Source organism: Urtica dioica, chromosome 8, assembly GCF_054948205.1.
Source record: "Urtica dioica subsp. dioica isolate 48M chromosome 8, U.dioica_male_clone48M_v1_H2, whole genome shotgun sequence".
In the NCBI taxonomy this organism is placed as follows: Eukaryota; Viridiplantae; Streptophyta; class Magnoliopsida; order Rosales; family Urticaceae; genus Urtica; species Urtica dioica.
In genome coordinates this window covers 4257850-4402028 of record NC_142763.1, presented here as the reverse complement: position 1 = coordinate 4402028, position 144179 = coordinate 4257850, and the positions used below count along the sequence as shown (strand labels likewise).

The 144179-nt window shown below is 34.0% G+C and overlaps 10 protein-coding genes, 2 long non-coding RNA genes and 2 pseudogenes across 13 annotated transcripts; 10 read left to right on the top strand and 4 right to left on the bottom strand.

The window, feature by feature from the left end:
* The first annotated feature begins 5659 nt into the window (after positions 1-5659).
* Positions 5660-15473, top strand: LOC149387428 (pentatricopeptide repeat-containing protein At5g50390, chloroplastic-like). Its single transcript, XM_089624540.1, has 5 exons — positions 5660-7854; positions 7924-7991; positions 8109-8201; positions 8703-10039; positions 15305-15473. The coding sequence occupies exons 1-5, from the start codon at positions 5808-5810 to the stop codon at positions 15471-15473; spliced, it is 3714 nt and encodes a 1237-aa protein (XP_089480666.1). The 5' UTR covers positions 5660-5807.
* Positions 15474-15945: 472 nt separating this feature from the next.
* Positions 15946-18189, top strand: LOC149387427 (pentatricopeptide repeat-containing protein At5g50390, chloroplastic pseudogene; annotated as a pseudogene).
* An 18253-nt stretch (positions 18190-36442) lies between these two features.
* Positions 36443-36676, bottom strand: LOC149387426 (transcription factor RADIALIS pseudogene; annotated as a pseudogene).
* A 10249-nt stretch (positions 36677-46925) lies between these two features.
* LOC149387425 (uncharacterized) lies at positions 46926-47953 on the top strand. Its single transcript, XR_016300481.1, has 2 exons — positions 46926-47438; positions 47539-47953. It is a non-coding gene; the product is annotated as an uncharacterized LOC149387425 (long non-coding RNA).
* A 186-nt stretch (positions 47954-48139) lies between these two features.
* On the top strand, positions 48140-48817 carry LOC149387424 (histone H3.2-like). The gene has a single exon (XM_089621681.1). The coding sequence runs from the start codon at positions 48239-48241 to the stop codon at positions 48647-48649; it is 411 nt and encodes a 136-aa protein (XP_089477807.1). The 5' UTR covers positions 48140-48238; the 3' UTR covers positions 48650-48817.
* Positions 48818-50888: 2071 nt separating this feature from the next.
* LOC149387422 (uncharacterized) lies at positions 50889-56010 on the top strand. Its single transcript, XR_016301073.1, has 3 exons — positions 50889-50968; positions 54084-54222; positions 55626-56010. It is a non-coding gene; the product is annotated as an uncharacterized LOC149387422 (long non-coding RNA).
* Positions 51215-52308, bottom strand: LOC149387423 (transcription factor RADIALIS-like). Its single transcript, XM_089623248.1, has 2 exons — positions 51950-52308; positions 51215-51371 (listed from the first exon to the last, which is right to left on the bottom strand). Exons 1-2 carry the CDS (start codon positions 52201-52203, stop codon positions 51347-51349), a joined length of 279 nt encoding a protein of 92 aa, XP_089479374.1. The 5' UTR covers positions 52204-52308; the 3' UTR covers positions 51215-51346.
* Positions 56011-59986: 3976 nt separating the features above from the next.
* Positions 59987-60576, bottom strand: LOC149387421 (uncharacterized). The gene has a single exon (XM_089624317.1). The coding sequence runs from the start codon at positions 60484-60486 to the stop codon at positions 60112-60114; it is 375 nt and encodes a 124-aa protein (XP_089480443.1). The 5' UTR covers positions 60487-60576; the 3' UTR covers positions 59987-60111.
* Positions 60577-68088: 7512 nt separating this feature from the next.
* LOC149387420 (uncharacterized) lies at positions 68089-70838 on the top strand. The gene is made up of 4 exons (XM_089622143.1): positions 68089-68703; positions 70152-70241; positions 70329-70396; positions 70581-70838. Exons 1-4 carry the CDS (start codon positions 68089-68091, stop codon positions 70708-70710), a joined length of 903 nt encoding a protein of 300 aa, XP_089478269.1. The 3' UTR covers positions 70711-70838.
* Positions 70839-76344: 5506 nt separating this feature from the next.
* Positions 76345-79134, top strand: LOC149387419 (uncharacterized). Its single transcript, XM_089624025.1, has 4 exons — positions 76345-77096; positions 77321-77410; positions 78171-78238; positions 78825-79134. Exons 1-4 carry the CDS (start codon positions 76458-76460, stop codon positions 78952-78954), a joined length of 927 nt encoding a protein of 308 aa, XP_089480151.1. The 5' UTR covers positions 76345-76457; the 3' UTR covers positions 78955-79134.
* A 2404-nt stretch (positions 79135-81538) lies between these two features.
* Positions 81539-85109, top strand: LOC149387418 (uncharacterized). 2 transcript variants are annotated; one of them, XM_089624158.1, is made up of 4 exons: positions 81539-82241; positions 82720-82809; positions 84468-84541; positions 84695-85109. In XM_089624158.1, exons 1-4 carry the CDS (start codon positions 81621-81623, stop codon positions 84822-84824), a joined length of 915 nt encoding a protein of 304 aa, XP_089480284.1. In that variant the 5' UTR covers positions 81539-81620; the 3' UTR covers positions 84825-85109. The 2 variants fall into 2 exon arrangements, with proteins under 2 accessions (XP_089480284.1, XP_089480285.1); XM_089624159.1 differs by lacking the exon at positions 82720-82809.
* Positions 85110-86721: 1612 nt separating this feature from the next.
* Positions 86722-88487, bottom strand: LOC149387417 (protein RADIALIS-like 3). Its single transcript, XM_089623380.1, has 2 exons — positions 88145-88487; positions 86722-87045 (listed from the first exon to the last, which is right to left on the bottom strand). Exons 1-2 carry the CDS (start codon positions 88405-88407, stop codon positions 87018-87020), a joined length of 291 nt encoding a protein of 96 aa, XP_089479506.1. The 5' UTR covers positions 88408-88487; the 3' UTR covers positions 86722-87017.
* Positions 88488-89329: 842 nt separating this feature from the next.
* LOC149387416 (uncharacterized) lies at positions 89330-112955 on the top strand. Its single transcript, XM_089622142.1, has 6 exons — positions 89330-89443; positions 98713-98784; positions 98857-98961; positions 99025-99352; positions 112558-112718; positions 112860-112955. The coding sequence occupies exons 1-6, from the start codon at positions 89330-89332 to the stop codon at positions 112953-112955; spliced, it is 876 nt and encodes a 291-aa protein (XP_089478268.1).
* A 21431-nt stretch (positions 112956-134386) lies between these two features.
* Positions 134387-137255, top strand: LOC149387415 (transcription factor bHLH63-like). Its single transcript, XM_089623859.1, has 7 exons — positions 134387-135127; positions 135223-135423; positions 135526-135660; positions 135759-135830; positions 135963-136178; positions 136277-136355; positions 137001-137255. The coding sequence occupies exons 1-7, from the start codon at positions 134657-134659 to the stop codon at positions 137036-137038; spliced, it is 1212 nt and encodes a 403-aa protein (XP_089479985.1). The 5' UTR covers positions 134387-134656; the 3' UTR covers positions 137039-137255.
* The last annotated feature ends 6924 nt before the right edge of the window (positions 137256-144179 follow it).

The following is a 144179-nucleotide window of genomic DNA, read 5'->3' as shown; positions in this document are numbered from 1 at the left end:
TTATTTAATGGAATAATAATGATATTATCTATTATTATTAATTAAGGTTCCGGCGATTATCAGACCGTGTCTCTTCTATTTGACCTAATTTATCGCAAGGTTTCTTTCTCATCTGATCTTCTTTGGACTAGATTTCGCTGGTATAGATTATCAGTTACATTCTCAAGATTTTTTTTCCTTCGTATTTGAGCCAGAATAATAGGGAGATTATTGATTAAAAACCTCTTTCGAGTTCTCTATTTTTCTCCATAAAAAGAAACCCCAATTTCTTTTTGACAGAAACCCTTACTTTGAAAAATTCTCACTCATGAGATGATTGATGATCGTGGAAGATCGAATTAGAGGGTCAAAATGGAATCATCAACTCAGACGCCACACCGTTGGGATCAACCCCTCAGAGCACACCGGCCTTTCGAAATCGGCCAAGGCTTGAGATCGAACGCAAATATTGGATGTCGTTTAAGAATAATCAGGTAAATTTATTTTTTCTTTCACTCCGATCGGATTTAGTTTCCACTTGCCAAGCCAATGATTCCATGACCTTCACTTATTCTGTTCATTCAGGAAAGTTTCCTCAAAGAGGTGTGACTATGCCTTCAAGATTTCCTCGAAGAAACACAGCGGAGATTTCAAGAAACCGGCCCAGCCACGGACCGGTCGAAAGATCCACAGAGAAAACGAGGCCTCGAAGCTTCCTCTCGAAGTGATCGGCGAGCACATTCTTGTTAGGCTTCCGATAAAGTCCATGCGGAGGTGTAAGTCTGTGTCGAAGAAGTGGCGATCGCTGATCGAAGACTGCCGGTTCGTCGAGAAGCAGATGAGCCGAGCCGAACCTGGTTCGATCTCGACCCGATCTCCGGCGACGCAAAGCTCGTCTGCGAGTATCAGGTCATGGCCGGCGATTTCGTCCTCGAGCAAGGGTTCCAAGTCCTCACAATCGAGAAAGACAAGCAATGGAGGAGAATTACGAATCGGAGCCAATTTGATATCACTTTGGGTAACTTGATAATAATAATAATAATAATAATAATAATAATAATAATAATAATAATAATAATAATAATAACTGAGGGTAACTTGATAATTAAACATGTTTTAAATCACATTTGATATCCACGTCACCAAAATTTTAACAGCGTTAGAATAAATTTGACGGAAGGGGTAACGCCGCAGCAAAACAAAAGTTCAAGACAGTTTTTGTGGAAATTTCGAGTTCAGGGGCACTTCGTTACCGACCCTTGAATTCAGGGGGTATTCTTGTAATTTATCCATATATTTATTTTTAATTAAAAAATCGGTTAAATAACCGATATCCAGATTTTTCCAAAATCAAATCCGATATCCGGTCCAATTTTGTAAACCGGATCATTTATCCGAATCCGAATTTCGGTTAGCTGACGCGGCTCCAAATTTCGGTTTCGGTTCGGTTTGGATATCGGTTTTATCCGATTTTCGGTTCGGTTTTGTACAGCCCTACAAAAAATCATTCATTTTGAATTTTTTTATTGGTATATTATTAGCTAGTTAGGTTTATCTAAAAATTAGAGATAGTCCAAATAAAAAAAAAAGGCAAATATTAGATGTGAATAGATTTACATATTGAGGTATGCAATTTATATGTAGTATAGCTGTATAAAAAAATTGGTAAATAGATAAGAATTTTGATTATTTTGATGTAAACTTAAAACAATTGTTATTTTGTTAAATAATTAGTTTTATATGATTATTTTTTTTTAAATAAATTGTTTTATTTTGAAAAATAAAATTCATTTTTAATCATGTGACTCAAAGTTAATCATAGACTTCATCGAGATATATTCAAAACAAATGAGTTTATTTTTATATAAAAAATAAAGTAAATTATAAAATTATGAGCCGCTATATTGACTTTATTCTAGGTTTCAACACTTAAAAATATACACAACGAACTCGATACATCCAACAAAATAAAACTAAACTCATTTTTTTATGGTGTAAAGGAATAGATATTTCTTTCCTTAAATCGTATTTCTTTAAAAAAAAATATTAGACAAAATAATCGTTATAAATTGATTGCATATTTATATTTAAATTATTCATAAAAAATTTAATTTGTATCGACACTTTTGAATTTTTATTAAATTTATGTACCTAGAACCAAGGATTTAAAAGCCGACGAATTTCCAAGAATTTCGCCCGAAAATTCGTTTCCGGCGAGTCAACGGCCGTCGAAAGGGTAATATGTCGTTTCGTCGTCGTTTTTCAGTTTTTGTCGTTTTCGCCGATTTTCGTCGTTTGTCGTTTTTACTGCCTTTTTTTTTATATACAATGTATCAAGTATTACAACAAAATATTATTACATATTTTATTCTTCAAATATTTTGTGAAGATTCTATTTCATTTGAAAATATTACATACAAAATATTATATAAAAAATATTACATACAAAATAGCTCAAATTTATAAAATATTATACATTAATAACACAAATTTATAAAATATTATATATATATATATATACAATTTTCTATTAAAAAAGATTATATACATAATGTATTTTATTTATATATGTTTAAAAATTTAAAAATATATGTATGTATTACATGTGTATATTTTAAATATATTTTGCCACATTTTTTCCGTTCGGTTTTTCATCGGGTTGTCGATTTTCCATGAAAAGTGGCATTTGAAAACTGCAAATTCAATACCCTTTTCCACATTTTTCCGTTCGGTTTTCCATCGACTTGTCGATTTTCCGTAAATCAAGAAGCTCAGAACGGTAACGAAAATGACATTTTTTTTCCTTGGCTAGAACTACTAATTTTTCAATGAACTATTATTAATTTTAACAAAGGTAGGATCTCGCTATCTAAAAATGTGGTTTCTGTCATTGAGAGTTTGCTGAAGTTTGGATTGTTGAAGAAGAAAGATGAGGAAAGGCGTTGGTACAAGCCACTAGAAGATAAATTGTCATAGGGATGAAATTTCACAGAAGTTGAAATCAAATTGAAGACATTTTACTAAGAACTCTGGACCGAAGAAGAATGGCTTGGCGATCAGGTACGACAGTCAATTCTACTGTTGTTTTTTTAATGGTTTTGACGTCAATTGATGACATCAGTTTACGTCAATTGTTGACATTGATGTCAACAGTTGACATCAATTGACATCAATGTCAACAATTGTTGACGCCAATTGTTGACATTAACGTCAATTATTGACATTGATGTCAACAGTTGATGTCAATTGTTGACATTGATGTCAACAGATGACGTTAATTGTTGACATCAACTGTTGACATCAATGTCAAAATTGACGTCAATGTCAAAATTGACGTCAATGTCAAAATTGACGTCAATGTCAACAATTGACGTCAATGTCAACTGTTGACGTCAATGTCAACTGTTGACGTCAATGTCAACTGTTGACGTCAATTGTTGACATCTGTGACATATGTGATTTTTGAGTTCTCTGCAAGATGTCAAACAAGAGGAGATGTACATGCACCGGCAAAAGTTCACGATCGACTTATACCGGCACGAGGCAGTGAAGTTAGAGACCCATGTTGGATCGGACATGGAGATTTATGACAATTAGGAAACAATGTAAACAATAGATAGCAATGTGTTTCACGTACTACTTTGATCTTAATCTTTTGGTATGCTTTTGATAGCAATGTTGTTCACGTACTACTCGTATCTTATTCTTTTGGTATGCTTTTGATAGCATGTTTAATGAATATCAACAATATATCAATTATCAATTTGTAGTTGTTTTTAATGGTTTTGACGTCAATTGTTGACATCAATGTCAACAGTTGACATCTGTGATTTATGAGCTCTCTGTTGTATTGACATTGATGTCAACAATTGACGTCAATTGTTGACATTGATATCAACAGTTGACGTCAATTGTTGACATTGGTATCAACATTTGACGTCAGTTGTTGACATTGATGCTGTTGGCATTGATATCAACAATTGATGTCAATTGTTGATATTGATATCAACAGTTGGCGTCAATTGTTGATATTGATGATGTTGACATTGATGTCAACAGTTGACGTCAATTGTTGACATCAACGTCAACAGTTGAGGTCAACAAGTAGTCTGGATTCTCTTTAACAAAAGTAGTTTGAACAAAAAACATAATGAATTAAACAAATAGACTCTTAAACAACAGTAGTATGAACAAAGCATAATAAATTAAAAAAAAAGTAGTCTGAACAAAGAATTAAAAAAGTAGTCATCCAATCCTAATGTAGAACGAATTGCCGATTCATGAGTTGGGACCGAATCACACCCTTCCTCGAGTATTGATGGCATAAGGGGATTCGATGGCATAAGGATATTGAACAAAGCTAGCGAAGTTCGCTTCAGACGGCACCATAATTCCGAAATATCCTTTCTCATGATACCGACCAGGTTTAATCCAAGTACCACTGTGCTTGAATAATAAATAAATTTCCGCCATCACTGTACAAATCAAGAATAAATCCAAAGTTAGTAATTGTTGACATCAGATGTCAACAGTTGATGTCAACTGTTGACATTATACATCAACAATATATGTCAACATATGACATCAACTGTTGACATAAGATATCTACAATTGATGTCAACTGTTGACATCTGACGAAACTTACGAACTTCGCTGAACAACTTCAAAAATTACCCAGAATCACGAAAACCTTATTTTTGCCCCAAATTTAAACATACCCGGAATAAATATACACAAAAACGAAATAAATGGTAAGAAAAAACATTAAAACTAACCAAGTAGAGTCTTTGGCAAAGAGATTCGCTGAAACTAACCAAGTAGAATCCGGGCAAGGAGAAGAGATTCGTGGAGAAGAAAAAGAGTTTCGTTCGCTGAAATGTTTGGGCAAGGATTTCGATCGTGATTCAAAGAAGAAGAATGGTTTTTATTTTGGGTGGGTTTGAGTGATGAGATTTTGGAAATGTATCAGACGTTAGAGAGAGAGAGAGAGAGAGAGAGAGAGAGAGAGAGAGAGAGAGAGAGAGAAAGAATTAAATGATAAAATGTAAAGAATAATTTTTTTAAGGGTATTTAGGGTTTTACACATAGAGACAAGTGGTATATTTGGCCAAAATTATTGTTTGGTGGATTATTGGAAATTGTTATTGAGTTGGTGGTAGTTATGACAATTCCTCATGAAAGAAACCGTTTCTTTCAAGATTTAGACCAACTCCACCCGAACGTCATTCCCACTGAATGGTGTCAGGGTGGAGTCCAACCATACCCTAGATCCCACGCCAAAATGGCGTGGGTGTTTAATTGATTTTAGTGTTGCGCCAAATATGGCGCAACACTATTCACTACACTAAAAAAAATTTAGCCTTTGTAAAATTTATAATTTATACATTTGCACTTATTTATAAAACTATATCATATTTATTCTTAAATTATTCATATTTTATATTTTATATTTTAAATTTATTTTCAAATACAACATTGACATTTAGAGTTTGATGACATTAATAAATATTAAGTTTAGTTTATGTTAATTTGTATTTTGAATTATTTTATGGAGTAATATTTTATTATTAAATAATGAATAAGTGGTATAATTGGAAGATATGAAATAAACATAAGGGTATGGAAATAAAAAAGATAAAGTAAAAAAAAAAAAAAGAATATAAAAATAATATTTCAATTTGTTATAGATAAGAGTTGAAAATGGTGTAATCGGGTGGACGGAGTTGGTCTCAGACTTCGTACTCTCCGAAGCAAATCTCCGAACGAAACTCGCTCTGATCTTTCTTCTCTGCGTGTGTTTCCAAAGCTACGATCTCATCTCTATAGCCATGGAAATCTCGCTCGGATCTCGAACCGCCACAATTTCTTGCGTCTTGGGTTTTTCTTCCTCCGATACTCGGTCCTTCGAGCGCCGGAGATCTCTGATATCGCCGCCGAAGGCTGTGGCTCCCCGCGCAAAGTGCTCTCTCCAGCCACGCCCGGAGGCGAAACGTTTCGCGGTGGACGTTGGCGAGAGGAAAAAAACGGCATCGATCGAGGAGCCGAACGTGGCTACGAGGTCGATGAGTGGGATTTGCGATGAAATAGAGAAGCTTGTTTCGGGGAAGAGATACGGAGAAGCACTCGAGCTTTTCAGGGTTTTGGAGATCGCTGGCTGTAATGGAATCCGGACCAGTACTCTCGATTCACTGGTATATGCTTGCATCGGATTGAACTCCGTTGGAGAAGTGAAAAATCTCTCTGAATTCGTTTCCAGGACTGGCCTTGAATTGGATTTGCACATGAGGAAGAGGTTTCTTTATATGCACGTGAGGTGCGGGATGATGATCCACGCACGCAAACTGTTCGACGAATTGCCCGAGAGGGACTTGGTCTCATCCAACATGATGATCCTGGGCCTCGTGGATTCGAGGCACTTCGCCGAGGCGATCAGTCTGTTCCTCGTGATCCACGAGAAATTCTCCGAGATCGGAGCCCACACATTCTCCCCCGTGATCCGAGCCTGCTCGGGCCTGGGAATCGTGACGATCGGACGGCAGATTCACTCCTGCGCGGTCAAGTCCAACGTGGTGGCCGACGACTTCGTGGCCTGCGCTCTGATCAACATGTACAGCAAGTGCAACTCCATTAAAGAAGCTCGGCTCGTGTTCTCCAGGCTGGCGAAGAAGACAACGGTGGCTTGGAACTCGATCATCGCAGCGAACGCTCGCCACGAACACACCGAGGAAGCCCTGAGTTCGTATTACGAGATGAGAGACTCGGGCGTTAAAGCCGACCATTTCACGTTCTCCATAGTCATCAAGATCTGCGCGAGACTCGCCTCGCTGGCGCACGCCAAGCAAGTCCACGCCGACCTCGTGAGCCACGGCTACGGATTCAACGTCGTCGTCAACACCGCGCTCATCGACTTCTATGGAAAGTGGGGCAGCGCCGAGGACGCCCGCAACGTGTTCGACAAAATGCCGCTCAAGAACGTGATCACGTGGAACGCGATGATCGCCGCGTACGGCAACCACGGGCTCGGGAGCGAGGCCATCAAGCTCTTCGAGAGGATGACGAGGGAGAACAACCGGAAGACTATCCCTGACGTCGTCACGTTCCTCGCGGTCCTCTCGGCTTGTTCCTACTCGGGCCTCTCCAATCAAGGCTGGGCGATCTTCGAGTCGATGAGCAGATACCACAATGTCAAGCCTCTGGCGATGCACTACGGGTGCATGATCGAGCTGCTCGGGAGAGAAGGCTGGTTGGAAGAAGCCCACAAGATGATACTGAAAGCCCCGTTCGAGCCCACGGTCAACATGTGGACCGCGCTTCTCACCGCTTGCCGGGTCCACGGGGATTTGGAGCTCGGGAGAATCGCAGCCGAGAAGATCTACGGAATGGAGCCGGAATTGCTCAACGGCTATCTAGTCCTCTTGAACATATACAAGGCCACAGGAAAGGCAAAGGAAGCTTCTTCCGTGCTTCGGACCCTGAAAAGGAAGGGTCTGAGGATTTTCCCGGCATGCACTTGGATAGAGGTGAAGAAACAGGCTCACGTGTTTCGGTCTGGAGACAAGACCCATGCGGAAACCGAAAAAATCTACCGGAAACTCGAGGAACTGACGGCCGAGATCACAGAGCTCGGGTACGTCCCCGAGCGAGGTTCTGTGCTCGACGAACGCGAAGAACGGTCGTCGCATCAGAGCGAGAAACTCGCGATCTCGTTCGGGATCATCAGTACTTCCGACGGGATGCCGCTGCAGATCGTGCAGGGCCATCGGGTCAGCGGCGATTGCCACTCCGCGATCAAGTTGATCGCTTTGGTCGCCGGGAGAGAAATAGTTCTCAGGGACGCTAGTAGGTTTCACCATTTCAAAGATGGATATTGTTCTTGTGGAGATTATTGGTAATTTCTTTCAACAATTATACTACACCTTGTTTCATTTTACTTCTATTGTTCAGTTAGAATCATAAAGATGGGAATTGCTCTTGTGGAGATTATTGGTGACTTTCTTGTCTTTCTATTTCAAGTACACAACTTTAATGTTAAGATTGTCCATTTTATAATAGCTCAATAATAAATAAAAATTGGCCTACTCTTATTATTCAGTTGTGAGAGGTGATTTGAGACTTGCATGTAGTCGTAGCACGGCCGGCACACCGGAAACTTGCACACGTGGCATGCCGAGAACACCTCTCCGTTCTCGTTGCACCCGATCTCGTCCCCACACACACGACAAGTGCTCTTCGACAATACGATAAAAATTAATTGTCCTACTAATAGACTAGTTTATAAATTTTACATTTGTTAAGAAGCCTCAGTATGTCTTGGGTGATTAATTTACTTTATCCTATACCTATACATTATAGAATAAATTTAAATCTTACTTATATTTATCTTTATCATATTTAAAAAGAATATGTCGAACTCTGTAACAGATAACTATTATATTACTATGAGATAATGAAGTCAATAATGTATTTGTAATTCTCACCGTAACAATGATTTCATTAAGATATTATAAGAATTGTTTGAAAATATATTAGGAATAATTTAAAAGACAAACTCGTTATACATTGCTTTTATATTGCACGTTGAATTTAAAATTTACAATAAGAATAATCCAAACTATACAAAAGGATACTAAATAATGTATGATCATAACAAATTAGAAAAATAGTTCTTATGCACTAAGAATTAGGACTGTTTAAAAATATCGTGAATGTTTGTGATCCACGAGAAATTCTCCGAGATCGGAGACCACACATTCACCCCCGTGATCCGAGCCTGCTCGGGCCTCGGAATCGTGACGATCGGACGGCAGATTCACTCATGCGCGGTCAAGTCCAACGTGGTGGCCAACGCCTTCGTGGCCAATGCTTTGATCAACATGTACAGCAAGTGCAACTCCATTAAAGAAGCTCGGCTCGTGTTCTCCAGGCTGGCGGAGAAGACAACGGTGGCTTGGACCTCGATCATCGCAGCGAACGCGCGCCACGAACACACCGAGGAAGCCCTGAGTTTGTACTACGAGATGAGAGACTCGGGCGTTAAAATCAACCAATTCACGTTCTCCATAGTTATCAAGATCTGCTCGAGGCTCGCCTCGCTGGCGCACGCCAAGCAAGTCCACGCCGACCTCGTGAGCCACGGCTACGGATTCGACCTCGTCGCCAACACCGCGCTCATCGACTTCTATGGAAAGTGGGGCAGCGCCGAGGACGCCCGCAACGTGTTCGACAAAATGCCGTTCAAGGACGTGATCACGTGGAACGCGATGATCGCCGCGTACGGCAACCACGGGCTCGGGAGCGAGGCCATCGACCTCTTCGAGAGGATGACGAGGGAGAACAATCGGAATATCATCCCCGACCACGTCACGTTCCTCGCGGTCCTCTCGGCTTGTTCCTACTCGGGCCTCTCCGATCAAGGCGGGGCGATCTTCGAGTCGATGAGCAGAGACCACAAGGTCAAGCCTCGGGCGATGCACTACGCGTGCATGATCGAGCTGCTCGGGAGAGAAGGCTGGTTGGAAGAAGCCCACGAGATGATACTGAAAGCCCCGTTCGAGCCCAAGATCAACATGTGGGAAGCGCTTCTCACCGCTTGCCGGGTCCACGGGGATTTGGAGCTCGGGAGAATCGCCGCCGAGAAGATCTACGGAATGGAGCCGGAATTGCTCAACAGCTATCTAGTCCTCTTGAACATATACAAGGCCACAGGAAAGGCAAAGGAAGCTTCTTCCGTGATTCGGACCCTGAAAAGGAAGGGTCTGAGGATTTTCCCGGCGTGCACTTGGATAGAGGTGAAGAAACAGGCTCACGTGTTTCGGTCTGGAGACAAGACCCATGCGGAAACCGAAAAAATCTACCGGAAACTTGAGGAACTGACGGCCGAGATCACAGAGCTCGGGTACGTCCCCGAGCGAGACTCTGTGCTCGACGAACGCGAAGAACGGTCGTCGCATCAGAGCGAGAAACTCGCGATCTCGTTCGGGATCATCAGTACTTCCGACGGGACGCCGCTGCAGATCGTGCAGGGCCATCGGGTCAGCGGCGATTGCCACTCCGCGATCAAGTTCCTCGACGTCCATTTTTTATATGACGTCCATTTTTTTTAGTAGACATGACGACGTCCATTTATATTAACATATTTTTCATGTATAAGTGATGATTTATTATTAAAAAAAAAGTTCAATAACTGACGGCATTTAATTTGTCCGGTGACGGGCCTTGACAATAAAAATTTATATAAATTATATGAATTGCCTTATTTTGAGAATAGTAGCTTTTTATGCCTCTTTCACATTATTTTTCTTAGAAATGCTATATATTTAGTATATAAACATATTTTTCCATTAAAAAGAGAATTGATTTGAAAATAAAGATGAAATGAGACATAAATATGTACAGCTACAAAAAATAAATTGTACAACCGTATCCAAATCCAAAAAAAAAAAAAAAAAACACTTTTAAAGCTTTGAAGTAATTTAGTCATGAATCGATAGTTGATACTTGATACTACTGCGAGTTAGTTGCTACGTTGACTTTGTTTCTCCTCAAAGTCAAAGGTCAAAAGGCGTATGCTAATTAAATGTGTTTAGTTAACCAGTGTGTAGACATAAATAAAAGTAGATAGCAGTTAGACACGCATTCATGTTTTAGTCGCTGAAAATAACTCGTATACGTACGTTACGGTAGATATGAAACCAGTGAGTAAAGCTCTAAATGACCATATCATTGAGATGTCTAAACTTCATATGAATTTCAACCATGCACTTCCATGCTCTAAAAACGACACCCTCCCCTACAGAAAACGATAGCAATATTGCACCATCACTTCATGTATCTATACATTACACTTTTTGTACGGATTTAGTTTAGTTTTATTTTTTTTGCCTTTTATTTACCCTAAAAATTAATGAATTAGCCCTTTGAACTTTTTTTTTTTTTCATATTAGCCCTCCCTAATTTACATTGTTATTAGTTCCGCGTAATTCAATCTATTTGATGAAGTGAGTTTATCGCGGTAAGTGTTGATCAGAAATACGCACGAGCACTCAATCATAACTTTAACAATAGCCCCCGGCCACACCTGCCACGCTCGAGATCGACACTATGCTTCCCTTCTTCGTCAGGATCATCACCCGCGCCGCGTGTTTCATCCCCAGGAAGACACCTTCCACATTGACCGCGAACACCCTCACAAACTACGCCATGTCAATGCTACGTATGTCCCTACACTGGGGAGCCAAATGTCAAAACTAAATTTTAAATATAATTATAGTAATAAAAGAGTTTGACCTCAATTTTCTTATTAAAAGAATTGACCCTCATTCTTGACATTATTAAATCATAATTTTCAAAATAAGGAAAATTTATTAGATTGATAAAAATAAGAATAAACTATATAAATTAGTCGATTAAATCATAGAATAATTATTCAAATATTAAGAATATAGATCAATTTGCCTATGTCTCACATAATATGCGCATTAATGGCGGAGCTAAAAATTCCAATGAGAGGGGCAAATTTGAAAATAAAAAATCAGGGAAGCAAATTTATAAAAATATATAAATTTGAGCTAAAATTATAAACATTGATTCAAATTTTAGGGTGAAGATTGTAATTTTCAAAATTTGAAGGGGACACTGGACCCTCTAAGCCTGAGGCATCTCAACTTTTAAATATGCGTATGTGTCTTGGTTTAGTTTGAAGTATTCTCTTAATTAAGCTAAAATTTTCCATGGTCTAAATTCTAAAGTGGTAATATGGTCAATTCTCCCTAAAATAATTCGGACTAAAAGACTACAATCCAAACGTACCTTTTCTGATTAAAATGTCTAAGACCAATTAGCCTTCTTTTGATGGAAAAATCTATCAATTTTGTAGGGGACGTTGTTCTAATAAGGACCGGAACCCAAAACTTAGAACTGATGTAAATGAGACTATTTACAACTTAAGCAATTGAGTTTGACTAAACCTAACAATCGTATAGCACATATGGGAAGGAATGCCTTCCAAACACTGTTACATATCTCACAGAATGAATAATTTTCGTATGCCTTGGAAACGGAAAAAAAATTCCGACACACTTGCGGAAGTGACAGTGACGAAAGGTGGCAGTAGCAGGGTATTTGTTTCCATTAGGCCGTTACAAAATTTGGGACGTCAACTGATAATTTTTTTATTTACACTTCCAGCCCGTTTCCAAATATTCACTATAAATAGACATCCTTTTAATTCATTTTTCACAACTCATCTCACAACTCACATTTCAATTCTATAACATTACTCTACAATATTCTCTACAAATATATATGTACAATATTGTCCACAAATTGGTCTATAGTTATTATCTAAAAAAACAGTTGATAATTTTGATATAAACTTTCAAAACATTACTACTATAGAAATGTTGTCTTATTGTAATATTTTACTCATAATCTTGTTGTAATGTTTTTACTTTTTTTCTAAGTTATTAATAAAGATGAAATTTATTTTACATATTAATACCTTTTAAAAAAAACTTTAACAGTTTAGTCAATTTCACTTACCATTTAAATTTGATTTTTTTTTAATTACTTAATGGAAATGAATAGAAATGCTAATTTCCATTAAGCCTAACGGGGCAGTAAATTGCCTAACGCAAAAATATCTCATGTTACAAATTTAGTTACGTATTAATATTTTCGCCATTAAAATTTATGTTTGAACTTAACGGTGCAAGTAGTTACGGCGTTACTAAATAATAACATGTGGTACTTTTGCAACAAAAAAAAAATGAGTATATAAGTAGTGTTTTGTCTAAACATTTAATATTTTTGCCACTATTATTAGTTATTTGTCTCCTTAGGAACCACATTTCACTAGGATGTTTATGAGTTGAAAGGGGGAAGTGAGATATTTTATCTCTTTATTTTATTTTTTATTATTAGCATGGAAGCACGTACGTATAGTTAAGGACTAAGAAACGCTGTCTTGATCATTTTTCCATACTTCAAAATAAAATCGGAAATAGTATAAGCATGTTCACCTTTTAGCATGCTTCCATTTTTTTTTTCTTTCTATTTTTTTTTACTGCTATTTGGACTCTTCTTTCATTGTGAACTATACCAGTTTATTTCTATCTAAAGAAACAAAACTACGTTTTGGCATATTAATTGTATATGATTATCTGTTGATCCAAACAAAAAAATTAAAATTTAAAATGATAAATAATCAGGTAGTAAAAACATGAATGTAAAATGGAATAAAAATAATACTTCATTGATATTGATAAAGAAAGGAATGATATATGAGAGGTTGAGCACATCCCAATTAGGTTGGCACCCACTCAACTCTCAACATTTAACATTCAGTTTGTATTTACAATTACAACCATATATCCAATGGAATGGAAACAAACAACACCAAAAAATATTTTGAACCATATATCAAAATATTACTTCCTTCTTCAAAGTAACAATACATGATATGGTAATATAATAATATTTTGAACCAAATACATGATAAGACAATGCGATAAAATTAACCGTCCTATTAATGAAATATAAATTATACCTTTATAAATCACATAATCAAATCAAGTTGTAGTAGCAGTAGGAGTTGATATATGAGAATCTTTTTTTTAATATATATTTATTTTTAATTAAAAAAATCGGTTAAATAACCGATATCCAGATTTTCCCAAAATCAAATCCGATATCCGGTCCAGTTTTTTAAACCGGATCGATTATCCGAATCCGAATTTCGGTTAGCTGACGTGGCTCCAAATTTCGGTTTCGGTTCGGTTTGGATATCGGTTTTATCCGATTTTCGGTTCGGTTTTATACAGCCCTACAAAATATCATTCATTTTGATTTTTTTATTGGTATATTATTAGCTAGTTAGGTTTATCTAAAAATTAGAGATAGTCCAAATAAAAAAAATAAAATAAAAAGGCAAATATTAGATGTGAATAGATTTATACATATAGCTGTATAAAAAAATTGCTAAATAGATAAGAATTTTGATTATTTTGATGCAAACTTAAAACAATTGTTATTTTGTTAAATAATTAGTTTTATATGATTTTTTTTTAAAAATAAATTGTTTTATTTCTAAATAGATAAGAATTTTGATTATTTTGATGCAAACTTAAAACAATTGTTATTTTGTTAAATAATTAGTTTTATATGATTTTTTTTAAATAAATTGTATTATTTTGAAAAATAAAATTCATTTTTAATCATGTAACTCAAAGTTAATCATAGACTTCATCGAGATATATTCAAAACAAATGAGTTTATTTTTATAAAAAAAAAGTAAATTATAAAATTATGAGCCGCTATATTGACTTTATTCTAGGTTTCAACTCTTAAAAATATACACAACGAACTCGATACATCCAACAAAATAAAACTAAACTCATTTTTTTATGGTGTAAAGGAATATATATTTCTTTCCTTAAATCGTATTTCTTTTAAAAAAAATATTAGACAAAATAATCGTTATAAATTTATTGCATATTTATATTTAAATTATTCATAAAAAATTTAATTTGTATCGACACTTTTGAATTTTTATTAAATTTATGTACCTAGAACCAAGGATTTAAAAGCCGACGAATTTCCAAGAATTTCGTCCGGAAATTCGTTTCCGACGAGTCAACGGCCGTCGAAAGGGTAATATGTCGTTTCGTCGTCGTTTTTCGCCAATTTTCGTCGTTTGTCGTTTTTACTGTCGTTTTTTTTCTGCTGTCGTTTTTTTTTTTTTTTTTTAAGTATTATATACAATGTATCAAGTATTACAACAAAATATTATATAAAAAATATTACATACAAAATAGCTCAAATTTATAAAGTATTATACATTAATAGCACAAATTATAAAATATTATATATATATATATATATACAATTTTCTATTAAAAAAGATTATATACATAATGTATTTTATTTATATGTGTTTAAAAATTAAAAATATATGTAAGTATTACATGTATATATTTTAAATATATTTTGCCACATTTTTTCCGTTCGGTTTTTCATCGGGTTGTCGTTTTTCCATGGAAAACGACATTAGAAAACTGCAAATCGAATACCCTTTTACACATTTTTTCCGTTCGGTTTTCCATCGACTTGTCGATTTTCCGTAAATCAGGAAGCTCGAAACGGTAACGAAAATGACATTTTTTTCCTTGCCTAGAACTACTAATTTTTCAATGAACTATTATTAATTTTAACAAAGGTCGGATCTCGCTATCTAGAAATGTGGTTTCTTGGGTCACTCAGCCAATTTTTTTTTTTTTTTTTTTTTTTGTATTTTATGTCAGTGATTTAAAAAGTATTTTATGTTCAGTCTTCAGACAAACAGTCAAAACAACATAGGCGGAGTTAACAATGCAAGAAACCGTTTCTTTCAGGCTTCAGACCAACTCCACCCGAACGTCATTCCCACTGAATGGCGTCAGGGTGGAGTCCAACCATACCCTATATCCCACGCCAAAATGGCTTGGGTGTTTAATTGATTTTAGTGTTGCGCCAAATATGGCGCAACACTATTCACTACATTAAAAAAAATTTAGTCCTTGTAAAATTTATAATTTATACATTTGCACTTATTTATAAAATTATATCATATTTATCCTTAAATTATTCATATTTTATATTTTAAATTTATTTTCAAATACAACATTGACATTTAGAGTTTGAGAAAAACTAAAATGACATTAATAAATATTAAGTTTAGTTTATGTTAATTTGTATTTTGAATTATTTTATGGAGTAATATTTTATTATTAAATAATGAATAAGTGGTATAATTGGAAGATATGAAATAAATACAAGGGTATGGAAATAAAAAGAGAAAGTTGAATATAAAATTTATATTTCAATTTTGGCGTAGATAAGAGTTGAAGACTTCGTACTCTCCGAACGAAACTCGCTCTGATCTTTCTTCTCTGTGTGTGTTTCCAAAGCTACGATCTCATCTCTATAGCCATGGAAATCTCGCTCGGATCTCGAACCGCCACAATTTCTTGCGTCTTCGGTTTTTCTTCCTCCGATACTCGGTCCTTCGAGCGCCGGAGATCTCTGATATCGCCGCCGAAGGCAGTGGCTCCCCGCGCAAAGTGCTCTCTCCAGCCACGCCCGGAGGCGAAACGTTTCGCGGTGGACGTTGGCGAGAGGAAAGAAACGGCATCGATCGAGGAGCCGAAGGTGGCTACGAGGTCGATGAGTGGGATTTGCGATGAGATAGAGAAGCTTGTTTCGGGGAAGAGATACGAAGAAGCACTCGAGCTTTTCGGGGTTTTGGAGATCGCTGGCTGTAATGGAATCCGGACCAGTACTCTCGATTCACTGGTAAATGCTTGCATCGGATTGAACTCCGTTACAGAAGTGAAAAATCTCTCTAAATTCGTTTCCAGGACTGGCCTTGAATTGGATTTGCACATGAGGAAGAGGTTTCTTTATATGCACGTGAGGTGCGGGATGATGATCGACGCACGCACACTGTTCGACGAATTGCCCGAGAGGGACTTGGTCTCATCCAACATGATGATCCTGGGCCTCGTGGATTCAAGGCAGTTCGCCGAGGCGATCAGTCTGTTCGTCGAGATCCACGAGAAATTCTCCGAGATCGGAGCCCACACATTCACCACCGTGATCCGAGCCTGCTCGGGCCTCGGAATCGTGACGATCGGACGGCAGATTCACTCCTGCGCGGTCAAGTCCAACGTGGTGGCCAACGTCTACGTGGCCTGCGCTCTGATCGACATGTACAGCAAGTGCAACTCCATTAAAGAAGCTCGGCTCGTGTTCTCCAGGATGGCAGAGAAGACAACGGTGGCTTGGACCTCGATCATCGCAGCGAACGCGCTCCACGAATACACCGAGGAAGCCCTGAGTTTGTACTACGAGATGAGAGACTCGGGCGTTAAACTCAACCCATTCACGTTCTCCATAGTCCTCAAGATCTGCGCGAGGCTCGCCTCGCTAGCGCACGCCAAGCAAGCCCACGCCGACCTCGTGAGCCACGGCTACGGATTCAACGTCGTCGCCAACACCGCGCTCGTCGACTTCTACGGAAAGTGGGGCAGCGCCGAGGACGCCCGCAACGTGTTCGACAAAATGCCGTTCAAGGACGTGATCACGTGGAACGTGATGATCGCCGCGTACGGCAACCACGGGCTCGGGAGCGAGGCCATCAAGCTCTTCGAGAGGATGACGAGGGAGAACAACCGGAAGACTATCCCTGACGTCGTCACGTTCCTCGCGGTCCTCTCGGCTTGTTCCTACTCGGGCCTCTCCGATCAAGGCTGGGCGATCTTCGAGTCGATGAGCAGAGACCACAAGGTCAAGCCTCTGGCGATGCACTACGGGTGCATGATCGAGCTGCTCGGGAGAGAAGGCTGGTTGGAAGAAGCCCACAAGATGATACTGAAAGCCCCGTTCGAGCCCACGGTCATCATGTGGACCGCGCTTCTCACCGCTTGCCGGGTCCACGGGGATTTGGAGCTCGGGAGAATCGCAGCCGAGAAGATCTACGGAATGGAGCCGGAATTGCTCAACAGCTATCTAGTCCTCTTGAACATATACAAGGCCACAGGAAAGGCAAAGGAAGCTTCTTCCGTGCTTCGGACCCTGAAAAGGAAGGGTCTGAGGATTTTCCCGGCATGCACTTGGATAGAGGTGAAGAAACAGGCTCACGTGTTTCAGTCTGGAGACAAGACCCATGCGGAAACCGAAAAAATCTACCGGAAACTCGAGGAACTGACGGCCGAGATCACAGAGCTCGGGTACGTCCCCGAGCGAGGCTCTGTGCTCGACGAACGCGAAGAACGGTCGTTGCATCAGAGCGAGAAACTCGCGATCTCGTTCGGGATCATCAGTACTTCCGACGGGACGCCGCTGCAGATCGTGCAGGGCCATCGGGTCAGCGGCGATTGCCACTCCGCGATCAAGTTGATCGCTTTGGTCGCCAGGAGAGAAATCGTTCTCAGGGACGCTAGTAGGTTTCACCATTTCAAAGATGGAGGTTGTTCTTGTGGAGATTATTGGTAATTTCTTTCAACAATTATACTGCACCTTGTTTCATTTTACTTCTATTCTTCAGTTAGTATCATCAAGATGGGAATTGCTCTTGTGGAGATTATTGGTGACTTTCTTTTTCAAGTACACAACTTTAATGTTAAGATTGTCCATTTAATCATAGCTCAATAATAAATAAAAATTGGCCTACTCTTGTTATTCAGTTGTGAGTAATTTTTATTTATTCTTTTATTGAGAGGTGATTTGAGACTTGCATGTAATCATCCTCATCGGCTTCAACGTTGTTTACATCGTCTTTGCTGAGCACATTTCCTCTCTTTTCTTGCCTCGCTTTCCACTTTTCCACTCTGTCTTTCCATTCCTCATTGGACTCATTGCCATAACCTTCTCTCTCTCCCTCAAATTCCTTACCAGCAACTACACATTCCAATCACAGCAACGCAATTAATTGAATGTCTATATATATATATATATATATATATATATATATATATATATTTGACATCAATTAGGAAATCCAATTACCACTTCCTCCAACAGAGAGAGCGTGAACATTGGGCTGCCATTGCTGATTACTGTTATTGTTATGGTTGTCTCCACCGTCCCGTAAAATAAATAATTATTTATAATTGCCCTGAAAATGTCTTCAAATAGATCTTCCGGAAAATAATATTTTTTTTTACCGAGTCGTTGGCAAGAGGATTCTGATCATCAAGCTGAGGATGATTCTTAACTGGAAACTCGTCGTCAAAATCTTCTCCATCGAATTCGTCTTCATCATCCCCAGCGACCCTGGGACAACCTGAACAGGATAATAATAACTTAGGCCATCGAATTGGTAGTTCAATTTTATTTTATTTTATTATTATTATTATTATTATTTTTCGTTTTGTGCTATTTATGAGAACTTTTTGACCATGTTAAACAAAATAGATTTATCATTGACCTTATAAAAAAAAACAGTGCTATGTAAAACAAAGAATAAAACTAATAAATTATCACTAATGGTACAACTCTTGTTGGATATTTGAAGAGTGACCTAATTAATATTAATGTCGATATTTGGGGAGTTCGTATAAAATCTAATCTAAAATTGGATAAAAAAAATATATATTACACATTCTGTAATAAATATTTTTTACTTATTGAAGATTTATATAAATGGTGGAATTTTGAGGGGGAACGAATCCTAATAATTTGAGTAATATTTATATGGATAACTTTTTAAAATGGGCTTATACATAGTAAATTGTTTTTCTAAGGTGAATGCAGATTGCAAAATATGAGGTTGAGGGACATCGAATGTAAAATTTATCGGACCTTTCTATTAAAAGAACATTATTACTTTATGTTTAGGGGAAAACAATCCTATTTATCCTCTAAGTTGTGCATCTATCTGTGTGTCTTTTGAGCATACTGTTTATTACTTAAGTCTCCCTAAAAATAGTTATTTAGTAACTCAAATACATCTTTTCGGTTAGGTCAGAGATCTCTCGGTTTCACTTCATATATCTTTTTTCTTCTTCTGCTTTTTGAGTTGCGGTTTATGTTTGGCTGTTTCGTATGATATATTTTTCGAAGATTTTACATTGCTGATTCAGTATTTGGATCAGAAATGTGACACGCTGATATGAGAGAGAGAGAGAGAGAGAGAGAGAGAGAGAGAGAAGGCGAGAGACAACTGATTATAACAGAATGACCTCATAATGAAATCTTACATAGGTAAATACGAGATTGCAGATTGCAGAACAAAAAGCTAGGGAGGCAGAGATAATCAAGAAAGAAATAGAAACAGCAATTATGAAACGAATTCGTTTTCATCATCCCCAGCGACCCTGGACAACCTGAACAGGATAATAATAACTTAGGCCACAAGTTTTCACGAAACTTTCTCAGCGCATAGATACGGAAATGTACGTAGTATCGCACACCTCTGTGGCGCTTATAACGAGTGTTGCACTGAGGACAACACTGGTATCCGTCGCTGCGCTCGTAGTCGTAGCACGGCCGGCACACCGGAAACTTGCACACGTGGCACGCCGAGAACACCTCTCCGTTCTCGTTGCACCTGATCTCGTCCCCACACACACGGCAAGTGCTCTTCGACAAGGCTTGTCGTGTCGGAGGCCGATTCTGCAAAAAAAAATTTAAAAAAAAAATTTTATGTCGTGTTGTCGAATCGAGTATTGTGTGTCTGTGTGTGTGTGGGGTTAGGAAAGTTATACCTCGGTTTCAGGGAACGAGGTAGAGCCGACCATGGGGTTCGAGGCCATGGCGTGGTGATATGATCAGAGGAGATCGGGGATGAAGAGAGAGTTGGTTTTTGTTGTGGAGGAATGATGAGAGTATGGTTATATTGTGGGGATTGAGAGTGAAAAAGGAGAAAAGAGAATGGACAAGAGAGTTAGAATCTACCTACTGTAAGTTGGGAAGTCGTGAGTTTGATTCTAAGAGACGTTAGTGATTTGGTACGAGATCAAAAATGTGTTTGTTTTCTACTTTAATATATATATTTTTTTGGTGTTGCTTAGGTTCAAAGGAAGCATGCTAGATTATATTTTCTGATTAACAAAATACATCCTTTGTACCGAGTTGTCACATACCCCCCTCTCATATATTCACTACCAGTATTAAATCCCACCAAATTAGTCCGAATCTACAATTTTCCAAATATCTATGGAAGTTAGAGATCACACGGTCTCGCTTGTCATCTTCAACGGAAAAAAAAATGTGGTGTATACCGTCCCTATTTCCGTAAAAAAAATAATCAAGATGATTGGATCCACGTGTTACTTCCTTGCAGTAAAATTGAATAACCTAAGCTTGAAGTTTGGTTGTCACTTCATTTTATTGCCTCTGGCCGTGTATGATTTAAGCTTCGCGTTTGGTCATCAATCGCGTTGTGTTTTTTTTTTTGTAAGATGGGAAATTTTAGATCTTTAAAGATTACCCAGTCTCAATCACACACAATCCTGCCGAATTTTCTTCGACAATCACAACACAACACGCAATACAATCCGTAAAGGAATTAGCCGGTAAGATATTACAAGTAAACATCCGAGGGATAATAGAGAGAACACAACAGTATTAATCTCAAGGTTATGTAGTCGACGTCACTGTATTATTATAATTTAGACCCGAGAACAGTCGATTCCTTGCAGATAACACGGCAATGGAGCCAGATAATTCCCAGAGCCCTAAATACGAGTATTAAGAATAGAGTGTGGCAAAACTTGTTTATTGATAGCTCCAACTGCAATAATTGACAAGTTTCAAAAGCTCTTCTTCCAATCTACGGCTACTCGATATTACTATTGATGTATTTTCAGTTTCAATTCTAATGCTATGTTGACCTGCGAGTCGGCTTATTCGGTTGTTCTCGGACGCTTTGTTGGTTGAGAACCGGCTTCGCACGAGTCTGGCTCGTGTTTCTCAGCTTCCTCTTGATGTCCGTTGATCTTATCAGAACCTTCTCGCGGTGTAGTTTTGCCATCGTTTTCACTTTTCCCGTGGTCGGTTTTGGAGGTCTCTGGGTCACCCTTTTCAGGGGAATCTCGAATTGGGTCGGAAGGCGCGACAGAAGGGTTCTCAAAAGCTGAGGATGAAGCCTTTATCTTGTCCATACCTGATTTGCATTGCTTCTCGAGCATCATTTGCAGGTATCTCCCTTGTTCTTGTATTCTCAATTGCAGGTTTCTTTGTATCTGCACAAGACATATATGTATATCAACATTTACAGCGTTACAACGTGCCCACAAAGGAGAGTGGCAGAATCAAGTTCAATTTTTTTGTATTGTGATCAATTGTGAGGAACATATAGGTGTTAGACTCATCAGGTTATCATTGGTTGGCGTCTAATAATCCTATTTGACAAAGAAGTCTGAAGTATTATGAGCTTTCATCTCAACACTAATAGCAGAGTAACCCTTGACCTTTATAAAATCTGTAAGTTATCATTCAGTTTCAATAAATGATGCTAACAAGAAGTAACACATGACACTACTGCGAACTATGGTTTGGACGACACACTTTGGATGACAGTTCTTAAAAAATGTCGTCCAAGCCTCCTCGCCACGGCGCAAATTACGCTCATTGCAGCTAGGAGCATGTTGTACAACAATTTATTTAAAATCTCCAAGCTTTTGTAATTTGGCCGTGGCGGGAATCACTCTCACCGCGGAGACAAATATATTGCATGGCCGTTTTTTTATCTGTCTCACATAGTTGTCTCTGTACGATAGTTTAATGTAGCTTCCGTACATTCCTGTTGCGCCTAGAACTAGATAGGTCGCGGCGACGAGAACTTTGATTGACAGTAGTGTTCAAAAACTGTTGTACGAATTCGTACTTTGTACAACAGTATAACCTCGAGGTGGTTGAAACTCGTGCGATTCTCCACGGCATTCACACATGTCACAAGGTTTGTTAGACACCATTTTCGGAGTCTGATTCTCAAGGTATATGATCTACAAACTTCAACGATGGGTATAATACGACTCCAAGTTGATTTTTAATGATATTTTGTTGCTTGTAATAACTTATGCAGAGTCTAAATTTCTCATGGCTCTAGTACTATTCAAGAAGCTATCCACAATCTTATTAAAGTTGGTTAGCTCGTTGATTCCAACAAGGTTTGGTGACACGAGATTTCTAATTCTACTGGTTAAGGCGGAAACTATTAATTAGTGAGAAGCATTGACACTGGTTCTTCTGCGGAGAATATCTTATTGAAATTGCTCAAACAAATTTTGATGAAGCTATTTCCTATAAAAATAAATATAAATAAAGATTAATAAGCTAAATTTCTTTCATAATTGAACAAGTAAATAAATGCATCGGTAATTATTATTTCTAAATTAGAATATTCAAAGGATGAGCATTTTTGGATAATTTCTATACGATGCTTGTAACATAATTAATGTGAAATCCCGAATTTTAAGCTTAATTAAAAAGCTAAAAAATTTATGTTCGAGTTACGTTAGTTTTATTTTTTATAAAGTAGTAGTGAATGATTTATTTATATGGTAGTTTTTGAACTTTTATTTTTTATATGTACTTTAGAGTGTTTTTGAATTTTAATATACTCTTTAGATTAGAAATTATGGATATATATATATATATATACACATTGTATATAAATTACATATTATAACTAAATTATATATATATATATGTTATATATATATTATATGATTATATATATATTTAAGATATGTACGTATGTTATATATTATATTATATAAATATAATATAATATTATATATATAAATATAGTAGTCATCACGTTAGTGATTATTAGGGTATATGTACATAGGTGATAATTAGGGCATATGTACGTATATATATTTATATATAAAAATAATAATTATTATTATTATTATTATTTTTTTAAGAAAATAAGTAGGATTAGGGTTTGGGCTTTTATGTTTTGGGCTTTTAGGGTTTAATTAAGTCTTATTTAAACATTCCCTCATCTTCTTTTAACGCTCTTTCTCTGCTCTCTCTCCCCATCCCTCTCTTGGCTTGAAAAATTCGTAGCTCCAATTAGGTATGCTTTCTTTTCTCTCTGGTTCGGATTCCCTGAAAACGGTTTCTTAAAACGCTTGTGCTGGTTTCAAAAAAATTGTTTTTGCGTTGATTCTTTTTGGAAAAGTTAGTTTTAAGTGTCTTCTATCTGAATCTTTAATCGAAAAATATGTTTATGAAATACATAATATTTTATGATTATTTTCAAATTAGTGCACAGACCTGAAATCTATTCCCGATTTTCAGACTTTAAACGCTTACAGTGCATTCCACAAATTTGGTTTTGCGTTGATTCTTTTTGGAAAAGTTAGTTTTAAATGTCTTCTATCTAACCCTTTAATCGAAAAATATTTTTATAAAATACAGAATATTTTCTGATTATTTTCAAAACGGTGCGCAGACAGTTTTTGACAAAAATTTTAAAGTTAGATTTTAGCACTTCTTCTATTTTTAATAAATAGTTAAAAATTTATTTTGGCCGTGGTGCCTTTACAAAAAGTGATCCAAATTATGTTTTATACGTACTGGATTTTTTACAGAAGTTTTCTCAGAGTTTTAATTTTTCACCGAAACCCTAATAGCCAAGGGTATTTTCGTACTTTCACGTTGAATGTCGTTTCTGAAAATTTCCAGAACCTACAGTATGTCTTGAATACTCTTCTCAGCTGATCCCAATAGTCTTTTTCCGATTAGGTTCCAATTCTCTTAGAGCGTACAATTCCTTCGACGATCTACGATCATAACTCTCGATATCCAGGTGAGAATAATCTCACTACAACACAGATTAGTTCAAAATAAATTTGATGAGTGTTTATTCATGATATGAATTGTTTATAGATTTATATGTTTGAGTATGCGATTTGTTGTTTGATTGCGTGACTAGTTGAAGTAGTATGTGATTTATGTGTTGTATGCCATGTGGTGTTATGTTAAAGTAGATTTGAGATACATGTTTTATTCTAGTCACGTTTTTGTATGAGGATATATATAAATAAAAAAATTTATGCACATGTCATATCAGTATGTAGCGTAAGATTCAAAGTGAAAAGATAAAGTTAAGCAAGGGAGTCATACCGCCTCGAACTACGGAGGTATTATGGAGAATTTCTCGGGCCGAGGCTCAAATGGGGAAATTTCTCGGGCCGAGGCCCTAATAAATTTATTAGCTAGACTGAGCGAAGTGTGGGCTTTGCAACCTCATATCTTCGTCTCTAAAGTGATCACTGAAATAGGTATGACTACCCTAGGGGCACCCCGAACTAAAAGTTGATAGAAGCAAGAAAAGAAAGATCAAGTCATCAATTAGTTTAAAATACTAATAACCGGTTCATGCATTGCATTACTCTTTTTTTGTGAGCTTTATATTATTCTCGCTGAGCGTAAGCTCATCTTTTCGAAAAAAAATATGCATCTGTGTTGTAGGTAAACAACTCGCAAAGAACTGAGTAGGGTGGACTAGCGGCGTCGATAGCGAGAGGGCGGGTCATGGTTTCCATTCACGAAATAAGTCTTCCGCTACAAGTTATTAAGAAATAAATTTTAAGGTTTTTGTTTTCTTTATTAAGAAATAAGTCTTCCGCTACAAGTTAAGATTTTCCAGTTCATTAAAGTTATTTTATGGATTCGTTTTCTTTGCTACTATCTTTGGTTTAAAATCGGTATCTCATATTTTCTGTTTTCGTTAAGTACTTCTCAAGATATTTTGAAATGCAATCTATATGTTTCTTTAATGCTTTTGTTTCTTTTTAAGATCTTCAAAATTTTAGTTCGCCTTGATTCGATGTGTTTTAAAAAAAAAATTACTCCAAATTTTCTAAAGAATTTTCTAAAGTTTAAAAAGTAAGTTAAGTAAGACGGTCCGAAAAGTCGGGTCGTCACAGTTGGTATCAGAGCAACAAACCTATGACCCCCTTCGCTATTCGATCGCACGGCTACACCCTATTCAAGTAAGTTAGTACTTTTTTTGTTTATATCTTAGTCGTAATTTTTTTTTTCTTAGATGGAAAACGTTCAAGCTGCTCATGGACAAGGTAGAGGTAGGGCACGAGGCCGAGGTAGAGGAAGAGGCAGAGTTACCGCTGATGCCCCAGTACAAGATGCTCATCATGCCGCTCCGTTTCCCGCACAACAGGGAGCAGCAGAAAATCGCAACGGTCCAGCCCCCGGACCTCAGCCAGCGGCCCAACCAGATCTTGCGGTGCTCGTTACTGCATTGCTGCAACGTATCGAAGCTCAAGAAGCGGAGATACAAGAGTTAAGGAACCACCTCCCCCAAGTGAATGGAAATGTGGGAGAGGATGAACAAGCACCACCAGCACCTCCTCAAGGCGTACCTCAGATGGGCCAAGTTGTTGTGACTGATGATCTTTTTGAAAGGTTCAGGAGGATGAGAGCTCCAGATTTTGAAGGATCGGCGGATCCTTTAGTGGCTGATGAGTGGATGTCAGAGATGAAGAAGATCTTCAACTTCATGAATATCTCGGAAATTGAGAAGGTCATATGCACATCTTTTGTTCTAAAGAAGGATGCACGATACTGGTGGGAGACGGTAGCAGCTAGAAGAGACACACGCGCTATGCCTTGGGACGACTTCATCGAGGAGTTCAACAGTAAGTATTTCAACATGCGCGCGATGAATACTCAACAAAAGGAGTTTACAGAGTTAAAGCAAGGCACGATGACTGTGACTGAAGCTGTGAGAAAGTTCAACCAGCTGGCAAGACTATGCCCTCACTTGGTTCCGACCGAGTCAGAAAGAGTTCGAAGGATGATGGGAATGTTCCGACCGGAACTGGCTCTTGCTATTGATAGTGGAAGTCATCCACCATCCACTGTTGCAGACTGTCTTGAACGTGCAATGCGTGCTGAATACCATTTGATTCAAGTGAAGGAGGAGCGAGACCAGTACATCAAGGCAAGGAAGGAAGAGATAACTCAAAATAGAGGACTAGATAACAATAAGAAGGCCGGTCAGCTTCTCCTCAACGACCAAGTTGGCAAAGCGCAATACCTCGAGAATGAACACGGGAGGAAGAGGAGCTATCCTGAAAATGGTAATAATGCAAATTACAAAGTCAAGATGGAAAATAGGTCATTTCCGAAGTGCAACATATGTGGGAGGATACACCCAGGAGAATGTAAGATGGGCAGTATAGTGTGTTACAAGTGCGGTCAGCCAGGACACTTCCTTAAAGATTGTCCGAAGCAGAATTTTGAGCAGAACAATCAGAATGGGCGACTTAACTTCATTCAATCTGAAATTGAAGGGCCACAGATTTTCCAGGGTCGACTAGAAGCACCACCAACAACTCAGACACCACCGCCTCCTCAAGGTCGCATCTACGCCTACACTAATGTAGATGCCCTAGCCAGCACCTCGAATGTAGTAGCAGGTCAGATTACTTAGTCCGTCATGCTGCCTTTATATTGGTTAACGCTGGAGCAATACACATTTTTTGTGTGGAAAAGTTACGATGTTAGGCAATAGTGTAGAGAAAATTAGACAAGTTTTAATGACGTGACATTACCGTCCGGTGATGTTTTATCATTATCATAGTACTGCTTAAAACATTGTCGATAATAATTAGTGGTCAGAAGCTAAGGATCGATTACATCGTCTTATAGATGAAAGTTTTTGATGCTATCTTTAGAATGAGAATAAGACAAGAGAACGCAATATCCCGAGCTCGTTCTAGAGGGACTTGCTATGTCCGAATAATAGTTCTTGCAGTTCTTCTCGCCGTTTTTTAGTTAATTTTCGGGACGAAAATTCTAATAAGTAGGGGAGATTGTGAAATCCCGAATTTTAAGCTTAATTAAAAAGCTAAAAAATTTATGTTCGAGTTACGTTAGTTTTATTTTTTATAAAGTAGTAGTGAATGATTTATTTATATGGTAGTTTTTGAACTTTTATTTTTTATATGTACTTTAGAGTGTTTTTGAATTTTAATATACTCTTTAGATTAGAAATTATGGATATATATATATATATATACACATTGTATATAAATTACATATTATAACTAAATTATATATATATATATGTTATATATATATTATATGATTATATATATATTTAAGATATGTACGTATGTTATATATTATATTATATAAATATAATATAATATTATATATATAAATATAGTAGTCATCACGTTAGTGATTATTAGGGTATATGTACATAGGTGATAATTAGGGCATATGTACGTATATATATTTATATATAAAAATAATAATTATTATTATTATTATTTTTTTAAGAAAATAAGTAGGATTAGGGTTTGGGCTTTTATGTTTTGGGCTTTTAGGGTTTAATTAAGTCCTATTTAAACATTCTCTCATCTTCTTTTAACGCTCTTTCTCTGCTCTCTCTCCCCATCCCTCTCTTGGCTTGAAAAATTCGTAGCTCCAATTAGGTATGCTTTCTTTTCTCTCTGGTTCGGATTCCCTGAAAACGGTTTCTTAAAACGCTTGTGCTGGTTTCAAAAAAATTGTTTTTGCGTTGATTCTTTTTGGAAAGGTTAGTTTTAAGTGTCTTCTATCTGAATCTTTAATCGAAAAATATGTTTATGAAATACATAATATTTTATGATTATTTTCAAATTAGTGCACAGACCTGAAATCTATTCCCGATTTTCAGACTTTAAACGCTTACAGTGCATTCCACAAATTTGGTTTTGCGTTGATTCTTTTTGGAAAAGTTAGTTTTAAATGTCTTCTATCTAACCCTTTAATCGAAAAATATTTTTATAAAATACAGAATATTTTCTGATTATTTTCAAAACGGTGCGCAGACAGTTTTTGACAAAAATTTTAAAGTTAGATTTTAGCACTTCTTCTATTTTTAATAAATAGTTAAATATTTATTTTGGCCGTGGTGCCTTTACAAAAAGTGATCCAAATTATGTTTTATACGTACTGGATTTTTTACAGAAGTTTTCTCAGAGTTTTAATTTTTCACCGAAACCCTAATAGCCAAGGGTATTTTCGTACTTTCACGTTGAATGTCGTTTCTGAAAATTTCCAGAACCTACAGTATGTCTTGAATACTCTTCTCAGCTGATCCCAATAGTCTTTTTCCGATTAGGTTCCAATTCTCTTAGAGCGTACAATTCCTTCGACGATCTACGATCATAACTCTCGATATCCAGGTGAGAATAATCTCACTACAACACAGATTAGTTCAAAATAAATTTGATGAGTGTTTATTCATGATATGAATTGTTTATAGATTTATATGTTTGAGTATGCGATTTGTTGTTTGATTGCGTGACTAGTTGAAGTAGTATGTGATTTATGTGTTGTATGCCATGTGGTGTTATGTTAAAGTAGATTTGAGATACATGTTTTATTCTAGTCACGTTTTTGTATGAGGATATATATAAATAAAAAAATTTATGCACATGTCATATCAGTATGTAGCGTAAGATTCAAAGTGAAAAGATAAAGTTAAGCAAGGGAGTCATACCGCCTCGAACTACGGAGGTATTATGGAGAATTTCTCGGACCGAGGCTCAAATGGGGAAATTTCTCGGGCCGAGGCCCTAATAAATTTATTAGCTAGACTGAGCGAAGTGTGGGCTTTGCAACCTCATATCTTCGTCTCTAAAGTGATCACTGAAATAGGTATGACTACCCTAGGGGCACCCCGAACTAAAAGTTGATAGAAGCAAGAAAAGAAAGATCAAGTCATCAATTAGTTTAAAATACTAATAACCGGTTCATGCATTGCATTACTCTTTTTTTGTGAGCTTTATATTATTCTCGCTGAGCGTAAGCTCATCTTTTCGAAAAAAAATATGCATCTGTGTTGTAGGTAAACAACTCGCAAAGAACTGAGTAGGGTGGACTAGCGGCGTCGATAGCGAGAGGGCGGGTCATGGTTTCCATTCACGAAATAAGTCTTCCGCTACAAGTTATTAAGAAATAAATTTTAAGGTTTTTGTTTTCTTTATTAAGAAATAAGTCTTCCGCTACAAGTTAAGATTTTCCAGTTCATTAAAGTTATTTTATGGATTCGTTTTCTTTGCTACTATCTTTGGTTTAAAATCGGTATCTCATATTTTCTGTTTTCGTTAAGTACTTCTCAAGATATTTTGAAATGCAATCTATATGTTTCTTTAATGCTTTTGTTTCTTTTTAAGATCTTCAAAATTTTAGTTCGCCTTGATTCGATGTGTTTTAAAAAAAAAATTACTCCAAATTTTCTAAAGAATTTTCTAAAGTTTAAAAAGTAAGTTAAGTAAGACGGTCCGAAAAGTCGGGTCGTCACAGTTGGTATCAGAGCAACAAACCTATGACCCCCTTCGCTATTCGATCGCACGGCTACACCCTATTCAAGTAAGTTAGTACTTTTTTTGTTTATATCTTAGTCGTAATTTTTTTTTTCTTAGATGGAAAACGTTCAAGCTGCTCATGGACAAGGTAGAGGTAGGGCACGAGGCCGAGGTAGAGGAAGAGGCAGAGTTACCGCTGATGCCCCAGTACAAGATGCTCATCATGCCGCTCCGTTTCCCGCACAACAGGGAGCAGCAGAAAATCGCAACGGTCCAGCCCCCGGACCTCAGCCAGCGGCCCAACCAGATCTTGCGGTGCTCGTTACTGCATTGCTGCAACGTATCGAAGCTCAAGAAGCGGAGATACAAGAGTTAAGGAACCACCTCCCCCAAGTGAATGGAAATGTGGGAGAGGATGAACAAGCACCACCAGCACCTCCTCAAGGCGTACCTCAGATGAGCCAAGTTGTTATGACTGATGATCTTTTTGAAAGGTTCAGGAGGATGAGAGCTCCAGATTTTGAAGGATCGGCGGATCCTTTAGTGGCTGATGAGTTGATGTCAGAGATGAAGAAGATCTTCAACTTCATGAATATCTCGGAAATTGAGAAGGTCATATGCGCATCTTTTGTTCTAAAGAAGGATGCACGATACTGGTGGGAGACGGTAGCAGCTAGAAGAGACACACGCGCTATGCCTTGGGACGACTTCATCGAGGAGTTCAACAGTAAGTATTTCAACATGCGCGCGATGAATACTCAACAAAAGGAGTTTACAGAGTTAAAGCAAGGCACGATGACTGTGACTGAAGCTGTGAGAAAGTTCAACCAGCTGGCAAGACTATGCCCTCACTTGGTTCCGACCGAGTCAGAAAGAGTTCGAAGGATGATGGGAATGTTCCGACCGGAACTGGCTCTTGCTATTGATAGTGGAAGTCATCCACCATCCACTGTTGCAGACTGTCTTGAACGTGCAATGCGTGCTGAATACCATTTGATTCAAGTGAAGGAGGAGCGAGACCAGTACATCAAGGCAAGGAAGGAAGAGATAACTCAAAATAGAGGACTAGATAACAATAAGAAGGCCGGTCAGCTTCTCCTCAACGACCAAGTTGGCAAAGCGCAATACCTCGAGAATGAACACGGGAGGAAGAGGAGCTATCCTGAAAATGGTAATAATGCAAATTACAAAGTCAAGATGGAAAATAGGTCATTTCCGAAGTGCAACATATGTGGGAGGATACACCCAGGAGAATGTAAGATGGGCAGTATAGTGTGTTACAAGTGCGGTCAGCCAGGACACTTCCTTAAAGATTGTCCGAAGCAGAATTTTGAGCAGAACAATCAGAATGGGCGACTTAACTTCATTCAATCTGAAATTGAAGGGCCACAGATTTTCCAGGGTCGACTAGAAGCACCACCAACAACTCAGACACCACCGCCTCCTCAAGGTCGCATCTACGCCTACACTAATGTAGATGCCCTAGCCAGCACCTCGAATGTAGTAGCAGGTCAGATTACTTAGTCCGTCATGCTGCCTTTATATTGGTTAACGCTGGAGCAATACACATTTTTTGTGTGGAAAAGTTACGATGTTAGGCAATAGTGTAGAGAAAATTAGACAAGTTTTAATGACGTGACATTACCGTCCGGTGATGTTTTATCATTATCATAGTACTGCTTAAAACATTGTCGATAATAATTAGTGGTCAGAAGCTAAGGATCGATTACATCGTCTTATAGATGAAAGTTTTTGATGCTATCTTTAGAATGAGAATAAGACAAGAGAACGCAATATCCCGAGCTCGTTCTAGAGGGACTTGCTATGTCCGAATAATAGTTCTTGCAGTTCTTCTCGCCGTTTTTTAGTTAATTTTCGGGACGAAAATTCTAATAAGTAGGGGAGATTGTGAAATCCCGAATTTTAAGCTTAATTAAAAAGCTAAAAAATTTATGTTCGAGTTACGTTAGTTTTATTTTTTATAAAGTAGTAGTGAATGATTTATTTATATGGTAGTTTTTGAACTTTTATTTTTTATATGTACTTTAGAGTGTTTTTGAATTTTAATATACTCTTTAGATTAGAAATTATGGATATATATATATATATATATATATATATATATACACATTGTATATAAATTACATATTATAACTAAATTATATATATATATATGTTATATATATATTATATGATTATATATATATTTAAGATATGTACGTATGTTATATATTATATTATATAAATATAATATAATATTATATATATAAATATAGTAGTCATCACGTTAGTGATTATTAGGGTATATGTACATAGGTGATAATTAGGGCATATGTACGTATATATATTTATATATAAAAATAATAATTATTATTATTATTATTTTTTTAAGAAAATAAGTAGGATTAGGGTTTGGGCTTTTATGTTTTGGGCTTTTAGGGTTTAATTAAGTCCTATTTAAACATTCCCTCATCTTCTTTTAACGCTCTTTCTCTGCTCTCTCTCCCCATCCCTCTCTTGGCTTGAAAAATTCGTAGCTCCAATTAGGTATGCTTTCTTTTCTCTCTGGTTCGGATTCCCTGAAAACGGTTTCTTAAAACGCTTGTGCTGGTTTCAAAAAAATTGTTTTTGCGTTGATTCTTTTTGGAAAGGTTAGTTTTAAGTGTCTTCTATCTGAATCTTTAATCGAAAAATATGTTTATGAAATACATAATATTTTATGATTATTTTCAAATTAGTGCACAGACCTGAAATCTATTCCCGATTTTCAGACTTTAAACGCTTACAGTGCATTCCACAAATTTGGTTTTGCGTTGATTCTTTTTGGAAAAGTTAGTTTTAAATGTCTTCTATCTAACCCTTTAATCGAAAAATATTTTTATAAAATACAGAATATTTTCTGATTATTTTCAAAACGGTGCGCAGACAGTTTTTGACAAAAATTTTAAAGTTAGATTTTAGCACTTCTTCTATTTTTAATAAATAGTTAAAAATTTATTTTGGCCGTGGTGCCTTTACAAAAAGTGATCCAAATTATGTTTTATACGTACTGGATTTTTTACAGAAGTTTTCTCAGAGTTTTAATTTTTCACCGAAACCCTAATAGCCAAGGGTATTTTCGTACTTTCACGTTGAATGTCGTTTCTGAAAATTTCCAGAACCTACAGTATGTCTTGAATACTCTTCTCAGCTGATCCCAATAGTCTTTTTCCGATTAGGTTCCAATTCTCTTAGAGCGTACAATTCCTTCGACGATCTACGATCATAACTCTCGATATCCAGGTGAGAATAATCTCACTACAACACAGATTAGTTCAAAATAAATTTGATGAGTGTTTATTCATGATATGAATTGTTTATAGATTTATATGTTTGAGTATGCGATTTGTTGTTTGATTGCGTGACTAGTTGAAGTAGTATGTGATTTATGTGTTGTATGCCATGTGGTGTTATGTTAAAGTAGATTTGAGATACATGTTTTATTCTAGTCACGTTTTTGTATGAGGATATATATAAATAAAAAAATTTATGCACATGTCATATCAGTATGTAGCGTAAGATTCAAAGTGAAAAGATAAAGTTAAGCAAGGGAGTCATACCGCCTCGAACTACGGAGGTATTATGGAGAATTTCTCGGGCCGAGGCTCAAATGGGGAAATTTCTCGGGCCGAGGCCCTAATAAATTTATTAGCTAGACTGAGCGAAGTGTGGGCTTTGCAACCTCATATCTTCGTCTCTAAAGTGATCACTGAAATAGGTATGACTACCCTAGGGGCACCCCGAACTAAAAGTTGATAGAAGCAAGAAAAGAAAGATCAAGTCATCAATTAGTTTAAAATACTAATAACCGGTTCATGCATTGCATTACTCTTTTTTTGTGAGCTTTATATTATTCTCGCTGAGCGTAAGCTCATCTTTTCGAAAAAAAATATGCATCTGTGTTGTAGGTAAACAACTCGCAAAGAACTGAGTAGGGTGGACTAGCGGCGTCGATAGCGAGAGGGCGGGTCATGGTTTCCATTCACGAAATAAGTCTTCCGCTACAAGTTATTAAGAAATAAATTTTAAGGTTTTTGTTTTCTTTATTAAGAAATAAGTCTTCCGCTACAAGTTAAGATTTTCCAGTTCATTAAAGTTATTATATGGATTCGTTTTCTTTGCTACTATCTTTGGTTTAAAATCGGTATCTCATATTTTCTGTTTTCGTTAAGTACTTCTCAAGATATTTTGAAATGCAATCTATATGTTTCTTTAATGCTTTTGTTTCTTTTTAAGATCTTCAAAATTTTAGTTCGCCTTGATTCGATGTGTTTTAAAAAAAAAATTACTCCAAATTTTCTAAAGAATTTTCTAAAGTTTAAAAAGTAAGTTAAGTAAGACGGTCCGAAAAGTCGGGTCGTCACAATTAAATAACATCGGAAAATCCAAACGGTTAATAAATATCATTAAATGAATGGGCATATTATGAGTTATGGCATCAACCAACTAAAGGAGTTTAATAAAGCATTATTCTACTACGTTGCCATATTGACATGTCACAAAATTTATCAACTAGCATGTATGGAAAAATATAATTTTTTTCTCAAATACTAATTGACTTGAAGAATTAGTACTTAGTTCTCGTAACAACCCAAAAAAAGGGAATTGCATTTACAGATATGCCTTGTATCGTTTCATTGTACCAAGAGATGCTTTGAACAAGTTGGTAGTTCAATTTTTTTTTTTTTCGTTTTGTGCTATTTATGAGAACTTTTTGACCATGTTAAACAAAATAGATTGATCATTGACCTTATAAAAAAAAACAGTGTGCTATGTAAAACAAAAAATAAAACTAATAAATTATCACTAATGGTACAACTCTTTTTGGAGAATTGAAGAGTGACCTAATTAATATTAATGTCGATATTTGGGGAGTGTGTATAAAATCTAATCTAAAATTGGATATATAAAAAAAAATTACACATTCTGTGATAAATATTTTTGACTTATTGAAGATTTATATAATTGGTGGGATTACATAATTACCCTCCACAATTCGCACGCGTGACTTGCACGTGATGATAATCCGCCAATTTTGACAGGAAAATTAACAGAAGTACCAAACAGGAAAATTGGCTAGTCATAATGGGCCAAGATTGCAGGTTTTTTTAATCAGGGACCAAGTTGTTAAAGAGGTCAAAGACGAGGGGCCAAAAATGTCTTTAATTCATTGTTGTTCTAAGGTGAATGCAGATTGCAAAATATGAGGTTGAGGGACATCGAATGTAAAATTTATCGGACCTTTCTACTAAAAGAACATTATTACTTTAAGTTGGAAAAATGGTATGAAGTAGCCAATTTAAACTATGACTTTTGCAAAATAGCCAGTTTCATTAGATATAGCAAAATAGCCAATTGAGAGTACTATGACTTTTAATCCTGCCTCGATTAATTTTAATCCAGCCTTCATAAAGCTTACATTCTGTCTTTATAGTTCGTTGGGATTAAATTTAATCCAGCCTAGATTAATCTTACCTGGGCTAGTTTGCTTATAGTTGGCAAACTATGGCTATTTTACAAAAGTTTAAGTTCTATTGGGCTATATAGCCGCTTGACCCATTTTACCTTTTATGTTTAGGGGAAAAAAATCCTATTCATCCTCTAAGTTGTGCATCTATTTGTGTGTCTTTTGAGCATACTGTTTATTACTTAAGTCTCCTGGCTAAAAATAGTTATTTAGTAACTCAAAGTCTCAAATACATCCTTTCGGTTAGGTCAGAGATCTCTCGGTTTCGCTTCATATATCTTTTTTCTTCTTCTGCTTTTTGAGCTGCGGTTTCTGTTTGGCTGTTTCGTATGATATATTTTTCGAAGATTTTACATTGTTGATTCAGTATTTGGATCAGAAATGTGACACGCTGATATGAGAGAGAGAGAGAGAGAGAGAGAGAGAGAGAGAAGGCGAGAGACTGCTGATTATAACAGAATGATCTCATAATGAAATCTTACATTGGAAAATACGAGATTGCAGAACAAAAAGCTAGGGAGACAGAGATAATAAAAAAGAAATAGAAACAACAATTACGAAACGAACTAAACATGCATAGCTGGAAATTACGAAATAAAACGAAAAATTAGATTATTCTTCGATCATATTTAATCCGATACATGGTTGAGCTTGAGGATTCTAATCTTGCATTGGAAAACAATAAAATAATAAGTACGTGAAGCCACGAAATTAGTGGTTCACAAATAGATTCCAGTAATTAATTAAATACATAAAACGAAAAAAAAATATAAAAAATAAAATAAAAACGCTTGCTTCAGTTAGTTATTGTATATATCAAATAAGGATGTATTTTCCAGGAACTAATAAGAGTAAACACGAATGTGTTTTTGAATAGATTTTTAAATTTATTTTTAGGAAGGCTCTTTCTTTTTGTTAACAGATTCTTATCGGTATATAAGTGAGAAGCCAGTGCTGATTGAGCCATTAGTAAGCTTTAGATTTGGGAAGCACTATAGCGAGACAAAAATCTGGGCTTGTTATGTAGATGGGAAAAACTAGTTGTAAATGGATTGACTAGAAAAAAAAAAAAAAAAAAAAAAAAAAAAAAAAAAAAAAGAACTCTTATATTTGACTACCATGCATGGTATACCTCTTTTTACCACCCACCGGTGGTCTTGTACTTTGGGAGCGGAATTTGGTTGGACTTGATAAGCTTAATATCTTCGACGACGAGCTCATAGTGCACCTTAACCTCATCGGCAGTTTTCCCGCCAACGGCTCTTGCAACTTTGACCCAACGGTCAGGGGTTTCCTTGTTGAACAAGGCAAGAGCATGCTCGAAGGCCTTGTTTTGCTTGTCGGTCCATGACGGCATTGTGGAGGAAGCCATACGTGTTTTGAGCTTGTGAGAGATGGGAAGAAGATAATAAGAACGGGAATAGTGAAAAGGAAAAAAGAGTTTCAAAGAGGATATTAGAACTTTGTCTAAGTGTGAGTGATGGTTTGAATGAATAATAAAAGAATGCAAGGCTTGCTTTTTATAAGGGGAAAAGAGTGAGGGGTGAGGTGGGATGTGACTAGTTGTCACGGATGTGCTTTGTTAGATTTTTATGACATTTGAAAAAAAAAATGACGGCAAAAATGCTCAAAGTTTGCTATAATCGATATTTATACTCATTTTTTTTTCTTGGGCAAAAATACCCAATGTTAATTTAGTTACGTATAAATACTTTTGCCATTAAAATTTATGTTTGAACTTAACGGTGTAAGTAGTTACAGCGCTACTAAATAGTAACATGTGGTATTTTTGTAAAAAAAAAAAAGAATTAGTATATAAGTAGTGTTTGGTCTAAACATTTAATATTTTTGTCGCTATTATTAGTTATTTGTCTCCTTATTAGGAACCAAAAATTTTGACGAAGCTATTTCCTATAAAAATAAATATAAATAAAGATTAATAAGCGAAATTTCTTTAATATTTGAACAAGTAAATAAATGCATCGGTAATTTTTATTTTTAAATAGAATATTCAAAGGATGAGCATTTTTTGATAAATTCTATACGATGCTTGTAACATAATTAAATAACATCGGAAAATCCAAACGGTTAATAAATATCATTAAATGAATGGGCATATTATGATAAATAAGTTATGGCATCAACCAACTATAAGAGTTAGTGCTGATTGAGCCATTAGTAAGCTTTGGATTTGGGAAGCACTATCGTGGGACAAAAATCTGGGCTTGTTATTTAGATGGGAAAAAGTAGTTGTAAATCGTTTGACTAGAAAAAAAAAAAAAAAAAGAGAGAACTCTTATATTTGACAACCATGCATGGTATACCTCTTTTTACCACCCACCGGTGGTCTTGTACTTTGGGAGCGGAATTTGGTTGGACTCGATAAACTTAATATCTTCGACGAGGAGCTCACAATGCACCTTAACCTCATTGGCAGTTTTCCCGCCAACGGCTCTTGCAACCTTGACCCAACGGTCAGGGGTTTCCTTGTCGAACAAGGCAAGAGCACGCTCGAAGGCCTTGGTTTGCTTGTCGGTCGATGACGGCATTGTGGAGGAAGCCATTTGTGTTTTGAGCTTGATAGAGAGATGGGAAGATATATATATATATATATATATATATATATATATATATATATATATATATATATATATATATATATATATATATATATATATAGAGCTTCAAAGAGGATATTAGAACTTTGTCTAAGTGTGAGTGATGGTTTGAATGAAAAATAAAAGAATGCAAGGCTTGCTTTTTATAAGGGGAAAAGACTGATGGGTGAGGTGGGATGTGGCTAGTTGTCACGGATGTGCCTTGTTAAATTTTTATGACATTTGAAAAATAAAATGGCTGTAAAATTGCTCAAATTTACTCTAATCGATATTTATACTCATTTTTTTCTTGGGCAAAAATATCTCATGTTACAAATTTAGTTAGGTATTAATACTTTCGCCGTTAAAATTTATGTTTGAACTTAACGGTGCAAGTAGTTACGGCGTTACTAAATAGTAACATGTGGTATTTTTGCAAAAAAAAAAAAAAAAAGTATATAAGTAGTGTTTTGTCTAAACATTTAATATTTTTGCCACTATTATCAGTTATTTGTCTCCTTAGGAACCACATTTCACTTGGGTGTTTATGAGTTGAAAGGGGGAAGTGAGATATTTGATCTCTTTATTTTATTTTTCATTATTAGCATGGAAGCACGTACGTATAATTAAGGACTAAGAAACGCTGTCTTGATCATTTTTCCATACTTGCAAAATAAAATCGGAAATAGTATAAGCATGTTCACGTTTTAGCATGCTTCCATTTTTTTTTCTTTCTATTTTTTTTTACTGTTATTTGGACTCTTCTTTCATTGTGAACTATACCAGTTTATTTCTATCTAAAGAAACAAAACTACGTTTTGGCATATTAATTGTATATGATTATATGTTGATGCAAACAAAAAAATTAAAATTTAAAATGATAAATAATCAGGTAGTAAAAACATGAATGTAAAAATGGAATAAAAATAATACTTCATTGATATTGATCAAGAAAGGAATGATATATGAGAGATTGAGCACATCCCAACTAGGTTGACACCCACTCAACTCTCAACATTTAACATTCAGTTTGTATTTACAATTACAACCATATATCCAATGGAATGGAAACAAACAACACAAAAAAAATCTTTTGAACCATATATCAAAATATTACTTCCTTCTTCAAAGTAACAATACATGATATGATAATATAATAATATTTTGAACCAAATACATAATAAGACGATACGATAAAATTAACCGTCCTAATAATGGAATATAAATTATACCTTTATAAATCACATAATCAAATCAAGTCGTAGTAGTAGTAGGAGTTGATATATGAGAAGTTTTTTTTTAATATATATTTCTTTTTAATTAAAAAAAATCGGTTAAATAACCGATATCTAGATTTTCCCAAAATCAAATCCGATATCCGGTCCAATTTTGTCAACCGGATCGGTTATCCGAATCCGAATTTCGGTTAGCTGACGTGGCTCCAAATTTCGGTTTTGGTTCGGTTTGGATATCGGTTTTATCCTATTTTCGGTTCTGTTTTGTACAGCCCTACAAAAAATCATTCATTTAGATTTTTTTTATTGGTATATTATTAGCTAGTTAGGTTTATCTAAAAATTAGAGATAGTCCCAAAAAAAAAAAAAAAAAAAAAGGCAAATATTAGATGTGAATAGATTTACATATTGAGGTATGCAATTTATATGTAGTATAGCTGTATAAAAAAATTGCTAAATAGATAAGAATTTTGATTATTTTGATGTAAACTTAAAACAATTGTTATTTTGTTAAGTAATTAGTTTTATATGATTATTTTTTTTAAAGAAATATTTTTATTTTGAAAAATAAAATTCATTTTTAATCATGTAACTCAAAGTTAATCATAGACTTCATCGAGATATATTCAAAACAAATGAGTTTATTTTTATAAAAAGAAAAAGTAAATTATAAACTTATGAGCCGCTATATTGACTTTATTCTAGGTTTCAACTCTTAAAAATATATACACAACGAACTCGATACATCCAACAAAATAAAACTAAACTCATTTTTTTATGGTATAAAGGAATAGATATTTCTTTCCTTAAATCGTATTTCTTAAAAAAAAATATTAGACAAAATAATCGTTATAAATTAATTGCATATTTATATATAAATTATTCATAAAAAATTTAATTTGTATCGACACTTTTGAATTTTTATTAAATTTATGTACCTAGAACCAAGGATTTAAAAGCCGACGAATTTCCAAGAATTTCGTCCGGAAATTCGTTTCCGGCGAGTCAACGGCCGTCGAAAGGGTAATATGCCGTTTCGTCATTGTTTTTCGGTTTTTGTCGTTTTTCGCCGATTTTCGTCATTTGTCGTTTTTACTATCGTTTTTGCTACTGTCGTTTTTTTTTTTTTTTTTTTTTTTTTAAGTATTATATACAATGTATCAAGTATTACAACAAAATATTATTACATATTTTAGTCAACAAATATTTTGTGAAGATTCTATTTCATTTGAAAATATTACATACAAAATATTATATAAAAAATATTACATACAAAATAGCTCAAATTTATAAAATATTATACATTAATAGCACAAATTTATAAAATATTATAAATATATAATTTTCTATTAAAAAAGATTATATACATAATGTATTTTATTTATATATGTTTAAAAATTGAAAAATATATGTATGTATTACATGTATATATTTTAAATATATTTTGCAACATTTTTTCCGTTCGGTTTTTCATCGGGTTGTCGTTTTTCCATGGAAAAAGGGCATTTGAAAACTACAAATCGAATACCCTTTTCCACATTTTTTCCGTTCGGTTTTCCATTGACTTGTCGATTTTCCGTAAATCAGGAAGCTCGGAATGGTAACGAAAATGACATTTTATTTCCTTGCCTAGAACTACTAATTTTTCAATGAATTATTATTAATGTTAACAAAGGTCGGATCTCGCTATCTAGAAATGTGGTTTCTTGGGTCACTCAACCAATTTTTTTTTTTTTTTTTTTTTTTTGTATTTTATGTCAGTGATTTAAAAAGTATTTTATGTTCAGTCTTCAGACAAACAGTCAAAACAACATAGGCGGAGTTAACAATGCAAGAAACCGTTTCTTTCAGGCTTCAGACCAACTCCACCCGAACGTCATTCCCACTGAATGGCGTCCAACCATACCCTATATCCCACGCCAAAATGGCGTGGGTGTTTAATTGATTTTAGTGTTGCGCCAGATATGGCGCAACAATATTCACTACATTAAAAAAAAATTTAGTCCTTGTAAAATTTATAATTTATACATTTGCACTTATTTATAAAATTATATCATATTTATCCTTAAATTATTCATATTTTATATTTTAAATTTATTTTCAAATACAACATTGACATTTAGAGTTTGAGAAAAACTAAAATGACATTAATAAATATTAAGTTTAGTTTATGTTACTTTGTATTTTGAATTATTTTATGGAGTAATATTTTATTATTAAATAATGAATAAGTGGTATAATTGGAAGATATGAAATAAATATAAGGGTATGGAAATAAAAAGAGAAAGTTGAATATAAAATTAATATTTCAATTTTGGTGTAGATAAGAGTTGAAGACTTCGTACTCTCCGAAGCAAATCTCCGAACGAAACTCGCTCTGATCTTTCTTCTCTGCGTGTGTTTCCAAAGCTACGATCTCATCTCTATAGCCATGGAAATCTCGCTCGGATCTCGAACCGCCACAATTTCTTGCGTCTTCGGTTTTTCTTCCTCCGATACTCGGTCCTTCGAGCGCCGGAGATATCTGATATCGCCGCCGAAGGCTGTGGCTCCCCGCGCAAAGTGCTCTCTCCAGCCACGCCCAGAGGCGAAACGTTTCGCGGTGGACGTTGGCGAGAGGAAAAAAACGGCATCGATCGAGGAGCCGAAGGTGGCTACGAGGTCGATGAGTGGGATTTGTAATGAGATAGAGATGCTTGTTTCGGGGAAGAGATACGAAGAAGCACTCGAGCTTTTCGGGGTTTTGGAGATCGCTGGCTGTAATGGAATCCGGACCAGTACTCTCGATTCACTGGTATGGGCTTGCATCGGATTGAACTCCGTTAGAGGAGTGAAAAATCTCTCTGAATTCGTTTCCAGGACTGGCCTTGAATTGGATTTGCACATGAGGAAGAGGTTTCTTTATATGCACGTGAGGGACTTGGTCTCATCCAACATGATGATCGCGGGCCTCGTGGATTCGAGGCACTTTGCCGAGGCGATCAGTCTGTTCCTCGAGATCCACAAGAAATTCTCCGAGATCGGAGCCCACACATTCACCCCCGTGATCCGAGCCTGCTCAGGCCTCGGAATCGTGACGATCGGACGGCAGATTCACTCCTGCGCGGTCAAGTCCAACGTGGTGGCCAACGCCTTCGTGGCCTGCGCTCTGATCAACATGTACAGCAAGTGCAACTCCATTAAAGAAGCTCGGCTCGTGTTCTCCAGGCTGGCGAAGAAGAAAATGAATTTTATTTTTCAAAATAAAACAATTTATTTAAAAAAAAATCATATAAAACTAATTATTTAACAAAATAACAATTGTTTTAAGTTTGCATCAAAATAATCAAAATTCTTATCTATTTAGCAATTTTGTTATACAGCTATACTACATATAAATTGCATACCTCAATATGTAAATCTATTCACATCTAATATTTGCCTTTTTATTCCTCAAAAAAAAAATATTTGCCTTTTTATTTTATTTTTTTTATTTGGACTATCTCTAATTTTTAGATAAACCTAACTAGCTAATAATATACCAATAAAAAAATCAAAATGAAAGATTTTTTGTAGGGCTGTATAAAATCGAACCGAAAATCGGATAAAACCGATATCCAAACCGAACCGAAACCGAAATTTGGAGCCACGTTAGCTAACCGAAATTCGGATTCGGATAACCGATCCGGTTTAAAAAACTGGACCGGATATCGGATTTGATTTTGGGAAAATCTGGATATCGGTTATTTAACCGATTTTTTTAATTAAAAATAAATATATATTAAAAAAAAATTCTCATATATCAACTCCTACTGCTACTACAACTTGATTTGATTATGTGATTTATAAAGGTATAATTTATATTTCATTAATAGGACAATTAATTTTATCGCATTGTCTTATTATGTATTTGGTTCAAAATATTATTATATTACCATATCATGTATTGTTACTTTGAAGAAGGAAGTAATATTTTGATATATGGTTCAAAAGATTTTTTGGTGTTCTTTGTTTCCATTCCATTGGATATATGGTTGTAATTGTAAATACAAACTGAATGTTAAATGTTGAGAGTTGAGTGGGTGCCAACCTAGTTGGGATGTGCTCAACCTCTCATATATCATTCCTTTCTTTATCAATATCAATGAAGTATTATTTTTATTCCATTTTTACATTCATGTTTTTACTACTTGATTATTTATCATTTTAAATTTTAATTTTTTTGTTTGCATCAACAGATAATCATATACAATTAATATGCCAAAACATAGTTTTGTTTCTTTAGATAAAAATAAACTGGTATAGTTCACGATGAAAGAAGAGTCCAAATAACAGTAAAAAAAATAGAAAGAAAAAAAAATGGAAGCATGCTAAAACGTGAACATGCTTATACTATTTCCGATTTTATTTTGAAGTATGGAAAAATGATCAAGACAGCGTTTCTTATAGTCCCTAACTATACGTACGTGCTTCCATGCTAATAATAAAAAATAAAATAAAGAGATAAAATATCCTACTTCCCCCTATCAACTCATAAACATCCAAGTGAAATGTGGTTCCTAAGGAGACAAATAACTAATAATGGTGACAAAAATATTAAATGTTTAGACAAAACACTACTTATATACTCATTTTTTTATTTTGCAAAAATACCACATGTTACTATTTAGTAACGCCGTAACTACTTGCACCGTTAAGTTCAAATATAAATTTTAAGGGCGAAAATATTAATACGTAACTAAATTTGTAACATGAGATATTTTTTCCCAAGAAAAAAATGAGTATAAATATCGATTAGAGTAAATTTGAGCAATTTTGCTGCCATTTTATTTTTCAAATGTCATAAAAATTTAACAAGGCACATCCATGACAACTAGCCACATCCCACCTCATCCCTCACTCTTTTCCCCTTATAAAAAGCAAGCCTTGCATTCTTTTATTTTTCATTCAAACCATCACTCACACTTAGACAACGTTTCGTGAACTTCTCGGGCTTCTCGGCCGGTATGACGGCGGGCACGCGTGCCACAGAACCGCTTGAACCGTTCATGGCCATCGAAGCCATTGGTTGGACAAGACCCGCAGGTCCGTTCCCGGCCGTAGCCGCCATCGAGTCTTGACCCAAGGTCACAGGAATTTGATCAAACATCATGGTCGTCGGGGTGTTCACCACGGAGGGATTCTCGGTGAGGCTCCCATCACCAGTCACATTCGTCGTGTCGTTAGCGTTAGTCATTTTCTACAAAAGAAACCAACAATAATTAGTAACGAATAAAACCAAATCCGAAAAGAAATATTCTGGAAAAACTTTTCTTCCTCGCAAGCTGCCTTAAAAAAAAGTAAAAGCTTCAAGACTGTTAGCAATATTACAAATAATATTGATAGGAAATACAAGACACATGCAAGGAAAATAAAATAGAAAATAAACCGGAAATGGAAAAACAGGAAAAATGGCAAGGAAAGGTCGAGGCCCGTTTGACGGTTTCCTTGAAGCTATTATCGCCCTCCCACGGGTGCTGGATTTAGTGAGCGAAAGCCTCCCAGGATACAACGACTACTAGACGAGCAATGCACCACAAGACTCGGCTTCGGCGAACTAGAACCCGAGCGTCAGAAAGTATCACCGGACTACAAAACAAAAAACAATTTCAAAGAGAAGGAGAGATGAGTGTTTTCAGTGTGTTCGAATGAGAACTCAAGCCTTGCTTTTATAGGCATAGTTCTGAGCGAATTTGAACAAGAAAACGCCCAGAGTAATGGCACTTAATGCCCCAAGGCCCAAGCCCGAGACCGAGACATTCCCGAAACCCGGGCCGGGCCGGGCTCGGCGGCGGCGCGCGTGTGTGTGTGTGCGCGCGTGAGGGGTTAAGAGATAACCCACACACACTCTCCTCTCTTGCACTTGCTTGACCACTAAAGAGAGAGGATGATATATAAACACTACCACAACACACTTACCCAACCCATGTGGGACTCTTGCAATTCACTTCATTTACACATGACTAATGTGTTCTTTAAGCATACTTTGAGCATCAATTTCTCATTCATTATAGTAATGATTTTGGCAAATAAATAATCAATCTTATACCCGACGCAACGAGGAATAAGAATACGCAAGAATTAACAAATTCCGATGAGTGGACCCCACTCAAATATTAGCCACAAATCATCCATATACTTGTAAATAATAACTTTTATTTACACTTCTTCCAACAAAAATTGGTCATAACCAGTCCCATCTAGCTTACTTGTTTAGGGTTCTGATCACGGCTGTGTTGTTGACTATGACGTCGAGTTTCTCGACTGCGAAGTCCACGGCTCGGGAAACGTCGTCCTTTTTCGTGACGTCGCAGTGGAGGATTGTAACATCGTCAGCGTTTTTTCCGACAAGGGATTCACGGACTTGGCGTCCGAAGGTGTGTCTTGGATGTCGGCGATGCAGATTTTGGCGCCGCATCGGTGGAAGAGTGAGACGATGCCTTCTCCGATCCCATCGGCTCCGCTGGTAACCAATGCAACTTTTCCCAAACGTGCCAAGACTCATAAACACAACTTCATTTATTTATTTATTCTTTATCTACACAAGCTTTAACGAGTCATTTAGACCAAGATGAATAAAATAACATCTTTACTTTCTTTGCCTAAAGCTAATACATGCAAGTAAAGATATAAGATCCTTCAAAGAGCTTTTAGGTACAAAGTGTAGTTAAAGCAGATTTGAATAAACCCACCGGATGATTAAGAGTTTTAAACCATGCTCAAACTCATTTACCTTTCACGTTTGAAGATCAAGTCTAGATGACTAAATAAACCAAATATATATTCTCCGTATTAAGCTTTGACTACAAGAAAAAAAGATTTGACGACATATAAAAAATGTGGTGAAACACATTTTACGACATTATTTAATTGCTGTGAATGATGGTGCTGATAATTTTTTTTAAACTTTTAATGAAATTTAATAAATTTATATTTGTTGTAACTAACCAATCATATCTTTTTAAGGATATTTAACCAAAATTTTATTTTATTAGGAAAATAGCTCACTAGAACAAAGCAAATTAATTAACATAATTAGTTTCATTAATTTACTTCCACATCGATGTAATGAAAGTGAAGGACCTACAACAATGACGGACCGTCCCGAATAATCCACTCGTCTGGTTAAATATTTTCAAGAGTAAATTAAATTAACCTAACTAATTAATAAATTTACTTCGGCTTTATGGACTATTTTCTTAATAAAATAAAACTTTAACAAAAATATTGTAGATCAGTGGACTACTGGCTTAATTTAATTACCTTTTTAATAAACGTTGCTTTTATATTTATATCAATTTATAATTTATTTTGCATATTCTTTTGTAAAACGAAATCTTGAGATCTTAAAAAAATGGATAAAATAATTCCTCCACATGAATTGATAATATTTATAAGAACGACATGCCTGATTTTCGCAATGATTCGGATTTCGAACTACCACTCCACTTAAAGATAGGTGTATTATGTGTCGTTTTCCATGTACAGTCATTTTTATTTTTTGTAAAGGCACCAAATTTTGATAAAACCGAGTCTTCAAAAGCGCCATTGCCAGCGAAACAATATTGGCACCGTTTGGCACAGCTTTGTTTTTTTTAAAAGTGCTTTTAGTTTCTGTTTTTAAAAAAAACTGTTTTTTTTAAAAACTGACAGGTGTTTGGTAAACTGTTTATAAAACAGTTGTTGCTGATAACAAAAGCTGATTTAGTGTTTGGTAAAATAAATATATTATGGTTAAAAGACTAAAATAGACACGTTTTTAAAAATTAAATAATTATTATTAATATGATTCTTACAATGTATTTCAATCATTTTGCGAAAATCATTTTAAAAGAAACAAATTTAACATAACGTTGACTCCTTTACTTACAATGGATTTCAATCATTTTGCAAAAATCATTTTATAAGTGATAACAGGATATACATGTATTGTCCCTCAAAACAAAAAAAAGGATATACATGGATTGACCGTGGTTAGGTTAACTTGTGACTCCTCTACTTAACTCAGTTGAGACTTTAACATAAAGTTGTACAACCGCTTGGTCTTCAATTACCTCGAAAATGACGAAAGTGTAAATGACCGATTCATCAAATGTAGAAGCTTTTTTTTTTAAAAATAAAATGTAGAAGCTGATGAATGCGAATTACAAGTGACAGTAGAGAGAGAGAGAGAGGAGAGAGAGAGAGAGAGAGAGAGCGATCGATCAAGAACGATTGTAGAGGTCGTTGCTGCGGAGGATGGGATCAGTGGAGACAATTTAAATGGTGTTCCATATTCAGCGTGGTAGAATATTTTGCTTGAAATGAGATGTAGTTTCACTACGCACTTATTTCAAATCCGGGATTGTTTTTAGGGTTTTGATCTTCTTTTTTTTTTCCTCAAGCCATTGAGGTAGGCGACGAGCTCGGAGTCAGAGTATCGGAAGAGAGGGTTTGCCATACAAAAAGGGTGGACGAGGCGCCGAGGTCTGTTCTTCTGATAAATCTGATATCGGGATTGTTTACCATTTCTTCTAATAAATCTGTTGATAAATCTGTTCTGAGTTGAGTCTGAAGATCGGGTCTGTTTGTTCGATGGTTATTAGGAAATAATGAGGACATTACAGTAATTGTTGTTCTTGATATTTAATCGTTTTTAGCAAAAGCTAAGAATCGTAGCTTTCGGCAGTTACGTACAATATGGAAAAACGATTTTGAAGTTTTTAGAAACAGCTGTTTCACCAAACGCTTTTTTTCAATTTTGTTTTTTCAAAAAGCAAAAACACACCCTGAAAAACTGAACCAAACGGGACCATTATTGGCCAGATAAGTCTCACGCGGATCGCGATCCGAAAACACAACTAACACGTCATCTCTACCGTTAATTTGATACAAATCGACGCTTCAAATTCAATTTCTCATTTCCCCAATTTCTTTGTTCAATTCCCGCTTGAATTTTGGTTTATTTTTTTCATTTCGGCCACCCTATAAATACCACAGATCTCGGTTCTTCGTCTACCTAACACCTCTCCAACACCATTTCATCTTCGAGTCGAAGAACCCCTTTCATTCTCAGCAAAAAAATTTCACAGTTCCTAATCTGAAATGGCTCGTACGAAGCAGACGGCGAGGAAATCCACCGGAGGAAAGGCTCCGAGGAAGCAGCTGGCGACGAAGGCGGCGAGGAAGTCTGCGCCGGCGACGGGAGGAGTGAAGAAGCCACACAGATTCCGGCCGGGAACAGTGGCGCTGAGGGAGATCAGGAAGTACCAGAAGAGCACCGAGCTTCTGATCAGGAAGCTTCCGTTCCAGAGGCTGGTGAGAGAGATCGCTCAGGACTTCAAGACCGATCTCCGATTCCAGAGCAGCGCCGTCGCAGCCCTCCAGGAGGCGGCGGAGGCGTACCTCGTCGGACTGTTCGAGGACACAAACCTCTGCGCCATCCACGCCAAGCGCGTCACCATCATGCCCAAGGACATCCAGCTCGCTCGCCGCATTGGAGGAGAGAGGGCTTAGGGTTTCAGATCCAGTCATGGAAAGTCTGTTTGTTTGGTTGTTAGTCTCTAGATCTGAACAGTATTCGCTTTTATCTCCTTTTTAAATCAGCTATCGGGTTGTAAAATAGTCCCTAAAGTAATGTAAATTCCTTTACAATTCCGATATCTATTTTGGTTTTTATTTTTATTTTTTTCGTTTGTCCATTGCGTTATAAAATATATCTTGTTGAAAGTCAAATTTGTGGTCACTAATGGACTTATCAAATGACAAATTTAATACACATTTTCCCCTTTGTTCTGCTATGCTTTAGTGCAAACAATTTACCTGCTGTTTGTTTTAAAGTTTAGACTCAAGTGTTATTATGCCTTATGCTCTTGACAATGAATATCAGAATTTGCATTACACGCTTTTAAACCAAATAGTATTCGAGATCTAGAAGATACACACGTAGCTTTGGGTTGGCCCTCGTCTTAAGCGACGTAGGCAATTGCTTTAGGTTTTACATTTTAAAAGTCTTGCTTGTTTTATGTTAAGTCTCATTTTTCTAAAAATTTAATATAAAAAGGCTTCAATTTGAATTTTTTATTCGAAAGCCAATTATTTTATTATTGTTGCACAAGACCAACATATATGTATGTTGTTTCGTCTAATGGATGCGGACATGGTGGGACTTGGATATTTTGAACACCTTCGAGCATCTGAACAACTCGTCTTATGGGTGATCTGAGAGAGAGATTCTCTTGTATATACCACATTGACACTGCCACAAATCTATTGAACCTTTCTCTGCCCTCTTGCTTCCCAATTCATCATGTCAGGTGAGACTCACTTCTATTAGTATCATCATCAGCGCATCAGTGAGCGATGATGATAATTATTTTTGTTAATAAAATGTTTCACTGTTTAAAAAAAGTATATTACAAATAATGAAATCTCCATCTAATCAAAATGAGATATGTTTCGGTCTAAATAGACAAGAAAATAAATAAATTGAAAAAAGCCTGTTTGAAATTTTTTTTATTGCACTTTTATATTAATAGCACAATATTACTTAATATTCAAGAAACTCATATTTATCCCTAGAGTTTTTTCGTCAAATATTGCATCTATACACTGAGTTTTCAATTATATCATGTATATATCTCATCAAATTTATCACTCAACTCTCCTAAAAAAATTTAATGACACGAATACATAATTTCATCAAATTTTTCGTTCATATTTTTTTATGTACTTTTCGAAATGACAAAATTACTCTCACGAAGAACCTTCGCCTTTTTTCCTCTTTCTTTTGGTTGAACTCACCATAGTTCTATTTTGAATTAAGGGATCTCATAATTAAAATGATAACAAGAGAATAGAATTAAGGTTATTTTGGGGAAACATGGTTTATGATGCAGACTTACGAGGGTAATTTTTTCATTTTGAAAATTTACCAAAAAAGTTTAAAAAAAATGAGTGAAGTGATAAATATATGAGTTGTTAGAAAAATTAAGGAATAATAAGTGTAAATTCGTGGAATATATATAATGACTGTGTTTAGTGTAGCTTTGTTTTTTTAAAAAAATGTTTTTAGATATGCTATACGAAAAACTACTATTTTCAAAAACAGATGAGTGTTTGGCAAACTGTTGTAAAGTTACAGTGTTAGGAAAAACTGATTTAGTAAAACATATATTAGTATTTGGAAGTAATAATTATTTATATAAAACATAATTAATAATAATAAGAAGATATTCTTATACCAAAAGAAAATATTAAAATGAGTGTCTATAAATTGTAAAAAGTAAATAATAGATTTTGGTGACTTCAAAAAATTATTTGATAAAAAAATATAAAAGATAATTAGAATTAAATGTTAGTATAAGAGAAAAAAAAGTTAAGGGAGAGAAAATACAAATCAAAAGCAAAAACTAAATACAAATAACTTCAAAATTGTAGCTTTTAATTTTTTAGTTAAAATATTAAAAAACAAATTTTAACTGTTAAGAAAATCAATTTCATCAAACAGTTAAATATGATTTAGCTTTTACAAAAATCTAAAATCAAACTTAATAAACTAAGTCAAACATAATCAATATTCAATATTATGTTAAAAAAAAAAAACTCATGGTATTGTGAAGTATATATCAATTTCCCCCTTTTTGATGTCATCATATTTTCCATAAAAGGGTAATTATGTAATTGTAGGGGAAAAAAATGCTTTATTTGGTTCAAAAGCTAAAATTTCCCGCTTCTTCTTATAACTTCACAAATAGCGATCTAATTATCGCCCAGGGGCTCATGGAATCATGGAAGATTCAGATTCCGAATTGGAATCATGGCGATCAAAGTTAGGTTAGAGATCTCTTGATTTCGCTTCCTTTGTCTATTTTAGTTCTTCTGGCTTTTGAATTACGGTTTCTGTGTGGCTGTTTCGTGTGATATTTTCTTCGAAGATTTTACATTGCGATTAAGTATTTGGATCAGAAATTTGACAGTAATGATTATAATATAATGATTTCATTATCGAAATCTTACATGGAAATTGGAAAATACGGGACCGCAGAAAAAAAGGAGCTAGGTAGAGAGAGATACAAGGAAAAAGAAATAGAAATCACAAGTTGTTGTGATTTAAATGCATAGCTACGAAGTTGCTAATTAGAATTTAGAACCGAAAAACTGGATTATTATTTCATCATATAGTTGATCCGATGCGTGAGATTTTGCGTCGGATTAGTTGAGCTTGAGGTTTCTCATCCTGCAAAGGAAAAAAAAAAGTAAGTAACTGAAGGCATGAAATTACTGCATTGTGAATAGATTCCAGTAATTAAATAGATGAAAAAGAATTAAAAAAATAAAATAAAAAAAGCTCTCCTCAGTTTGCTGCATGTTGGGTTAGATATTTTCTTCTTTTTGTTAGTTTGGTTTGTTTTGAACATTCATTGCATATATCAAAGAATGTGTTTTCGGAATAAATTTCTGTAGAATGTCAAAAAGGCGATGAATAAGAATAGAAGAATCAATACGCGTAAATCACTTTTTGTAGGAACTAATAAGAGTGAAAATGGATGTATTTTTAACTTAGTTTTTTATTATCATTTTTAGGAAGGCTCTTTTTTCTTTTTGTTTACAGATTCTTATCAGTATATTGGTGAGAAGCTAGCTAGTGCTGATTGGGCCATTAGTAAGCTTTAGATTTGGGAGACACTATTATGGGACAAAAATCTAGGCTTGTTTTGTTGATGGGAAAAAGTAGTTGGAAAAGGTTTGACTAGAAAAGAAAAAAAAAGAGAACTCTCCTAGTGTCTATATATTAACACTTAAGCCAGGGTATACCTCTTTTCATTGCCGTTGGCGGTCCCACCGGTGGTCCTGTATTCCGGGAGCGGAATTTGGTCGGTCTCGATGCGCTTGACATCCTCGACGAGGATTTCGTAGTGCCTTTTCACTTCCTCGGGAGTTTTTCCGCCGCCAACGGCTCTTGCAACATTGTACCAACGGTCGGGGGTGTCTTTGTGGAACACGGCCAGAGCTTGCTCGAAGGCCTTGTTTTGCTTGACGGTCCATGACGACATTGTGGTGGAAGCCATTTGTGTGTTGAGAGATGGGAAGAAGAAATAATCGAAAGATGATAGTGAAGGAAAAAGAGTTTCAAAGAGGGTATATTAGAACTCTAATAGTTTTTGAGTGATGATTTGAGTGAAGAAAAGAGCATGCAAGGCTTGCTATTTATAAGGGAAATGAGTGAGGGGTGAGGTGGGATTTTGTGGCTAGTTGTCACGAATGTGCTTTGTTAAAAAAAAAAAAAGAAGAAGCATAATTTTGAGTGATTTGTCTCCTTAGGAACCACAAAATTGGAGCGGGGACAAAGATGAAGAACAACAATATTGGAGAATCCGTATCTCTACATGATTTCCTATGCTTAACAAGTTAAAAGGATATCATTCATTGTATGGTAGGCTTAACTAATTAAACAGCGTGGGTTAACATTATAGAAATAGGATTGGAAGGTCATAAATATGTGCTGTAGAACCCAATGTACAAAGAAAGCTTCTTGCTTGTTTAACAAACTAGCTTGAACTTGGCAAATTCACGTGGTGTGCCTTATGGGATTTTACCTAATTCCCACCAACTTGGGTAGAACTGTAATTAACTCTGACCCTTTAGAGATGTACTTGAAAGAACACTAGACTAATTCAAACAAAGCAGGAAGGGAAACAAAGTAAAATTTTACATGTTCTGTTTGATATTAATCCTTGCAAGGATCTAGAATACAAAATTAAACCAGCATTTAATTTGGTTGACCGTACAGAGCCTTTTACGTGTGCTTACAACGAAAACTGATCATATTTGTTTTCTCTCTGTATCAAATTTTATTTCAAAAAGCGTTCTCCTATTAGAAACCTTCCATACCATACTAACAGGTGTTTTCTTTTTCCATATGTACTCTTGTCCTGAACAACATTCCAAGGGCTTTCTAGCTGGATTCTTAATTCAAGTAGAATTATTGATCTCTGTTTTCTCTTTCTCCCTCTCTCTCATGAAGAATAAAATATTAACGTATCTAGATTCAGAAAAGGCAAAAAAAAAAAAAAAAAAAAATCAATTAACTTCCATGTTTTTAAGCCAGTGAGCTATTAGATTGGCTTTTAGTTTCGTAGGTATCACAAGACCGTAACACATACAATGTTGTTTAAGGGACACTTGTCACATATTTGCATATCTTCCTTCATTTTGTATATTTTGAATGTCATAACTTGTCACAATGTTGAATATCGCACATTAACACTCTCTTTAGAACTGGTTCTTTTACTTGATGTCTGAAGTCTTTACATTTGCATATATGTATTTATTATTAACACTACTATAACATTTGCATATGTGTGAAGTAGATATATAAAAAAATTAGTTAAAAAAAAGAAGCTGATTGAACCACGTACTTCATGATGGTGAGTCATGGACTCATTCACTATTTTCCGTTTGCTTTATTTGGTTACTCTGGTATGAGGTGAAAGTTATTTACAAGTATTACCATTCTCGAGTTATGAATTGAGTTTGTGCCTTGATGACAATATATTTGTTCTTTTCCTTCTACCCTTTTATGAGAAACTGCAATATTCTAATGTTGTGAGCTTCTTCATGAGTAGACTTATAATGGCACAAAAGATAAATTTCACTTATTCGTTTATGTTAACTGGTACAAGGAAATACTATTTTAGATCTTGGCACAGTAGAAGATGAGCTGTTCCAAGTCCATGATAATGTACTGGAAGAAAAAAAAAAAAAAAGGCTTAGGATTGTTAACAGGATATTCTGAAACCATTAATATTACCATTTTGTTAATAATAATAGATTATCTATGAATTGAACACCAAATAATTTACCATAATTCATTACTCTTTTTTGCACTACTTGCTTCTTTCTTGGTAAAGGCTAAGCTAAATATCTGTGTGATATAAAAATTCTATAGAATCAAACCAAGCATTGGATTTCTCAGGAAGGTCAGTACGTGATGCTGCTTTCAGCTCCAAGTTGGGCTTAGGTGTAGCCCCAGCCTATACGTAGTATTTGGACCTTATGGAATCTCACTATATCTTTGTATATGTGAGGTACGTAGAAAATGCTATGCAACGTCATTTTATTTATAAGTATTTGATGCAGCTAGCTAATTTTCTAACTCATTTTAAAGAAATAGCTCACGTTTCAGTTTATTAAGAAAATAGCTCATCAGATCGAAGTTAATTATCAACTTCAGTTTGATGAACTATTTTCTTAATAAAATGAAACTTGAACTATTCTTTAAAGAAAACTAGACGGATTAAACCACTCGAAATGTTGGTATTGCAATCTAACCAACGTTTCATTTAAGTTTCAAATGTAGCCACAAATGATGATGTTACTTTATTAGTCATTTAACAAATTACTACATTAACTTTTATTAAAATCTGTTGAACTTAAACATGTAGTCAACGTTTTTTTGGGTTAATTTCAGTTAATTTTTCGTTTATTTTGCTTATATGATTTATATTACATAAGGGTATTTTCAATATTTTCTAATCGTTTATTTATGTAAATTGTTAGATTACAAAATTTACCAAACGTTGGTTATATCCTTAAAATCATGTTTGAAATTGGCTACGTTGCTAAAAAGAGGGTGGACTATTAGACTACTGCCATAATTGTGCCCTTTTTATTTACTTATTTATTTTGCGTATCTCTACACTTTTTATTATTTTATTTGTCTATCTTTATATCCATGTGGTTCTAGGATTCAAAATGCTCCGAGAAAAACACATGTTTATAGAACATGTGTAAAATTAAAAAATAAAATAAAAATATAACCATATGCCCATAAGAAATTTTAAATTTTTAGCATAGTGCCTTATCTTTTTTTTTTTTAGCAAAAAAGATGTGAGTCCAGATTGTTGGTTCATACATATATGTCTCATCATATTTGCCCAGTTATTTATGTGGGAAATACTTTGATAGATTAGGTATGTATGGACACCAACCTTATGATTGTTTACGTGTTCTTTTTCATAAAAAAAAATGTCAAGTTGCCAAGAGTCATGGTCATAGGATATTGGCCACAAGCTAATGGGGCTATCACTTATCATTAGCTGATAGTTACCTCAAGCAACTTTCTAGGAATCTCTACTGAAATTTCAACACACAAAAAAGAAATATATATGTATATAATTATAATCGGATTAATTTTTCTGATGGTACAACTCTTGCCTTTAAATATATGGAGATCTCACAATCCAGTCAATAATAAGGAAAAATAAATAATGTTCGCTTTCTGTGGATTCTCAGTTTTGAGGACCATTCTTGTTGGTTAAGTGGTCCTTCTCTCACTCTCACAACTTGTGTATGAAAATGGTTACCTAGACTGACCTCTGATTTTAGAGTTTTAATATGTTGTTATAGAGTGTCACATATATTATATATACAATGGACCTTTATCTATATATATATATATATATATATATATATATATATTTGCTTTCAGTGTATACGATGGACTTGGTACCAGAAAAAAATCTCTCCGGTCATTTCAGATCAACTAGTGACGGTTAGGAAAAGGGCATAATTAACAAGAATCTGGGCCGCCTAAAGGTCGGCTCGTCTTGGCCGAAAAGTGGAAGATCAACTATTTATGGAATCAATTTAGAACAAAAAAATAAGTTGAGAGTCTCTTGAAAACTTATGTGGAGGATATCGTTGAGGATTGGTTGCTTGTGTGATTGAAAAGCCTCCAACATCACTGATAAACTTTTGACATATTTGCCTTTATTTTTTAATATGAGATTTTATGTTGAGAATTACGTATTTTAAGGCCATGTTTTATAGAATTGGCATAAAAACAGTTTTGATAATGCTTCAGTGGCTTGTATTCGTGATGGATAAGATAATACAGTCATGGCTACGTTGGTTGTGGAAAATCGTTGAAACTGAAAACATAGATAAAAGTCAAAGATATGAGCTGGATAAATAACCACCCTATTTTTTTTTTCAGAATATATCCTCCATCTTTATTTAGTAAACCCAGTACTCTTCTCATCTCATCACGCTGTATAAAACGGTTTACGGCGATGAAAACTAGAAAGTGACCCGGTATCAAAAGTGTTCATTATTAATTTTTTTTAGGGAAATAAAAAGCGTGTTATTCTGTTATTGTTTATATATATATATATATATATGTGTGTGTGTGTGTGTGTGTGTGTGTGTACGTACGTCGTACACAAAATTTATACGTATATTGCATGACAAAAAGCAGACATACTTAGAATAGAACAAGAAATTGTGTGTTTTCCTGAAAAAAATGTCGTTCTTGCAAAAGTACAATAGTTTAAACTCAAAATTGTGTCCAGTACGTTCTCTGTCATCATGATTGCCTTCCCCAAAATCAAAATGTAGCGGTAGAGCTTGGAATCGCTCGCCTTTTTTTTTTTTTTTTTTTTTTCTTCCATATAATAATTAATAACTGGTATATCCGTTAACAAAATCAACAATTTATTATCACACGACTCATATTTTTTTTACCATATATATATACGTCATCTCATCAGCTAATTAAATTACAAATATATATATATATATATATATTATATATATATATATATATATATCAGCGGCCGCTAATACATGTAGGCCCTACCTCCCCTCTCATAAAAATCATTAGACCATAAAATAGCTAATGATATGTGTGAGACTTTGAAGACTTCCCACATAATTTTATTTGTGTATAAATAATGATGTAATTTCCAAGAATAAAAAGAAGATAAAAATGTGTGTTAAGGTGTGGGATTTCTGATCACGTATTAAGATGTTGAATTGTTGGTTTGAATCTTAAGAAGTGCAATTTTTATTATGATTGGATTATAATCTAAGGTTGCAATTTGTGTCCAATGTAAAAATATCTTTTATGTTGAAGTTTAAGATTATCGGCTATAATTTGTTCGAATATTCAATGCATAATTAGTTGGATGATCCAATAAAATGATATATATCTCTACATATTGGGGGCAATTTCGTGATATAATCTTCACTTCAAGCCACATTTCTAAAGGGTATTCGACAAGTACATAGAATAATATCTTATGAACTTTTTAGAGGAAATACTGATTTAAATACACTAGTCTCTGATTCCCATTTCATAAACTTATACATAAGTTGTTCAAGTTATATTATAATTGAAAATAATAAGCCTCTTTTGGTCAAAGTTCATAGACTAGAACAATGATTTCATTATTATTTATGTTATTCTTTAGCTCCCTTGTAATAATGGAAAAAAAATGTCCAACACATAATGTAAATAACAGTGCATTCGAGTGCTTTAGTGACGTAAAAATAGATACAGCTACCGCAGCCCCTGCTTCTTCAGGGGGAACTCAATAATTAATTTTAAGATATAATAATCATAAAACATCTTGTATTTCAAATTTTATAAATAATTTATTTTTATTTTTATTTCAAGACAATTTTATCTTTATTAATTTAAATGAAACTCTAAACATAAAAAATAAAGACGTACGACAAATATCATAATTATTTCGCAAATACTTGATGTGAATCACGTAAAAATATATTACTTTAAAAAACATAAAATATACCGCAAATATAAAAATTGATTATTGTAAATATTATAATCATATATCCTTTATATTCATAATACTTCTAATGGTTTTATTAGTATTAAGTTAAATACCATCATTGTTGATATATATGTAAATATAATTAATTAATATCATTCATATTAATTTATTTGTTTATGAAATACCTGGCGGTATACTCTTTTTTTGGTGATTCACCCCGCGATAACGGATCACTTTGTAGTATCGTTAACTTGTAAACTTTGTCAAATACCATGGTATACTACCGGAGGTGTGAGGTATATCAGTGATGAAATCACAAGTGCGGTATGGTAGCGGTAAGAAATATCTTAATCCTTGAGAAAAACTATAAATAAATAAAAAAATCAAATAAAACTATAAAAAAAAAAAAAAAAAGTTACTGTAAAATTGGGTGTTTATTAAATAAAAGAGTTAATGAGATTGTAAAGAAGGTGCATGCCATTAATTAACGAATTGTTATGCATATTGTTAATATCGAGATCAAATAATCACGAAACTTTTCGGTAAAAGAATATATTTATTATACTTTATGAGTTTCAAATTCACGTCGTAAATGATCCCATTCAAGAAAAAATGACAAAAAAGTAACAACAAAGAAAATATTGAATACGAATATTATTATAATTGAATATTAATGGGAATATTACAAGTGAGAGTTGTTGCGAGCAAATGTGTATATGAAAAGTAACGAACACTTGTTCTCTTAGACAGACTATTTATAGATAAAAATATTTAAAATCCTAAATCTTAAAAGAATGGGAGATATGTGACGTGATGATAGACCTAGTTGGTTATGAATCCTTGTTGATTTGACCCATCCTATTCCTATATTTTTACAGGGACGAAGCCGGGATTTCACTTTACGGGGGTTAATTTGTAAAAAAAATTCAAGGAGAGCTAATTTGTAAATTTTAAGGGTAAAAAATTATAAAAATAAAATAAAAAGTGAGTAAAAAGTACAATTTTTTTTTTTGATAGCCCCCCTCATATACACATGCCTTCGTGCCTGTTTCTACGCATATCTTGTAGACTTTCCACACCTTGTGGGCTCTCCATACATTGTGGGCTTCATTGGTTCTGGGCCGATATGTTTACACTCGTTCCCTTCTTTCCTCATATATTCTACCTTGGACCTTAATTGAGCTTTTTTAATCAAAGTCCCACAGTCCCACTCCAACAGATATCATGTCTGAATGTTTAAAGGATCATATATAGTTGAAGATAATTTCAGGTGAATTACATGGATTCAAACGGGTAAACGCAAGTATAACAATTATGATAATCAATAAACAAAAGATAATTGTACGATCACCACGCTTGAATGAATGAAATCAAAGGAAACAAAATTAAATAAAGATGGACTTCCAACTATAATAATTAGAAATAATGTTGTCATCAGTTTTTAAAATTCCAGTATAATTTATAAACCAATAAATGGCCGCTACATACTTACGGGCCGTTATTACCCCTCATTTATTAAAAAAGTTACTATTTTGGATATACTTTATTTCATTCTGGTCCAAAAATGTTTTAGTTTTTTCAGTTATGGCACCGTACAGGTTGCTTATGTGCTCGCAACAATATTTCTTGGCTCCTCAAGTGGCTCGTTACCAATTGATTGTGAGACGGAACTAAATGACGCGTAACGTTGTTTTTGTCCTCTCGACCTTGCATTGAGCTTTTGGATGGTAAGTAGTGCAGCGAATTTAATTATGCGTGTGTTGATATAATCACTATGGGAATTTACTGTGTAATTATAGTATGTAAGACTGACTCTAAATTTAAGGGGGTTAAAATGAAATTTTTATTTTTTGCAATTATATCATAAATTTTTTAAGGTAAGAATAAGAGAAAAGAAAACAAATTTAAATGACAAATGTATAATAATAATAATAAAAAAAAAAACTTGAGGCGGGGTTTTAGTCCATTCTGAATAATAGTTGGCTCCGTCCCTGGGTATGATCAATGGTTATTATGAAAAAGACTGGTTTCGGAGCGCTCTCGATCTCTTAAGTTCTTTTTATTATTATAGTTCATCTTACTTGTTTTTACACCGTTATATATGTTGAGGCTCAGTGTTGTATATATATGGGCTAGCTTAGAGCATATTTTTATAAAAACTTCATATATTATAAGAGATTCCCACACGCTTAATATTATTAATTACTTTTGTTGTTATTTATAGGCGAGTGATAATATATTATATCATGTGCGCGTAACGGTTGAAATATTTGAGTTCATGACGCGGAGATCATATTATTTGTGCTAAACCAAGCAGAATCTAGCTTTTAGACCGAAATACACACACACACACATATATAAGAAAAAGAGCCAATACTTAATTGAACAAAACGTTCTCTCTTAGAGCTTTTCCTGCGCAGCCTTGGCTGCCTCACCGGCTTTCTCCCAAGTCTCGCCGGCTTTGTCTCCGACGGTCTTGGCCACCTCGCTGGCCTTATCTCCGACGGTCTTGGTCGCCTCGCCGGCCTTATCTCCGACGGTCTTGGCTGCCTCGCTGGCGGCCTTGGCCGCCTCGTTGGCCTTTTCCTCAACGGCCTTGGCCGCCTCGTTGGCCTTGTCCGACACCTCGGCTCTCACGCCGTACGGCCTCTTCACTCTTACCGACGATGAACTCTTCTGACCGAAGCTCGCGATCTTAGTCGTCCTCGCCGGGCCGGCTCTAAGCCCATTGAACCCCGATAACGCCATTGACGATGATGATAATGATGATGCCATGATAATTTTACTTTAAGAGAGGCTAGTACGTACGTACGTGAATGTTGTAGTTTATGTAGTAGTGTACTCGAAGAAGATCATTATATAGTACGTCTTGTAATATACTTTACTTGGTGATGAAGAGTTCATGTGTGTGTGTGCGTGGAAGTTGTGGAGGTGGTTCATCCATGGATATCCTCCACATACTCTATGCATGCTGACATGTCATCCTCACACTCGCTGCTTCTGGATCTTTTAGATATATATATATGCCATGTATTGCAAAAAAAGAAAAGAAAAAATATCAGGGTACGACGTTTGTAAAATATCTGAGTCGACCTCCTTTAAGAAAAAAAAAATATCTGAATCCTAGTTGAAAAGAGGAGGATAAGAAGTGAAAGATGATGGTTTTTAATATATAGACACCCGTGGACGATTTATCATGTATATTAATAATGGGTAAGATCTATGTATTATAGTTTTCTAGGGTTTTGATGAAATTGGAACCTGTGGAGGAGGTTCATTACTTGGATATCCTCCACATAATCTATGCATGCCATTATATTGCAAAAATAAAATATCAATGTAAAATATCTGACTACTCCTTTTCGTAAAAAAAAAAAAAAAAAAAAAAAACTGAATCTGAATCCTCATGAGTTGAAAAGCGGAGGACAATTTCCAGTGGATTAGTACTGTAAAAGATGATGGTTATTAATATATACGGACACCAGACGCTTTATCATGTAAATGTATTAATGATTAATAATCAATAAAAGGGCTAGGGCATATTTTCGGAATAATTTGTGTGGTTAGATTTTTTTTATGTTGGGTAATTAATAATAATCATGATTTAAAATAATTAGTTTAAACAAATCAAATGTATAAAATAAATTAACATATCAAATTTAATAAATAATATTAAACAAGTTATATAATTTTTTAAGTCAAATATTTAATAATTTATAAATATTTGGCCAATTATGTAAAATAATTTTTTCAAAGGATCAAATTAATGTAAATACAAAAAAATAAATGCACGCTACATTTGACCCGTCATTGTTCATTCTCCCCTAAAACGATATTAATTTTAGCGTGGGTTTTGGGGATTGGGTAGAGCTCCAATATTTTGCAGTTATGTTGAAGACGACTTTAGGATATTAACTATTGACCTAATTGGTTCAATTATTTAGTTAACTGAGTTATGGCCAGGTTGTTATAACTGATATCGTACGTTGATGTATCAATTCGTCATTAATAATAATTTACCTCTTGTTTGATATTTCTCAATCCTCTCAATCTTATTTCTCTTTGTTCATCAAACATAGAGAAATTTGATTTAATATGACCTACTCAAAAATAGCTGGGCAACGGACGAAATCGGAAATGCCGTACCGAGGACGAGACCTTCCGACGATCTCCCGGAAGGAAGCTTTCCGTCACGTTTCACACGGAAATTCCGTGGGTCCGGAAATGGTATTTCCGTGCCGAGTGAATATTCGACGGAACTTGACGGAACGCCTTCCTTCCGAGCTGCGAGAAACCTGCAACAATGGCAGACATGATCTGGGTCGTTGGATTTTATATCCAACGGCCCAGATGAAACCAAAAAAAAAAAAAAAAAAAAAAACTCAAACGTCAGGTCAGCGACCGGGTCAAGCGCTCCTCTGACATTTCCGCCACGTCCGCGGAAGGAAACTTCCGTCCTTCATCCAGCGGTAGACGGTTCTTCCACGAGGCGCAGTCGATGCTCGGAATTCCGTTCCGACGATTTTCTGCCGTCCGAATGCGCAGGATGTCAAAATTCATGATATTGGGTTTAAAAACTCACACCCACAAATATTTGAGAAATATGCCTGTTTCTACGAAACTACCATTAAATGCATATTTAAAGTCCATGGCCGCATAAATCATTAAATGGCCGCGTAGTTCAAAAATGTCCGCATATATATATATATATATATATATATATATATATATATATATATATATATATATATATATATATATAGATAGATATATTGTCCGCATATTTCATAAAATGGCTACAAAAATATCAAATGACTAGAATTTATTGTACATATATGTTAGGAACATGCTATAAGTTGGACTTAACTAACTTACTACGAGTAATTCCTTACGAAATAAAAAAATACTCAAAAGTTGTTGAAAATGTGGTGTGTGTGAAAGAGAGAGGGTGAGTTACGAGGGGGATAATTTGAGAAAAGTGTGAAGGGTATATAAGAGTAAAGTTGGTAATTTTATGTTAATATTTATTAAGGGACAAAATTCAAATGTCATGGATTTTTTTTAGTCATACCATATCAAATTTGTCTTTCAATAGTTGGGCCACCCGTGGTAGTTAGCTTGGTCTAGCGGTAATCCCACACAGACTTCGACGGTGAGGTCATGAGTTCAAGCCCCCATGGGATACAGAAATGCATGTCCCTTAGGATTTATTCTAAAAATTATGTAATCTTGACCAATAGTGTCACTTATTATGTAATTTTGACCGATAGTGTCACCTGCGCTTTGCACTGCTAATATATCATGTAATCCTTGGCCGATAGTGCCCTTACTAAAAAAAAAAATAGTTGGGCCACCCGTGGATGTTCTTTGTCACAAAATTAATCTTTCTAAATCTTATGCGTGAGAGAATATGCAATGTGCTATTTATAAATATTTGAAAAATTTAACTCTGAACCGTCCCACCGTGTCAGTATGAAACACCTGATCTTATTAACAATATTAGATCTTTTTCTTAATGCTTATATTGCATAGGGCGGCGCAAAAAAACCGTAAAAACCGTAAACCGGACCGGACCGGTGATTTTTAGACCGTCGGTCCAGTTTAAAACGGTTTTTTTTGCGGTCCGGTCCGGTTTACTCAATGCAAACGGTCCGGTCCGGTTTAAAAAAAAACCGTTAAACCGGACCGGACCGGTTTATTTATAAAAAAAAATAAAAAAAAAATAAATTAATGTTCAATTAGCCAAATTAGGCATTTGTGCATGTATTTAACTCTCATACATGACTATATGTTTGTGTTTTGGTGGAAAATTAATGGTTTTTTTTTTAATTATGTAAAACGGTCCAACGGTCCGGTCCGGTCCGGTCTAAACGGTTCAAAACGGTCCGATCCGGTCTAGACGATTTAAAACGGTCCGGTCCGGTCCGATTTTTACAGTTTTTTGGTCCGGTCCGATTTGAGTTTTTTTGAACCGTTTTGAACGGTCCGATCCGGTTTTTTGGCCGGTTTTGGACCGGACCGGACCGTGCACAGGCCTAATATTGCATATAGAAAAATGTGACAACTCATGTTTTATTTTTTTTCTCTTCTTCTTCAAATAAAGAGGTTTCTCAAAGCTGAAGATTATTAAGTCACATCATCCACGTCCCAAAACAGATTGAATAGACTTGCTAGCTTGCCAATTAAAAAATAGTTCTTAAACAAATTTGAATATAATTAAAGATACAATTAGTAAATTTATCTTTAAAAAGCAGAAAAAATAAATTTTATATAATTATTATTTTGGGAATTATTATTAATTTTTTTTATTGTTAGTTATCGTACAAAGCTTTCATATAGATCGAGCCGCCTCGGATTGATCGATTTATTTCAGTCGGTTAAGATCATACATAGTCTTGGCCACTTGAGGGGTTATTTTTAATTTTTTTTACAGACATTTGAGGTTTTGGTAGACATGAGTCACACGACACACCTTCCTAAATACACTAATATTTCTTATCATTAATAATAGAAATATATTACAATAATTTTATGTACCATCCTCAAGGTTAAATAGCAAATACACAATGCTAATTTACCCAAATCAGCACATAGTGTAAAGTGTAAGAACTCGCGCCCAACATTACACTCTCACGCTCTTTCTCTAATAGAATACTCAACATCTTATTGAAAAAAACAGCTATTTCATATCCATATAATACTCAATAATAGAAAAAATATGACCATTTAGAACGGAAGAACTACGGAATTTCAATTCTTTCTGTGCACTTCCATGGAACTTCTAATTCCGTGATGATTAGAAGTGGAAATTCCATTTACGTGTGGTGTGCGAAAAATCATTTCCGTTCCACACAATTCTTTCTCATTTTTATTTATTTATTTATTATTTTTGAAGTATAAATAGTTGGATTAATATTCAACTGCCCAGATTAATCTACTACAAAAAATGGATATTTTCACGGCTGAAACAAAAATTTTCACTTCTATATATACGAAATTTCCGATCAACAATCAAATGAATTAATTGTTCGTTCTAGTCAAATATAGAATTTCATAAAGAATAGAAATGGATAATAGAAATACTCACTAATATTAGTGGATCATATGGGAAGTTGACCGACCAACTAACTAATACAAAATTAACTAGCTCAAAATCTTCAGAGATATCTTACTTCTGGCATTTTTAGAATCATTTATTTAATTTCTGCGAAGGGACAGGTCACACTCAACTCCTCACATGGATCAAGGCATTAATTTAAGTACTAATTATATCCCATAAATGACATTTTGTTTTATTTTATGGCCTTCAAATCTTCAATGATCAATCATGCTATTTTTTCTTTTAAAAAATCTAAAATTTAAATATAAAGTACAGAGTCCAATAAAATAAACCACTTTAATAATTAAAGTCAACGATTTCACAGAATTGTTGTGTTATATAAGAATAAAATGTGACAGTAATTAAATGAATAAAAATCATCCAAAAATCCCACAACAATATTATAATCGGTTCGTACAGTCTGTACTCTGTAGTAGCTATCTGTATAACGCGGAGGATGGTATTTTCCAAAAGATCATGATGTTTACGACACTTTCAAACAAACACGTGCGCACAAACGCAATGATGGATTCATAGAGAAATTGCATCATCTGTCGCTGATTTCGTAATATTTTTTCACTTTTCATCAAAAGACTAATTTGATAAAAAAATGTCACTATCTATTAACAATATTGACATCTATTTTTATCATTCACTATTAGATGTCAACATTGTTGACATAGATTGTGACATTTTGGGCCAAATTAGATTTTGGTAAAAAGTGGAAAAATATTACGAAATTGGTGACAGAGACAATTTCTCCGGATTTATATGAGATCTAGGTGATCACTTGACCCCGCTCAATTTTTTTATTATTATATTTTTTACTCATTTATTATTTTTTTAAAAAAATTATCTTAAAAGTTTACAAATTAGTCCCACTTGAAATTTTATTTTTCAAATTAACCTCCCGGAATTTCTTTTTCAATTTTGCCCCTTCTGAGCTATTCTGGATCGTCACTGCACACACACACACACGCACGCACACGCGCGCGCGCACACACACACGGGTATAATTCTGTTTCCAATTCAAAAATTATTACACATGGGTATAATTCTGCTTCCAATTCATTGGAGAGGTCCTCCACTTAATTATCTTTGTTGTAGTACGTACTTGGGTCAACATAACTTCGTACGTGGTCCTCGTGATTTTTTTTTTTTTTTTTCAGAAGTCCTATCGTGATTCTTAATATCGTGCAAAGCGTACGTAGTATATAATTAGAGCTCGTGGTTCGTTGTAATGAAATAATGATCCCAGTGTTTGTAGTGCCCAAAAATACTTTGACAAAAATCTCGAATATTTTGATACCTCACGTTTTTACTAGGCTCTATATCTATTTTGATATTAAAAAATTACTCTTTTTAAAATTATTATTTATAAGGCCAAAATTGTTAATTCTCGCTTAAAGCCCACAAATTTATTCAGTCGGTCCTCATCATACTAACCATTTTTTTTTATAATATGTTTTATGTGGAGAGCTTGTCCTTATAAAAGGTGTGATATCAAACTACCAATTACATACGACATTGTCACTGAGGAGTGCTAATTAAAAAAAAAATTGAGGCGGGTTAATTCGAAAATTTCTCACGTTATTTATTTTCAAAAGAAATATTAAATAGTAAATAAAATGAAAAAGAGTCAACATTTGAGAGGGCTCTAAGGCCAATCGGGATCCGTGCCCGATTGTCGCTGCACTGAATTGAGGAATTTACTGAGCGTACAATTCTACTTGTTATATTTGGACACTAAATTGATGTAAATTTAATTTGTGACTTATACACACACACATATATAGAGAAATTTCATTAATTGAGCTTAATAAGCCATTAAATATCAAGATTAGACCCTAATATTTAAAAATATCTAAATATGGACTTTTGAACACATTTTGGACAAAAATACCCCTGATTCAAAAAACCCATTTTTTTTTCTTCTCATTTTCAAATCATTTTCATCTTCGAATTGGTTGCGCTAGGATTAGAATTTTAGGAATTTGGGTATGTGTTCAGCTTCGATTTTGAGGGTTTCACATTGTATCTCATCGTACGGCATCGTACAGCATCGTACGACATCGTACGATATCGTACATTATAATGTGTATGAATTTTATCGTACATTATAATGTACGATGTCGTACGATGCTGTACGATGCGATACGATACATTATAATGTACGATAAAATTCATACACATTATAATGTACGATATCGTATGATGACGTACGATGCTGTACGATGTCGTACGATGCGATACGATGCCGTACGATGAGATACAATGTGAAACCCTCAAAATCGAAACTGAACACATACCCAAATTTCTTTAAAAAAAAAAAAAATTCTAATGGATGGACAACCAATTCGAAAATGAAAAGAATTGTGATGAAAATGAATGAGAGAAAAATATGGTTTTTTTGAATCAGGGATATTTTGGTCCAAAATGTGTCCAAAAGTCCATATTTAGATATTTTTAAACATTATGGTCTAATCTTGATATTTAATGGCTTATTAAGCCCAATTAATGAAATTTCTATATATATATATATATATATATATATATATATATATATATATATAGAAACAGGCACGAAGCCATCTGTATAGCCCCCCCTCAAAAAAAAAATTGTACTTTTTACTCACTTTTTATTTTATTTTTACAATTTTTTACCCTTAAAATTTACAAATTAGCCCCCCCCCCCCCCCCCCCCCCCCCCCCCCCCTTGATTTTTTTTTACAAATTAGCCCCTCCTAAATTGAAATCCTGGCTTATATATATATATATATATATATATATATATATATATTTGGACACTGTTTTATTAGAGTAGCGGAATGTTATAATATTCAATTCTACTTGTTATAACTTATCAAACTTATATTTGGACACTGTTTTATTAAATAGCGGAATGTTAACAAAAAATGATGTAGCTTATAGATATAATTAAAACTATTTGTTACTTTGATAAGTTTTATTATCTTGTTTTTATAAGATGTCAGGAAATAATATGCTTGCTAATCCACGTTTGTGCACCATCCACCAACTAGAATCGACAACGTGTAATTTTTTTATTTTTTTATCGCACCATTTTTTCATCACATGTCAACTTATACTCCCAATTCAAATAAAAATTAAGAAGGACCGCCAAAAAAAAAATTAATAATAAAAACCCTTTGCTGTATAGTCTTTCCTCTTCTGATTTCTTCCATATATAAGGCGTATGATCTCACTAATTCCCTAATTCACAAAAAAAAGAAAACCATCGAAATAAATAGATTAAAAAAATGGGATTATTCTTATTCTCAATATACATGGCCTTACTAAGAACAGCTTTAAAGCTAGTAGGTCTGAGACAACACAGAGTCGAGATCGAACCGGGCACGATCATCAACATCTGGGGCCCAAACCGAACCGACCGGAATGAGAAAAAAGCCGTCGTGTTACTTCACGGCTTCTCAGCCGACGGAGCATTCAACTGGCAGTTCCAAGCCCTAGCTCTGGCCGGAAAGTACTCGGTGTACATACCGGACTTCGTGTTCTTCGGCCGGTCGGTCACGGACCGACCCGATCGCTCGCCGGAGTTCCAGGCCCAGTGCATGGCCCGAGCCCTGGCCCGGCTCGGCGTAGAACGTTGCACTCTTGTGGGGACGAGCTACGGTGGGATGGTGGGTTTCAAGATGGCGGAGATGTTCCCGGAGCTGGTCGAGGCGGTGGTGGGAGTCTGTACGGTCATGTCTATGACGGAGTCGGTGAGCTCGGAGTCGCTCCGGCGGATCGGGTTCAAGAGGTGGTCGGATTTTCTGTTGCCGGAGACGGCGGAGGGTGTGGCGGCGATGTTTGACGTTGGCACGTACGGTCTCTCTGGTGTTCCTGCTTGGGTTTGTAACATGCTTTTGGAGGTACGTTAATATATATACGTGTGTGTGTATATATCCCTTTTTTTTAACATAAACTTTTTTCATGTTTTTTTATAACCGAGAAATGAAATCAATGTGTATTTTTTCAATATTACTAATTATTTTAAAAAAAGTACACTTAATTCTTAAATAGATATTAATATTCTAGAAATATTAGATATACAAATTATTTCTTATGAGATTTTTTGTATTTTTTATTTAATAAATTAATTATTGATATTACTACAATAAGCATTAGAAATAAATTTGTACTACTTTTTATTAAAAACATAATCTAATTTTTTTTTCTTTCAACGTCTCGAATTTCAAATTTAGTAGCTTGGTGTGCCAGAATAAAGTTTAAGTGTCGAAGTGTAACCTGACAAATTTAATTAGTGGCTATATTTCATGTCAAAAGCTTTAAATATGTTTGGATATATCGTATGTATATATAATTGAATGATATGTAATTCAATCGAGTGGTCGAACAGGAAATGATCATTTCATCGTAAATGATTTATTATGAAAAATCATTTTTTAATAGTTATAATGATTTATTATCATGAATATCACGATTTCATCATGATCACGATATTCTTTATTATATTTTTATTTGCCTCCGTTGGACTAATTTATAATTATATGATAGTTAGGCTAGGAATTTGATAAAAGGAAGCCGAATAGCTAGGCTGTATTTTTTTTTTCTGTTGAAGAAACGTGGGCGGGATCATGGAGAAATAAATTAAAGTCCTCACTTAAATGGCAGAGAAAAATCATAGTTATAAGCACGGACTAATATCATGTCGGTCGGAAACCACCTCTTTTAAAGCACATGGAGGAACGATTCCCAACCAACGGGCGCCCGAGCATGAGAAAGAGCATAGCGAGTCATATTATGAGCGGTTTTATTACAATTACGAGTATGAAAAAGAAAATCCAAAACAAGAAAATTAGAAGATAGAATTTAATATCGTTAATAATCGTGCCCATGACGAAGCCAGGAATTTAAGCTAGGAGGGGTTAATATGCAGAAAAAAGTTGAGGGGATACTGATTTGTAAATTTTTAGGGTAAAAAAGTTTTAAAAAAATTCAAAAAGGGGCAAAAAAATACAAAAAAATGCAAAAAAAAAAAAAAAAAAACTGAGGGGGGGCTATAACTCTTTACTGGCTTCGTGCCTGATCGTGCCAAACTCCGTAACCGGTACAGTGTCATTCTGAATAGCCGAGAGTATTTCCAAACAATCCGATTGAATAATAATATTCTTCCAGCCCATCCCGCAAGCAAAAAAGCATACCTTATAGGATCGAGCTAGGCCGTATTTCTAACTCTCCGTTTATGAGTACATATGAGCTTACAGCTATAATTTTCATCAATAAATTGATTAGCGTAATTTGTTACAATAGTAAGTTGCGTTTTAACTCATCAACCTTAATTGATGTGTGATGGCAGGCAATATTCGACAACCCAAAAGAAAAGAAAGAACTACTGGATGCTCTGATAACCCCAGATGAAGATTTTTTCGTCCCTAGTTTTTCCCAGGTTTTTTAACTAAATTTTTCAATGAACTGTTTTTAGTATCTTTTTGTCTCTTTGTTTGTGTTCGTAATTTGACTACTTATTGTGCAGAAATTTGGTCTTATATGTGGGCAAAATGACAAGATCTTCAACATGGAAACCGCCATCAACTTGAAAAGGTAAGTTAATTATGTTTGTGTGTGTGTGATTTTATTATTTTGTTATATATAATGAAGGAAAATGATTAGTGGTTGAACTTTACAAAAGCTACGTTTGTGTGCACTTTTTAAAGTAGCTTTTGGGTTTACTTATTTATTTTATTTATAATCTTGACATTGTTAATTGGTGATTAATTAACTGTAGGCAATTAGGAGAGAAGGCGATAATATTGGAAAGCATAGAGAAAGCAGGCCATCTTTTGCAGATTGAGAGGCCATTTGAATTGAATAAACATCTGATAAAAATCATTGCCTCGTTATCCAAGGACACTTGATTAAATTGTGAACCTGTACTCAATTATTATTTGTATAATTTCCTTTTCCCCTTTATTTATATTTGAAGCTCATCCAAAGCAAAGAAAAGGCTCTATGTTTTTTAATAATGTGAATTTTGGATTTTAGATACTTTAGCGTTCAATAATATTTTTTAAGAAATATAATTTGTATTGTAAGTGATACTGTTTGATTTGAAAATACAGATTTAGTTGATGGTTAATGTAGATTTTTGGATAAACATAGAGTTAGCTAGCAAGATAGACTTAAAATGAAAAATCACTTAATTAATTTAACAAAATCACTAAGGATGAAGTGATCATGAAATGTTTTTAAGAAAATCGTGAAAACTATTTTTATTTAAATGAACATTTAAAATATAAAAGTAAAAATATTTAATGAAAAGACTTGGCTTTAAATTTTTCTTTAATTTTTTTGCATAAAACGAGGATGGCCATCGATATTCAAACAGTAATTAACCACGTAGGAAATCATAAATACGAGTTTGTGATTGAGATTGAAGAATATGATCTCACCATCCAAGCTTCTTGATCATGAAATTCACCACCTTGTCCTCTTCCTGGCGTGAGGAAATTGAAAAACCATTGGAAATCTGTTTCATCAATTCTACGTCCACATAAATGTTAGATTGTGTTAACCCCAGGAATATAGGTCATACAAATTACAGGTTAACACGTGTTACCATACGATTTGCTAACATGCCCTTTTCATTACCCCTTTTTTCACTACGCTTGAAAAAAAGGAAATCATAAACGGAATCGTACCACCATGTATGTGTATATATATATATATATATATATATATATATATATATATATATATATATATATATATATAATAATTTATGTGAAACTTGATTATTAGTTGAGTTATATTTTTATTTATTTGGTAGTTGGAATGTATTGAATTGAGAGCTATCAAGTTATTTTAAATAATTTTTTCTAAATTTATTGATACTTAAGTTTTTCAAAAACTATTTATCCTACATTGATAATCTTAGACTAATTTAAACTATTAACTAATTTTAATTAGCTCTAAACTATTTGATAAATTTATTATTTTTAATTAACTATATAGCTAAAAAAATCAATCTCTTAACACCATATTTGTCTAGCGACTTGGTGACTCGAGCGCTTAAAAGTATATATGCAAATACAATTTCCCTAATTGCATTTACGAAATTCTACATGCTAAACATTAATCAAGGTCAAATAACTATATGGCACAAACTAGTGAGCAGAGACTATATGTATGAGTATGATCTTACATGTTTATCTTTTGCATGCACCAGTATTAACTAATGAATAGTAGCTAAGTTAACTAGTTGTGTTTTAATTTTCTAAAAAAAAAAAGTTGTGTTTAACTAAGCTTAATTATTGGTGAATGGTGGCAGGTAATGTTTGAAAACCGAAAGGAAAAGAAAGAACTACTCGAGGCTTTGATTACTCTGAATGAAGATTCCTTATTTTTTTCGCAGGTGTAAATTAATTTCTTTTAATAATTTAGTACGTAATGATTAACTTTTTTTTTTAGTAGCTTTTTGTTTATTTTTTTGTATTCATAGTGTGACTACTTTTTGGGCAGAAGTTTGGTCTTATACTCTTATATGGTGGCAAAACGACAAGATCTTCGACATGGAAACCGCCAGCAACTGGAAGGAGTAAGTTAATAAGGCATGTTTAAAATTGATTATATAACTAAATAGTGTTTAATTTAAACAAACTTGCTTGGGTCAAATGGTAACACCACTCTCCTCCTAAGGGAAGGACACGAGATCGGATCCCGGCGGACACAATATTGCCCACATTTAATAATTTTTGGGGTGTGTATGTGTGGTTCTAGACATAGATACTTTTATTTGTCCAATCTCTTGTTAACGCTGTTTTTGAGTCAACACTTAGAACCATCCGTGGTTCGGTCTAGGGACAGACTCTATGACCGCACGTAGATTGGTTGTGATGAAATCTTCTCTTCTCGTCGTCTTTGCCTCGCCGGAAAGAGGTTTCCAGTTTCCCGTCACTCCATGATTAGTTCACCTTCGTGTTCGTCGTGTTCTTCGCCTGAAAAAGACAAGTAACGTGAACTAGAGGGACGCGGAGGGGTTTCCCTTGGCGCGCTCTCCGACGCTCAACATTAGTCGAGGTGAGGGGCTTATCTCTCGTCTCAAGTGTTGAGAGAGAAAAATATAGTGAGTTGGGAGTGAAACAGCGATTTTCTAAGTCGAGAAAGACTTACCTTGAGAGTGGATGGAGAGATGGTATTTATAGTTTTTCATATTGGAGTTTGAGTTGGTTTTGGAGGCAATTGAGCCTTGGAGGTCGTTTTTTGCCGTGGTGTTCCTTGGATGCCAATAGTTCCTCGCCGATAGTTTAATGCCGAAAGTCTCGGCCATGAAGCTCGCCGATAGTTTAATGCCGAAAGTCTCGGCCATGAAGTTCGCCAATGGTCTAACGCCGATTGTTTTGTTTCGATAGTCTTGTCCGCCGATAGTTCAAAGATTCTTGTCTTTGCCGATAGTCTTACTTTGCCGAAGATTTTAGGACGCCGATAGTTTGATCTTGAACTTCGCCGATAGTCTTGCTTTTCCAAAAGCTTTAGGTCACCGATAGTTTGATCTCGATCTTTGCTGATGGTATGGCCGCCGATAGTTCAATGATTCTTCCCTTTGCCGATAGTCTTGCTTTGGTAAAGGCTTTGAGACGCCGATAGTTTGGTCTTGAACTTTGGCGATGGTTTGCATAATGATGGTTTCAACACGCCGATAGTTAGATCATCAACTTTGCTAATTCTTGTCGTTTTTGCTCTCGGGGTATCATTTTTATCTTGTAAAAATGACGGCATAACACCTCTCATATTTGTAAATATCTTATATTGTATCATTAGCTGCTTATAAAACCTTCCCTTAAAAAAATAAAAAAAAAATAATAGTGTTTAATTTGTGGTTCGACTTAACGTAATTATTAATAAAATACAAGCAATTGGGAGAGAAGGCAATAATGTTGAAAAGCATAGAGAAGGCAGGCCATCTTGCGCACAGCGAGAGACCATTTATATTGAATAAGCATCTCAAAAGAATCATTTGCCTTATTATTGTCCAAGGACACTTTATTTGCCTTATCATATCATGAAGCTCGTTTCTATCCTAACACTAGTACAAAAAACAGCATTGGGTGCGACTTTTTTCGCACCTAAAGGTCGAAAGTCGCACTCATTGATACCTTTAGGTGCGACTTTAGGTGCGACTTTGTCGCACCCGAAAGTTCGCACCTAAAGGTCATGGGTGCGACTAGTCGCACCCGAAGGTCATGATTTTTAGGTGCGACTTTTAGGTGCGAATATTCGCACCCATAAGTCAGAAAAAATGTGCGAAAAAGTTGGCGGTCGAAGAGAGAGAGAGAGAGCGGTGGAAGAGAGAGAGAGAGAGCGGTGGCGGTCGGAGGCGGTCGGTGGCGGCGACAGGGGTGGGAGAGAAGAGAAATCGGGGAGAGAGAGTTTTTTTTTAGGTTTGGCTCGGATAAAATGAAAACCCGAGCGGCTGTATAATTTATACAGAGTTTTGAATTTGGGTGCGACTTTGTCGCACCCATTGGCACCTTTGGGTGCGACTTTCTCGCACCCAATGACCTGTTTTAGTGGTTTCGGGTGCGACTTTGTCGCACCCATTGACATTTTCTAAATAAAGGGGGAAGTTTTGGCCGCCGAAAATTTTAGATCATGTAGGTGCGACTGAGTCGCACCCAATAGTGTCACCACACTTTTGGGTGCGACTAGTCGCACCCAAAGTCAAAAAATTTCGCGAAAATTTTCCAGCGCTTAATTGATTTTTGGGTCCGACTATTCGCACCTGAAAGTCTTATTGGTGCGACTTTTAGGTGCGAATAGTCGCACCCAAAAGTCATCCGCACCGGAAAACTGTTTTTGTAGTAGTGTAAACTATGAACCAACACACACTCACTCACCAACTACATCGTGTTCTTACTCAAGATTTAGCTACTCGTACTAGAAAATAAGCAAATCAATATAATAAGAAGAGTAATCAATAAAGCAAGCAAGTAAATAGACATCACCACCAAGCTAACCAAACAAATCTCTTCAAATTATCAAATCAACTTTAAAATCTACAATTACTCAAACAAACTTCAGAATCTAAATCAATAGCATAAACTATACTTAAATCCAAGTTCAAAACTTCAAAATAACAAAATCACAATGAGTCTTAGAACACAAGGAACACTAGAAGTATAGAAAATAGAAAAGTTGGAGTGAGGTAACAAGAGATGAGGTAGATGTGGTAGATGAGACTGTTACTTCTTCCTCTTTCTTCTTCTTCACTCCCAAGCTTCTTCTTCTTCTTCAATGGCTCTAAAGATCACCCAAAACTTAGTATTTTTCTTATGGGCTAGATGATGATGTATTTGGACCATATTAGGATCTTATGACATTGGAATTATATATTTTTGGGGCTTTCTAGACCGTTGAATATAATCCAATGGTCAAGATTAGCGCAAAACAAGCTCTTTTAAAATCTTGGCACGTCATCCGGCGCGTCGCGCAAGGCCTTGAGTGCATCGCGCGACGCATGAGGTCAGCGCGCCCATTGCGTTAGACTCTGAAACTTTGGGTGACTCTTGAAAATAGGATACGCGACGAGTAGAGAGTCATGTGCGTTGCGCTCCTCTGATGTCTACCAGCATTTCGCGCGCTGAGCTACTTCTTGCGCGACTTGCGGGCTTTTGTTGACTTCTACTCAAGCTTTGACTTTAGCTCTAGGGGGTTGTTTCTTTAGCCTTTAAGCTCCAATTCTTCGCGTTTTCGCATCATAACCCTTCTTTGCTCTCTTGATCCTAAAAACACTAAAAACTACCAACAACTATCAAATAATCTAATGACTAGCTTTGATTTTAATTTCGTATAAGAGTGTGAATGAATCACACTCATTAGATTCCAACAAAAATTAACCCTAACCTATCAAATCCAATCAACAAATATCCAAATTACCTAACCCTTATATATCAAGTTAAACACCAACATCAATTCCAATCCATGAATCTAACATTTAAGTGCTATAAACAACAACGTGCGGCGAAGGCAGGGGTAAGTTTCAGCCTCAACTGCGGCGTGCGACGATGAGGTGCGACAGGGTGCGTCCGAAAGCTTGGATCGAGACTTTTGCTTTGTTGCATTTGTGAAGAGAGAAAAGAAAATATATAGGGTTTTAATGTTTATTTTGAAAAATATATGCCATGGGTATATGAGTCATTGGGCGATTATATATATATATATATATATATATATATATATATATATATCATATTTTGGTATTTTACCTTTAGAATCAATGAAATTTTCCTTTTGTAATGAGCATTATCATTATATATCATCACCCTACAGTTAGCATATACAGAAATAAACGCTCACATAACATAATTTGTAAATGACAGAAAAGTAAAAGGGAGAGACAATCATTGCATTCTATCAGAAAAATAAGATAATAAAATATAATGTGAAGCAGTTAGTGGTGTTGTGTAGTCCCTTAAAAATAAAAAGTTGGTGGTGGGGTGCTGTCTCCATACCTAACAAGCCTATCATACATTTTCAGTTCCTTAAAAAAAAATATAAAAATAAAGAAGAAGAAGAAGACCTTTTTATTCTTCTTCAACCTTTTTATGCAAGGATCCAAATTCCTCCTATAAACTTTTTGTAAAAGAGTAAAAAAAAAAAAAATCCAATGGCAAACTTTTACACAATATACACAGCCGTACTAAGACTAGTTTTGAGGTTGGCCGGGTTTCGCCAGCACAGAGTTGAAATCGAGCCGGGCACGATAATCAACATCTGGGGGCCGAAAAACCCGGCCAACAAAACCGAGTCAAACCAAACCAAACAAAAAAAATCGATCGTATTCTTGCACAGCTTCGCGGTGGACGGTATATTCACTTGGTCCTTCCAAGCCCTAGCCCTAGCCGGGAAGTACTCGGTGTACATGCCGGACTTTTTGTTCTTCGGCGGGTCGATCACGGACCGGCCCGAGCGCTCGCCGGAGTTTCAGGCCCAGTGCATGGCCCGAGCCCTGGCCCGGCTCGGGGTCGAAAAGTGCACCCTTGTTGGGCTGAGCTATGGAGGCATGGTGGGGTTTAAGATGGCGGAGATGTTCCCGGAGCTGGTCGAGGCGGTGGTGGTGAGCTCCACCGTGATGGCAATGACCGAGTCCGTGAGCTCGGAAGCGCTCCGGCGAGTTGGGTCGCCGGAGAATACATGGTCTGATCTTTTGCTGCCGGAGACTTTGGAGGGTGTTGTCAAGACGCTTGATATTTGTAGCTACAAACCTCCTAGTATTCCTAATTGGATGCTTAAGCAATTTTTGAAGGTAGGTAAAAAAAATAATTTTGACTCCCTCTCTCTAAATATATGTGCGATAAAAATTTGAAAAGAGTAGACCAACCGGATACTTTTCAGATAAAAATAAGTGTACATGAGGTGATGGTGTGACAAAATATGTGTGATTTATAAATTGACACCAGTATTTAGGGTTAATTAAGTTGAACCTATTATTGTAACCTGTAAGTCAACTTAGCAACTGGTGGGTGACAGGTAATGTTTGACAACCGAAAGGAAAAGAAAGAACTTTTGGAGGCTTTGGTTATCCCTGATGAAGATTTTACCGTCCCTAATTTTACCCAGGTTTTAATATTTTCTCTCTTAATTCTATCTTTTCGAAAACATTATTTGTTATTTATATTCGGTTTATTTATTATCTGTTCATAACACTAGGGCTATAGATAAAGCTTCTAAAAAATTGCATTATTGGTTTAATATTATATTGGTTGTGATCAAATCGAACTACTATAGTTTTATATTTTAATCTCGAAGACGATGGAACCACAATTTCTAATAGATGTAAATATATACCATGTTTCGAATCCGGAACAAGTTGCGCGCACTTACAGGGACGTATTAATAATTGCAGAAATGGTTGGGATTAAGATAATAAATAGTATTGCAAACGTATGACTTTTTCTTGGCTCTATCTAGAACCAAAATTGTCATTTGGCATGATTAATCTTTGCTCAAAAGGGAATCGACGGAAAATGGAATCTGCCCCTCCGTTATGGCAATTTCTGGACACACAAAAAAAGTTTTGTTTCGGTAAATATATAAGGGAATAGCTGTAGCTATGAGTAAATTTAAACAATTTTTTTTTTATGTCACAACGTACTTAGTTTGTGACAACATTGTCACAAAATAAATAGAGATATGTTTTTATTATTTTTTTATATAGATTTTTTTTTATTGTATATTTATAGAGTCATTTCCCAACTTAAAACGCTATATTTTGTTAGAAAATTCCGTTGGATTTTGGAATTCCATACGAGTCTAATACTAGCTAGATTTGTAAGAAAAAAAAATTGGTCAACTTGCTCCTTGCCCGTCGATCTTGCAGAAATTTGTACTTTTGTGGGGGCAAAATGACAAGATCTTTAACATGGAAAATGCCAGCAGCTTGAAGAGGTAAGTTTAGTTGTATATATATATTACTTCATATAATATGCATTAGATTAAAAAAAAATTAGTGAGCGAACTTTGTTTTTTATTCAAATATACACTAGCTTTCTATATAACAACAGTACCAAGTTCTAATTAATATTTAAAGTTCTAGAAAAATTTTAAATTGTCATATAAATTGAAATTGAAAAAGGAAGGTATAAATTTATTTATAATATATATTTCCGACGCAGGATATAATTCACCAAATATATATATATATATATATATATATATATATATATATATATAAATTTTCTGAAATATAAAATGTGGATGGTATAATATGTCACCATAAAATTATAAATTTGAATATTAATTTTCTGAAACATAAAAAGTGGATGGTATAATATTTCACCATAAAATAAATTAGAATATAAATCTTCTGAAACATAAAAAGTGGATGTATTTATTTTTGTGGTTTAACTTTCGTATGTATTTACTTTGTGAGAAGAATTTATGAATTTTGTGGGAGAAGAATTTAATAAATATTCTATACATGAATGTATCTATTGTTGAGTCAACGTGCGAATTTGTCATGCACTTATTTCAGACAATTGGGAGAGAAGGCAATAATGTTTGAAAGCATAGACAAGGCAGGCCATGTTTTACAAGTAGAGAGGTCATCTGCATATAATAAGCAACTCAAGAAAATTCTCGTCTCCTTGTCCGAGAGCACCTGATTCGCACCCTAACACATATACATTCTTGTTTCTCAATTTTATTTTCCCTTTAGAACATAATACACAAAAGATTATCATTTTATTGGGTGTCCACATATCACGAAAAAAGCTCTTTGTCTTCATATGATTTTATCTGGGAAAATTCCAAAAACAACTTATTTGAATGTGTTTATTCTCTGAATATCTAGATAATACATCGTTTTTTAATTTCAGTTTATATTTCGTTATTTGAAATGAAACTTTAAACAGATAAAGACAGGCTAAATGAAACTGTAAAAAAAAAACATGGAAAAAACTTAAAATGGGTATTTTCGGAATAAAATGAGATAGTGCACAAAACATTTTTAAAACAAGGAGCTCGGGTTAATTCTGCATTTTATATTGCGTTGTTACAACGTCATAGAGGAATTTCATAAGCATGTGAGTCCCTGAGTACCTTGGACTTTATAATCATAAATACCTCGTTTGTTTTATTTTCAAATGAATTTTCAAACAGTGAAGAATTCATAAAACATTAAAAAAAAATGTAAGAACTAAATATAAATAAGTCTAATAAAATTGTAAAAATCAATAAAAACTATAAAACGAGCTATTTTCATAATAAAATGAGGTATTCTCAGAATAAAATAAAAATTAAGATATTCTCAGAATTAGTAACATATGTGATGATATTTAGTTTAACAATAAGCAAGTCAAGAAGTGGGCTTTATCACAAGCCCGAATTGTTGAATGAGAGCTACTTTCATTCCAAACTAAGGCCCAAAGTTGTAGTTTCTTTAGTTATTTTATATATCTACAATTGTTATTTCTGGGAAACAGAGGTATTAAGAACAATTTGAGCTTTATTGCTCAAGGTAACAAACTCTTACGTCCGACGAATTGTAGTAATTAGTTCGCATGGTCACATTACTTACCTCATTAACTAACTTTCACTTAAGAATAAATAAGTCAAATTTGACAAAATATTTGCTCTTGGCTTTTTATTGCATTCACCACTGAAGCAGCCGTTCTGGGGGCAGGTGATTTGAGCTCCACTGATTGTTTGTAATATAAATTATTTTTATTTTACTATACTATATCTATAATAATTTAGAATAATATATCCGTTACTTGATAATCGATGGTGTAAAACAACACATGCAATAACGTGAATATACGAATAAAGTTTATTTATTGGAAGTCCTTTTGGGAAATGGCTCATGGACAGGCATTCGATGGAGAGAAAAAAAAAATTGACAGGCATATTTCGGAATATCGACTGTCGACATAAATGTTAACGTTATCTTCAATCTTTTCACTTGTAAGTTGCAAGAGAAGCTAAAATATTTTAACTTTATTTCGCTAAATATAATTTCATATATAAGTCATGAAACATGTGTTGATCATTTGATTCGTACGATCTTTGAAATTCTATAAATCATCTTCGATAAAAAAAAAACACAAATATTATAATTTATTTTACGCGATATTTTTCTGTCATGCTATATATAGCACTCCTTTATTGAATTATATACGCCAAATAAAAGCATGCTTTTATATTATTTTATTATAAACCTGTTGCCGGTAGTAGACTTTCATAATATATCGCATTGTCTAATCTCATAAGCCTTAAAATAAAATAAAAAATAAAAAAAATGTGACGTTCTCTTAGACAATTTTTTAAAAAACAGAACATCTATCTTGTCTCATTTGCGCTTCTTGGTTTCCTATTGTTCTAAAAACTAAAATTTAAGAATCGATTGTACTTGTAAAATTCACTGTACAATGGTAACTTAGTCAATAGATAAACCGATTGTGATGGAATATGATAGTGGAATTTAAAATAAGGAACTTTTGACAAAAAAAATTCAGATAATTTTAACAATTGATTTATAGTACTTTTATTTGTTCCACCTGTAACTACATACTGTATCGTGTTTAGGAGACGCGCGGTTATGGCTTATTAGTTATTCTACATATAAAAATTCTTAATTCGTTGTAGATATTTATAAGTCGATTATTTTTCTAATTTTTTGTAGTTATAATTCGTTTGAGAAACATATTTTAAAATTGTTGGTAATAACCGGTTTAAGTACGTATATATTATGAATTTCAATTTAAAAACCGTTCTGTCACGAAATTATAAAATTTTAATTTTGTGATCGATATGTCACGAAATAGATCTTTCGACAGATCGGTTCCTAAATCCTAAACTTTAAATTATGAATTTCGTGACTGATATGATATATCACAAAATCGATCTGTCAAATTTTGTTTTTTGGCTGATTTTTTATAAGTGCATACTAAATGATATTATGGTTGTCAAATTTCCTTGTTTATATATGCTATGTTGTGCTCATCGTCGTCATCATCATCATACTCAAATGGAGATAATACACTAGAAAAAAGTCAGATAAGTAAGCCCCATATTGAATAGCAATAAATACATAATAAATGCTAAGTGGCTGCTCTGTCCCTTGGTGACTCACTGTTAAATTATATATATTTTCATTTCATTTATTAAAAAAAAAAAAAAAAAAAAACAGCATTCTCCATTCAGTATTATTATCGCTATTTAATTACTATATAAGCATGCAATCTGATAGTTCCCTCGAAAGTTGAAACTCACACACAACTATTTTTTCTTTCTAAAATTTTATAAATCAGGAGAAGAAAAAAAAAAATTAATGGCAAATTTCTACTCAATATATATGATCATACTAAGAGCGGTTCTAAAGCTGGCTGGGTTTCGGCAACACCAAGTCGAGATCGAGCCTGGGACGATCATCAACGTGTGGGGCCCGAACCGGACCACAAAGCCGAACAAAAAGAAAGCCGTTGTGTTCCTTCACGGCTTCGCGGCCGAGGGAACGTACACGTGGCAGTTCCAAGCCCTAGCCCTAGCCGGGAAATACTCGGTGTACATCCCGGACTTCTTGTTCTTCGGCGGGTCGGTCACGGACCGGCCGGAGCGCTCGCCGGAGTTCCAGGCCCAGTGCATGGCCCGAGCCCTGGCCCGGCTCGGAGTCGAAAAGTGCACTCTCGTGGGGCTGAGCTACGGAGGCATGGTGGGGTTCAAGATGGCGGAGATGTTCCCGGAGCTGGTCGAGGCGGTGGTGGCGAGCTCCACCGTGATGGCCTTGACGGAGTCCGTGAGCTCCGAGTCTCTCCGGCGGCTCGGGTCGCCGGACAAGACTTGGTCGGATCTCTTGCTGCCGGAGACCGTGGAAGGTGTTGTGAACATGTTTGATATTTGTAGCTACAAAGTGCCTAATGTCCCTAATTGGGTATTTAAACACTTTTTGGAGGTACGTATGAGAATTATGGTTGATTTGGTTAAATAGTATGTGAACTAATCAGAATTTGATAAATCATTTATAATAATCATTGTATAATTTAATCTTGAGGTAAAAAAAAATTTGACTAACATTATTTTCGTTACGTTGCTAAAATTTGAAATTTTAATTATTTTGTGAATCAATTAATTTTAAATGATTATTTTGTATAATTTTTTTTTGAAAATTAGTTACATTAAACTCTATAGTCAATTATTGATCTCTATATGGTTCAATATTGAAATTTAATTATGTAAGAGATTTATGAATACTTAATTGCTGGCGGCATAGGCAACCGAATTTATTAAGGCGGGCAATGTAAAAGAATAGAAATAATAATAGCTTCTAGAACATTCTTTTAATAATATTCACAAATAATCACAAAATTAAAGTAATCTGTTAAAAAAAATGTATTGCAAGTCAACTCAGTAATTGGTTGTGGTGGTGACAGGTAATGTTTTCCAACCGAAAGGAAAAGAGAGAACTTTTGGAGGCTTTGGTTATCCCTGATAAAGATTGTACCGTCCCTATTTACACCCAGGTTTGAATATTTTCTCTCTTTTCAATTTCTCTTATAAAATTAATATTCGACTTTAAAAGTTATGTATTCGACTTGAAAAAATTAATATTCCAGGTTCAAAATTCTAAGAGTGAGGACAAAAGAAAAATGGAAAGCATCCATTTTTCAATCAATATTTTCAGTATCTGATGTGTGTTCGTGAATCGTACTTCGTATCCAAAAAACCCAATCAATATTTTTTTTTTATTAAAGTCAACCAAAAAATCAAGCAGATGGCTTAAATCCTTATCAAATTTTATCTCGACACGTACCATTAACGTCACTTCAATAATATTATTATCTATCGTCTTCATCTTGACGAGTTCATAGTTTTTTGCCTTTCTTCTCAAGGCTTCATCGTAATGTTTTTCATCATTATTATTAACTTTACACCATTTCTTTTCTTCTTTGCTTATGATACCGAATTAAATGACCATAAAATATGCTTATGCATTACTAATCTTGAAGTGATTGGCCACGTGTTAAATACATAAACGTATGACTCTCCCTTTCCCCTAGAACCAAAGTAGACCCTATCTAGCGTGAAATTGATTTAGAAGATATACCTATAGTTCTCATTTTTGGTATATAAAGAAATTAGAGATTTGTAAGGAACTAGACCACTTTAAACTTGTGATTTTGGATCTAGCCTATGTTTGACAATTTTTAGGGATATAGCCAAATGGCTTATGTGACAATAATTAAGGTCTGATTTGCCCTTATTTATTAACAAATTCGTCACTTTCTCTCTCCTATTTTTTTCAAATAACTTTTTTGCATCAAAACTTCAAAAAATCGTATCTTTCTCATACGAACTCGAAATTGAGTGATTTCAGATCCTACAAATTCGTGGCGTCGAGATCTTAAAAAATAGACCCATTGTGTTTGATGAAAAATTATGCATCATAGTTACGTTTCCATTTATTTTTTTGATAATTTCAAAATTTTCCAATTATTTCCATATTTAAGGTAGTAACGTGATTTTTCTACATCTATGGTATTAAACATGATTTTTCATCAAACACAATGGATCTATTTTTGAAGATCTCGGCGTCACGAATCCGTAGGATTTGGAATCACTCAATTTCGAGTTCATATGAGATAGATATGGTTTTTTGAAGTTTTTATGTAAAAAAAAAAAGTGTAGGAAAAAGTAGGAGAGAGAAAGTGACGAATTTGTTAATAAATAAGGGTAAATCAGACTTTAATTATTGCCACATAAGTCTGTTGGCTATTTCCCTAAAATTTGTGAAACATAGGCTAAAAACAAATTTCATAGTTTCATTTTGGCTATTTCGCTATACTGCCCAAGAAATTATAACTATAATTTGACGACATCCAGAAGTTATTTATTGAATTAAAAGAGAATCCTATTTTTCATATTTTAGATTTAGTTTTAAATAACTCAGTTAATTTCATAGATTTGTTAACCCAATTAATCACATTAAAGTTATATACAGTATCCTGGCTAGCGGAAATACCCACACCAACTAAATTTTCAAGTCCCCTAGTTCATGTGATTTTCATATTTTAAATGTGATGCTTTCATATTATACTTCATCTAATATTATATCAATGGCTCTTGAAAAAAAAATTGGTTAGCTGACTATTAATTAAGTATGTATTTACTTGTCGTCCAGAATCAGAAATTTTATCTTTTATGGGGGCAAAATGACAAGATCTTCAACATGGAAAATGCCAGCAACATAAAGAAGTAAGTTCTATAATTTTAAAAAATAAGTAATAACCATACTACATTACTATACCCCAGGAAAATGTTTATTAAAAAAATCAAGTATTTTACCGTTTATTTATATATTATTAATTAAGTATTTGATTGACGTTCAATTTTATAATGTAATTGTAGATATTTGGGAGAAAACGCAATAATGTTCAAAAGCATAGAGAAGGGAGGCCATATTGTACAAGCAGAGAGGCCTTTTGTGTATAATAAGCACCTTAAGGAGATCCTTGTTTCCTTGTCTAATGACACTTGATTTTGATATTGCAATAATCTATTTTCTTTTTATAATTTTAAATTCCGACGATTTTCGTCGATTTCTGGCAGTAGCGCCGCTGCCGGTGGGTGTCCGACCGACGAAAGTAGATTTTTTTTTTGTTTCGATTTTCGATTTTTGTCGTTTTTTATTTCGTTTCAATTTGTCATTTTATATTTTGATGTCGTTTTTTTACTTGTTCGAAACAAAGCAAAAGAAACGGGCTCTCATAGAGAGAAAATGCAACATCCTGATCCAAATTCATAATGCTAATGACTTGACCTATGATTGTATGTGTTAGTTTAAGTTTTTTTTTTTTTTATTATATCTATTTTATCTTAGTTAACACAAAAAAAAAAGATTTTTAAAATGTATAAAAAAATGAAATAATAAAGTTATCTATATCTATTGAGAAAAAATATAGTGACCTATTTAAATTAATATGTTAGACATTTTTAAGTTAATTCAAGTCTTCTTTTTATTTTATGGTTATTATAGTTTATGGGTACGAAAGAATTAAAATTAAAATAATTTGTTTTGTCTACTTATTAAAATTATATATGCATTAAGTCTATAGATCATATATCATTTTGATGAAATGAAAAGGTCTCGCAAACGGGCATGATAAAATATATATTTTCAATAGTTGTGGTCATGTGTTTAAGAAATTAAAGTTAAATTATATGCGAACAAACAGAAATTGATTTGTTTGTAAACAAACATAAAATTTGATCTTGAACAGTTTATTATCAAACAAACAACGATCTAAATATTTTTATTTGCAAATATGATATAAGAGGAAAAATACATGGCTGAAGATTTTTACATAACATATACGTTATTTTTGTTGATTAATTGACCAAATAACTAATCCCTTATAATAAGCAAGTTTTATACGAAATTAAAAAGAATTTATTGAGGATATAAACTAATCCGCCTATACCTTATAAAATTTGTGAGTATTGATTAATAATAAAAACAGAACTATTTTTTCAGACTAAAATTGAAAAAAAAAACGAAAAAAATAATAGAAGGATATAAAAGTAATTTGTTCAAATAAAAATTCCCTAAATAATTCAGATCGGCTAGTTATTTAAAAATATATAAATTATGGCTATTTATTAATTGTTGTGCAATTCTATTCTAAGAAGTACCATCTATAAATAAGTTGTTTATTGAATATCCGTGATGAAATATCCGGAAATTGTATTTGCATAAGATCAACCGTTGTGATTTTTTGGGCTTGGCATTAATGACACCAATACTTTGGGCCAATATTCTTCCTATGTACTAGGCTGAAGTGGTATGTTCAGTTGGATGGGCCTTAGTTTTATGGGCCATTAGAAACCTTCTAAAGATTATTATTCATTATCTTGTATAATTACTCGTTATTACGATAAACTTGTTTATGATTTTTAAATAATTTTTTTACGCGTTCTAAAACTTTGAATATAGTTTTTACATTGTAATAATTTTCTTTGAAATTTACATGCATACAATTTTTATATGTAAAATTATCTAATGAAGTTCACAATTAAATTATTTAGTTCAATGGCATGTATTTTGTTAAAGTGTTAAATACCTCTAATATATTACGAAGTACAACTGATTAATTATCCATGTGACGGAACATCCAGTACAAACCTTTTTTTATATCTACATATTTTATTGCCTAAGTTTTTTAATGGCTCATCGATAACTAAGGGCAATATTCTTAATAAAATTGGCAAGTATAATTTGTGAATTCGTAAGTTGCTTTATTAGAAAATATAATTATTTAAATTAATTGTAGCTAATTAAGAGCATTTAAGATCTGGAGTGGATTTATAATTCTCGTAATAGTATAACACTTCATCTTAGGTTGAATCATTGAGATTGAGGGAAATATATTTAGATAGATTAGAATAAAGATCTTAAATGATCCCATAAGATTGACATTAAAATAGTACAATCGTTTATAGTACTCATCAAAGAGATATATATAGAAATACAGAATATTTTCAGATTCATCAAGGCATAATGCCGTAGAACATTTATAATACTAAGGAGAAGATATTTGGTGCAACAAAGTGATTACGTCACTTAAACTAGATAAAAAGATATAAACGATATGAAAAAGGAGAGATAATGAGCGAATCGTTCACACAACTTCTGTGCAATTGCCGCTGATAGATGGCATTGGCTTGGAGTTCCTCACTGAAGCTTGAGAAATTTTATAAGCCTGGAATTTAAGGAAAAATAATAATCATTTAAAAGCAAGCTATATGAAATAATTGCATGAGAAAATTAGAAGCCGTTTGCAATAAATACGACAGAAAATTTTAGCAAAAAAAAAAAAAAAAAAAGAACTATTTGTACCCTTGGATACATCTGTGACATATATTTCTTTAGATGTAATAATAATAAGAATAATAATAGTAGTAGTAGTAGTTGTAGTAGTACCTCACTTTGGAGCACAATAATACAAAATAATGCAATGTATGTCAGAAGCCTTTAAAGGCACAGGGGGAAAAAAAATGATATTTACAAACATCATATTCAAACATAATGATTTTGTATATCTCCCACATTCTTTTTCTTTGTTAATTTGGCCGGTGGTGATAGGTACTAGATATCAAAATATCAAATTGGAATAGTACACGTCATGCATGTGCAATTTCTCTAGGATTAGGAAACATGATAAGAAGATGAATGGATTGTTCAGCTTTTATGACCCAGAACATTAATAAGGCTTAAGAGAAGAGAACCCAAGTTTTCTAAAAAAAAAAAGGAAAAAAAAAAAGAAGAAGAAGAGGACCCAAGCCTTATTTCACTTGATCGAATTGCAAAAAACTAAGAAAAACAAAAATATTGCGCTTTTTTTGTCCATTAGTCTTGCCCCTATTAAACTAACTAGCGTTTGAAGTTTATATAGTTTATACAAAATAATAAACCATTATAAGCTAGAAAACTCTCCACCTTTAAATATTTTGGACCACGTGAGCAAGCGATCACCAATGACTTTAGCTACCTACTTTTTCTCTCTTCCCTTTTTTTTTTGGATTGAATAGTTTGAAGTTTGAACAGGTCAATCACGTAAGAGCAGGTCCCACGGGGAAATAGAATTCGTTATTTTAATATATTATTTTCCATAACATATTCACGCATCACTCTTTTTAGTATACTCGATGATGATGATATATATATATATATATATATATATATATATATATTCTGCTATAGCTCTACGATGCCTAATCAGTAGTGTTATGCATGCATGCATGAAAAGACAAAAACTAGTAATTTTAATATAAAATAATCAATATATGCAATGTAACTACCTGTCGTCTTCGTCGTGGCCGGAAGACCTGTAATTAGGGATGGGAATACGACCGGACTCGATTTGGCGAAGATCCGCGATGAGGATCTGGTAGTGACGGCGGACCTCGTCGGCGGTTTTTCCGCCGCCGACGGCCTTGGCCACATTCTGCCACCTGTCCGGCGTGTCCTTGTCGTACAACGCCAAAGCCCTCTCAAACAGCTTGTTCTGTTTCTCGGTCCAAGATGAGCTAAAGCTTTGCTTGGTCATAGAGCTTGTTGCCATTTTTTTTTTGTTTATTTGAGAAAAAAATAAGAGAACAAATATTTGAGATAAGAGACTGTGGTTTGAGTGTGGGAGATAGTGATGAGATTTGGGGTGTATTTATACACGATTTTGAGGAAGGAAAAATTTAGTTGGAGAATCTTAATTGACCCCAAAATTAAAAAAAAAATGAAAATTAAAAGAAAAAAAAGGTTAAGGTGAGAGAAGCGAGTACGTGACTCGTTTATTTTGGAACCACAAAATCAAGCAGAGAGATCAGGCGGAACCAGATACTTTTGCAGCGTTTCTGATTTATTTTATCTATGTATTTTTGGAATGGAATAATAAATTTATGAAGAAAAGTCCAATGCACTTTGGTATATATGGTATCCTTTTTCTTTCTCTAATTCTTGTAGTCCTCTTAAAGTGCATAAAAGTAGCATATATATATATATATATTTATATACCTACATATATGCATCAACATCTACACGCACTTATAGTAATAGAATTTAGGGTCAAGCGGCTAAATGGCCAAATAGAACTTAAGGATTTGCAAAATAGCCAAAGTTTATCAAGTATAAGCAAAATAGTCAAGCTGCGATTATTAATCTAGGCATGATTAAATTTAATCCAGACAAGATATCGGGATTAAATTTAATCCAGGCAGGATTAATTTAGTCCAGAGATTTTATTCAGCCTTAAAATTTAATCCTCGACCTTCTCCGATCTTCTTCTTCTCAGACCTCCTTCCAGTCACTGCAATCGCACAGATCTTACCTCCCGTCGGACTCTCCGTCACGGCGGCGAAGGCGAGGAGATCGACGGAGATTCGTGACTCTCCGTCACGCTACGGCGACGAGGCGGGCTTCCTCGCTGGAAAGGTTCGTCGCCGGAGCTCCTGCCCTCCCTCGCCGGCGAGATAGTCGCCGCCGCCCGCCACATGGCCGACCACCGCCCGCGGCCGGGCCCCGCGGTGCTGCGCATGGAAGTCGAGATGGTCCTCCCGGTCGACAGAATCCCCGGCGGCGAGGCGATCGAGAGTCTGCAGAGAGTGGTGGCTATTTTGGCTAACCTAATGAAACTATGGCTATTTTGCAAAAGCTATAGTTTGAATTGGCTAGTTCATGCCATTTTTCCTAGAATTTATAGTGACGTTCGAGGAGACATATGATTGTTTTTGTTATATATATACTATATATGCGTGAGTGATGACCTACGTCCCTTTATTAAAGAAAGAAATATTAATAGAATAATAATAAATTTTAACCATGTTTTGAATTTTTAGTTTGCAATATATCTAAATTTCTCTTTGATTTTGATTTTCCTACTTAAATTATTGGGGCTACTAAGACCTTTGACATAGCTTTTAGCCTTTTACACAAGTCTCTCAAATGTGCAGTAGACATCTAAATCTTCTCCACAATCATGTTGACTATTATTTTCCATAATTAAAACGGGACATTTCATGTTTTATCGACTATTGTCTTATTTAATAAAAAAAAATAGATAACTTATTTAATAAGTTTTATTTTTGGAAAGCTATGGTTATTCACAAAAGATTGAGTGAGTCATCGGATAATAATTTAACAACCAATGATTGAAATCTCGCATCTTACGGTCATAACGCACTTCTAAGTATCGTGCGAAATCTGCGGAATGAATTATGGCAAATTTTAACGGCGACGTGACGAAAATCGGAGATCTTGCACAAAAATCAGCGAGATCAAAGCAGATTTGGCTATGGACAAGGCAAAATTCACAGAGAACACATCTCGCTTGATTTTGAGAAGAAAAAAATAGCGAGAATAGAAGATACTTGTTCACTTTTATTCGCGATTTGGAGAGAATTCGCGAAAAATGATACAAATCGCTAATCATTCTCATACTCTTTTTGTGCTCTTGCGAGAAGCGAGATATCCCTTTTTCGCGGGAGACTTTAAACCTTCTTAATAACATATGCGTAACTTACACATTTAAAAAAAATGGTTTGACCAAGTAAAGTATACAACTTTTGTTATATTCCTTCCAATTCGTTGTAAGATAAAAGTTCCTTTGATTAAGAATAAATGACATATTTTAAAACGTCAAGAATATTCAAAACTCAAGCACTAGCTAGCTAGACAGGCCTTGCTTATCTAAGTGACCTACCTTTTATCTACCTAGCTCAGTAATCGATAGTTATACACATATATGTAAAACACGTGTACATATATATCAATAGAATTTACTTATTTTGCTAGATAAAACTCTATTCACTCGCACACTCCACAGTAACAGAATCAAATTTAGAATGCATGCGCAGAGAAAAATGCCAAGAAATATGGCGTAATGCGAATTTTTCGTTTTATCACATTGGATTTCAGATCATTGGAAATGGATCTTCGGATCTCTCACTGGACAACCATCCAAAAGCAAAGTTTGAAATTTCAGGGAAATCGGATGGAAATCAGTCCGAAATCCGTTTTTTATCCCGACATTGGAATGAACAAAGTCGGAGTTTTCCGTCAAATCCGGGGAATCCGGACCGGGAACCGGATCGGATTCCGGTTCGCAAATTCCGTCCCGGTTCAGTATATCTTTTTTTAAAAAAATCGGGGTATAAAACCCGGAAACCGACGAAAAGTTAACCTAAAATTTTCCACCTCGTCCAAGTCTTTTTTTTCACACGATTCCGGTCCTTTTCGGGGAATCCGTCCAGTTTCCGGCACTCCGCAGGTCAAATTTCACGTTATGCCGGCGGAAAACTCTCTTGGGTTGAGGTATTTGTCTAGATCCCGACACTTTGCTAAATTTTTTTTTAAATTTTTTATTTCTTGTTAATTTATGATGATTAAGTTTAAATTCATAGTTTTTAACATCATTTTAGTGTTTATTCTAAGTTTGTGTTCATTTTTTCCAATTTTTTTTTGTTTAATACGAAAATAAATTGATATTAGTTGTTTTTTTTTAATTTCTTGTTAGTTTTTGTTGATTAAGTTTAAAATCATATTTTTTAACTTGATTATTGTTTTATTTCGAATTTGTGTTTAATTATTTTCAATTTTTTTAATCCGGAAATATGTTAGATTTGGTGGTTGTTAGTTGAATTTAGTTTGATGATTGTTAGTTTAATTTAGTTTTGATGATTGATAGTTTAATTTAGTTTAGAGATTTGATTATTGTTACTTTAATTTCTTAATTTCAAGTTGAACTATGGTATTTGGTGGACTGTGTTGAATATTTTCATTTTAGTTTGTACTTTATATTGAACTTAGTTTATGTTGTGTTTGTACTTTGATAATGTATCGAAAACATTGTAGACTATTTTTAATTTTATGATTTTATCATATGTACTTTGTATATTTTCTCATTGGATTCATCTCGGTAAATACGATATTTGACAATAATGGTAACGGTAACTTCAACGGTATAATTTATCATTTTTTTTTTCTGCATTCCATGGTATTACTTTGGCGTACCCGTTGTTAATTTTAAAATTCGAAATGGTAATGGTAATAGTATTTCGATCTTTGTCCAAAAGAGATTATCACATTGTTTTGTATAAGCATACCAATATTAAATTTGAATTGTGAATGAGTCGTACCATGATATCTTTTTGTGATCCTGATAGCCATGAAGTTGTTGGCTTCTCTTCATGATATATTAATTATTGATCAGGTCAACAGTTCACACTTGCTTCAAGGATAATCTGAAAGTTGGACACGGAGAAATGTATTGCGAAGAAGATAAATTATTCAGATATTTTTTACCAGCTGTCACTCATGCAGCTTTGTCGTTTTCTTCAACATTTTTTTACCTCCAAAAATTGCTACCATCTATAAAAAATAAAATAAAAAATAGTTGTTACCCTAAAAATATTTGTCTACGAGTTTTGTTGTGATTAGTGAAGGCTATTACGTACAACCATCTAGCCACAAGTAAAGCTGGCCATATGAAACCCGGAAAATAAGATTCTTTGGTCCCTTCCCATATTTTGCGGGAAATGAGACTCCCGAAACCGTAAAAAATGGTATCGGGAAATCCCGGAACCATTTTCCACGGTACCATATTTCGTGGTTCCGAGATTCCTATATTTCCTATATTTTTTTTTTATTTTAATCATGAATACATTTAAAAATAAATAAAAATTCATATATTTTCAATTAAAAAATACAATTTTAAAAATATGGTACTAAATGATGCTAAACGGGGATCCCAGTTACGTCCCATTTCTCGGATGGTTGTAGGACAAAAGTCCCGGTACCACATTTCTTAATATGATTTTTTCTCATTAATTTATCATATAATACCAAAAATACGAGAAACGGGATCCCGCAGAATCCCATATGACCACCTTTAGCCACAAGGGGTTTGAGCGTGCTACTTTGCGACCAAAGGTTAAGGGCTAAGGGTTGAAAAAAAAAAAAAAAAAAAGAGTTAAAGATTAAGGGCTCGAAAAAGAGAGGAAGCACTAGTCCACGACATAAGAACGAAATTGCCTGAGCAAAATTTGTGATAAATAAGGAGAAGGTGGCAGATAATAAGACTAGTCAAAATTAGAAAAGAAAAAAAACTTGTCAACAAATTAAAAGAGTAAGTGCTCGAAGTCATGCTACTAGACGATTACAAGCTAGCCGAAGACACGTACAGATCGTAATTATGAGATAGAACAAGCAACAGATTTATGTGACCAATAACTAATTATCACTAAATAACCGTCTGGTGAAACGTAGTAGATGTTTTCACTTGGAAATATCGTGAGATCGTGAGTATGATCAATCCAATAACCCAACAAATTCTGGATAAAAAGGCAACTCGAACAAAGGAACATGAGATGCTCTCATCACACACATATGCAAACTTATCATTTTTTTTTTTTTTTTTTGTTTCACACACCACCTGCAACGTTAATTTTATCTATTTTGTTAGAGACAATCTCACGTCACTTTGTCTCTTTTGAATTTGACGATAATTGTTGTAATATTTTTGTAAAAAAATATATTCTACCTCACATTTTGTAAATACTCAGTGTTGCACCTGCCATTTAAAATCAACTGAAATGTTAATACGAAAATTAATATTTCTATTGATTCGATTTACAAAGTTTAAATAAATTATATTACATAAGAAAGTAAAATATGAGTATTCTTAGTCACCGGCGTAGTCATGAGTACTGGTTAGTAAGGGTAAATTATATATGAATTAATTGTGGGGTAAAAGTTATTAAATAACACTTATAATTTTGATTATATTTTTTAATCATATATATATATATATATATATATATATATATACGTACGTATATACATACATAATAGTATATAACACGTAAGCAATTTTTTTCCTTCATTTAGGAAATGAAAAATCGATATTTTCAACAACATGAATATATAAAAGACTTCATCTTTTTTCTTTTCGCGTTTTCGGGCTTTGTAGATCCCGAACGTCTTTTCTTCGTTCTTCACGCGCGTCTTCAGTTTGCCTTTTGGCACGTCTATGCGTGCACCACAATTGACTAAAACTTATATGCCATGAACGTGGGGAATGGGTGAATAATAAATTACATACGAGAGTAGTTGGTGTTTTCGGTGATATTTGAGTCGCTATAGGTTGACGTTTAAGCCATAACTACATCATATCCTACCGTTAACATTAGCTTAACATTACAAGCCGATAAAACCCTATTGATTTCCTCGATAAGTGTATTGCATAGTAGTAGAGAGTGAGCGGCGAAAGGCATTTTAGTGTTCGAGTCACGTTTTTCATCTATTCTTTGAGCATTAGACATTAGAGGGCGTGAACAAACTTTCGATTTGATCTTACTTTTTGGGACACATTTCATGCACGGGGATTTTAGATCGGGAACGTGTTGCAAATATCTATTAGTCGATCTATTTTTTTTTTTGGGTTTCATATGAGAATTGACTCACATTCATAAATTTTTGTAGGTTGAGGCATTTAACTAACACTTGACACCGTTGCTAATCTTGTAATCGCTATTCGTTTTCAGTGTAACTTCTTTGTTGTTTTTAGAGTGAAGTTTAGGTTTTTGGTGCATATTTGAGCATCGGGACAACATAGGAGTCATTTAGAATAAATCGAATGTCAAATCGGAACAAAAACGAAGATTTTCGTGAAATTCAACGTTGGTTAAAGACATCAGCGCGGCGCACCAACTTTTAGTGCGCCGTGGCCCGTGCTGAAACACCCGCAACAGAGCGCGGCAAATTAAGACGTCCATGCGTCACGTTGATTTTTGGCGCGGCGCGCACTACTACAAATTAACATATTGGGTGCGAAAGGGTATTAGGTGTAGTCGTACCTAAGCCCATATTAGGTGCGACATGTCGCACCGGATACTCATCCGGATGACTAAAAATTTCGCTAATGTTTAGTGTTATTCGGTGCGACAATGTCGCACCTAATATGAAATTGTCGCTCCGAATACCTTTAAGTGCGACAAATGTCGCACCTAATACCTTTAGGTGCGACAAAAAAGTCGCACCCAATGGGTTTTAAAATTAAAGTTGTCAACGAAATCCCTCCGAATTTTTTTAGATCTGGGATTTCATATTGGGTGCGACATTGTCGCACCCAATATGAATATTAGGTGCGACAATGTCGCACCAATATGAATTAAGGTTTTTAAACCCGAACATCCTTCTTTTTCACTCATTCTCGCTCACTCTCTCTCTCTCTCTCACTCGATCTGTCTCTCTCTCTCTGCTCCCCGCCGCCGTCCCTCCCCGGTACGTCTCTCTCTCTCTCTCTCTCTCTCTCTCTCTCACCGTCTCTCTTTCTCACCGTCTCACACTGTCTCTCTCTGCCAGTCAGCCGCCGCCGTCCATCCCTGCCGCCGTCCAGCCCCGCTGCCCCGTCCCGCCCCGCTGCACGTCGCCGTCCAGCCGCTGCCCCGCCCCGTCCAGCCGCTGCCGCTTAAATGAATTTTGATTTAATTTTCTAATTTCTGATTTTGTAATTTTTTTAATTAAAAAAACGTATTAGGTGCGACATTGTCGCACCCGAAAAATGTCGCACCTAAAGGTATGACTATTAGGTGCGACATGTCGCATCTAATGCCTTTAGCGACGGGCTTTTAGGTGCGACTCTGTCGCACCTAATGTCGCACCTAACAAACTATTAGGTGCGACTTTTGACATATTTGGTGCGACATCCGTCTCACCAGATGACGATTTTTGTCCTAGTGGCGCAGAGCCAAAAGCCGAATAGCTCCGTCAGAATCTCGTCTTGACGGGCTGCGCCCATCGTCCAGTGCACCACGCTAATCCCCTGCACGGCGCGATGAAGGCTTTGTCAGCATTGTTAATTACATGTTTTTAAGCATTTTTAGCCTTTTTATCCAATCCAAAGGCCCATATAGCTTGCAACTACCCAATCCTCTAGTTTATTTTAAGATTCTAGCCAAAATTTCATTTTATTAAGAAAATAGTTCATCATGCCGAAGTATATTAAATTAATTGTTTTAGTTAATTTAATTAACTTCGGCCCGATGGACTATATTTTTAATAAAAATGAAACTTTTGCTATAATCTTGAAAGAAACTATATGATTGGCTAGTTTCAACAAATTTGTCAATTTTCTCGAGATTGTCCGACAATATTTCAAGAATTATTGCAAACTACTAAATATATATATATATATATATATATATATATATATATATATACAAAGTATATTATTTAAAATAAGGTTAAAATTAAATATATCAATAAAAACCACATAGTAGTAGTTTTTGGTCGGATTTATTTTCTTCTGGGAATCATATATAGCAGTAGTACTACTAGTCTTGGTATTGAGAACCACACATGTAGGTGTAACTCAAAGATTCAGTGGTCCATTTATACTTCATTGCATATATGATGATAAGGGCATGAAAATCAAACTTCATAAAAATGACTCAACATGCATATTATTGCTTCCCGGTCCCAACTTATAATGGTCCATTTCTATCAAAATCCTTGTCATACTACTTCATAGTATATTTCATATAATATATACTACTTAATAACCCGTCTATTTTACTTGTTTCACTACAAGAAATACCACATTTAGCGACGAAACTATTAGCGACGACTTAATCGTCGCTAATAAATTGTCGCTAATCACCCTTTTAGCGACGATAAAATCGTTGCTAATTCTTTGGTGCGAAAAATATTGAAGTTTGGCGGCAAAGATAATTAGCGACGACTTAATCGTCGCTAATTCGTTTTTGTCGTCGCTAAGTTCGCGGGAAAATAATTACCGACGATAAAGTCGTCGCTAATTATTTCTGAATTCATTTAGCGACGACAGTGTCGTCGCTAAAAATGTTGAATTAATTTCGAATTTTAAAGAGGGAAAAATCCCTCCAATTTAATTAAGACGAAAACATTTAGCGACGATAAAGTCGTCGCTAAAGATTGTTTTATCGTCGCTATACAATTAGCGACGATAAAGTCGTCGCTAAAGATTGTTTTATCGTCGCTATACAATTAGCGACGAAATAATCGTCGCTAAAGGTCATCCAATTTATGACGAATTTTAAAGAGGAAATAATCTCTCCCATTAAATTTAAACAAAATGATTTAGCGACGATAAAATCGTCGCTAAACGTATGAAATTTACTAATAGCGACGATTTAATCGTCGCTAAATGTCTGGTGAACGTAAGTTCATTTAGCGACGAACCTAAATCATTTAGCGACGATTAAATCGTCGGTAAAGGTCTTTAAATACCAGAAACGCGACCTAGCTCCTCATTCGCTCAGAAACCCTAAATTCTACTTTCTCTCTCTACTTTCTCCCTCCTCCGCTGTGAGAAACGACCGCCGTGTGTCGCCGACGCTCCTCCGCCGTGTGCCTCGCCGGTAAGTCTCTCTCATCACTACTTCTCTCTCTCTCCTCACATCTCTCTCCTAAAGTCCCTCTCTCTCCCATTACAGCTCATCCTCCGCCGCTCCTCCGCCGCTCCGCCGCCGACGCCGACGCCGACGCCGCTCCACCACCGACGCCGACGCCGCTCCGCTTCTCTGGCCGCGCGCGCTCTCCCTCTTGATCTTGATCGGTAAGTTTTTTTTTTTACAAACTATATATATATATATATATATATATATATTAGTTAGTTAGTTATAGGATTAATATATATTAGTTATAAATTTATGTATATATTAGTTATATAGTTGTATATGATTAATATATATAGGATTATAAACTTTAGTTATAAATTTATTTTAATTAGTTATAGGATTATAAACTTTAGTTATATATTTGTTATAAATTAGTTATAAATGAATTATATAATTTTAGTTATAAATGTTTGTTATATATTTTTTAGTTATAATTTTAGTTATAAATGAATTATATAAGTATAAATTAGTTATAAACTTTAGTTATATATTTGTTATAAATTAGTTATAAATGAATTATATAATTTTAGTTATAAATGAATTATATAAGTATAAATTAGTTATAAATGAATTATATATTTTTAGTTTATAAATTTGTTATAATTTATATTTTTAGAATTATATATTTGTTATACCAAATATAAATTTTATAAATTATAAATGAATTATAAATATTTGTTATAAATTTTATAAATTATAAATTAATTATATATTTGTTATAAATTTTATATTTGGTAAAATTATGTAAAAATAATTAGTTAGTTTATGTAAATTAAATGGAATTGTATTTAATTGTTGTTAGAAATGATTAAAAATGTGATGGATTATGAATTTTAATAATCGAACCACTGAGGTTGGATTTATTGTTAGTTTTAGGACGTTTCTATGCAGGTTTTAAAGTTAAAGGCTTGATGCCGGGTTGTTAAGTTTATAGGGGAGGTTCTGTCGAAATTTCGGTAGGATCGATCGTGAAATTATAAAATAAAATCCGAAAACTACTAAATTTTGAAATGTTCAATCTATAGGTAAAATGAGTTATCCAAATAGGAATTGGATAATCGAGGACCAACGTTTAAGCGTTGAGTTTGCGGCTGGCATGACAGAGTTCATGGCAATGGCCCGACAACACGTAAATGTCGAAGGACGAGTTAAGTGTCCATGCAAGAGGTGTAACAACGTGTTGATGCAAAAAATTCCTGATATAGAGAATCATCTCTTTATCAGAGGATTTATGAGGAATTACACGAGGTGGAACTTTCACGGGGAGGAAGAAGATGACGTAATGCAGTATCAGACGGAGTTCAGAGGAGGAGGGATGTTTGATGCTGTACACGATATCTTAGATCACAACGACGTAGACGGTGACGATGACAGTATTGACCCGAATGCAGAATACCAGAGTGGACAGTTCGATGACCTTTTCAGCGACCTGAACACAGAATTATCGCGCGAAGAAGAAGACGAAGACTCGACAGGGGGCGATTGGGTTCTCGACCCACCGCATGAAAAACGTAAGTTTTATGTTTATATGATACATCAAATCGTTAAAATTATCTAACACTTGAAGTTTTGTTTACATGCAGAAGAGCGTCGAGACAGGCGCATTCGAGAGCTTGTTTGCGAACTACAAGCGCCAACATCAGTCCGACAAGTCTGAATGGCTGACTCCTGAAGCCTCCGCACGTTATGTAAGTTTACATTTATTTTTCTTATTTTTCGATTAATATATACTAACTAGTTAATTATATCAGGATCGACTGGTCGCTAGGTTCAACACGTTGCGAGCGGAGGCTGAGCACCAAGGAGCGGACGTTGATATTTCCGTTCTAGAGCAGCAGGCGATCCGCGATATTATGGGTTCGCGGACTGATCACTTGACCGGCGTCGGACGTTTGGTGCCACAGGGAGCACGGATGGCGGCTGAAGTCGCCGAAGTCTACGGTTCGGAGGCTGGGACGTCGCAACCAGGATATGTCTCGCAGGAGGTGTTGGCATCGACCCTCGCCGCGTTCGCCGAGACAATACAGAGTCAGGTGCCCGGCCTCAACCTTAGCTCGTTCATGTCCCAATTTCCGCAGAGTTCGCAGCAGGCTCCGTCATCCCACAGCCAGCAGACTCCGACGGCCGACGTCCACACTCCGACGCCCGACGTCTGCACTCCGACGGGCGGCCAGCAAAGGACTCCCGACGCCAGCCAGCAGACGACGCCCGGCGGACCAAGTCAGTCTACTCCGACGCCGCAGCCTGCAGAACTTCAGCGCCAGCAGAAGAGCGTTTCTCGTCGAGGAGGGGGAAAACGAGTGGCGGGACGACAAAGCAAACGTCGCGACTAGTGGTTTATTAGTTCTTTTGTGTATTTATTATTTACATATTTATCGATAACCGAAAACGTACGTAACCGGATTTTATATAGTTGTTGATTTGGATAATATAATTTAGTTTTTATATGATTTTTCATTTTAGAATTTCACAACAAAAAAACCGTAAAAAAAAATAATTAACGACGAAAAAAAAAAATAATAATAATAATTAGCGACGATTTTATCGTCGCTAATTATTATTCACACAACGTTTTAGCGACGACTTTGTCGTCGCTAATTGGCGCGGGAAAAATTCCCGCGTGAATTAGCGACGATAAAATCGTCGCTAAAACTCTTTTTCACAACGAAAAAAACTTCTCGTCACAACATTTAGCGACGACTTTGTCGTCGCTAATTGACGCGGGATTTTTTCCCGCGTTAATTAGCGACGACAAATTCGTCGCTAATTGTCTGTTTCAAAATGAAAAAAAAATTCTGGTTACAACATTTACGGACGGTTTTATCGTCGCTAATATCGTCGCTAAATATTTACCGACGATTAAATCGTCGCTAAATATATTTAGGCACGGCGAATTAGCGACGACTTTTATCGTCGCTAATATCGTCGCTAAATACATTTAGCGACGATTTCAGGGTTATTACCGACGAATAAAATCGTCGGTAAATGTTGTAAATGTTATAGTGTTTGGGATTAGTCCAAAGCAAAGATTTTAAATCCAACTTAAAGAAGAAGAAAAATTTGCGCCCAGGATTAACTTAACTGATTGTGCCCAGGATTAATCACTTAAGACTCTAAGATAAACATTTCCAGAGCATAAACGTGTATAAATAAATCCTGGTCTGAAATTGCAATCGATGTACTCTTAATTGCTTTGTTTCTGGGTACATAATATACTTGTGAGATTTATGACTATGGATTATAAATTTTTATCTTAATGTATAGGTTGCATTACACATATCCATTTGAGTTAGACGTGCTAAACCCATACGTTTTCTTAAATAAGAAATCATTTGAAAATTGCAATTATTAAATCATTCCTTAATGGCAAATTAATCCTTCCTTTTCTGTCTCTTCTAATTTCCTCCACAAAACATTCTTTCTTTTCTTTAAATGTTACAAATAAATCCATTTCATTTAATTCCTTTCTGAGGAGATGGGAAATATAACCAAAAAATTAATTAAATAATTTTTCCTTTATATTTCTTTCACGTAGAATTTATTTAAGGTCACTGGAATTTATTTTCTCTTGCACTGCCCTTCATAAGTTCTCGAAAATATTTCAAAACCTCGTCGACCTTAAATGTCCTTAAATTCCATTCTCGGTTTATTTTTGTCCTTTCGGGAAACTTCTTTTGCAACATTTGACTTAAAAATTCGAGATATTACAGTCACTTGAAACGTTATAATTGCAATCTAGCCAACGTTTCGACTAAGTTTCTAATGTAGACACAAGTGATGACATGACTTTATTATTATATAGCAATAATACCAATTTATCTTTCATATAAAATTCGGTAGATTATGTAGCCAACGTTTGGTGCTTTGATATATGTTATTAAAGCTTTAATACGTGTCATTAAAGCTTTATTCCATAATAATTATTTATTTTCTAATTTGTATTCCAATTGGTTGCTTTGTAAATCGGCTGAAAAACATGTAGCCAACGTTTTGTTGAAATATCATCGCTTTAATACATGTTATATGAATTTATTCCATGATATTTTTCTTTCTTATTTTTTAGTTCAATTAGTTGCTCTTATTGATGAATTTGATTTTCACTGACTTTCTCTTTTAATCCACACGGATATATCTATTTAATTAAGGAGTAGTTATGTTTTTTTTTTTATCTTGAACATATGAAAAAAGTTTATAGTAGGCATCGAAAAAAAAATCTTACAACCCCAAATATGAAAAATGGATAACTTATAAACAAAAATTAACCAAAATTTATGGTGATTAAGAAGTAAAAAACCTGAAACCATACGAAACAAGCACCTATGAATGTTAATTAACGGAAATTTACTAACGATTTAGAAATTAAAAAATTATCGAAGCTAAGCTAATAGTCATTCACATTTTATACGAATTCGTGAATTATCAATATTTCATTGCACGCTGCATGTGACAAAATTTCATCACTTATTTCAATCAATATTTAATGTATTTTCCTATATTATAATCAATAATGAATTGCCTTTTAAATATTTGAAATTTAAATCTCAACCATGGACTATGACATTTTTAACCGAGTAAGTTGACTTTATTTTTTGGATTGCTGAAACGTTGGCTAGTGATTTGTTTTCATGAGTTACGCCAAGGGTATTTATGGTATTTTCTATTCACTTATATCAGTAAATAATTAAATTACAAAATTTACCAATCGTTAACTAGATTCTTAAAATTACGTTTGAAATTAGTTACATTGCTAGATCGCCGATATTACTAACTCCAAATGAAACAACCTACAGTATTTGTATCATCGTTCTATGTGTGAGTTTCTATTATTAACATTGTAATTATTTGTCTTTTGTAATTAATTATAATGAAATGAACATGATTAATTATGAGTTTTGACGTCTACGTGAAACACATATGTATGAAATTCTTTTTTTTTTCCTGAATATCCGTCGGTAGACTCATTGATAAACAATTTTTACCTGTTGTAAAAATTAATTCTTCTTATCATGTTTGATTACATGGCGGTATGTATGCTTATGCGGTAAGCAACTTATCCTTAAGTTGGGAGATGTGGCATAAACAACATTGTTTCAAAATTTTCTTTGAAACGAAAAAAAAAAGCATTGTATTATTTGTTTCAAGATTTTTGGTAGGCTATGAGTTTGTCTAACCTTATCAAGTATTGGCATATGGCAATGTTTCAAGTCCATAAAAAATAATATGCAAAGGCCTCAAACAATAGGCACTCGATGAGACAGCAATGAGCTTTGGTCATTGACTCTTGACACTAGACTGTAATCCAAAATCCAAAATCCAAATATATGATTTATGAAAAGTTCAAAGTACAAGTTCTATAGCTATAGTAGATAGGTCCCCATAAAAACAAATTGCCAATCATATCTAGTTGCACTTGGCATATTTATTTATTTATTTATTATTATTTGGCATTGAATGAGAAAAGGTCTGGTCGTTGATCATTAGAAGAGGATAATTGGAAAGGTATTCCACTGGTGTGGAAAAGGTGGTCCTCTCTACAGGATTCTTGATTTTAATTTAGATTTATTTAATAACGTCGACGGTCTAATGCCAATTATATATATATATATATATATATATATATATATATATAAAATATTTTGGCACAAATACTATTAGAAGATCGCTTTATTAATATCAACACAACTTTAAAATTTGATAGTTCCAATACTAAAATTATAAGAGAGAATTATATTTTTACAAAATAAATTTTGGGACTGTTTTTTATTTTAATTATGTATTTTGTGATCGATATGTCACTAAATTAAGAAAAATATTACAGTTTTACTATTAAATAAATTTTGGCGATCTTGATAAAATTACAAGCATTTGTAATGTTTATATCAAATATATATAGATATATAATAATAATAAATAAATAAATAAAGACTCCCTAAATAATTCCCTATTCATAGACACCCTTTTCCTACGCCATAGGCGTGGTCCTGCCGAATTTGGAGTGTCCTAAAATAAATATGCTAAGAGTATGATGGTGAATTTATTGAAATTATAAAATTAAAAGAGAGGCAAAAAGAGCTCAAATGGTGTTACAATTTCACACACCACTCACCAAAATGGTCCATGCATTAATCGCTAGGAAAAGCCTATTTATGGTACAAAACATATATACCAAGAATCATTGATTAAAATATTGATATAAAAAGGCTTGGGATAAAAAGAATTGCCAAATGGTATTTTTTGTTACGTTTTGAGTCTTCTTTCGGTGATTGCCATTGTACACCAGTTGATACGAATAGATAAGCCATTAAATGTAGCTCCCGTGATGAGTACCAATCAATATATGTGAGAATTGCGTCCACTATTGTCTTCACAGATATTTGTGATTTCCCTTTTTTCACTTTTTTTCCTCGAAAAGTTGTGATTTCCCTTCAACTTGGAAACCTTTATTTGGAACCAATCCTGCACATTTGAAAAGAATAAGTTGGTTGGACAACGTCTAATTTTTTCCTTAGAATTTAGACATTTCATATTCTAAAATAATTAATTTAGAAAAATTAGTTGGACCCGTATTAACAATATCATATATATATATATATATATATATATATATATATATATGTGTGTGTGTGTGTGTGTGTGTGTGTGTCTAGAATACAAGATGATCACAATTTTTTATATCATATAATAATAAAATAATATGATAACAAAGCTAATACTATAAAATATTAAAAGAAACAAATGGAAACACAAGTAAATAATATAAAATCGGATAAATCTAAATCGGTATGAACAAAATACGAAAGAAGGAACGGGATCCTCAAGATTCATTTAACGATTTTCTTAAAGTTTTTATTACTTTCTTATGAGTGTTAAATTTGATAAGTGTAAACCTCTCGAGATACAACGAGGACTAGACGGACGAGCGGTGAACCGCGACGATCTTCTTCAACCAAAGTCAGAATCTACGATGCAACAATGAACAAAAGGAAACGAGAACGAAAGATAAGATTTCTTAGGAAGCGCTGATGCAACAAGCAAGTAAACCACTAAATAACCTCGTGTTTATTTTCTATACCCAGTCGAATTTACAACTGAAAAAAATCAAATAAATAATTTGGGTAAAAAATAATGAAATTAAAGAGAATTTTATATTACCCGGGCTGATTTGGGGTAATTATAATAGTGGGGTCCAATTATCTTATTTGGCGGTTTTGAACATATTATTATTTATTGTTGTTGAAGTATAAGGTTGGTTACTGAATATGAAATTAATGCTTAGAGTGCACTGAAAAATATTATACAATTGTGAAGTGAAATAAATGTGTGGTGAAAGAGAATGAATACGCAAAAATTAAATACGAAAGATATATGTGAAATTTATAATGCACATATAGCGTTTGTTCAAAAGCCAGAACATAACCCGATTCGAGTTCGAGCCAAACCTTTGGACAAGACAAAGTCTATAATGCGTGTTATAGTCTTCACTCCAAAGACCTCACATCACCTCTTAAACATACATGTGAAAATTACTCGAGCCACCTCATATTAATTTTTTAAAAAAATATATCGTTTTTCAGTTTTATTATGAGAACTCCTCATTTTACTATAAAAATAACTCATTTTATAGTTATATCTTGATGTTTGTTGTTTTATTATACTTATTTTTAATCATTGTTTCCAGTTTTTTTATTTAAATTCATGTTAGTTGTTTACATTCTCATTTAAAAATATAGACAAAATTAATTTGAAAAAAAAAATTGAATACTAATGAAATGTTATAAAGTTCAAGACAAGAAATTACCATCTTCAAACAAGGCACTGATGGAATTTTCCCCTTAAAATGTTAATGAGAGCTCAAAACCAAGTCGGGAGAAAAAAAAAATTGGATTTAGAAAGCCTAAGCTTTAGCTTAGTAGGTACATGTTTGGATTCATTTAGTTTAAGAAAGTTCTATCATTACCTCGTCTGAAGATGGTAATTATTTGAATGCATGTAATTTAATAACATTCCAAAAATACTTCGTTAGTTTTAAATTTTAATTTTCAAATAATTTTATCCATATTTAAAAAAAAAAAAAACTGTAAGCAATTAGCATAAATCTAAATAAAATTGTAAACAGTGAATAAATATAAGTCTAATAAAGCAGCAAACATCAAGATAAACATTAAACTAAAAAAATGAATTATTATTTTCTTTTTAGTAAAACGAGGCATTCTCGGAATCAAAAGAAAATCGAGGTATTTTTGAGAAAAGGTTTTAAAATGAGATGGTTCGAGTGATTTTCACATTTAGCTTTGTATGCACTTGTTTGCTTTCATCGGTTACTGGGCTAGTTAATGGGCCACTTTGTGTACTGGGCCTCGTTATTATGTTGCTTATGAATTTTCAGTTTTTTATTGTCATTATTATTATTATTTTATTGTTACTACGAGAATAATTGCGTTCTTGACTGCTGTTACTTTTATTTGGAGTTCCAGTTAAAATCAACGGGGAAAAATTCCCAATCGGTATAAAGTATATATCTTGAGTGTTAGAGCAGAAATATATATCTTTATACAGAAATAATTATTTATATTTTTCGAAACGCTAGTTCTACTTCTACCAATTACTAATCAACGGGAAGAAATCAAAGTTGACATCTTTATTATTACAATCACAATCCTATAAATATTGGTCTCACTGGGTTCCCAACTTCGGCTCATCCTTAGACCGTTTATGTTTGAAGATAACCCAACTTAACTATATACTAATATATATATATATATATATATATATATATATATATATATATATATATATATATATTACACATTTTATCGAACAATAAGTGTTGACCTTAAAACCATACTACCAAACCCTTTTAGATGTTTTTATCATTATTAGATTAAGAACTTAAACGTATACATGCAAATATAATTTTTATTTTTTTCACTTCAGTTCTTAATTTTAAGATCCAAAACTTGTGAATAAATTAGAGTCTAACCGGACGTTTTAGATTACGCAAATGTTAAAATTAATAATGTATGAGCCACTTTGTATAATAATAATAATAATAAGTACAGCTGTGGTGTCTCAATATTAAATGGATGAGTTTGCTGGCCTCCAACAAAACACAATCATAATCTTAAGGACTAATTCCCCACCAGCTTTACAGTAGTTTTTGGGGTACCCACTTTGAAATTGCCCATCAAACCCCAAGGGTACTTTGCTTCTATACTTTATTTATATGTATATATATATATATATATATATATTATTTTATAAGAGTGTGTGAAATATATATATATATAGTAATATATGTGTGCGTGTGTGTCACAGGCAGGACGGAGCTAGAATTTAAAATTAGGGGTTAAAGTGAATTTATTTTTCAGAAAAGGCTAATTTGTAAATTTTTATAGTAAAAATATGAGAAAAATTTAAGTAAAATGAGTAAAACAATTTCATGAGGGGGCTTAAATCCTAGCTGGCCTTCATTGCGTCCGTCTGGGATTCACAGATGATCATTTAGAATCTTTATTATTATTGCCCCCTAGGTTAAAACGAACCAAAGATTATAAGCAGACGAATTGCATGGAATAATTAACATTCACTATAATGATAATGGTCTTTTCTAAATTACTTGGGCAATAATTTCTATTTTGGTGCCTACTTAATTGAAAGTGGTGCGTAGTTGCGAAATATTTATTGATTCACTCAGTGGATTACGGCTTTGATTGGTTTGTAATATAGTACGTAGGACTAAAATTAAAGGACCCATTCAGACAAAAAGATTCTTATTAAGTATAATTTAAAAGGGTCTGATCATGCTGAATTAGAAATTAATACTAACGTTACATTGATGCATGTGAGACAATTGAAATTGCAACCTTATTTCGAAGTCTTTTTTGTCCAATCGAAATTGCCGAATGAGAATTTAGACGTAGTCTGGTAAAGTCAGACTAATATCATTATATATTATTAATTCCTTTTTATTAGGATATGGTGAAAAATGCTGTGGATATATTTATTTGAAAAAAGGACTCCTTACATGACTATATTGATAAAAGCTAAAAAAATATATAAATTACAAAAATTTAACTAAACAGAATATTCAAAACTCCTTTAAAAAAAAGTGAAAAAATAAATTACATACACAATCACAATAATACAGTAAATTACAAAAAATTCCAGGTAACATTTTAATTAGGAGATTTTCCCCGACTGAAATTCAGGCCGAAATAAAACAAAACATATTTCAGATTTAAACTCTCCGTTGGAGACGCTTGATCGATGGTGTGCATGACAGACACGGGCCCGTAGTGACATGGATGACAGAGACTTGAACTCCGGACAACTACTACGAAGAGTCAAGAAACTTCATATGACGATACATTTGACGGAAATTGACGACGATACACAGGAAAAATAAGAGAAAAATCTCCTCCAAAATAAGAGCTTTCTGATGATTAACCCCACTAGAGTCTCATGCACTTGAAAAAGTGATGTAAAAAAAAAATCTTAGTATTTTATTTGGGAGAATAGAACGCAATTATGATTTTTTTTCAACTCTAAATTATTGAAAAAAAAATACTTGGTCCTCTTGGTTGTGGAGTTTCTTTCTAGCTATCTATGTTGTCTATGCGAATTCGGTTATATATGTCTAGTACTATCCATGAATAAATTAAACAAAAAAAGTGAATAAATGGCGTGCATATATATATATATATCATCCTTGAATACCCCGCGTTTGTAAGAGAAATGCAATTAATTTTCACAATATTGTTCCTAAGAAGCTATATATATAGATATATATATATATATATATATATATAAATTCGTCGTTACTAGTCATTTTAAGAGGTAGATTATTTTTTTAAATAAAATAATGCTTTGATTAATTTTTAAAATGAGTATAAATTATTGAGTTACTGATCAATTTTAGCCCGGCATATTCTTTTTCTCAACTTTTAAATTAAAAGTAGTAATAATTTCACAAACTGTCCAAAGCCGAAGGTGCAAGTATTTAGAGATTTTGGAAATAGAGAAAGACACTTAATTGAGAAACTATGAATAGACCCTAAAATATGAAGAATATAAGTGGGTTAAGCACTATGAATAATAATGCAAAACTTGTCATTGTCACTATAACAATAACTTCAAAATAAATGCTCATCATGTCAATTAGGCATAATAAATTTCAGAGGTCATGGCCAATTGTATATCTTTAATAATTTCTAAATTTGACCAGGATTTTCTAGCTTCAATAGTATCTGAAGTGTGGCAGAGAAAGCAATCGTATGTGGACTACAATTTTTTCCCTAGTTCAGAGACCTTATAATGTTTATATATGTGTGTATATATACATATATATACATCTTATTAAAAATTATTAATAATATAACACTTTGACTCTGCGGTAATTGGTAAAATCAAGTTTGTAATCTGAAACTCGGGAATCACAAAATAGCTTATACCTTTTAAAATCAAGCCAGGAATTCAAATTAAGGGGAGTTAATGTGCGAAAAAAGAAGTTGAAGGAGGACTAATTTGTAAATTATAAAAAAAAATTAAAAACTGTGAAAAAAATACATTTTTTTTAGAGGGGCTATAGCACCCCCTTGAGCACTATGTGGCTTCGTGCCTGTATATGTATATATATCCCCTCACATGTTAATAGTTTATCCTAATAAAATTGTTTCAATTTGCAAAAAATTAGCATGCTTTTTTTATGCACAATCTAGAATATACCAATATGATTGATAAGTGCGATGTAGTCACACTTATCAATATTTTTTCGAGCAAGAATCTAAACTTAATTATTGTTACGTTTGGTATTGACTTATTTTGTATTGCAAGTTAGATTGGTAGGATGTCAGATATTACATGCTCCGGGATATGTTGAGACATCTTGACCACTGTGGTAGATTTGTATTTTTGGCAAGTTTCCTATTTCGCCATAATGATCGCGGAAAACTTTTTACATTGGTTCTTCATGCGTGTACGGGTAAAGAAACCCTAGATCGACATCCGTAGGTGTTGACTACTATAAAATTCAAGCGTTTCACCTTTAATAGTTTTGACGTATTCATCAAACTTTTATAGTTCTTAGATGTGCATGACTGGTAGACTGAGAAACTATTTGTTTGATGCGTGTGATGTGGTTCTCTAAATACATTTACATAGAAACGACTGTTAGAGAGTTGTTAAGTTTTGTAATTTCGTGATTGAAGGTTTCACGAGCATTGTTATTGAAAGTATCCAAACATCGGGAGAGTGTTTGAAGAATGGAATTGAGAAGAGTCTCAAATTCAGGAGGAGCTTGATTTTGGAATTCATAGGCAGTATTAGAAAAGGGGCATTGAGACCGGTGTTGTTCATATAAGTACATTGTTGTACTATTAACTACATATTGAAATAGTGAATTTCTTTTTAACTTGGCTGAGAGCCCACTAGAGTATGTGACGTTGCACCGAACTGGGTTACCATTCTTCTTGTCATTTATATGTACGCACTGTCTTTTATTTATCTATTCTTGCATCCGAATAGATTGTCGCATACAAAGACTCTACATTGTGTGCCACATATTGTCACTGATTAAAAAGAATTTTCATTATCCTTAGATATTTTGTAGTTTTTAGTTAATTATCAGATTTTCGAGCTAATAAAAGTGGTCTCGAAACTGAGTGTAGCACCAAGGAGTGGTGTGGCGCACCATTTTGCGTTTTAACCTTGTTTCTCCACCATGTTGTTTAATATCGACCTTTGAATCACATCCAAAGAGTCCATAATGCTCCAAAAATACACTTTACACTTTAGCTTAGATGTGTGTTTAGTTGTGGATTAAAATGTGAAATTCAAGGGAATTAGGGTGTGACACATCAGTTGTTTAGTCTGACTAGCTAAATAGTGAATCCATAGGCCAATATAAAAGTGAGAGGTAATAAATGAATGAACTCTATCTTTTCCCTCATTCTCCGACCTAGATCTGTAGAAAGACTAGGAGGTGCGTATAATTGTTTGAATTTCCAAGTTAATTGCAGTTATTTATTTTAAGGTGTAACTTCATCAAATTATCAGGTCAATTTTTACTCAAGAGAGATTAGTAGATAATTGAGAGGGAATTAGATTAAATCTTCCCAATCTAGCCCATACCTAGAATCCTCACCCTGACCAATTGAATTAAATGATCCAACAAAGCCGTGCCCTTTCCTTTTATTATAGTTTTCAAATCATTTTACTTGCTATTTGCACTTTAATTCAGCTTCAAATAAAAAAACACAAAATCCCATTTTTAACATTTTCATAATTCAAATAATATTCTAGTTGAAAATATTATATTTATGCATTCCATTCTAGAAACATTTATCGAAATCACATTTTCATATTCATTCAGTATTGGCTTCACTTGATGAAACTTTTTTTTTTTTTTTTTTTTTTTTGAATAGCTCACTTGATGAAACTAATAAAACTGTTTCCGACATAAGTGATGTCTTTCATGAACTATTATATATTTCATTTGAGTATATAATTCGTTTTGCTAATTATCCTAAGCATTTAGCTTGATAGATACTACTTTTTTTTCTTTCGAGGTCTCCTTTTGGATGAGGGTATGAGTTTAATCTCTCGATATAACGATTTGAAAAAAATTCTTTATAATCAAGTATATACTATGTGAATGTATAAATGAAAATAGTAAAATATATTGTCTAAATCAGTCCTCAATTCAGTGCTATAATGCAGAAATCGACTTTTTTTTACACGCAAGTACATGTATTTCTAATGAGTTTTAATTTGGTGTCGTTAATATTTTTCAATATAATCCTTAATATTCAAAGGGCTCTCTCTCTTGTTTTTCAGCAAAAATATCATCAAATAATTCAATTTTTTTCTTTTGTTGTAAACTACATAGAGATAGAGATTATAGAGAAACCAAATTAGCATACATCACCAGTAGGTATAGAAGGGGTAGGAAGGGGACAAGCAAAACGATGATTTGGTACATTCATCAGAGAATAGGAGCGAAAAAAAAAAAAAAAAAACTGATTAGGTAGGTGGTTCTGTGCCAAAAAAATAATTCGAAACACTCACATATTATCTACGAGAGATCGAGACAAAGATCATTCAAACACTGGATTTTTATCTAACTAATTCTTTTATGATTTTATCCCTTAGTTTAATTCCCACATCCACATCCTTCTTATGGTAATACCCTAATGTATACGTACATCTAAAACCAGTACTATATATCATTTTTAGCCCTTTCCCTCCTGTCCCTATTCTTCTCAAATAATGTCATCAACGAAACCGTTCTCGTCCATGCATGTGTTTCATATGTCAAAGAGGATACTTCAATTTCGGAAACGTAGATGTGTGTGTGTTATAATGTCAAAGATAAATTCTGTTATAAATGTGTGTATATATATGGAGGACAAATGAAAAAGAAAAATAATCCATAATGAAGAGAAAAGGCACATAAAAAAATAGATTGGACACAAAACCTTATCTAATATTATTTTCCCAACCACTAAGATTAGATATGCCTATTAGCTTTGTGTCTATAAAGGCATTTATAGAGATAGGATATAATAATATTCTATTATACACAGATAAGCTGGATAGAATATTATGATATATATATATATATATATATATATATATATATATGCTACAGATGTGTGCATTGTGTGTATATATATATATATATATATATATATATATATATATATGCTATTCTAATGACAGATTCTTAGAACTCATTTATGTATAATCAACTGAAGCTAATGTATGGCGCTCGATTATTTCTGTGGGCTGATCCTCCTTTTTTTTTTTTTTTTTTTAATTATAGATTTTATCAACAAGTATACTCATCCTCTCGGTTCATAAAGCAATATAATTTTTTTAGGGAGGGCATTAGCCAAAGCAAAATAAAATTTATATATAGTTATAGTTAAGTAAGAATTTATGTTATTACATATACAAAAATCACACATATGTTTTTATTAAATAATCGATTCGACCAATTCTTACGACATAATCTAATTTTATTTCTCTCGGTTCCTCTTTGATAGAGCTCACATCCACGTCAACTGTAGAAGCACTTAGCCACGTCAGCAGAGCATTTTGTTAGGCCGTTAAGATATTGTTAGCTAGCACTAGGTCCAATGTATCTAGTCTTATGCACACATATAAACATACCTGTAAAAACATAGAAGTGGTTAATGAGAATTATACAATACACAAAAGCTCTATGAGAAGGTTCTCATTGGAATATCTCAATCTGAGTCTTCTAGATTTTATCTTGCTATCAGAGCGGCAACAATGGCGTTCGATGGAATCTCCTCTCCTCATCGTCATCAAAGATCCCGAGGTCAAAGATCCTGAGGCCAAAGATCTCAATCAACAATTGATGTTCAACAGGCACCAACAAACTACATTTGCACTAGAGGCGAAAAAGGCCACTCCTCGAGTGGTACGTCGTGGCTCAACCGCAAGACCAATCCGCCAAATCTTTGGCAAGCAAGGCCACGTTGTAGTTGCGTGCTGGCACATGCTCGATGAATCATTCTAAGGCTTTACCTCTACAATTGTCTCCAACAATCCGTTCAACAAGGTGGCTTTCTTCCCTGACCCTGAAACTGTGGCGGATCCGACGTCGTATGCTGATTCCAATGCCACCAATCACGTCATCCCGAAGCTGCACATGTAGCTCAAATTTTTTTTTTAAAAAAAATTGATTATTATATCTAAATTAACATCTAAGAACGATGTATATGTTGAGTTTCACGTTGATTGTTGTGTCATTGAGGATAGATAGACAGGGTGAGTACTTCTTCAAGGGAGTGCTTGAGAACAGACTTTACGTGCTTGCCAAGACATAAAGTGACAAGGGAAAAACGAGCAATTAAAATCATCTCAACAACTTCAGTCAGAGTCAATTTACAACCATCTACTTGCGGCTATATGTCTTTCTACAACAAAGACGTGTCAATGCCATACATGGCATATGCGTTTATGTCATGCCTCAAATAAAGTTGTAGATTCTGTTTTGAGTAAATGTAATGTATCTCTACCTATTGATCAAATTGAATAATTTTGTAATGCTTGACAACTACGCCATTGCAATTCGTCCACACTATCTCAATGGCACCCATAACCCTTTACACTATCTCAAACACCCTGTACAACCATTGCAACTCGTTCACACTGACTTATGAGGTCCATCTCTTACTATGTCTACACATGGATACACATATCATATGCATTTCATGGATGACTATTCCAAATTCACTCGGATTTACCCGCTAAAGCTCAAGTCAGAAGCGTTTGGAGTGTTGAAGAACTTAAAGAGATATGTGGAGAAGTCATTCAACACGAAGATTTGTGCAATCGAAAGTGACTAGGCGAGTACAAGCCATCAAGCCGTTTATTGAAGAACATGGCATCGCAGCACGCTACAACTGTCCACACGTTCGTGGTCAAAATGGAAAGGTTAAGAGGAAACATAGACATAGCACATAGTTAGGCCTGTCAATGCTAGCTCAAACAAGTTTACCTCTACAGTTTTGGTGGGATACGTTCTCATCAACAGTGTTCATGATCAATGCACTACCAACATCTATGCTACACGGAGTGAGTATATGTCAAAAGCTGTTTCAAAGACCACCAGACTATGCCTTCCTTCGAGTGCTTGGTTGCACAGTCTTTCCACATCGAAGACCATACAACAACAAAATGCAGTACAGGTCTTCTAATTGCTTGTTCATTGGCTACAGTACACGTGTTACAAGTGCTTACACGCATCAAGACGTGTCTACATCACACACAAAGAAGTATTCAATGAAAGTGAGTTTCCATTCTATCATCTCTTTTCTGATAATACATCACCTGATGTTGATCCATCACCCACTATACTACCCACCCTCACCTTTACCTTACATGATCACCTGATCCTGTAGATTACACTCTCATTCTTAGTACTGCACATGATTCAAATTTACACACTCTAACTCACCTAGACCAACCACAAATATACCCCAACAACACTTACAACAAAACTCACCACAACTAATGTTGGAATTGATCTAGGGTTTAAGAAAAAGTTTAACGCTTTGGTAAGCGGCGGAATTTTAAAAATTTTCTTTTGACAAGTAAAACGATTTTACTAACCTAGACAAAGAGCAAGCACATGTAAATAAAAACTATTATGAGCATAAATAATTTACTAACCTTTTTAGAAGCTTGAACGTTGACGAGCCTTCGGAAGGTTGGTAACGTTTGTCTCCCTCGCAGCACGTCTCTCTTCTTTCCTCGGCAACACGAACAACCACGATGGTTTCTATCACAAGAATCACTCGAGAGAAAAGGAATTAGTGAGTGGGAACTTTTAAACACTACGAATCAAGAATAAGTCTTAAAGTCGAAGAGCTAAAAACGCTAGGTCAAATGAGGACCTAGGTGCCAAAACAAAAAAACGAAATTGACTAGAGAGAAAGAGAGAGAGGGGAGTCGGCCAAGCTAGAGAGAGAAGCTCTCAAAAATCTCTAAAACTTGGGATGAATGAAATGAGGAGAATAAGGCTCCTATTTATAGGAGATGTCTCACATTCAATAAGGTAGTTTCCTCTTCTATAGAATATCACATATTCATGAGCAAATATTGCCTTATTCCCTCATGAGTCACACGGCCAAGGAAGCCTTCTAGAAGGCTTGGATTTGTTTTCTTTTTTGTTCCTTGCCTTGCCTTTGACTCTCTTCGCCGAAATTCCCTTATGCATGCATGGGAAATTTGTTTCCTCTTTTTCTTTTGGCAAGTATCTTGATACATTTATGCACAAAATATTCTCTTTTTTCCCTTGGGTAGTAGGCGCCCAACATCATCTGGAAAAGGCTTCTAGAAGCTTTTCCATTTGTTCATGACAACATGAAAAATGCCCATTAAGAATTTTCAATATAATTCTTATGAAATGAAATTAATCCACAAGGCCCAATGATCATGTCATGGCCGAGTGTTATTGAGTCATCAAATGACCTTGTCAAAAAATTTATTGACATTCATTCCATCCTATGTCCAAAAAGACAAAAATACCATTTTGACAATTTTCGTAAAACTTGTCTCGTTCTTGTTTTGACTTAGCTTCTAGTTTAACTATTCCTACTCGATGTGATTTGTGACACTGACCTCATGGATCTAAATGAACAAAGCTTGAGCTAAACACTTGGACTCAAAAGTTCACAAACCTTTTTCCAGGTTTAGCTTAATGTCAATTGACTCCACTAAAGAGTTGACACTGAAAATCTCTTGGTTCAAATGAATTTATTTTCTACTCAAGAATTCAACCAAATTATGATGAGCGGATCCACTGAATATTATCTATGTTTACCCTTCATGAATATCATCATCTAGTCGGGATTTACAAAATTACTATTTTACCCTTCTAGCTGTTATTTTCTCAACTCTTTTGTCGCTTGTGAATAAGTTAGAAACAATGTATTGACGAGGAGCTAACAAGTCACATTGTTTCATCCAAAAGAGTCAGGCCTCAATTTGGACACTGGCCAGTTCATTTATTCACATTCCAAGGAACAAAGCATGAGGTGATATACATTGCATTTCAGCAATTTTGTACATGAATTCCATATCTATGAGAACTTCACAAAGTTACTCATGACATCTTAATAACTTAGTACTTCACAAATAGGTCATGTTCGGAATCACATAGTGAGTCCGAACTCTGACTTTCTCAAATGAGAATACGTAAGCTATGAAATGACATATCTCATTTCAGGATTAAGGTAAGCATGATGCAATTCATACGTAGTGACTTCGAGACATAAGAGGTTAAATGGTTTGTTCTTATTTTGTCTCTTGAAGTGCACTGGTCAATTCAGTACATTCGGAAGATACCTAGAAGAACTATAGAGTCTCCAACTCTCAATGCATCATAACCAGACATTAAAGATTCTCCTAACAATCGTACTGAGGTCAATAGTCATTTAACCCTTTGATTGCGAATATATCGTTTTAAGAAAACTACGAAGAGTTTGTTCATGCAAATCTACATTTGTCTCTTCGTAAGTTGTTAAGTTTGTTTATGGACTAAAGACTAATGTTTTATCATAAAGCTTCAAACAGACAAGGAAGAATGAATGAACGTTTCAACTTTTTATTAATGAATAAGCAATTACAAGCAAGAGTCTTCGTGAGACTTCATTACATCAAATGTACAAAATAAAGACTACAATTCTTCTTGTGGGCACCATTGACAACAACTAAAACCTATACACTCTATTGCAATGCATCTTTCATTTGAACCAAAAACTCACCCCTGGCTCTCAAAGTCCCATGCATATGCCCTTAGCACATGTCGAGCCCCAAACAGACCCACAAATTCCTATCATATACACACCCTATGAATACAAGATCCAAGCCTAGTATTCATAAACCAAAAATCCTAACAGCCACAAAACATCCTCCACAAATTGACCCAAGGCCAAAAGAACTTGAATTAGCCTCTCAGGCCTTGTCTGATCCAAAATGGACACAATCCATGAATCTTGATATCCATGCCTTAGCTAAAAATCAAACCTGGTCCTTGGTCCCTCCTTCACCTACACAACACATCATAGGAAACAAATGGGTGTACAAAGTCAAATACAACTCAAATGGGTCAGATCAGCGCTTTAAAGCACGATTGGTCACTAAGGAGTTTTCACAAACACCTGTTGTGGATTTCATTGAGATTTTTAGTCTAATTGTGAAACCTTGCACAGTCTGAGTTGTGTGCACCCTTGCTGTCTTCAACAACTAGAGCGTAGTGCAGCTTGACGCCAACAATGCCCTTCTGAACGGTGTCTTCACTAAAGATGTGTTCATGAGCCAATCTGATGGCTTTGTCGATGTCGCTAGACCCAATCATGTAAATAAAATACATAAAGCTTTGTAAAGGCTAAAAAAGGCTCCGTGGGATTGGTTCGATCGACATCGCCTTGCTCTTTTACAATGGGGATTTGTTGGTTCACGCGCGGATACGTCGATTTTCATCGTCTCCAAAGGCTCTGTGTTCATTGTTTTGTTAGTCTACGTGGATGATATCCTTGTGACTTAGAATACACCAAATATTAAAAAATGTCTTACAATTGATCTCAACGCTTAATTTGCACTCAAGCAACTTGGAGAGCTTCATTACTTTCTAAGCATTGAGGTCTCACGTTCTGCATCGGCCATGTTTCTATCACAAACAAAGTACATTGTTGACCACCTTAGCAAAGTCTAACTTACATGTGTCAAGCCTTGCTCGAGCCCTGCCTCACCAAATCAACACTTGTCATGTGATGATGGTGAACCAATGGAAGAACCTTTTCTTTACCGGAGTGTAATTGGTGCGTTGCAATACCATACCATCACTCGTTCGGACATTGCGTTCATCATCAACAAACTTAATCAATTTCTCTCCGCAACGACATCTCTCCATTGGCTTGCTTACAAGCGTGTAGTACGACACCTAAAAGGCTCCATGAAGCATGGCCTTATGCTTCTCCCTAAAAAGCTGTTCAACCTGACAAGCTTCACGGATGCTGATTTGGCGAGCAACGTGGATGATCATCGGTCCACAAGTGGATATTGTGTCTTTCTAAATGGCTAGTTAGTTTCTTGGAGCTCACATAAGCAGGGTGTTGTGGCACATTCCATCATTGAAGCTGAATATCAGGCTCTTGCCCACGTGGCAGCTAAGATCTTAAGGATGCGATCTCTTTCTTAGCAAGTTACGTGTCCCATTCACCTCTACTCCGATCATCTAGTGTGACAACATGGGAGCAACGGCGATGGCAGCAAATACGTTGTTTCACGCTCCATTTCATTCGTGACATAAGTGTCCAACGCTAGTTGAAGATTCGCTACGTACCTACCGTTGACCAGACAACTGACATTCTAACAAAGAGTCACTCGTCAATAGCTTCCTCAAGCTCAAAGACAAACTTCATGCCAAAGACTCGCCGTTTCGTTTGAGGAGGACACTCACGTCCACGTCAGCTGTAGAAGCAGTTAGCCACGTCATTAGAGCAGTCTGTTAGGCTGTTAAGATATATATATATATATATATATATATATATATATATATATATATTGTTAGCCAGCACTATGTATAATGTATCTAGTACTACGTACACATATACATGCTTGTAAAAACAGAGAAGTAGTTAACGAGAATTACACAATACACAAAAGTTCTCTGAGAAAGTTCTCTCTCAAAAGTATTAAATTCTTTCGGTCTGAGTCTTCTAGGTTTTATCTCTTACAACTAGTGGCAGACAAAAATTATAAATTATGAGAACTTGGGGTTAAAGGCTTTATTTTGTCCCACTCATGATAAAACTAATCACATTTATCCTATACTACACGTGAGCATATTGAGTCCTATAAGTAGTAATATTTAGGGTTTAATTTATCTTGTAATGCCAACTAAAGAGAAGATTTATGCATGTAGGATTTAATTTTTGTTATTTCTTTCCTATTATAGGCTAGAAATGGAATCTTTTAGTAGGACTGACAGAAGGTTTATTGGGCTGAGCAAATATGGCCCATTGAAAAGAGAGCATATATATAAGTGGGCAGTGAAGTTGTCTTTAGTGCTGGCCACTGGCATCCGCAGAGATGGCATATATTGTCTTTGACCATTATAAACTTTTTTAAGTTTATACCCAAATTCATGCATCCATGCAAATCCTTACCTTTCGCATCACTTCTTCTTATCATCAGACTGTTCATTAAATTATTAGCTATCTTATATTGCCCTGTTAATTATTCCTCTCTCTCTCTCTCTGTCTCTCTATATATATACATATATATACATATATATATATATGTATATATATATATATGTGTGTGATGTAACGCACATCACATATAAATACTTTTTGGTACCAATTGCCTTTAACTAGATCTCTAATCAAAGAGCAAATGAGCTAGTTGGTTGGTTATGGGTGTTTCAACTTTTTTTTTACTAAATAAATTGAGTAATAAAATATTGAAAATTATGTAACTAACTGCGGGCGATATTTCATGGCCCTGTAGTTTCCATCATTTCAATCATTGTAACTTTTCCCTCAGTCTACGACCCTACCTTCAGATCTTTCTAGGTTAAGTTTGGACATTTCGATAAGTTGAAAAACTAAATATTCGCTAACGATTCTTAACATAATGCTCAAATTGGTTACCTAAATAATATATTTGAATTAGCGGTGGAAGTTATCCAGGGAAAGATTTTTCATAATTTTCTTCATTAAAGAAATTAATTTCTTATGATTTTTTTTTATCATCATAAGTTTAACGATTTCCCTATCAATTTTAGTAAAATAAAATATGATTCTCTGCCAAATTATTAAAATTAAAATAAAGGATATATGATTATAACATTGTAAACATTAATCATAAATCGTTATAAATTAGTATTAAAGATTAAAATAATCCTTCAATAAATGAACATACCAAAAATAAGCATAATGAAAGGTAAATTAAATAATCCACACAATTTTAAACCCTGTTGGACTTGGAGGTAGTCTTTCATATGCATATGCTTCACTAAAAAAATCACTTAATAGAAAATTATACGATCATAAAAAATAATTACTTTTTTGTATTTCGGATTCAAAATCTTTATGTCTCTAGATTTGTTTCAATGCATTTAATCTATAATCGAAAATGTTGTACACATGTATATACATTCATATATACACACATACACACACACACACATATATATATATATATATATATATATATATATATATATATATATATATATGTGTGTGTGTGTGTAGAGCAAAGAAAACCTTCTAAACTTTCATCTACACATATAAGTGTTAAAGTATTATGAGGTTTCATCTTATAATCGATTGAAAATATGAGAATAACTCATGACGTTTATAATGAGTACAAATGATTAATCTTCAGTTGATGAAGTTTGTAGAAACAGTTGACCCAACTCGAGAATGAGTCTGGCTATATACTGTGAAAATTATAATCGAAATTTTCTCTTAATATCAATTGAAAATACAAGAGTAACCAACAATTGAAAAAAACCAACAAAAAATGCAAGAATTTAAAAGAAATATGTCTGAAAACACATTAAACTTAACATGTATGTGCGATAAAAATTAGGAAGCTATATGCATTTTCATATAAATATCTGTATGTTTCATTTTAAACATAAATCTTATCTCATTACTTTATCTTTTATCTCACTTATATATGTCTCTCAACTTCTCATTTTGGACCTAAACAAAAATTTGATTCATACACGATTCATCGTATCGTACTCTTAAAATAAATACGTCATGTTATATATTCATCAAAATTTGGGTCGGTTTTGGAAGTCAAGATCTAAATTGTCATGAATAAGTTTTACAACGTTGTTATTACATCAAGTTTTATTAAATATTTTCGAAGTATTATGTGATGGAAGCCGTATAATTTAATATTTTATTACAGATTTTGAATAAATAGGCACAATAGAAGAAACTATTACAACCAATACATATGCGATCATATGTTGCTTGTTTGGTAGACCGTGGCTTGTTCGTTCGGTCGATCGACATAAACAAACAAAAAACCATCATGCTACTAAATCTATCATTGAGATCGAATCACAATTATATCAGCTAAATTTTTCTTTTTCGTTTTCTTTTTAACTCTTTTCTACTTGAAAGCCTGCGATGGTCAAAAACTTATCAGCGATGTGGGCGCGGTCTCCAATGCGGACAAAAGTGCTGCATCGGTAAAGATATGCGGTCGTGAGTTTTGTTTCAAAGAGAGCGCATTAAGTTTTTAGAGTGATAACTCTGTTTCTTTTAAATGTGCGTGTGTTAAAAGAGTTTTTTTTTTACACATACTGTCTATGATTAGCACATATATGTTGAATTTTGTTATGCATGCACTGGTAGAAAAAAGGCCTTTAATGGCGTTCAAAATGCGCCATTAAATATATTTAATGACACTTTATAAGCGTCATTAAAAGAGGCGTCATTAAAAGTCTACGATGGCGCTTAAATGAAAAAACGCCATTAAATGTGACGACGTGGACTAGGACATTTAATGGCCTTCATTTTTTAAACGCCATTAAAAGTTCTGCCATGTCAGCAACCACGTGAACACTGGGACATTTAATGGCTGCCTTCATTTTTTAAACGCCATTAAAAATTCTGCCAATGTCAGCAGCCGCACGAACATGATCTAGACCTTTTCCTGGTAGCTGTTAAAATAAAATAAAAACACAAAACACAAAACTGTAATGAGCTGATATTTTAGTAACATTTATAAGGAAGGAATTACAAAATGATGGAAATCAAGACACTCATATCTTATAACTTCTAACTTTTCTATAGCAAACTATTATCAAAATATCACAACATCTAAGTATATTCATTTATACCCCCTAGCTATAAGCTTGTTATTAAAATTCTGATTACCGAGTCGGGAGAGAAAGGAATTACCATCAAGAGTTCTCGCTCTCTTCTAGGAGCTTGCCGAAAATGGTGTATCTCGCAAGTTGATCGGTCGAAGATCGAGACTTTGAAAGCGGAGTTTGGGATATATTGGAAACTCAGCACGTGTCCGAACTCCAAGCGGTAGTGCTCCCTCAAAATCTGGCCATCCTTTGTGCAACCAGATTGTTCCGTGGCCTTTGACCACTTTGACTTTCCATTCAAGACCAGAGTGAGTCTTGAGGAGCACCGAGCTCGGCAGACTTGCGCCGTGTAACGACACAAACTTCTCCGGAAGTTCCTGCATCGGGCTCGGATTGTGTTATTACATTAAGGCTAATACAAATATCACAGCTTTCAATTAATAAAACCAACAAAAAATATAATTAAATATTGAGACATAATTTGCCCTCAAATCTCTCTCACACCATGCAATTAAAAAAAATGCTATAACTTCATTATTTACCAATCATATTTAAAAGAAAACAGACAAACAAAGAGCAAACAAGTAATATTCACATGTATAAACTTCCATTCAAGAAATGAAGGAAAAGGATAAACTTTCTCTACCTATCCATATCAGATAACTTGCTATTCATGGATCAGATAGACTAATTTATAAGCTGTTCAAACCCAGTCCAACATTATCTATATAAAATGACTAATATAAAATTAGTTAGACTTACAAGCGCATTTTGGGACAGGTCTTTGTCCAACATTATCTTGTAGAAACACAACCTAGTAATCGACATGGCTCGCCGGAGTCGTCGCTTTCTGAAGAGACGTCAACACTCGGTTTTTTCGTCTCCTTCTTTTTCTTCTTCTTCTTCATATATTCCTCTTCTTTAGAGTTCTTCAACGTCCTATTCTTCTTCATAACCGCCGATGAGCTTGAAAGCTTCAACAACAAAAGAACCGATGTTTAATTTCTTCTCAGAATTAATACTCAAAACTTGTGATAATATAAGCTTCAGAATTAAACACCAATGCTTATGAAAGACAAAATTATATATGCAACTAACATCTACTAAGATATTTCTAAATGAAATTACTGAGTTTACAACTTTTGAGAGAAGAAACAGAAAATGACCATTTTTCAACTTTAAGAGAGGAGAAACGTAAAGAGTTTAGAGAGAAGAACAAGCGGAGATGATCTGAGAGAATGTGTAACTATTCTCGTTAACGAATCATGTCAGACTAACCAACAGCAGAATAGTTTCAGAAACAAAATCATGACATACAATCTCTTACCTTGATGAACACTGGATTTCAGGCTGAGTGATGAGAGATTGGAAGAATGAACCTTGGAACAAATCTCCACTAAGATACTAGCTCGAACACCAAACTCTGCTCCATTTTTGCTGCAGAACAGAGAACAAATATAAGAAAAACAACCTCGCTTTTATTCTAAACGCTTTTTTTTAGTACAAGTACTCGAATTTAAAGGTTTATACCTGGAGCAATGATCGAAAATTTTAAAATCATGTAAAGAAATATGATAAATGAGGCGTTTAATATGCGCAATCCAAAGAAAATGAGTACCTTGTGATATTCAAGTGTATCCCCGGCAGCCTTTCGAATGTCTACCATAAAAAGCGACGGAGCAACTTCGAAGACCTGTTTGGAATTTAAAGGTATATTTATATAGCTGCTGTTCTATTTCCGTAGAATGAAAAAAAAAAGAAAAAAAAGAAAAGAAAAACTATTGAAGATACCTCCAAAACTACAGCAAATTGTCCGGTTCTATATGCCGATACACTTCTAGTCTCATCTATACAAGCAAAAAATAATTAAATTGAAAACAATAACCATTTTGCGATTATTAGTTGAACGTCTCACAGCAGAGCAGATCATGGAAATATATAAATATCTATAACAAGCTACTTTACCTTGTAACCTCGTGTATGGACTTTAAAACCCATCGACCCTGCAACAGCTTCAATGGTTGAAATTATAAATTTTGCAGGATTACGAGAAACAAAACGCGTTTGTCGCTTTACATAATCCTACAAGAATTTTAAAAAAATTAAAAAATTGAAAACATCACTTTGGTTTAATAAAATTCGTAAAGAAGATTATGGAAGCAAACAATGCTGAAAAATGCCATGATTATCAAAGATGTACCTGTTGTCTGTCAAAAAGTGCAGATAGATTTAGACCTTGGGATAAGGTTATCATTTCAAATGCATTCATTATCGAGGGACCGACATTACTATTCCGGGACTGCTCGGCTACGAACATGTCCTGCAAAATACCGCTCTAAAGTTATATAACGATATCAATATGCAAAGTTATACCAACTTTTAAATTTTCTGCGCACCAAGTATTTTCAGTTAACTCGTCTCATGAAATGCACCATTCACTTGTAAAATAAAAATAAAAAAGAATAAAAAAAGGAAGGTTAACCTCAATATCATCAAAAACTGCACAAACATCATCCAGATTTACTTCACCATCTTCCCTATGCTCGACGAGGGTGTAATCCTCGCAAAACCATGGATCTTTTCGAATTCCCTTTATCCCAATTCGCTATTTAAACGCAGATAACAATTCAAGAGAAACACATGCATAAATTCTGTGTAATTGGATTTTAAAGTGCTATTCTTGAGACAATAAAAAGCAAAGCCATTCAAACCAATGAGTAATCTTGAGCAGTGTCGTATAAATACTCATGGTTCCTTTACAAAATAATTCAACCATGAAAGTTTATAAAATAAAATCAAAACCCTAACCTTTGATTCTATTGTGGCAGGCCGGTCCTGAAAATATTTTGGGCTATCCGAGAGGAGCGGAGACAATAGAAGATAACCGACGGAGAATGACGGCGACGAGCAGCGTCGATGCCCGACGGTGATGTGCATCGGAGATTTGGACTGTTCGTTGCTTAATCTCAGAGTGTTTGACAATCTTTTGGCCATCGGTGAGGAGCGGCGACCGTAGAAGATTAGCGACGGCGAATAGCGACGAGAAGCAGCGTCAAGACCCGGTGGCGATGTGCAGCGGACAGTCGGAGTCGCTTGGTCTGGGCATGTGTTTCAGAGTATGGTAGAGTGCGATATTTTTTTTAATGGTGTGCGTTATGTATTTGTTGAGAGTTAAAAATAAATTAAACACATCTTTAATTGCGTTCAAATTCTGCACGCCATTACAACTCCCCCAACCACAAAACGCCGTGTGGCTGCCGCGTGGCTTGGTGTAAATCTTTTATTGGCGTTTGAAAAAGGAACGCTATTATATATTCAATTCCCACGTGTCAACAGCTGATTGGATTATACGCTAAAGTGACAACGAAATTTTAACATTTTTAATGGCGTTTTTATTTTAAATGCCATCATATATAATTTTAACCACATGGCCTTCAATGGTTGGTTTACATTTTTTTAATGGCGTTTCAAATTTAAACGCCATGAATATTTTTTTGTTGTACCTCTTCCAAAAGTGACATGGCGCTCTCTAATTCGTCTTTTGCTTTAATCACAATCTCGAAAATACAATAATTACCTTTAATGGCGTTTTTTTCACTAACGACATTAAAGAGGCGCCATTAAAAGCCATTTTTCTACTAGTGATGCATATCACATACTTGTTGATCCGATGTTGATTTTTGTGTTATCATACATAGAAACCGAAAGTCCTCTCTCTCTCTCTCTCTACACACACACACACACACACACACACACACACACACACACACACACACACACACACACACACACACACACACACACACACACACACACACACACACACACACACACACACACACACACACACACACACACACACACACACACACACACACACACACACACACACACACACACACACACACATATATATATATATATATATATAACAACAAAGCATCATACGTCAGGTAGATTGGAACGTGAAGACGGTCAAATTTCATGAAATTAAGCAAGCGTATGTACGTACCGAGTTGTAGCGTTAATATAGGTCTCTCTCTCTCTCTCTCAAATCGGTGTTTGATTTTTTTCCCCAAATTTTAAAGATGTCAAAGCTAAACCCAGCCTCAGACTTGACATCTACGTCATTATCGAACTTTCCCATTTTCTTATTTTTCAATGTACATATAGATTTTATTTTGCCAAAGTAGTGAATTCAAACGTAATCCGTATGGATATTCGTGTATTGCGTATATTTATATGCAAAAAACAAAGCTTGAAGATGTATACGTGTTCCAATTTGCGAGACGTACCATTCGGCGCTGCATGCATGAAACCAGGAAAAACAACCAAACGGCCCCCTCGATTTTGTACCTTGGTTTTGCAGCCATGAGTGGGTTTTCTAGTACTTATGTCTTCATAAATATATGAAATTTAATCGAGTGAATCATCAAAATTTGTTAAATAGTTATTTTTTTGTAAATTTTAAGTTAATAGCTATTATGATTATGTGATGTTGTTTGAACGTTTTTAGCGTGGACTGCAATGCAATGTTGTTGTTCCGAAGTCAGCTATGAGCAACAATTATGGTCGATTGTGATTGTAGTCAATTGAAAGTTTTAGGGTAAAATTTGTAATTTAAAAATTATGTATCTAAGAAGATTTAAGTAAAATTGTACATATATATTGTATTTTAATTTTTATCACAGATAAATTAAATTATACTCACTGTTATACATAATTTATATCCATTTATCTTTACGCGTATTGTACCATTTAGCATTTGTAAGGATTAGGTACCTGTCGGGACGAAATCTGAAATCAAATTTAGAGAAGCGTAAATAATAAAATTGAATTTTATAAAGGCGAAGGTATTCAAGCTAAATTTTAGAAAATTTCAAACTTCAATTAAAGAATAGTGTCACTTAATTTACATTAAATATTGAAATCTCATTTTTTTGTTACTTTAGTATTGAATATTTATTTATTATATATAGGAGGATCTAATATTCCGCTATACCATCGTCGTTGGAGATCCACACCATGTAATTCATTTGATTATTTCTCGTTTATGTTGATGTAATTGAGTAGACAATAAGATATTATGTATTTGAGCATCTTTAAATATAGTGAATATACTATCGCATCTTGCATGTGATTTTACATTTTTACAATATATGAACACTTTTTTGTATTTATTTGTTTATGAGTATTCCTCGATTTACTTCCGGTATATATATCCTCTGTATAAACGGTTTTACTAAGTGATAACAATTACTTATATTTCTTAAATACTTGTAGAATTATGTGGTAAACTCTATCAGTAAAGTCAAGAATTGCAATAAACCGTAAGTACTGCACCGAACAAATACCAAGTCAAAATTACGGTCCACATGTACCGTTTACCCAACTTAAGCATTTCTTGATATCTCCAACTTCTGTTAGAATATTAGGCAGGCTAGTAATATAGTAGTATTATTGAGAACTTCAGAACCTGAAACCTAATCTTTCGAAAAATTATTAAAGTTTTTTTTTTTTTTTTTAATTCTATTTTGTTCTTTCCTTTTATTTCCTAATTTCTGTTATCTATCGAATCGTTGCACGGGATATGTTGTCCCCTATACATTATTGACGCTAGTGTCCCTAGTTTATGTACCTATATTTTAGAGGTTTTTATTTTGTTATAGAACCTATATTCAGAGTTGAGTCTATATGTCATAAACTCATAATTGGTACAAGATTGATGTGCAGTGATATATATGCGGTGTGGCGTGAATGATCATTGCATTCGTTAATGTTTCTCCTTAATTCGCAACAACTAAAAAAATGAAAAAAAAAAATGAAAAGAAAGCGTATTGTTCTTTTATCTTGAAACTTGAATTATTATGAAAGCAAACATGTAAAAGTGGAAACCAATAATAAAAAAAAAAATAAAAAAATAAGCTAATAATAGATCCAAGCAAAGATTGGGATAGCAATGGTGCATTAAATTGAAAACAAGGAAGCCCATATTATATATGCATTGTTCTTATATATATATATATATATATATATATATATATATATATTTGTAAAAAAATATTAAATAAATAAAATCATTAATCTTCCTACATGTATATTTACATTATCTGCATACGCAGAGGCAATAAGTGGAATGGAGCTACACTCTGATCAAGAGAGTCTTCAAAAGAGTCCCAACTTCCAGTTCTATTTATCAGTCTATCTACTAATTAATTTTAAATATATTTATATTTATTTATTTTATAGAGAGTGAGAGAGGGCCTGCAAGAACTAGGATTCCCTATACATCGGATCTGCTGCTATATTTGGTTGCCTAGTGAATCAAATAAATCTCTCACTTCCATTATTAACATATATATATATACTCACTCTGCTGTCTATTAAATATAAGATAAGAAAGCCTAGTGAAATAAATTCCACGGTTTCAATGAGTAGTTTGTGGAGAGCTACCACAACTATATATATGTGTGGGTAATAATTTCCCGTTTCTATTTTATATAATAAAAACGTAATCATATGTGATGACATATATTTCTTTCATGGTATTATGTGATGACATTATATATATAATAATAGCATATACAGTAACATATCCTTGTGCAATCAACTTACATATAGAATATAATTAATAAGAATGGCTTAGCTAAAAACATTTAACCCCATTTATAGTTTTCTTACAAACAAATATTTTCAGAATTCACGACTAGTCTCACATCGACTGGGTATTACGATCCTAGGCTCTTTATAAAGCTTGTGGATTACTCATCTAATTACCAAGTTTGGTTTTAGATAGATCCCCACACCTTTAAGATTGTATCAGAGCGAGGACCATTCTCGATTGTGGGCTACCTGATCGGGCCTATACTTCACGCTTCCAGTGCTTGTGCTTGTGCGCGTGAGGGGGTGTATCAAGGATAGTCTCACATCGATTGGGTATTACGATCATGTGCTCTTTATAAAGTTTGTGGGTTACTCCTCTAATTGTCAAGCTTGATTTTAGATGAAACCCCACACCTTAAGATATATATATATATATATATATATATATATATATATATATATATGAGTGTGTGATTAAACTTTATAGCTTAAAGTTATAGACCAGATCAACTGCTTTTATCATTATTTATATACTCAGCCATGCCTTTTTTGCAATGATAACGTCTAAAAAGTGATAAATCGCGATCATATTTATAGTAATTGAAAATCATATTTGTATGTTGGGACCAAAAAGACCGCGGTGAAATATCGATTTCTTTACTCCTCCTTTTGTAGCTGGAAGCATGTGTACCACTTGAATAATCACAATATCCCAAATTACGATAACATATTTATTATATGACGAAGACATTAAAAAAAATTTAGAAAAAGACAATATTGCATTAAAAAGGAATTAAAGAAGTAAATACATACATACTACTTTAGGGTTTGTTGCTAAGAAATAAAGTAGATTTAAGTAGTGCATATAGTACTGTAGAAATCATATACATATATGTTATATGTATTTATATATTAAGAAAGACAATAAGGAATGCAAGAGTAGAGTTCTCTCATGTTCATGATCATTAAGACCACATAGATAGTGATGGAAAAAAATGAGATAGCGATAGCCTGACCCCATTTGCCTTTAGGTGTTGTACAAGGGTCATATTTGTTAGATATTATTAAAATGTTTCTGAAGCACAATAATAATTTTCTTATATAAGAGATATACATAATATATAAAATCCGAGATATGTACATAGATTGGGAGATAAAATAGAGAGAGAAATATGGGTCCCCATATAAATATTGTGATTAAAATAGAAGTAGCAATCAACCTCTCTGGAATTGTTCCCATCATCATCCAATATATATAAATATATATATATATAAATATATATATACACACATATATATATATATATATATATATATATATCACTATTCCCTCTGCCTTCCGTTTGCTTGATCAAGCCCCTTCACTTCAAGTGGTTGCTTATTATTTAAGCTTGAAAGCTAAACTGCGAATTAATGTGTCTTGTCTGCCTAAATCTGATATATACACACACACACATATATATATATATATAATATTATATATTATCTATATGTATATATATATTCCTTAATATAAAATAGGTATAATTTTTTGCTCTTAATAAGAGTGTTTGTGTAGGCAACTAGATGTGAGTGGAAGCTTGGAACACCTCGTTTTATTATAAAATAGCTAATTTTTTTTTTCTTGATGATGTTTATAATTTTATTAGACTTATTATTTCTTTTATTACTTCCAATTTCATTTAGATTTTTATGATTTATATATGTTTTCATTGTGTGCCCACAACCATATTTCCTCTTTCATTTGTAGGCAGAAATTATGTTACATATGCAAAAAAAAAAAAAAAAAAAGAAGAAGGTTATTTATACATTTTAAATAATGTAACCAGCTTAAATTGTGATCAAGACTTGTTTTGTGATGGGCTAATGTACATTTTTCTAATATATTATTAAATAGCAAGTCAAATATTTGTCAATCTAATTTTTTTTGCCGTTATTACATGCGAAACATGATTATTATTCTAGTATATATATGCAGCCTTACTTAGACAATTACAGACCCATAACGTTTCCACACTAAAACGCCATGCTTTAATTAGTCTAGACTCGTGTCCATGGGGTACCCATAATATTTAAATAATTGTAAGATTTATATACACAATACATATAAGATTGCATGTATTTGGACACATGCACTCATAAGAAGAACAACCCAATGGGACACTGATACAGTATACATGCTTTGTGAGGGATTTTATGATTGTTAACCAGCTAACAATTCCTCTATAATGCAATCCAACACACGCGAATAGATATAGAACATGTGATTACGTCATCAACAAGTTACTTGTCCCTTCATTTTTAATGTTCTATTTTTAGGCCATATGGATATGGCTGTGTCACTTTGTGTATCTAAGGAAAAAAGAGTTTCGGCTTTCCCTAATTATCTACCAAAGAAAAAAAAAATTATGCATGCTTTAAGATTTTGGCTTTCTTATGATTAAACAATTGTAAAATCTGTTGCGATTACACAAAAGTTAATCTAATATTCATCTGCAATTCAACATATTTGAAAATAACACAAAAAAATTTAAAAAGTTGAATTTTTTTTTAACTGAAAATAATTTTCTTTTAAGCACTGTACATTGACCTCTTAATTCCCACAATTTAGCCCACAAAACGAAACTTATAAAACCTAGCGAATAAGAAAATTAAGAAACACATTAGGAAAAATAGAGATATTTAGGGCTTTGAATTGAAAATTTAGTTTAAATAAACTTACCATAAGTGAAAATAAACAAATGCGTAGGTTAGTAATAAGCTTTGCTATTTATAGAATAACCTGACACGTTCCTTAATATCCGCAGAATGTACAACTGAAAGAAAAATGTAATCATTTTTTGGCCTTCTAAGTTTCAACTTCTCTTTCCATGCAAGTACATTTCACGTTTCGAAAAGTGGCTTTTGTGTAGCCCACGCGCATACAATTGTGCGTAGGACAAAAGTTCCTCCGTCGGTTTTTTTGTCTGTGCCGTTCGTTAATCTCTTACATCTTCCCAGGTACGTAGTACCAATCACGAGCCCAGAACAGCTAATTCCCCGTTTTGACACATCATCATCCACGTCACCTTTCTCGCATGTCAGAGTCCTTCTACCGGTAACGACACGTGTCATAACCCACGTGGGTATGTCAGGCCTCATTTTCTGGGCATTCTTCACGGGGTCAGGAATTGAAACAAACTTTGTTAAAAATTATAAAAGTATTAGGAAAGCTTACATTCTCGATGTAGTTTTTTTAAATATTTATTTATTGTATTATTTCGAGGAAAAAAAATCATTTCAAAAAGAGAAGTTTGAAAGAATATGCGTGTATTTTTTAATACCTAATATTATGATTTTTACCTTGAAATTAGGTTTATATTTTATAATGTTGGACAAAATAATCATTAATGTAAATTTTTTTTAAAAATATCCTTTATCTCTAATATTAACACCATTAGAATTTTACATATTCAAAATCAACGCGTAGTTTTTTTTTGACGTTTTGTTGAATAAATATTATAAATAAGATGTGACTTTTATTAATATATAGTAATTAGTCATTTAAATTTATTACCACACGCCAATGTACAAAACTACCTCTTTTATTTTTTCGCTCACTTGCATGAGTTGTATTTAAAGAAAGAATAAAAGATATTTCATGATAAATGTACATAACGACTACTGCGATAACAAGCAACAAATTTGAGCACGCACAACCAAACCGAAGACCATATTCAAATAGGATCCAAAAAAACCCATTTCTGCAAAAGAATTTGCAGAAAAACTTAACCTCAAACAACAATTGCAACACTCAGAAACCTAACCTCAAAACAACAATCCTGAATGAAAGCAATTAATTATTATCAATAACTAATAAATATTAATTGTGCAAAAACGTGGAAACCCAGTAAATTATTAACATATATTAATGATTATTAACAATTATTATCAACGTCTGTAACTCCGCCAGCCAAAGAAACCCATATCTGGTCGTGCAAGCAACCTCGACGCATAACGACGTCTGTGTCTCCGTCGGCCAAAGGAGTAGGGAGAATGAAAATCAACATTTTTTGTGTCGACTTTTTTGAGAGGCGGTTCAGAGAGAGAGAGAGAGAGAGAGAGAGATTCCTACAAATAAGGAAAGAAGTTAGCAACAAAATTACTTATTCAGTTCCAACAACAACAATGGAATGTTAAAATTACTTAAATTTCAAATACAGAAATATGAAAATAAGGGAATGTTAAAATTGAATTTTTAAATTGCTATAACTGCTGCCAAGTCAGCGAAATGGCTCTTTATCAAACAAAAATAAAATGTTGGCTATATTCAAATAATGACGTTTCAACGGGCTTAATTGTTAACAATTCTTTTTTTATTCGCATACAAATTCATATACACATAAAATTTAGGTGTAGATCTCGTTTATTTTTATATTTTTCATTTTAACATCATGTTTTTGTCAATGGCATCTTAGCCGACAATAGCTATCCGGCTGTGTTAATACGGCCTTTTTGCTGCCAAAAAGTTGTCTTTCTTTCTACTAAACAGTGTGAAATATCATTTCAACTAAAAAATATTTGACAATAAGATGAGTAACCAATGACCATTATAAACTCTTGTTAATTTCTTTATATTTTTGAAATGGCTCTCTTAAAATCCACCTCAAGATGACGTTTTTTAGCGGTCGTTTATCTTGAATATTGTACTTCACTACTTACATTAATTGGTTGACCCCTGTTAGCCCGACCCTTAACTACTAGAACATTGTAAATATCAGGCATCTTACACGTGAAAAGCTACATCTAATATTGGACTATATATATGAGCAATACGACCCAATTTAACTAACACTTGGACTGGATGCTCGTTAATGAGACTTTATCGGGGTTTCGTCTAATGGTATCTCAACTTAAAACCAATTGATAATAATTGATAATGATTGTTCTTTGGGATATTTGAAAACTTTTAATAGTTCCTTTTTCTTTTCCTATGCTAAAAAAAAGCTTTTTTTCCCGATAATGATAAGACATACATATTTTTACAATTTCAACAGTAACAAAATCAAAATAGTTCTTACATGATCTATAAATTAGAATTAAAACCTGAATAAAATTAGAATTATTTATAAATTTTGAATAAAATTATAAATTTATAAAATCAACTACTCATTTTTATATTGCTGCCATAAAATATATTATGGATAAATAAAAGAGAGACAAAACTTGTTAGCACATAAACTCGAATGTGCTTGTTGTTTTTCTAAGTACTTAAAATTTATGATATATAATTCTCATAAAAAATGATTAAAAAATATATAGGGCCAATTAGCCCAAAAAAACACATACCCCTTTTTAAAAAGTAGGTTAAGTTTTATTTATTATTGATTCGTAATAAATTAAATGAACTATCTAGTTGATTTAATTGGGTTATTTTTCTAATAAAACAAAAAAATAGGCTTTGAATGTCAAAATGAACCAAATGAAATGACTAATTGTAACAAATATATATATATATATATATATTAAGACCGCGCACAGTTTAGCCTAAGCTCATTGATTTAAATTTCACGCTTACGTTACGTTTATGTTCTTGAATGAATAAAGGAAATGAATACAAATAAATAAAAGCCTTATCCACACAACCACAGTCGTGATCAAATTGCGTTTGATGCGATCCCCAACTTGTCACAAAACCTTTTTGGCGGCTTCTAAATTGTTAAATGATTCATGATTAGTTAGGCATAAACATTCGTTTAAGGATATAAAGTAGATACTGTTAGGACCAGAATCTTAATTAAGGAAAGTGACATGGATTTTGTTGTAGTATAAACGGGGTACATAAGACACACGCATTATTATAGAATATAACAGTGTCATTACGTTGCATGAAAACACAAACAAACCCAACCTCCTCAGGTTATTAATGAGAGAGAGAGAGAGAGAGAGAGAGAGAGAGAGAGAGAGTAGTCCGTTCGTTACATGGACAAGACCACGTGGCGGCCATGTCAATGGGTCCCACAAGAGGGCCTCTAACGATGGATGCATTCGATGGTTCTCTCTCTCTCTCTCTCTCTACCCCATTTGATCTATACATACATACATATAATATTATACATTGTAGTATTGTTTCTCTCTCCTAATAACTCCGGCTAAGTTTTCCTGTCAGATTCCGGTGAAACCCTTTTTGCCCTTTATTTATACCCCACTACTTCTTTCCTCTCATTACCCTTGAATTCTCTCTCCCTCTCTCTCTCTCCCAAAACTAATCTCAAATCTCTCAACTCTTTATAAGTAACACAACAACAACAACAACAACAACAAAATAGAAAACGATCCAATCCAACACTACGCAAAATAAGCAAAGAAAATAAAAAAGAAGAAGAAGAAAGAAAGCAACGCAGTGTAAGTCTAAACGTGATATGAACAGCGCACCTCCGGAGATGTTGCAGCACTGCCTGAGCTCGCCGGGAAACTCCACCGGAGTCTGTACGGACATGACGGTTCTGGAGAGACAGAGAGCTCGGTTCAGATGGCAGCAAGACCACGAACAAACAGACCCCCAAACCCAGCCACATCATCATCATCACAACAACGCCAACGCTTTCTTCAATCCCGGCGAGCAAACCGGAATGTTCTACGACCCGGCCGGCTTCCGGGCCCTTATCGCCGGAGACTCAGCGGCGATCAACCGGGCGGTCAAACCCGACCCAGGCCTCGAAATGGGTTACGCCTCGCCGGCGGTCCACGTCGCCGGAGGAGCCATTTCTCGAACGTCCAGCTGTCCGGCGAGCGGCGACGGGTTGTCGCCGGCTGAAAAGAGCAGCTTAGCCGTGGGAAGAGAGAGCTTCAAGAAAAGAAAGGCCAACGATAAAGCACAACCAATCACAAAGGTGATTCTGAGTCTTCTGACCATATATATAGGTTGATTCCCGGGTTTTTTTTGTTGGTTTGCTATTCTCAATATATATTTATTTAATTTTCTTAGGTTATACAAGAAGATGATTCGAGAGAGAAGAGAGTGAAAGGGAATTCGGAAGGAGAGTCAAAGATGAATAATAGCAGAGAGAACTCCGGTGAGACTAATTCGAAGGAAAACTCGAAGGTGTGTGAGGTTCAAAAGCCTGATTACATTCATGTCAGAGCAAGACGAGGCCAAGCCACTGATAGCCACAGCTTAGCTGAACGAGTTAGTATATGCCAAAATTAAATTAAATGAAAATACTTTGTTTTTGTTTTGTTATCAATGTGTGAATTTTTTTTTTTTTTTTTTTTTTTTTTGTATTTAAAGGTAAGAAGGGAAAAAATAAGTGAGAGAATGAAGTATCTTCAGGATTTAGTGCCCGGGTGTAACAAGATCACTGGCAAAGCTGGGATGCTTGATGAAATTATTAATTACGTTCAATCACTTCAACGACAAGTAGAGGTACTATTTCAAAATAATTTTTAAAATTAATGTTCATTTTATAACTGTGTATATATTATATATATATGTTACTGAACAAGATGTGATCGATTGTGCAGTTCTTATCCATGAAACTAGCTGCTGTGAATCCGAGACTTGACTTCAACATAGAAGACTTGTTTGCCAAGGAGGTAATATATATTAAATTCTCAAAAAATATTTTTTCTCAAAAATATTTTTATAATAAAACGTGTTTAAACTTTTAGACAAAGTGTGTTTATAATAGATACGGCACTTAGAAAATTGGTAATATATGTCCGCAGATACTCCCGCCTTGCTCGGCCGGGTTTCAAATGTCGCCGGAGATGTCGAATAATTCGGGTGGCTATGCGCAATTTAATCCGATTCAACAAATGATTTCGTGCGGCGCTTTGGAATTGGAGATGGGTTTGAGCTCTCATGACTTGGCTCTTAGAAGAACAATCAGCACCCCTGTTGCGATTCCTGACCAATCATTTCTCGACACCTCGTGTTATGCGGTAATTTCCTTAAACTAATAATCATCAATTAATATTATTATTAGTAGCAATAATGTTTTTTATTGACATGTCATTTCCTATGCAATTTTCCCTTTCAGCAAATTCAGCCCCAGCCAACTTGGGACTCCGAATTGCAAAATCTATTTAGTGCCTTCCCATCACAACCATTATTTACAGGTGAGGAGAGACTATCCTATTTTTTTCCACCATATTTTCAGTACTCATAATTAATCATTTGATAAAAATGTGCTTAGTTAGCCAGTATAATTATACAGGACCAAATAGAGCCCACAAACATGTTTGATGATTTATTTTCCAAAGGAATATAATTTACTGGGGGTCCATCTTGATTGGAAAATTAATGGTCTCTTATTTATACCTGTTTTCCTCAATTAGCATGGGAAAAAAACTCAGATTTTTCACTGATTATGATATTTCAACCACCATTTTATATATTATATAATAATAAAAAAAAAAAAACGTTAGAGAAAATCATAGATGTTGTGGGCTTTTGACTCTGTAAACCACCTAATGGCTATCATGTCAACAACCGGTGTGAATTCATCACAAGATAAAGTCTTACTCAAAGTTTTGTGGGTCCCATCAGTGCTTTGAGGTTGTGTAATTAATTCTTCAAATTCACAAAAGTAGTAAAAGGGTTTTGATTCCTTTTTAAGATGAGTATATAGAATCAATAGGGTTTGGGGGAACACAATATAGACTGTGATTTATACACATCCATGTTCCTGTCTATTTTTTTTTTATTTAATTTTGTAAGACTTCATATTAATTGAATTATTGAAAATGGAATTTATTTCGCAGGTTCAATTGAAGCTAGCAACTTAAAGATGGAGATGTGAATCAGATTCTTATTACATCTATACAACACCATTTTATTGGAATGAGAGTTCACTTCAGAAATGACCTTTCGATTAAGATTGTTTTTCTATATTTTAATATTCCATAAAAGGAAAATAGTCTATTATATATAGTACATAACACATAAATATTTGTATGTATACTTTCGACATAGTATATATCAGTAAAATAAATAACAATTAACTGATCAGAAAAAAATACGTACACCTTACTTTCGATTCTTTTTCTGCATTGAACGCGTATATTTAACTCAGTGAAAAAAAAGGGTTACTTTGGAGTAGAGGCTGATTGAAATTTGAACCAAGTGACACATCGCAAAGAATCTTTCCAGCTGTACAAGTGTAACCGTGAATATGTAATATATCTACTTTATAGCAAAATATTGAAGCAGTGATTACCTAAAATAGGGCTTGGAAATTCATCATCACGTCACAATGTGGTCACCATACATATAAATATCACTCCTGGAAAATAAAGATTAAGAGTATAAATATCACTCCTGGAGACACTTAAGTTCAAGGTAGGCCAATGCAACTCAAAACTTTTAAAATATAAATTTTTATTATTAAATTAAAAAAAAATTATTCTAAGATTTTATATTTTTAGCCCAAAATTATATTATTTTTTTTCTTACATGTCCCTTATAAACTTATAGAGTTTACCCCAAAATTTATATTTTTAACCAAAAATTATATTTTTTTTTCATATTTACCTCTCTTGAATATTTTTTTTCTTATATGCCCCTTAGAGAATTAAAATATATATATATATATATATATAATAGTTCCACTGAAAGAATAAAATAAAAAATTCGGTGCAGCATGAATAAAAATGCTTAAGTTTCTTAGTTATATGAAGTTTAATAAATAATAATAAAAAAACGTATTTATTAAAATTTTAAGAATTTATCACCGAGCATTTAAAATATGCCAGTGATGATGTTGATTTTATTCTTACTAAAATCTGAAGGAAAATTAATTACAAAATAAAAAAAATAGTTGGTAATACTATATAGTTTTTATTATTTGTTCATGACCTTTGATAGAGTTGCAATATGTTTTTCTATATGTTTTAAAAAAACATGATATAAAATAAGGACATTGTTTATAAATCATCGTGTAGTTTTTGGTGCGTTTTTGTTACCAATTTTTATCAGTTAATAAACAAATTTCATTCATATATCATATGTATGCTTAAGTATATGCTTGTCTATATTATAATTCTAGTGGTAAATTATACAAAATAAAATTTCACCACACATATACTGATCGTAAAACATATATATATATATATATATATATATATATATATATATATATTATTGTGATGGTTGATCGTGAGAAAGTTATAACTCATAAGCTTATTTGCCAATGTTCCCAAATTTTAGTAATGTGCCATATTTGTCATTGTTTTCCATCATAATCATCCAAATTTTGAAAATTTGGCTCCTATTATCTTTATGGTTAACTTCTGTCAATTGTCAATTTTCGGGTGAGTTCTGCTCACGCAGTGGCGAAGCCACATGGGGATTAGGAAGGGAAGATGCCCCCTCTAAATGTTTAAAAATTGAAATTTGGCCCTAAATTTTTATCCATTTTTATAATTTTAGCTCACATTTATATAATTTTTCAAATTTACCCCTTATGATTTTTTTTAAAAAAGTTGTCCTTTGCAATTCTGGGCTACAACCCTGAACTCATGTGACTATAATTTTTTTATGTTAAATAGTTGTTTATGTGGTTTCATATTAAAAAAAAAAAAGTTGAACTCCTTCAGAACAAAATGACGGTATTGGAGTTGATATAGAGTAAACAAATTGAATTTGAATATATAATCACATCGTATGGCGATTTTAACGCAGAAAATAGGTCACGTTTGTCAAATTTTTCAATTTCAGTCACCATTCGCTACAAGTGAAGAGAAGTTTTTATATATATATATATATATATATACATTAAAATTTAAATCTACAAATTTTCATTGAATAGAGTCACTAACATAGGAATTAATTTTTTAGAAAATACTCAAGAATGTGATAGTATCAAAATTAAACCTATATATCTTTCCATTTGGACAAAAATATACATCATTGACTCTCAATACTTCACATTTTTCTCTTTCCCACCTCTAGTTTTACTCTTAATTTCCTTAATCCCTCTTATTTTTCCCTTATTTAACTTCCAAATGTATGAAAAGAATACTCAAAATCTGTTTCCAAACTAAAATATATATATATATATATATATATATATATATATATATATATATTCTTCGATGATTTATGACGCATGTTGAAAATTATTACAGAACATAATGGAATTTATTGGAAATCGTTGGACTATATATGCCATAAATATTCTAAAACAAATATTTAAATAAATATGATAAGATACGATTAAATCCAATTCTATGAAGAAGAAAAAAAATTATCCAATGATTACCAATTTTACATTGTGAATCTTCAATTCCCGTTAAAATCATTAAAACATAATTTTTGAATGTGATTATTGGATTTTGGGAGTGATAGAAATACAAAAATGAGAGGTATGAAAGAGATCGAGGATATAAAAATGGGACTAAGAATAAAGTTTGAAGTACTAAAAGTACGTCGCTTGTTCATTCGTCCAAAATAAAAAGATATGTTCTATTTTGATATTATGACATCATCGAGTCTATTTTTTTTTTTTTTTATCTTAAAAAATAAAGAATGCAATTTAATTCCAAGAGTACGTCACTCACTCAACTGATCTATGTTTCAGATTAGTTTCCAAACTATTAAAAAAAAAAAATCGATGATTTATGACACATGTTGAAAAGTATTCCAGAACATAATGGAATTTATTGGAAATCGTTGGACTATATATGCCATAAATATTCTAAAACAAATATTTAAATAAATATGATAAGATACAATGAAATCCAATTCTATGAAGAAGAAAAAAATTATCCAATGATTTCCAATTTTATTTTTCATTAGAAAAATTGTACAAAATAACCATTTAAAACTTATTGATTAGCAAAATATATGTCATAAATATTTTAAAACAAATATTTAAATAAATATGATAAGATTGGAAAAATTGTACAAAATTTTAAATAAATATGATAAGATTGGAAAAATTGTACAAAATAGCCAAAATTTCAACTTTTTAGCAAAGTAGTCAAATTTATATTTTCAAAATTTTTTTGACAGTTAATATTAAATTTTTTGACGATTATTATAAGCAATTTATCAATTTCAAAAAAATTAAGCTTGGGATCAAAAAAAATTTTGAAACTAGATTGCTGCACATTTTGTATATTTCACTAAATTAGCACAAACATTTACTATTTTGCAAATTTATAACTTTAGATCGGTTATTTAACTACATCACTCTTTTACATTGTGAATCTTCAATTCCTGTAAAAATCATTAAAACATTATTTTTGTATGTGATTATTGGATTTTGGGAGTGTTAGAAATACAAAAATGAGAGGTATGAAAGAGATCGAGGATATAAAAATGGGACTAAGAATAAAGTTTGAAATATTAAAAGTCGTTTGTTCATTCGTCCAAAATAAAAAGATATGTCCTATTTTGATATTATGACATCATCGAGTCTATTTTTTAATTTTTATCTTAAAAATAAAGAATGCAATTTAATTCCAAGAGTGGTCACTCACTCAACTGAGGCTGAATAATTATTTATCCCCACAAAAACCCTAATGATCATGTCAAACCAAATCCAGCTGTGATTGGATTGGTACAAGACATCCATAACTACTGAGCCTAAGCAGTGTCGCTCTTCGCAATTAATCCACTTCTAAGCTCTGTCTCTGTGATTGGCCATCCTCACAAGACAAAACTCCAACCAAACCACTTGCTTTCCAATTTTCAGCACGGTCATAAGAGACATACCCTAAATTGGTGGCCCTTAAAAAACCCTCTCTCTTTTGTGCCAGAATATTCAATAATATTTGTCGATAGGGACGCTGATATATCGTATTTCAGCTGAGAAAAAAAGAAGAAGAAAAAAATCTACCCTATGAAAGCAATTGCAGTGTGGACATATATATACATATCTATTCTGTTTTTATTAATTTCAACAATTTTCAATTGCTAACGTTACTTTCATGTTCTTATAGTACACACACTCACTCACTCTTCTGTCATCTCTGAGACCTAATAATTAATCTAGAAAATATGTACTATGATTATAATAACGCTACGCGTAGTACTATGTCAGATAATTCATTTGCTCATTGTTAGAAAGAATTCACACTGACCCCACTTCGAAAAGATTGTATGATAATTTAGGAATCTAAGAAATTGTTAAGAGGGACCAATATTTTTTTTACCATGAAATAGGGTGAGGCAATATATCGTGAATTTCTCTATCGAAAGGCTGAGCGGCTTTATTTGTTTGTTGTAGTGATTCGGCGACTGGTTAAAGTGATGGTTTATAATTGACATAAAAACTGTATTTAATGGTGACACCATGATATGGACACTCACTAAGCTATATGGAAATTTGTAATAATTTTACATCTCTCTCTCTCTCTCTCTGTGGTCCTTTTTTGAAGCTGAAGTGGAGATTTCTGTGCTATTGTCCACAGAGCTCATGTGGGAGAAAAAGAGAAACTGTTGTGACACATTTGTTAGTCGAGGCTTCTATTGGATAAATGAATATTTTATTTTCTTTCATTTTTTGGGTACATCGGGAAATAAAATCAAGAAAAAAGAGACAACTATTCCTTTCATGTGGCCGATAAAATCGACATGAACCATCATATAGTTGAGGCAATATATAATTCCATCAACCCTACTGAAATTAAAACGGGCTTTACCATATATATAATGTTACGGGATAAATTAGTCAGACTCCGATCTGGCTAGTCGGACTACCGAGCAGAAATATGAATCCAGCACCGAGCTCAGGTTAAGTAAACCCAAGGGTCATCCATTGAGAAGGAACAAACCGTTCATAAGTTAAGAACGAAACCCACCGATCAGAACTTCGAAGAGAAGAGAAGAACGTGGGTCAAAGACTAGTCAAAACTAATAGAAAACATGTTTCAAGCTCTAAAACGCACACCTCGACGGTTCAGGAACCACGCAAGGAGCATTAACCGCCCACCTCAGAGAGAGGCGAAAGGCAGTTACCCATAACCGTCCAGAACGTGGGATTGATCACCCCACGTTCCTCAAAATAACCGTCAAAGACACGACCAGATGAGTATAAATAGAGGCAGCAGCACAGAACGAACGACGGACTTTTTTTTACACACTTTCTTTCACTTGAAATCTCTAGAAAACATTGCTCTCTTGTATTAGATTCGTCTGTATAAAGAGAAAGTCTTGCCTAAATCACCTCTGTACTCGGAGGCTTTGTACTCGGAGTCAGTGTATTTTCGTGAGATATTGTTGTACTAATTTTACAGGTCAACATATAATAAATGTGCTTCTTGTGAGATTTAGTTCAAAAACTTCTTAATTCTGTTTAAAATGGATGATCTACACATAGGAAAAGATAAATAACTCTATCAAACAAAATTCTCTCCTGTTATTTTAACATATTTTTTTCAGAAGAAAGAAGTCAAGGGATATTACACGTACAGGATAAACAATTCCAGATGCGGTTATTTCATTAAGAGTTTTTTTTTGTTTATAATCAATCATACGTATATTCCAATCTTGTATAAGACATGTATATGATTAAATAACATTAATTAGTTGTTTTTTCTAGCACACACATGACTTCTAAGTTTTAAGGTTACGACACTTTATACTTCCTTACAACATCGACTTTTTAACTTTGACATCTATATTTTAACTCGTGTCCGTAAGTTTTAGGGACACGAATTATCACTTAGATATATTGATAAGTGGATTGTATACACATTTAAGCTTGAATTGGGCTCTCTCTAGCGCTTTGATGCTCTTATCGTAGTTTTAACTGTCCTCAAGTTTTTAGTGAGAGTACAGCTTATAGCTAAACAAGTAAAGTGGCACGTGATCTTGTACATGAGTTTGAGATTTTAAAGGTAGCAGTTTGGATGATTTCCTCGTAGCATTATTGTATAAAGCTATTTAATAATATATTTTTATATTGTTTAGGATCAAGAAGTTACGGCTCATTCAAGCTCAAACGCGCCCCAATGGATATCCCATCATGAGCTACGTTCGACACGCTATAAGTTACAATTGACGAGTCACGAGCTATATTAGACGAGCCATACCATCTCCATTTGACATGCCATTGCACTTGAAAATCCACATAATTCATGTGGTTTTGCCATTTGGATCAATTTTCTAAAGTTACCCTAAATGATATTTAAGTCTAATTTAGACCTTAATTATTTCTTCATCTTTTCATCGAATCTATATTTAATTCTGAATGGGAATACTTATGTGACCTCAAAATAATGGATATTTAAATTTGGATGGGAATACTTATGTGAGGCATGTAATTCAATTTATTAAGACAAATTACAGATCTAATAAGTTATAGATTAATCGGCCAAATCAAAAACCTATACGTAAAAATTAAATTATGTTACAAGCAAAAAAAATCATATTGCAATTAAATAGTACTTCGCAAATATGATAATTGACAAAAAATTATATAATTATAAAAACAAGATTCCTCGTCCAATATTCATAATCATTAAACATCGTCGGAGAGATTAACAATATTTTAATGTTTATAAAAAATAAAAATAAAAAATCTTTAGGTGTGATACGGTGATGGATTTTGAGAAGGAATTTTTTTTCTATATTGTTTAGTAGCTGCAATGTTTTTTTTTTATTTTCATTTTCAGGGACCACCATAAATTGCCTATACATAATAAGCATCTTGCTGTTCTTTCGATTCAACAAAAGGCTCAGCTTTTTCCTTCTATTAATTTAAAGCCTTGTTTTAACAATGACAACCAGTGGGGCTAGTCTCTCACCCTTATTCAAGATCCCATTGATTCTCTTTGCTCCATTGGATGGTGAAATATGAATTTGTCATTTCCTTTTCTCGGGCCCACGACTCTTACGGACGCGGCCGGATATGCTAAAAGAGGCTTATTGTGTTCAAATTTTTTAGAGAGAATGTGACAAACGAAAACAAAAAAAATGTGATGAAGATGATTCTC

Bases quoted from the DNA above. Each gene is read 5' to 3' on its own strand.
- LOC149387416 (XM_089622142.1), top strand. From the start codon at position 89,330: ATGGCCGACCACCGCCCGCGGCCGGGCCCCGCGGTGCTGCGCATGGAA. The intron at 89,444-98,712 runs GTGGCTATTTTG...ACCTGAACACAG, and splicing joins TCGAGAGTCTGCAGAGAGTG to AATTATCGCGCGAAGAAGAA. The intron at 98,962-99,024 runs GTAAGTTTACAT...TAATTATATCAG, and splicing joins CTGAAGCCTCCGCACGTTAT to GATCGACTGGTCGCTAGGTT.
- LOC149387417 (XM_089623380.1), bottom strand. From the start codon at position 88,407: ATGGCAACAAGCTCTATGACCAAGCAAAGCTTTAGCTCATCTTGGACC. The intron at 87,046-88,144 runs GTAGTTACATTG...CTTAAATTCCAG, and splicing joins GGCCACGACGAAGACGACAG to GCTTATAAAATTTCTCAAGC.
- LOC149387415 (XM_089623859.1), top strand. From the start codon at position 134,657: ATGAACAGCGCACCTCCGGAGATGTTGCAGCACTGCCTGAGCTCGCCG. The intron at 135,424-135,525 runs GTTAGTATATGC...TTGTATTTAAAG, and splicing joins GCCACAGCTTAGCTGAACGA to GTAAGAAGGGAAAAAATAAG. The intron at 135,831-135,962 runs GTAATATATATT...ATATGTCCGCAG, and splicing joins AAGACTTGTTTGCCAAGGAG to ATACTCCCGCCTTGCTCGGC.
- LOC149387423 (XM_089623248.1), bottom strand. From the start codon at position 52,203: ATGGCTTCCACCACAATGTCGTCATGGACCGTCAAGCAAAACAAGGCC. The intron at 51,372-51,949 runs GTATACCCTGGC...TTTCCTTTGCAG, and splicing joins GCCAACGGCAATGAAAAGAG to GATGAGAAACCTCAAGCTCA.
- LOC149387421 (XM_089624317.1), bottom strand. From the start codon at position 60,486: ATGGCATCATCATTATCATCATCGTCAATGGCGTTATCGGGGTTCAAT.
- LOC149387420 (XM_089622143.1), top strand. From the start codon at position 68,089: ATGGGATTATTCTTATTCTCAATATACATGGCCTTACTAAGAACAGCT. The intron at 68,704-70,151 runs GTACGTTAATAT...GTGTGATGGCAG, and splicing joins TTTGTAACATGCTTTTGGAG to GCAATATTCGACAACCCAAA. The intron at 70,242-70,328 runs GTTTTTTAACTA...CTTATTGTGCAG, and splicing joins TCGTCCCTAGTTTTTCCCAG to AAATTTGGTCTTATATGTGG.
- LOC149387419 (XM_089624025.1), top strand. From the start codon at position 76,458: ATGGCAAACTTTTACACAATATACACAGCCGTACTAAGACTAGTTTTG. The intron at 77,097-77,320 runs GTAGGTAAAAAA...GGTGGGTGACAG, and splicing joins TGCTTAAGCAATTTTTGAAG to GTAATGTTTGACAACCGAAA. The intron at 77,411-78,170 runs GTTTTAATATTT...TCGATCTTGCAG, and splicing joins CCGTCCCTAATTTTACCCAG to AAATTTGTACTTTTGTGGGG.
- LOC149387424 (XM_089621681.1), top strand. From the start codon at position 48,239: ATGGCTCGTACGAAGCAGACGGCGAGGAAATCCACCGGAGGAAAGGCT.
- LOC149387428 (XM_089624540.1), top strand. From the start codon at position 5,808: ATGGAAATCTCGCTCGGATCTCGAACCGCCACAATTTCTTGCGTCTTG. The intron at 7,992-8,108 runs GTACACAACTTT...ATGTAGTCGTAG, and splicing joins TTCTTGTCTTTCTATTTCAA to CACGGCCGGCACACCGGAAA. The intron at 8,202-8,702 runs GTGCTCTTCGAC...GTGATCCACGAG, and splicing joins CGTCCCCACACACACGACAA to AAATTCTCCGAGATCGGAGA.
- LOC149387418 (XM_089624158.1), top strand. From the start codon at position 81,621: ATGGCAAATTTCTACTCAATATATATGATCATACTAAGAGCGGTTCTA. The intron at 82,242-82,719 runs GTACGTATGAGA...TGGTGGTGACAG, and splicing joins TATTTAAACACTTTTTGGAG to GTAATGTTTTCCAACCGAAA. The intron at 82,810-84,467 runs GTTTGAATATTT...CTTGTCGTCCAG, and splicing joins CCGTCCCTATTTACACCCAG to AATCAGAAATTTTATCTTTT.